The sequence below is a fragment of the Ovis canadensis genome, chromosome 5 (genome assembly GCF_042477335.2).
Source record: "Ovis canadensis isolate MfBH-ARS-UI-01 breed Bighorn chromosome 5, ARS-UI_OviCan_v2, whole genome shotgun sequence".
Taxonomy (NCBI): domain Eukaryota; kingdom Metazoa; phylum Chordata; class Mammalia; order Artiodactyla; family Bovidae; genus Ovis; species Ovis canadensis.
Window position 1 is genome coordinate 81,704,097 of NC_091249.1, and position 144,179 is coordinate 81,848,275.

At 45.1% G+C, this 144,179-nt stretch overlaps 2 protein-coding genes and 1 non-coding gene across 5 annotated transcripts; 2 read left to right on the top strand and 1 right to left on the bottom strand.

Annotated features, from left to right (window-relative positions):
• The first annotated feature begins 1,522 nt into the window (after positions 1–1,522).
• Positions 1,523–18,589, top strand: NIPAL4 (NIPA like domain containing 4). Of its 2 annotated transcripts, none has more exons than XM_069592501.1 (6): positions 1,523–1,654; positions 6,970–7,209; positions 11,218–11,274; positions 12,905–12,995; positions 15,908–16,068; positions 17,424–18,589. In XM_069592501.1, exons 1-6 carry the CDS (start codon positions 1,525–1,527, stop codon positions 18,050–18,052), a joined length of 1,308 nt encoding a protein of 435 aa, XP_069448602.1. In that variant the 5' UTR covers positions 1,523–1,524; the 3' UTR covers positions 18,053–18,589. The 2 variants fall into 2 exon arrangements, with proteins under 2 accessions (XP_069448602.1, XP_069448603.1); XM_069592502.1 differs by lacking the exon at positions 1,523–1,654 and adding an exon at positions 3,408–3,772.
• Positions 18,590–20,698: 2,109 nt separating this feature from the next.
• On the bottom strand, positions 20,699–116,196 carry ADAM19 (ADAM metallopeptidase domain 19). 2 transcript variants are annotated; one of them, XM_069592497.1, is made up of 23 exons: positions 115,574–116,196; positions 112,848–112,933; positions 108,148–108,218; positions 75,282–75,360; positions 69,844–69,920; positions 59,646–59,829; positions 58,774–58,839; positions 52,785–52,856; positions 48,039–48,205; positions 46,004–46,088; positions 45,193–45,332; positions 43,095–43,272; positions 41,223–41,312; positions 38,670–38,865; positions 37,297–37,405; positions 35,889–36,093; positions 34,861–34,938; positions 34,634–34,742; positions 33,241–33,385; positions 32,337–32,421; positions 31,822–32,046; positions 25,054–25,206; positions 20,699–24,247 (listed from the first exon to the last, which is right to left on the bottom strand). In XM_069592497.1, exons 1-23 carry the CDS (start codon positions 115,638–115,640, stop codon positions 24,194–24,196), a joined length of 2,721 nt encoding a protein of 906 aa, XP_069448598.1. In that variant the 5' UTR covers positions 115,641–116,196; the 3' UTR covers positions 20,699–24,193. The 2 variants fall into 2 exon arrangements, with proteins under 2 accessions (XP_069448598.1, XP_069448599.1); XM_069592498.1 differs by lacking the exon at positions 41,223–41,312.
• On the top strand, positions 90,833–90,939 carry LOC138441953 (U6 spliceosomal RNA). Its single transcript, XR_011257511.1, has one exon. It is a non-coding gene; the product is annotated as a U6 spliceosomal RNA (small nuclear RNA).
• Positions 116,197–144,179: the final 27,983 nt, after the last annotated feature.

The window sequence follows — 144,179 nt, forward strand, 5'->3', positions numbered from 1 at the left end:
GCCGAAGTATTGGAGTTTCAACTTCAGCATCTGTCCTTCCAATGAATATTCAGGGTTGATTTCCTTTAGGGCTGACTGGTTTGATCTTCTTGCTGTCCAAAGGACTCTCAAGAGTCTTCTCCAACACCACACTTCTGTGTTGTACCTAATGTAGTATATCCAAGAAATAATCATGTCAACATGTAATCAATACTAGAAAATTATCGAATGAGATATTATATACCTTTTTTTCTTACTAAGTTTCTGAAATCTGGATGATTCTTGATCTGGGGTGATTTTGGCAATTGTCTGGGATGTTTTGGGTTATCAGAACCAAGAGGGGTAGAGGATGGCAGGCAGAGGTATGTGTGTGCAACTGGCATCCAAAGGGCAGAGACTGGGGATGCTGCTAAACTCCCTACAGTGCATAAGACAGCCCCCCACAACAGAGGATTTTCTGGCCCAAAATGGTAACAATTCCTGTTTTACACATAAAGCACAGTTCAGGTTAGCCTCTTTCCAAGTTCTAAATAGCCACATGGAGCTGGTGGCTACCATATTGGACAGTGCAGCTTTATAACATAAAATATTTGGAGATGCACTTAAGCCAAATTTTTAGGAATTCGGGTTTTAGTAAATTTGTTTTCCTGCTCCTCCCTGAATAAGTGGCCAAATGAGATGTAGCTGGCTTGCCCATCCCTGGCTGGCTAAGAACAGAGCCCATCTGTCTCTGACTGGTTAGATTCTTCCAAAGCTACCCGCCCTCCCCTGGGAGACTGAGCCTGGGATGGACAGTGAGCCCTGTTGTTCTTTTCTGGGGAGACAATGCTGCAGGCCCTGCGACCTACCTGACAGGCCTATTGTGGCTCAGGGAGAAAAGGGCTTTGTCAGGACAGCAGCCGAGGAGCCTGCAGCTCAATGGGGCCCTTTATGTCTGCACTCCCGGGATGTTCGATGCCACCCCTGGGGAGGCTCCACCCCCTCCTAGAACAAACAGGGACCCAGAGGCCCAGAGAGGGTGTGGAAGACCCTCCAATAGATCCCAGTTCCCTGCACCTCAGCACTTTGCCCTAAAACATGAAATCCATCTAACTCTGAGAAGCCCTGCCTCAAAGCACAGGGTGAACTCGGTATTGCCCTTAAACTGGGCAAGGGTGCCCCTGACCCATACTCTGAAATTTAGCAGCTCCACAAATCACATGTATACAATTAATGTATTAAAGAACATGCATGTGTTTGTCTGCCACGACCTAGGCTCAGCTCTGGCACAAGGCAGTGATAACCCAAGATCTTCTCTTGTGACTTAAAAAGCCCAGGCCAAAGCGAAGCGTTCCATCTCTCTTGTCCTGTGTCCTTGGAAAAATGCAGTGAGAGTTTGAGGGTTGTACCTTGGCCAGCCTCAGAGATGGACTCTGTTTTATAGCACAGGTGGGATCTGAGTGGCAGAAACGCTTAACTAGGAGTGTGCACATGCTCAGGCGTGTCCAGCTCTTTGCAACCCCATGACTGTGGCCTGCCGGGCTCCTCTGTTTTCCAGGATTTTCCATGCAAGAATACTGGGTTGCCATTTCCTTTTTCCAGGGGATCTTCCCAACCCAGGAATCGAACCTGTGTCTCTTGCACCTCCTGCACTGGTGGATGGATCCTTTACCACTGCACCATCTGGGAAGCCCAGGTAAGAGCAAAGACAAACTAAATTCTCTTGTCATGTTCTCCCTCATGGTGGCATAGATTCATTCATTTTCCTGTAATGAAGTATCGTTTCCCAGGAGGGCCAATCTGTTTCTGGCTGCTGTGCATTCCAGTTCACGCTGGTCTTGAGAAGTACTCACTTCCATTCGAACTCCAGTGCCACATCCCTCCATGGTTAGGGACAGGCTTGGATGTTAGGGGTAAAGACATATGAACTTGGATCTGTTGCTTCCCTTTCCTTTCTAATCTCTGGACCTCTGCCCTACCTACCCTACCCTAGACCCCATGGTAAAGTTTACAGATAATGGATACACACACAGAGAGACAGAAAGGAGCAAAAAGGGCTGTCTTATTTGACAGGTAAGGAAACTGATCCTTCCGGAGACAAGGTAACTTTTTAAAGTTATTCAGAAAGTTAAGGGAAGCCACACGCTGGAAGAACCCATCCTTTGAGTCCCAGCTAGAAGGCCACTAGTAAAGGGTGGAGGGTGGTGATTGGGGAGACAGCCGGGGGCACAGCAGCTCTTTTACTCCTGACACCCTCACTTACTGGCTATGGGACCTTGTGGTGTTGGGAGGGGTGTGTTTCTCAGTATTTAAAATATGACTTTTTCTATTCCTATGTAAGATGTTATTATGGGAAACTGGTGACAGGTATATGGGAACTCTCTGTAATATTTTTGTAACTCTTCTGAAAATTCAAAATTATTTCATAATCAAAAAATTATACAATTTTCCCTTATCTGTACCATGGAGATTCGCATCTGCCTCACAGAAGGTGTCAATGAAATATGCCTGTAAGGCTTTAGTAACTGTTTGGGAGTGAGGACTCAGTAAATAACTACTTTAAGAAGCTATTTCCTCCAGGAGGCCAGTGACCTAACAGAACTGACCACAACATGGCAGTCCCATGTCTTCGCTACTCGGGAGCACAAGATTATTTTGGCCTAAAATGCCAGGCTCGGTGTGGCTGCTAGGAGCATGCATTTCATTTGGGCTCTTCCACTTCCTAGCTGGGACTCTGGGGCAAGTTGCTCGATCTCTCTCTCAATATCCTTTCTTTAAATCATAAAGCTGCAAGTAAGGTTGTCATGAGGATTAAATGAACTGGGGACTTTTCAGCACTAACAGCTTGACTGGCCCATAAGCAAGGACTGCCCAAGTGTTTTTATGGTCCAGCTCAGTGTTTCTTGAACTTTTTACTAGACCCCACAGTAACAAATGTACTTTCGCTCACCTCCATTTTTCTTTTTAATGGTGATTTGGAAAGCCCTAGTCTCTGGGAAGTTGATCCCATTTTGTTTCCCCTATTAAGGATATATAAGGTTCTTAGGGGACAGGGAATATTTCTGATTCATTTTGATCTCTAAGTACTCCATTCCCTTCTCTCATTCAGTTTACTATGTTTCCACCCCTCATTCATCCCACATATATGTATGGACCATTTGTTGAGTACCTACTTTTTGTGCCTGGTACCTATTATTGTCCCCGTGCCCATCAGACACGTAGAATGAATAAGGCAGGGAGGCTGGAAGGCAGGCAGAAAGGAAAAAAAAGAAACAGGGTCCCAGACACCCCTAGCCCGAGAGGGCTCCAGCTGACAGCAGAGCCCCCTTTTCCACCCCCACATTCCCACTTCCACCTCGGCCAGAAAATTGCTCCCTCTGCAGCCACGATGCAGCGCATCAACTGTGTCATCTGGACGGAACTGGGTGTCGTCTGGCATCGCGCAGCGGGGCGGCACCGGGGGGGGGCCCGCCCTCTCGCACCCTGTGGCGTGTGGTGGTGATCCCTCGCAGTGTGCCAGGCAGCCTCCGCACCCCAGGAGGGCATGCACCCCTCCGCGGGCAGCACGAGCAAGGAGCCCCCAGCCCGCGGAGTTGCCCAGGAGGCCGGGTGGCTCCTCCCCGGGGACCCTCCCCCTCTGGGGCGCGTCATTCTCCCCACCCCCGGGTCCTGACCCCAGGGAGCTGGCCTCGCTGGGACAGTTCTCAGCCACCTGCTCCGGAGCCGGGGAGCCGGGGCGCCGGCAGCCCGTGAGCCGGTGCGAGCGCCCAGAGCCCCATGGAGCTGCCAGCCAGCAACAGCAGCTGCGAGAACGGTGCGTGAGGCCGGCGGGGGCCGGCGGGTACCCGGTGCACCTTGCGCTTTGCCTTCCCTTCACGCTGCTCCTTTCTTCTGCATCCTCTCCTGCCAGGGGACCCCAAAGGGGGCAGGGGGTTCGCGCGTATCCCTCCACCTAGTTCTCAAGCCCGTCTTGGGGAGGAGTAGGCTTCTGGCTGGCTTTCCCCCTCTTTGGACCTGGGGGGCGGGGAGGAGGGGAAGAGGGGGGAGTGGGAGAAGGAGGCGTGGCTTGATTGATTGGAGCTGGTCCATCCAAAGGGTTGAGGGGAGGGTGTCGGGGCTTCTTTTAGGTATAGTTGCTTTGGATATTAGTACCTGCCCAGGCCTGTCTCCCTGGGGCTCACCAGAGATAGGGGAGTGGGCACAGAGCCCCACCACCCCCAAATCCATATCCACCTTTTAGGAAAAAGAGGGAAGGAAAAACCCAGGAAAGGAAAAGGAAAGATGCTGAGCCTCATGCTCGAGTTATGAACCTGCGGAGTGGACTAGGCTCTTCACTTGCATTATCCCAACTAATCCTTAACACAGCTCTAGAAGGCAGGTAGATATTACCACCTCTGTCATCATCCCAGAGACAGAAATTGAGGCTCTGAGAAGTCCGATGAACTTGCTCAAAGTAATACAGTGGGGATATGGAATATAAAACCAGGCTTCTTGGATTCTAAAACCTGTGCTCACACCACTGTGCTCACCCCATTTTCTGGCATATCTCCATTTTTCTACCTGTCTTGGTATTGCAGCCTGTGGAATATCCATGTTTTTCTAACTTCTCTTCTCCAGCGAAGCTTTCAAAACAGGCCTGTTGGGTGTTGGCTGTCTTTGGTTTTCTGAACAACAGTGCAGTTCATTTTCAGCCTCACCTTCCCCTGGGGATAAATATGTTCCGGTCCGAGCATATTCTAGGGGAGAGGTAGGGATCATCTGGCTCAGCATCCATTTGGCAGCAGCGCATCCTCCTCAGGATTGGGTTCCCTTTGGCCCTCAGCCTTCCCTCCTTTTCTTTCCCCCGCTATGGGAAGACTTCACTTGATGGAGGGCACTCAGCTCCTTGGGCATCTCAGGCCTCCCCCAAGCTGCCAAGCCCACCCTTTGGCTCCACCTGCTGGAGATGTACCTTCAGGAGGGCAGGGGAAGGGCGTGGGGGTGGGCTTGGACTTCCTCTGAGGAGTTGCCTTCCTTGGCCAGCATCCTCCCAGCTCTGGCTATTTTCCTGAACTCAGGGAACTCCCAGGACTTGACTCCTGTCCAAGTGGAGAAACAGGAGTGAGCAGTCAGGACAAGTCTGATTAAGGACCCAGATGGTTTCTTGTCTGCTCTTCTCTGGATTGTGACACAGGTGTGGGAAAGAGAGGTCTCCCACTGCAGAAGACGCCTGGGTGTCTCTGCTGGGTTCCAGACCCAGTTCTGCCTCCAGGCTTGTGCGAGACTCAAGCAAATCCTTCGCCATCTCAGGGCCTCTGTTTTCCCAGCTGAGAAGAAAGATGGTTAGATGGGCTGCCGCTACTCCATGCTTTCTCTGCTGTGGAAGCGGGGTCAACATTGCCCTTCCTTTGTTCCACCAAAATGCCACTCTCTGCTCCAGGTGTGCCAGAGCTAAAGCTGCCTCACCTTCTGGGCACTGAGGCTCTTCCAGTGCAGGCCCAAAGGTCTAGCTTGGCCCAAGGGGAAGTGCTAGGCCCAGCCTTATATCCTTGGCACAGGAGCTTGGCTCTTTGTGACACACAGTTTGAAAAAGACCTTCTCCACCAAAAGTCACAAACTCAGATGCTTCAAGGGGCCGAGAACAAAACAACGATGACTAAAGAGAGCTGGGTATGGACTCTGGGGAATCGCAAAGATCGTGTCCTATCTAGGGGCAAAAACCCTGCTGAGCTATGGCCAGCTGTTGCCTATGGGACCGCATACCCAGCGAGGTAAGCAAAGGCAGCCCTGAAGTGGAGTTTTTGTGGGAAATCTCCTGATTTTTAAATGTTAGCAGTGAGTTCATATTTTACAATAACCTTCAAGAGGCTGAGTGAAACCCAGCCCCCTTGCCGCCTGCTTTGTGAAGCGTATGTAGTGACTGAGAGCATGGACTTTGGCATTCTATGCTCTTGAGAAATAATGCTGGTTTCACTGCTTATCACCAATGTAGCCCCAGGTTACCGAGCTTGTCAGGGCCCCAGTTTCTTCAGGTAAAACCCTGGGCATCATCACTGTGCCGTTTCCATGACAAAGATTCTCCTGGAAAGTCCTGGAGTGGTGGGCCTTGTGAGTCCCAGCCTGTATTTTGTCCTGATTCCTTGAACTTGGGCAGCTTCATTCTACTGACTCAGGGTCTGCCTCTCATGCCCAGGTTTGTCCTCTTGTCTTTGCTGTTTGGGCCAGAAGAACCAGCAAGAGTGTGCTGGCTGAAGGGCATGAGAACTGATGATTCTTGCAGACTCAGGGACTTGGAAAGAGAGCCTAGACAAAGCCTGTGTGGGATGGCATGGACCCTGATTCCTCTGAGGCCTGAAGGAGGCCCCAGCCACTGACCATGCACATCAGAGGTCTTCGAAGTAAGACCTGGGATAATTGGTTCTCATAGACAAGGATGCTGGTATTTCATCACCTTCAGGCCTCAGAGGGGCTGTGCACTCCTGCCTCGCTCGCTCCTGTTACTTGTAGGGACTCCCTGCTGTGGCTGGAGTTAAGTATAAGTGAAGAAGCCTCTGGAAGGGGAGAATATATGTGCTCCTGAGCTGTTGGAGGCCTCTGTGCCCAGAGGGTGGGAGATGTTTCTTGTGGAGGCCAGGAGGTTGGATTCAGTGATGCCTGAGAGCTGGGGGGACCCTGTTTGGTGTGTGGGAACATCTTTCTGGCTTAGTGATGAGGTGCTGGAGCTCGGGAGTCAGACAGCCTGTGTTCTTAGGCAAGGTTCCTGACCTCTCATGGCCTCCGTCTTCACATCTATGAAATGGGAATCAAAGACAGTGCTTACCTGACATGTGGTTGGGAGAACTTGATGAGTTCATAAAGTCCCTTGCCTAGAGTAAGCACTCGGTGAACCTTAACTGTTCCTTTGTAGTTTGGAGCCCAGGATGTGGATGGAATGTGGCAGTAGCTGAAGCGTGGAGTCTGAAACAGTGGCCCGTCCCAGCGCTTCTAAAGCACACAGATGCCCCCACCTAACTCTCACCATGCTCTTCCCAGGTTCCCTGATCAGCCTGTACTGCTCCTCCCAAAAAGTCCTGTGCCAGATCATCAGTGACCTCCAGCCTGAGGTGCCCAGTAACGTCACCTCCAACAGCTGGCAGGAGAGGTTCAGGAAGAACTACAGCTTCTACGTCGGTCTGGGGCTGGCCATCCTGTCCAGCTTCCTGGTTGGCAGCAGCGTCATCCTCAAGAAGAAGGGCCTACAGCGACTGGTGGCCTCAGGCGCCACGCGGGCTGGTAGGCTCCTGAGGGGGCAGGTGCAGATGGGGTGTCGGGTGGCGAACCCTCAGCCAGCCCTGTGAGCCTCTATTTGTGGGCCCACTGGAGCAGCTTGCGAGCTGGTCCTAGATGGGCACAAAAGGCCCGCTGTCCATCCCATTGGGAATCTCATCCACCAGCAGGAGACCTTCCTTTATAATCCAGCAGTTCGTGAGAACTACATGATCCGTTAATTGGGGTGAAGACAGGGAAAAGTCCCAGGGCCAAGACTAAGAAACCCCACGTCTAGTTCTGTTTTTTTGTTTTGGGCTGCACCAGGTCTTAGTTGCGGTACTTGGGAACTTCGATCTGAATGCAGGATCTTTGGTTGTGGCATGAGAACTCTTAGCTATGTCATGTGGGATCTAGTTCCCTGACCAGGGATCAAACACAGGCTCCCTACATTGGGAGCATGGAGTCTCAGCCACTAGACCACCAAAGAAATCCCCTGGCTTTATTTCTTACCGATTGTGTCATTGTAGGCAAGGCATAACTTCTATAAAAAATGGGAATATAAAACTTCTGCCCATAACAGTGTCAGGCAGTAATGTGTCCTCACTAGCAATCTGAGCTCCTCTATAGGCTACAGAAGAATTACTGAGTCTCTGTCCACTGGGATTTGCTTGTTTGGAAAATAAGATGTATATCCATGAAACAGTTGTTGAGAAAAGGAATCCTATGTAAAAGAATCTTGCCATTTAATCATCATTCATTATGTCCCTACTGTGTGCCAGGTGCCATGCTAGACCTGGGGACACAGTGCCCTTGTGGGTCATTGGGTCGAGTGAGAGAGATAGGCAAATCAATGAGCACTTGTTCTGTAGCATGTTAAGTGCTATCATGGGGAAAATGGTTTTTCCAGTAGTCATGTATGGATGTGAGAGTTGGATCATAAAGAAAGCTGAATGCCAAAGAATTGATGCTTTTGAACTGTGGTGTTGGAGAAGACTCTTGAGAGTCCCCTGGACTGCAAGGAGATCAAACCAGTCAATCCTAAAGGCAATGAGTCCTGAATATTCATTGGAAGGACTGATGCTGAAACTGAAGCTCCAATACTTTGGCCACCTGATGTGAAGAACTGACTCACTGGAAAAGACCCTGATGCTGGGAAAGATTGAAGGCAGGAGAAGAAGGGGACAACAGAGGATGAGATGGTTGGATGGCATCACCAACTCAATGGACATAAGTTTGAGCAAGCTCTGGGAGTTGGTGATGGTCAGGGAAGCCTGGAGTGCTGCAGTCCATGGCGTCACAAAGAGTCGGACACAACTGAGCGACTGATCTGAACTGATGGCAATATTTTAGAGGAGCATGTAAATCTTAGGCTTGGAGGGTAGGGGAGGTTTCCTGTAAAGGCTAATTTGAGGAGCTGAGACTATATGACATTGAGATAACAAGGTGGGGGAAGGAGAAAGATGTAGAATTCCAGGCAGAAAGAACAGCATGTGCAAAGGCCCAGGGGTGAGAGAGTGTGATTGATATTAGAAGTTGCAAGTATCTCAGGATGGCTGGAGCATGGAGGGGTAAGAGATGGGGTGAGGGCCAGCTCATGAAAAGTCTTATAAACTAGGCTCCAGGGTTTAAGTGTAATTGTAAGTGATGAAAGTTTTAAGCAGGCATAAATGATATAGTTCGATTTATGATTTGAAAAGACCCCTAGCTGCTGGGTGCAAAATGGATTTGGGGGTAAGACGGGAGGCTAAGAGACAAGTTAGGGGAGGAAAACAACAGATCTTGGGCAAGGAAACTGCAATGGGAATGGAGACAAGTGGTGGAGTCCAGGGATAGTTTTTGAAGGTACAATGTACTGAATTTGATGGTGCCTGGCTCCAAAGGGAGGGTGAAAAAGTGAGTCACGATGACTCAGAACTCTCTGATTTGGGCAACTGAGAAGATGATGGTGCTATTTTCTGAGATAAAGAATTCAGGAGGAGCAGGTTTATAGGAAGCTGATGTGTTCAGGTTTGGACATGTCCAATTTAATGTTCTGTGGGACACTGAGCTTTGGAAGCAGACTCCTTGAGTACCAACTCTAGCTCCTTGGTTCCTGGTGATGTGATCCTGGGCAAGAAAACTCATTTTTCTGTGCCTCAGCTTCCTCATCTGACAAACTGGGGATAGGAATAGGCCAGGCTAAAGGATTGTTGTGGAAATACGTCGTGTGTTTAGAGAGATACTTGGCATAGACTAAGCACTAGTATTAGTATTACTGTGATCTAAGTGGGAGGGCCTGACACAGTTGGATACCCGGGACTAGAATCAGATGTGCTCTAAAAATGGAGAGCTGTGAGGTTTGGGGATAAAGTCAAGGTCAGCGGTCATTGCTGCTCTATCTCTATGGAGACAAGTGTTCCAAAGGCCGGAAACCCCCTAAAGTACCAGAAAAACAGCTGCTTGCACTCAGGAGAGAGCAGGGCAGGTATCATTGATCATTCAGAAAGGCAGCTTTCCTGGAATGAGTTTTTTTCTCCAATCTGCTATTTCGATACCTTCTGAGATTTCAACTCAGTAAAATGCTCTCAGAGCTCTTAATTTTTATGGGAGATTCTGACTCCCTTAAGAACCTGATGAAAGCTAAGGGCTATCTTAGAAAAATGGGCATTTATAAAAAAACACATTCAAGTTTTAGACAAAACTGTCTAAAACCCATCCTCCTTCTCCTCCTCCTCATCGCTAACCTTGGGTTTTGACTGTGTGCCAGGCTCTGAGTCCACCATGTGACCAAAGCAGACACAATTCTTGGCTTCGTGGAGCTTCCATTTTAGTAGGGGAAATGCCAGAAAATAAATAGATCAATTCAAATTATAGACAGTAAGTGTCACTAATGAGTGTGATGAGAGAAAAACCCAAGGGAGGGCATTTTAGGGAAAGCAGCGTCAAGTGGAGACCTGTAGAGTAGGTAAAGATACAGGCAAATATTGTTAAGAAGACTATTCTGAACACGGAAAAACACACACAAAGCCCCTAAGGTCAAAACAAACTCATCATTTTTGAAGAATGCAAAGACAGCCGGAGTGGCTAGACTATAGTAGGAAGAGTGGTGGGAGATGCCTTTGGAGAGGTGAGCAGGGTCACAACTAGGCTCAGGCTTGTTAGGAATCCTGGTCTTTATCCTAAGAGTATTTTGAAGCCACTGGCCAGCTCTAAGCTGAGGAGTGACATAATTGTTAAAAAACCCTGGCTACTATGAAAGGAATGGATTATAAAGGCACAGGATTGAGCTGGAGGAATCCTAGGAGGCAGTTGCCTCCACCCAGGCCAGAAGTAATAGTGCCTGGGAGTTGGGTGGTAGCAGTGGAGTGGACACGTGTAGATGCTTTTTGGAGACAGAATGTACAGGATGGACTGGATGCAGACAGTGGAGTAATGGGAGGGTCCAGTGTGATTCCCTGGTTTCTGGATCAAGCAACTAGATACGTAGAGGTGTCCCTTACTGAATTTCATTTGGTGGGTTATTGCTGTTTTGGTCGCTAAGTCTTGTCAACTCTTTTGCGACTGTATGGACTGCAGCCCACCTGGGATTTCCCAGGCAAGAATATTGGAGTGGCTTGCCATTTACTTCTCCAGGGGATCTTCCCAACCCAAGGATCAAACCTGCATCTCCTTCATCAGCAAGTGGATTCTTTACCATTGAATCCAGCCCTCATTTGGTGGGTGGGAGCATTTTAAAATCAAGAGTTCCATTTAGGACAGAGTTTGAGATGCCTGTGATAGACCCAAGAGGTGTTGAGTAAGTAACCAGATACACATCAGGGCTCAGAAGAAAGGATCAGGATGCATACATGAACTAGGGACATGAGCATCCAGACGGAACTTCAAACTTTGGAAGGGATGCACTCGCTCAGCAGAGGGCCCAGAAGGAAGCCTGGAGGATGCACCACAGCTGCTGTGTACTGAACCATCGGAGGCTGGGGAGGAAAAGGAGGGAAGGAAAGGTGCTGGGACCGTGTGGCCAACCTCTAACTCAGGGCGCATTCCTTTCTACAGTGGATGGAGGCTATGGCTACCTGAAGGACTCAATGTGGTGGGCTGGATTTCTCACGAGTAAGTAGGTCCTTTCTCTCTCTTTGGTTTGGCTGTACCCGGTCTTTGTTGCAGTACACAGAATCTTTGTTCCCCAAACAGGGGTCAAACCTAGGCTCTCTGCTTTGGGAACTCAATGTCTTAGGCACTGGACCACCAGAGAAGTCCCTTGTAAGTGGGTTCTTTGCTACTAAGGACGCTGCCCTATTGATGATAGAGGCAGAGATGAAAGAAGGAATAGACGCCTCTATTGTGCAAAATATGCATCCAAGGCCCAGATTTCTAAGGGGGAAACCTTGATAGTCTTTGCAGGCAGAACATTTTACCTGGCCCCTCAGGTTACTTTCTCCATCCACAGTGATGCCTTTCATCCACAAAGCATCTGTCCCCAGAGGGGTTTGTACAGAACTGGTAATGATAAAGGTATAATTTCTCAACTTCCCCCTGAAAGGCAGGGAGCTATGACTGCCAGAGTCTCCCAGACTCCTACAGGGCACAGCCCAGGACTCCTAACTCAGCTGTCCCATTCCCCAGCAGTTGTTGGCTCACTTAGGATGTGACTGGTCTGCCACCTAAGGTTTGTCCAAACTTGCACGTTCACACATTTCCCCCCACTTTCCACCACCCTTTCTGGCTTTCAAACCCTAATTCTTTGGGATGGATGGAGAAGTAGTGAACTTTCTGTTTATAACCCAAGTCAGGTTTTGATCCCTGTCTTAGCAAGAGTTATCACAATCATCACCTGCTTTGAAAGGGCAGACCCAGATCATTCTCTATGAGCAGAGAGACAGGAGTCTGCAAACTGGAAACTCACGTGGGGAGAAGTAGACCCTTTGGGAATGTCTGTCTAAGCACCTGCCTGTCAGTCTAGACTATCCACCACTACTCTGGGAAAGACAGCTCCATGGACCATTTGGTACCTGGAGAATCGACGACTGTGGCTGTTTCTTTATTTGATAATTCACATTTCCTAGTTGTTGTTGTTCAGTCACTGAGTCATGTCTGACTCTTTGCGACACGAGAGACTACAGCATGCCAGGCTTCTCTGTCCTCACCATCTCCCAGAGTTTGCTCAGATTCATGTCCATTGAGTCAATGATGTCATCCAACTATCTCATCCTGTTGCTTCCTTCTCCTCTTTGCCCTTAATATTTTCCAGCAACATGGTCTTTTCCAATGAGTAGGCTCTTCGCATCAGGTGGCCAAAGTATTGGAGCTTCAGCTTCAGCACCGGTCCTTTCAATGAATATTCAGGGTTGATTTCCTTTAGGATTGACTGGTTCTATCTCCTTGCTGCCCCACTTTTTAGAACTTACTTTAATCATACAGACCAATCATTGGTCTGAGATACCCTTAACTGTGCTTAGGCTAGAACCCAAGAGACCTCTAGAACATGAAGGTGCCATATGACCCTGGACTCTAGGCCACCTCCTTATCTTTGAAATGAGAGGATCTGGTCAGGATGGTCTGGGCCTGACCTTTAGATGAGATTCTGCAGGGAGAAAGCTTAAGGATCGGGATTGTAATGAATGCTGGTCTGGGATTCTGTGAATGGGTGAACACCAAACAAAGCTGTCTCCACCCACATTCATTTGGGCTGGAGATGGCACATCAGAGCCACTGTGACCTCTTCTCTCCCTTCGTTTCCTAGTGGCTGCTGGGGAAGTTGCCAACTTCGGGGCCTACGCATTCGCTCCTGCCACAGTCGTCACCCCTCTGGGAGCGCTGAGTATCCTCATAAGGTTAGTCCCCTCTCCTGCTCTCTCTGACTCCTTCACGTTTTCAGTTGATGTCTGAAACTGCCAAATGGGGTCAATCGCTACTTGCAGTCAGGGACCTGGGTCAGTCCCAGCTCCCGGAAAGAGGCTCTGCCCTGGGGGCTGCATGCTGCCTGTTGTTCTAGCATCGCTTCTACTGCCTGGGCAGTGAAGGGACAGGCCAAGCCCCATCCAGGGAAAGGGCTGTCCCTGCCACCAGGCTGAAGGTCTCATGTCAGTGTTTTGGTGCCCACTCATTGAAGGTACAAGCCCTAGATTAACTGTCCCTGAGTTCTAACCTTATCTCTGCCACTTTGTAGTTACAGTACATGGCAGGTCACTTAACTACTCTAAATGTCAATTTCCCATCTCCTAAGTGGGGATGTTCATAATGCCTGCCTGAAGGCACAGCTCCAAGGCCTCAATGAGATAATGCACAGAAAGTGCACTACAGAATCGGCACTGCAGAATATCCATGGCTAATGTGTTTAGGGGTTTTGTTGTTGTTCTTGTTTAGTCAGTAAGTCGTGTCCAACTCTTGTGACCTCGTGGACTGTAGCCTGCCAGATTCCTCTGCCCATGGAATTTTCTAAGCAAGAATACTGGAATGAGTAACCTATGCTTTCTCCAGGTATCTTCCCAATCCAGGTATTGAGCCCGAGTCTTCTTTACCAGTGCACCACCTTTAATCCTCACAGTATCCCTACTAATTAGAAAGGAGGGGAGACCTAAGGCCAAGAGAGGTTAAGCATCTTGGCCAAGGTCACCCAGATCCCTGGAGACTGAGCCAGGATTCCCTCCCAGGCAGTCTAATTTCAGAGTCTGGATGCTTAATCACTAGGCCATGTTTCCTGGAAAATGTTTGATGATTTTTAAAGGTAACTGCTATTACATATGTGTGCTTCCCATTGCCCTGTTCCTCCCAAGCTATAAGACCCCTCCTCTGTGGGGGTCCTGAGTCCCATTTGAAGCTGGCTCTGATTGTTGCCCTAATCATGGAGTCCTGGTAAGTGCCAGCCTACCACACCCAATACCTATAATTTCCTGTTTTGTTTTACCAGCTTGAAGATAATCTTGCAACATCTATACACTGAAAAGCCAGATAGAGCCATGACTCACACGGCATAGTTGGCTGATGTAGCTGTGATACCATTGTTGCATATCTGGTTAGTTTACAAATTCCCATCCCAGGTAGTTAGGAGAGGCAGGGAACCCTTTACTTTGTGACCCCTGCCTTTGCTAAGGCCACCAAATGCTGGTAAAAAGGCATTGTGGGTAAGATGCTTTTGGTAGTTTGAGAGGAGAGATGGGAGACATTTAGAGGAGCTTAGACAATAGTCCCCTCTTTCCTGATCTCTTTAAGCAGGACTCGTGAAGCTTACTGGGTGACCTTAGGTCAGCCAACAGATTTTTACCCTAAAGTAATGCCACCCTTGTAAAGCAACAGAAGCACGCCCCAGGGATCATACTTGTCTTGTCCCATTTCCCTCCCATCTTCCCTCACTTTTGCCAGCTCATTTGGAGGAATGAAAGTTATATCACCAAAGAACAGCAAGGAACTGGAGGTGTTTTGCCCAGAAAAGACTCAAGTCACAATTCTCCTCAGTGAGATGTAGAGGGAAAAACCATAGGCTTTATAATTAGACAGAATTTGAGCTCAAATTCTGGCTTGTCTCTTATTAGTTGTATGATCTTGCCACCATTTAAGCTTCTATGGGACTCAGTTTTCTCATCTATTAAATGGGCATAAGTGTATTTTTTACTTCTCAGAGTTGTAAGATGTTAGTGAGGTAATACAACTCTGAGAAGTAAAGAATATACGCCCATTTAATAGATGTTAGTGAGGTAATACGGAGAAGGCAATGGCAACCCACTCCAGTACTCTTGCCGGGAAGGTCCCATGGATGGAGGAGCCTGGTAGGCTGCAGTCCACGGGATCGCTAGGAGTCGGACATGGCTTCACTTTCACTTTTCACTTTCATGCATAGGAGAAGGAAATGGCAACCCACTCCAGTATTCTTGCCTGGAGAATCCCAGGGATGGGAGAGCCAGGTGGGCTGCCGTCTATGGGGTCGCACAGAGTCGGACACAACTGAAGCGACTTAGCAGAAGCAGCAGCAGCAGTGAGGTAATAAACAGAAAGTTCCTAGCATAATGCCAGTGCAAGAGATGCAAGAGACATGGGTTCGATCCTTGGGCCAGGAAGATCCCCTGGAGTAGAAAATGGCAACCCACTTTAGTGTTCTTGCCTGGAAAATTCCTTGGACAGCGGAGCCTGGCGGGCTACAGTCCATGGGGTCAGACTTGGATGCAGCTGTGCGTGCACGCATGCAGTGCCTGCTGATAAAGTGCTCAAGACACAGTGCCTGTGATGGTCATGGTGGTTGTTTATGCTGGCATATACAGATGGAAGAAGGGATGGATTTGTTCTGTATGGTGCAAGGAATAAGATATGGGACAAGTAGAAATAACCACATTTGGGTAATACCTCATAGAATGAACCTACAATGGATTCATCCACATTGTGAAGGGGTGAGCTGTTTGCCACGAGAGACATACAAGCCAAAGCTGGAAGTGTTTCACATTTGTTTGCAGTGTTACAGAAGATGTGCTCACTGGGTAGGAAGTTAGACAAGAGTGCTCTGAAGGGCTCTTCCAACTCTTCTGATAGGGGATACTCTCCGTCTCTAAATGAAAGAAATTCATGTGGCTGTTGTCCATTTCTCCAGCCTACACTGTAGCCCTCCCATAAGTAAGTTTCTATTTCAGACATTTCCAAGGGGTCCAGAAAAGCTCCCACGTGGAAGAGCAGTGAGCCCTCGCTCTGCCCTGGCCTTTCTCCAGGATGCTGGGGCCAGCCTGGCTACTCTGCGCCCTTTCTCCTCTTCTGCACACAGTGCCGTCTTTTCCTCGTATTTCCTGAGGGAGAGTCTGAACCTCCTGGGGAAGCTGGGCTGCGTGATCTGCGTGGCTGGCAGCACAGTGATGGTGATACACGCCCCCGAGGAAGAGAAGATCACCACCATCATGGAGATGGCTGCCAAGATGAAAGACACAGGTAGGCTCCAGCTCCCCTTGAGCAGGAAAGCACCGGGGGTGAACCCTGCGGAGGGCTGACTGGGTTATGGCTGTCTCAGGTGCTGCCACCTGGAGGAGGAGGCAAGTCTGGGGAGGAAAACTGATGGCCTGGTACTAAGGCTAGTTTACAGGGTCCCAGTCTGATAGGTGTTGATGCTGTCTGATATGTAATGGGTACTGTTCTAAATGCTTTGTTTGCACTGTCTTTGTTCAAATACGATAGACTGGGTGGCTTATAAACAATAGACATTTTTCACAGTTCTGGAAGCCATCATCAGGTCCTTGATCAAGCCCTATAGATTTTGTTCACAGACATCACCACCAGGTGTCCTCACCTGGTGGAAGGGGCAGGGGAGCTCTCTGGAGTCCCCTGGGGCACTAATCCCTTCATGAGGGCTCTATGCTTACGCCTTAATCACCTCTCGAAACCCTCACCTCCAAATACTGTCACATTAGGGGATTAGGTTTCAATATATGAATGGGAGGGGGCATTCAGTCAATCGAGTATATTATCTCATTTAATCCCACAAAAAAAGCTCCTATAGGGAAGGTCCTATTATTATTCCTATTTTAAAGATGAAACTGAGATCTTGGGGGTTTAATGAATAACTTGTACAAGTTATTAAAAAGTTGTGTTGCTGGGACCAGAACCCATGTTTGATTCCAGAACCTAGATTTCCTTTTTTAACAACACAGATTTATCTGTTTATTTTTACTTATTTTTTATTTGGCCGTGCCACAAAACGAGCTTCCCAGGTGGCGCTCGTGGTAAAGAACGTGCTGCCATTGCAGGAGACATGAGAGACCTGGGTTCAACCCCTCGGAAGGGAAGATCCCCTGGAGGAGGGCATGGCGACCCACTCCAGTACTCTTGCCTTGAGAATCCCATGGACAGAGGAGCCCGGTAGGGTCAGAGAGAGTCAGACACAACTGAAGTGACTTAGCATGCATAGTATAAGAGGGCTTCCCAGGAAGGACTAGTGGTAAAGGATCTGCCTGACAATGCAGGAGATGTAAGAGATGTGAGTTTCATCCCTGGGCCAGGAAGATCCCCTGAAGGAGGGCATAGTAACCCACTCCAGTATTCTTGCCTGGAGAATCCCGTGAACCAAGGAGCCTGGTGGGCTATGGTCCACAGGGTCGCAGAGTCAGACACAGCTGAAGAGACTTAGTTTCCCGACCAGGGATAAACCCACACCCGTTGCACTGCACTTAACCACTAGACTGCCAGGGAAGTCCTCCAGAGCCCAGATTCTTAATGTGACATCCTGCGGCCACGGTGGATGCTGGTGGCATCCTCCCAGCTCAGGTCCTCTCTCTCCCTCCCCCACAAAGGGTACATCGTGTTCGCTGTGTTTCTGCTGGTGTCCTGCCTCATCCTCATCTTCATCGTTGCCCCACGTTATGGACAAAGGAACATCCTCGTCTACATCGTCATCTGCTCTGTGATCGGGGCCTTCTCCGTGCCCGCCAGCAAGGGTCTGGGCATGACCATCAGGAACTTCTTCCAGGGGCTGCCAGTGGTGCGGCACCCTCTCCCCTACATCCTGTCCCTCATGCTGGCGCTTTCCATCAGCACTCAGGTCAACTTCCTCAACAGGGCGCTGGACATCTTCAACACCTCCCTGGTGTTCCCCATCTACTATGTGTTCTTCACCACGATGGTGATGACCTCCTCCATCATCCTCTTCAAGGAGTGGTACAGGATGTCGGCCGTGGACATAGTGGGCACCCTCTCCGGCTTTGTCACCATCATCCTGGGTGTATTCATGCTTCATGCTTTCAAAGACCTGGACATCAGCCAGAGCAGCCTGCCCCACATGCACAAAAACCCACCTGCCACTCCTGCCCCAGAGCCCAGTGTCATTAGACTTGGAGACAAGAATGTCCTGGTGGACAACATGGAACTCTCCAGCACCCCATCACCAGAAGAGAAGCCCAAAGTGTTTATAGCCCATTCGTAAAGCCTGAAGTAGAGAAGTGAGAGGATGAGCCCTGTGGTACAGCCTGACTGCTTGATTTCAGAGCCACCTGGTTACTTCCAACAGAACTCTTGCCAATGGGCTCTTTTCTTGAGACTTTGATTTATACCTCATCGCTGTTTCCAGGAGAAAAATCCCTACTCAGTGAGCAGTGGTGGTATAACTTCCTGGAAACACAGCCTCTGTGACCAAATACCCTACTTTACTTGGTGCCAGCAGGTCCCCTGGACCTCCCTTCCCACTTGTTTCCTCTGTGTTGTGGGCAAGATCAGATTTGACCCATTGAATGTAGCGCAAGCCAGGAACTTCCCTGAAACGCTGGTCATCAGGAAGTTCTCCTCCTGAGACTGACTCACTGTTCCCAAGTCCAAGGCTGAAGTGCACCTGGCTCCCCGGGGCCCAGAGAGCAACTCGCCATGCCCCCCATCCGGAACCAGTAGACACACAACTCTTGGCAAATGTCTTGTTGCTGTTGCCACCTCATTTTCGGAGATGGAAACAAGACCTCAGCTGACCTTCTTACTGTGAAAGCCACCTGATGTCTCAGGGAAACCCTGCCACCAGCCCCATTCCCAGAGCAGCCAGCCTGGAGCTTAGCATCTGCTTCCATCCTCCCCACCCCTACCCTTACCTCTGTGCTGTGCTCAGTTGCTTCAGTCATGTCCAACTCTTGCAAGCCCACCCCTCTGTCCATGGGATTCTCCAGGCAATAATGGAGTGAGTTGCTATGCCCTCCTCCAGGGGATCTTCCCAACCCAGGGATTGAACTCACATCTCTTATGTCTCCTGCATTGGCAGGTGAGTTCTTTACTGCTAGCACCACCTGGAAAGGCCCCTCTCTAGATGCACCCCAAGGAGTTGGTCACAGAGACATTCAGGTGGTTGTCCAAGAACTCAAAACAATACAAACAACCACCACAACAAAAGGTGCCTCCCAGCAGAGCTCTGCTGGCCAAGCCCAGAGTTTCATTCTGCCTTACTCTAAGAGAACAGCAGTTGCACCACTCTTAAAAGCAGCCTGGTTGTCGAGTAGAATGCACTTTCCTTTTCCTCAAGGAGTAAACCACAATATGATTTGGGGAGACGGGGAGAAGAGTGAGGAGCAGAGTCAGGATTTGGCAGAGAGCAGACACAAGCTCTCTGGAAACCAGAGGCTAACCTATGTTTACTCTGGTGGCTGACCAAGAACCCAGGTTGGAAAGGTAATCTCTGGGTGCATGTGTGTGTTTAAAATGCAACATGCAGGATCTTAGTTCCCAGACCAGGGATTGAACCCATGCCCCTTGCAGTGGAAGCATGGAGTCTTAACCACTGGACCACAGGGAAGTCCCCTTCTGCAGTGGAAGCTCAAAGTCTTAACCACTAGGTTGCCAGGGAAGTCTCCTCTGGGTAACTTCTGGGCTGAAGTCTTGGAGGCTTGGCCAGTGGAATCAGCTTTGAACTTCAGTGACCAAGTGGGTGCGTAAGCTAGGTACAGGGTGTCATTCTGGCCATGGACCAGATTGCCACCAAGTCCCCACTCCACTGATGAGCTGCCCACCCTGGGAGGCAGCGTGCCACAACTGCTGCACCACCACCTGCTTTGGGGACTGCCTGTGGTCCCCCCACATTTGGCTGGAGGCAGTCAAAAAACCAAGAGCAGCTGGAGAGAGAGAATTAATATAGTCTCCCTTCCTGTCTTCTTTCCAGCAGTGAGAATGTGACAGTTGATTCAAGGATCATTGATACAGAGGTAAGGGAGTCAGTACATTTGTCAAGAAGGAAGCTCTGGCCCTCAGCCCCCCGAGCTGGTGTAGAGCCCCACTGTGTAACTCCATACCTGTTGCCTGTGTTTATGTCCCAGGCCCTCAGCACAGCCAAGCCCAGGCCAAACTCCTGCTGGCCTTAGAGCGCCAATGAACAGGCTGGCTTTCTGCATGCACTCCAGCCTCAAAGCCCCAATTTTGAATGACTGTGGATTTCTCTAACTAAAATCAATGCAACCCATTGGATGTTGAGAATGGTCATGATCTGAGGGCCCTGAGAGTGTGGTCTGTGGGGTCAGTAATAAAGACCTCTGAGTGTGTTTACTTGATGCTTACATCTCGGCCCTCCTCGGACATGGAAAAATTAAACCGGTTCTTCTAGTGCTGGGGGTGGTGGGGCCAGGCCAGGCCCCAGTCTCTGGAGAGTTGTGGCTATCAGGGAGGTCCCGTCCCTCCAGTGTCTTCTGTAGCCCAGCCTTCACTAGAGAGGGAAAGGTTGTCTGGGGAACACAGTCCGCTGAAGACTTCTGCACATCCCTTGTTTATTCGTTGGTTTGTTTTTACCATCCCTTGTTGATGCCTGAGCCCTTAGGAGGAACCAATCACAATGCTAAGTAAGAGCCTAAGCCCCCACAAATCCTCAAGGTAGGTCTGTATCACTCATGTCCTGAGTGACCCCAGACCTAAACTAGACCAGCCTTTGTCCAGGTGCAAAGACAAGCCAAGACCCCAGGCTTCTCTGTGGCTCAGGTTCTTCCACAGTGGTCTGACAAGCTGGGTGGATGGTCCCCGTGGGAACTCTTCTGAGGAGTCCTCAGGGATGGATCCTATCCAGGCTAGCCAATACAACATGAAAACAAACAAACGAGCTGTCAAACCAGCCAACATTTCAAATGACAATTTAATTAAATACAAACAAGGAAAAAAGGCACCGTGGCCCATTCAAGTATTTTGCATAGATATACAAATATTGTAAACAATTAATAGGTGAATGAGAGAAAAGAGGATCTGTTTTCCGTGAACAATCTCCCAAATAAAAAGAAAATTCACATTGCCCTGGATCCCAGACACCTACGTACGTACACACAGTGGGTGGTGAGAGAGGGTGGGTGGCCCTGGGGGCACTCGGCGTGGATTCTACAGATCCTCTCCTTTACCAGGTTCCCTAGGGAGGGGTGGGGCACCATTCCAGTTGGCATAGTCTTGGTTTTCTTGGGTGTCCTGCAGAGCTGTTGTACATACATTTAATGCAATCTCTGACTTTAAAACCAGTCCCCAATTTAAAACATGAGAGTTTTCTATACCCCCGGCAAAAAAAAAAAAAAAAAATTCTGACATGAGTAAGAGGAGGCTTTGTTCTAAAGGATTACAGCAAGAGATGGAGAGGGGTCATGGCCATAGTGGATGGGGCTACGACATCACTGTAAGATCTACAACGAGACACTGTAAGATCTGCAAGGTTCTCAGAGCTGGGACAGAAAGGAGCTTTTCTTTTACAGGGAGAAGTAAACAAGGCTAAAAAGAACCGAAGGTAAGCAGGCAGTTACCACTGGAGCCCAGTGCCTGGGCTAAAACCCACTGAGACAAGGAGAGCCAATGCAAGCTCCCTTGAGATCCCTTGAGGTTTACATTTCAGAGATGCCTCCCAGGCTCTTAAGGAAAACAAGTCTAGGGTTGAAAAAATGGTAGGAGGCTAAGTTAGCTTCTAAAAAGATTTACATAGTCTCCATCTGAACAGAAGGTTGGTTAAGTCACTCTACCAAGCCTCAGTTAAGCTCCTTTCCTCTCCATCAGACCCTGAGCATGGACTCACCCTCGGCCAGAGCCAGCATCAGCCCCTCCCGCAAAGGCTGAGCACAAAGTCTGTCCCTGAATGTGGTTCTTTCCAGCCATGCTCACTCCTTCCTATAAAAGGCCTCTTCCTTCTGAGCCGTGAGATGCTTATGGATCTTGCAGCCGCTCAGCTCACCCAAGCATTCTCCTAAAGCAACTGCCCAGTGCCCCTGACTCAACATTTCCTTCCCCCGTCTTGCAGTAATCCCTATGAGTAAAGTCCTTCCTTCCCTAAATCCATACTGGGTTTTGTCACCTCAAAGCAGCACATGGACACAGGAGGGGAAAAGCGGGCCACAGTAGCCAGTCTTGTCCCCCTGGGCAGCCTCCCTGGCCTGCCAGAATGGTGCCTCCTGCCTCCCTGAACAGAACCAGGAGAGAAACAGTAAAGAGAACAGGTTGCCAAAAGTCTTACCAGATTTTAAAAATTCAACCATCTTCCAGTTCACAGTACAATTTTTATCACATGGAGGTGGTACTAAAATAATGGGAAACAAACACACAAGAAAGCAACAACCCAGGTCTCTTTCCGGTTTGGTTCCAGGGAGGGTGGATTTCAGATTCAAGAGGCTCACACCTCAGAGCCTTCCACCTCCTGATGTTGGGGAGGAAAGCTGGACCGAACCACAGGATCACTGGTGAGGCATGGGATTGGGCTTAAGGGTGATTTTGGTGGGGGAAGTGTCTTAGCCTTTCATTTTCTGGGACCCAGCCGTGAGGCCTGGGGCATCTAGAGTAGCATGCTTAAATGGAAGGCTGTCCCCTGACCCCACCAGGAAGTGAGGATGATGGACATTGGGTATAGGGTGCAACCAGGACCCTTGTCAGCAAGACAGAGGTGTAAATATCACCAACATCACAACTACCTAACTACCTGAGGGAAGAGAACTTCATTTCCTGAGCTCTTTCTAAATCTACCCCAAGAGTCCCCCAGGTGCACAGCCCAAATCTCCCACTTGTCTCCAAACCCAGAACATCGATTAAGCACCCATTGTGTATGGAGAGCTAGAATGGGGCCCTGGGCTAGTGGCTGGGGGTGAGAACTCAAGCCTCTTCCTTGAACTGAGGTTTTCAAGAGCAAACATCTGTTCATTGCAGGAGGTGGGCAGCCCCCAGATAACCAGCACATCTGGGGTGGGAGACAGTCCCAGAGGACCTCGCCGGTGACTCTGACAATTGTCCCAGCCTGCAGAGCACCGCACAGCCCCCCTCCCTGTGGGGAGAACAGGACCAGAGGAAAGAGCACAAGGAAGTGGATGAGAAATCGTCTCGCTGGTCCCAGCACAGACTCTGTTCCATCAAGGCTGCTTCTCTAGGAAGTTCTAGAGACAGGTCTGCTCTCTGCTCAGAGGACAACAGTCCTGTCTCGTTGCTGATCAGCCTGGGTATAGATGGGGTTCCCAGGACATCCGCTCCCTTCCCTACACCTGCCGCCGTCCCTGAGGACCATGCTCAGATTCAGGGCAGGGAGTAAGAGGAAGACCTGCGTTCTGCTGAGGTCACAAAACCACGGAGAGTAAAGCCAGGAGCTCACAGCCATGGCCCAAGGCCACGCCAGTCATCACTCTTGAGAAACCAGGAAATCCTGGGGCCAACCGTCAGGCAGGACCCTGACCTGCAAGTCAGAGCACCAGGTCCCAGGAAGTCAGGACTGCTGGGGAATCGCATTCCACAGCACCACACATTGGGCAGGTCCAAGCAGGGAAAGAGAAATCAAAAGCACAAGGCACTTGCAAAGTGCAGAAAAGAGAAAACAGAGCAAGCAAGAACCATGGCGAGCGGATGGCGACCTTTGGCTTGATGGCTCAGAGGGACCCAGGCTGTGCTCCCCCTGCTGTCTAAATGCCTACAAATAGTACCTGTCTGAGTCAGAGTGACCCGTGGGAATATGGGGAGGTAGGGGTTTGGGGTGGTGGGGGTGGTAAGGAGAGGGCTTGATTTGTTCACATGTGACCACTGAGCCAGGAGTTATGACCTTGACCAAGCCCTGGGAAGTGGGAGGGACCTGTCGATCCCAGAGCTAAAAGGGAGGCTAAGTGCCCACCTCCAGCCAGCCTGGGACCATGGAGGAAGATAGAAGCAATAGAAAGCTCTCACGTGTACCCTCAGCCTCAGACATGGATGAATGGCTTCTCCAAGCTGAGTCCTCGCCTGAAGGTCGAAACCAGCTTCCCAGCTTGGCTCCAGCTGGGACCACCGGCACCAGCTGGACTGGCACCTCTGGGGGGACGGCCCAGCTGGAGGGTGGATGGGGGAGAAGCAGCCATTCGTCCTCCTCTGCTTTCCTGTTCCTACCTGGGGTTGGATATTGCACAAAACAACACTTGGATGCCGTGGGGTAGTAGTCACTCTGGGCCCCTGAGGAGGCCAAGGAGGCACTGAGTCGAGAAGGAGATTTTCAGAGATGCGCTGGTTCCAGAAGGAGGGGAACTGGGGAGGAGGAGCTCAGAGGCGGCCAGACATGCTTCTTCCAGAGCCCATGGCTAATGGCTCCTCTGTGGTATTCAAAGTCCTCAAGAGCAGGGAGAAGCCCCTGTAGACGAGTCTAGATTTTCGAGCTAGTCATCCCCACAGCCCTCTGTGATCTGTATTCAGGAAACTGGGGGAAAAACGAGAGGAGGGAGAGAGACATCAGATCCGTGCGGATTAATGGAATCGTGGGGCACTGTCCTCTTGCTTGTGATAGATGAGCAGATGGGACAGACAGCTGGGAATGACGGTTTCTTGTCCATCAGCTCTCCAGTGAGAGGCATGGTGGCGCTGCCACCCCACTCCTGACCCCAGCTGATCAGCTATCCCCACTGCTCCCTCTCAACAAAGGTGTACCTCAGTCTGCAGTTTGCAGGGCCTCGTGGGAACACAGGGCAGTCAGCCAGCTTCCTCACTGGCTCCCGTCTGCCCCAACCCCCAGGACTGGCTGCACAGAATACATCAGCTTCGAGGGAGATATGTTAGGAAAGGCCATTGTGCACAGCCTACCAAGGCTGGCAGTTAATGGCAATTAACTGTCTTGACCTTCACAGCAACCCGGGGTGGGGGTGGGGGGTTGCCTACTGCTGCTTCCTAAAACCTCTTTCAAGATAAGGCATTGGAGACTCAAGAGTGACTTGCTCGGGGCCGCTCAGCTCATCAGCTGCAGAGCTGGTGTGAAGGTACCGGAGCTCAGCCTCCTTAACATCAGCTTTCATGTGAAACTAAAACACCTCTATCATCAGGGGGTGATATCACCAATTTAAGGGACAGTGATTCAGGCACCAAGAAACACTAAGCTTTTTGTCCTTGGCTTTTGTTCTGGAAGTTCAGCCTTACCCAAGAAGCATGAACTGGTCAGTTTTCTCAACCATATTTTTGCCCCTTGGATCCCTCTGCTCTCAGCTTTTACCTCAGGGGTTTCTGAAGACTCACCTTTGGGGCAGGTGCCACCAGGGGCCGGGTCTGCTGAGGGCCGGAGGGAGGGGGCCGCAGGATGGAGGCACCGCCTGGCCTAGGCAGGTTCTTGCGGCCTGGCACTGGGTTAGCCGGGAGCGCCTTCTGCGGCGGCCGAGGCCTGGAGAGATCCTGTGGAGAAAGCCACAAGCCTCACTCAAAGGCCAGAGGCGCCCGTTCAAGAGAAAACGTCCTCAGTATGTTACAGGCCAAAAGCAGATGAGAAGAGGGATGTACCATTTAAAAAGAATGGTCCCATTTATAAAAACAGATTGTGTGTGTCCATTATTACCTGCTCAGGAAAAAAAGCTTTTTTGTAGAGCAAGTTGGCAGTATCTATTAAAGTCAGAAATCATACTCAATTTAGAAGTGATCATTCTCTGACCTAAATACATGATTCCACTTCCTTTTACCCATGTTAGAGAACTGTTTGCACAGGGCCACAGAAATGAAACTGCAAGGACGTTCCTCGAAGCACTGTTTATGACAGCAAAAGAAATTATAAATAATTAAAATTTTCATCAACAAATTACTAAAGTTACACAGTGACACATGAGGCAGCATTTTAAAAGAATGAAGTAGGCTGGTAAGTGCTGAGGTGGAAAGATGACCAAGAGGAATGGCAAGGCGTGGTAAAGGCTGCGGAGGATAGTTTAGAGAAACAAGTCACCCTCCCCCGTCCCTTACCAATGTAAATGCAAAGGTATGGTGGGGGGAGTCAGAAAGGATGAAGACCAAATTGACAACAGAGGTCAGAGGTTAAGAGTGGGCTGTGCATGGTGAGACGGGTGGTCCAAGTGAACATTCAAATTTTTTTTAACAAGAGTATATATATGTATATTACCTGTGCAAATAAAGTTTTTAAAAAGAAGAAATCATATTTTCCACATTGGTTGTCTGTGGGTGGCACAATTCTTTCCTTTGTACTTTCACGTTACCTTCATGTTTTATTACCTTCTCAATAAGGCCTTCCCTAATGGCCTTATTTAAAATTATCACACCCTGCAAAACACAAGCACACACAATCTAGCGATGCTGCAAAAGCAGTCCTAAGAGAGAAGCTCATAGTGATACAGGCCATCCTCAGGAAACAAGACAACTCTCAACAACCTAGCCTACTACCGGCAAGAATCAGAAAAAGCAGTTTGGTTTATACAAACAAAACTTAAAGTCAGTTTATGGAAGGAAATAATAAAGATCAGAGAGGAAACAAATAACAGAGATTAAAAAACAATAGAAAACAATCAATACAACCACGAGCTGGTTTTCTGAAAGGATAAACAAAATCAGTAAACCTCTGGTCGGGCTCACCAAAAGGAAAAGACAGAGGACCCAAATAAAACAAGAAATGAAAGAGGAGAAACAACTACAGACACTGCAAAAATACAAAAAATCATAAGAGAAAACTCTGAACAATTTTACACCAATAAGTTGGACAACCTAGAAGAAATAAATTTCTAGAAACATACAGCCCTCCAAAACTGAATCAGGAAGAAATAGATACTTTGAACAGATTCATCACTAGAAGTGAGACACAATCTCTAATAAAAAAAAAAAAAAAAACAACTGCAAACAAAGGTCCAGGACCAGTGGCTTTACTGGAGAATTCTACCAAACAGACAAGGAAGAACTTAAATCCTTCTCAAACAACTCCAGAAGATTAAAGAGAAGGGAACACTCTCTAAGTCATTCTATGAAGCCACTATCACTCCGATAGCAACACCAGACAAAGATCAAAAAAGAAAATTACAGGCCAATATCTTGGATGAATGTAGATGCAAGAGCCCCTAACAAAATATTAAAAGGCTGAATCCAACACATAAAAAAGATCATACATCACGACCAAATTGAATTCATCCCAGGGTCACAAGAATAGTTCAACATACGCAAATCAATTAATATGATACACATCAAGAAAAGACAAAAACCACTGATTGTCTCAATAGATGAAGAAAAAACATTTGATAAAATTCAACATTCATTCATAACAGAAATTCACCAAAGTGGGTATAGAGGGAACATATCTCAGCATAATAAAAGGGATTTATGACAAACCCACAGCCAACATAATACCTGACAGTGAAAAGCTGAAAGCCTTCCCAACTACAATCCTGAACAAGGATGCCCACACTCACCACTTCTATTCAACATAGCATTGGAAGTCCTAGCCACAGTAGTCAAGACCAGAAAAAGAAATACAAGGTATCCAAATTGGAAAAGAAGAGGTGAAGTTGTCATTATATGCAGATGACATGATACTATATGTAGCAAATTCTAAAGACTCCAACTACAACAGCTGGGATGTTCAGTGGTTAAGACTGTGCTTCCACTGCAGGGAGTGCAGGTTCAATGCTGGTTGGGGAATGACATGCCCCATGGGGCAGCCAAAGTTTTTTAGATAATAAAAATAAAAGGGAATAGGATTTAAAAACCTGCACCACCCCCTCATTCAGCATTCCCAGACCCCTTCATCCTAATCTACTTTTTTTTTCTTGGTATATATCACTTGCCCCATCCCACCACAGTATACTCCCTTATTTTTTATTTTCTCTCTCTGCTCCCCACTAGACCAGAAAGAGGAACAGAGGTCCTTTTCTGTCTGATTCAGGGATACAGCTCAAGCTTCCTGAACAGGGCCTCATATACAGTGAGCACTCAACATCCACTAGTTGAAAAAAAATAATAAAACTCTGCACTAGTCAGAAAAGTTTAAATAACTGTATTTCTTCTGTGATCAAAAAACAAATTTTAAGGGGCAAAGACTGGACCATGCCACCACCCACAGATCCCCAGGCTGGTACAAGAGAAGCTGATTCCACAAGTGAGGGTTTCAGGGCCTGCTGACCTGGATGGTTCCTTCTTGAGAAGGTCACGAGCGAGCATAAAAATGGCTAAATGGTAAGCATGGGGAGAGGGTGGGAGTAAATCAGAGATTTTCTACAAGAAGCTTCTCAGTCAGCAGAAAACTGGGAGCAGAAATGAATAAGAGCAGCAGATTCTTGGGACCAAAAACCACACCATCCGGCTCCATTCCTTCCCCTAAGGACCAAGAGATCCCACACGCTTCCAGGCCAGACAGCTGCCAAACCAGAGTGGCTCCTGGAGGCCAGGACAGAGACATTCTGGCGGAAGCAACAGCTGGGTGCAGATGTCAGGATGCAGTGGGGAAATGCTGTGCTCCCTTGGCTGCTTGCTGTGCAAAATGTGTGTTTGTGTGTGTGTGTGTGTGTGCGCTCACCTGCACACATGCTAACAGAGGTGATCTGGGCAGGAACCTCCTCAGCATGGCAACACTGGGCATCCCCGTGCAGGGTCGTGCCACTGGCCATGTCTGCTCCAGCCCAGCTCGGCTCTACCGGAGGCCTCACCCAACACTGTTTTTCTGGGGTGGAAACAGTCCCTGAACTGCTCTGGCCCAATGCTCCATCCACAGCAGCAGCACCTCTGTCAGTCAAGCTGCACAAACCAAACCAGACACTGGGCAGCTGTGCAGGCAGGGATCATCCCCTCCCAACCCTCAGCAGTAACTGTTGCCCAAGTCCTGTCTATTTTCCTTTCTATACACCCCTCATGGGCTTCACCCTGTTAATGCTACCATTGCCTCTCCCCCAGACATAGTTTAAACCTTGTAACTGATAATGTCTGTGTACTCAGCCTCATCCCCCTCTGATAAAATGCCACCAGAGTGGGCCTTTCAGTTTTTAAAACTACTTTTTAATTAAAGTGTAATATACATAAAAAAACATGAGTCATAAATATACAACCAAATGAATTATCAGAGTGAACACACGTAATCCTCACCCAGGTTTTAAAAAAAAAAGGAAGATTAATAGCCCTAGAAACATCTCTCAACCCTCTCTTAAGCACTGTGCCTCCCTCTCCCCTAAATGTAGCCCAAAGAGAGATCCCAAAGCAAATCTGATCACATCACCCACACCCCACCACTGCCCCCCTGTTCCCATTGAATGCAAATCCAATTTGTAATCCAGGCCCAAGGCACAGTCTGGCCTCTCCTGGCTCTCCAGCTTCTTATCTCAGCCCCTTGGGCCCCAGGCAAAGGGGCTCTGAAGCTCCTTCTATCTGTGGGCTCTCTTCATCAAAAAGCTTCCCTACCAGCAGATCCTTGGTCCAAGAACCTCTCCTGCCCCTCATAGCCTGCTAACTCCTGCTCACCCCTCAGGTCTCAGCTCCAGTGTCACCTCCTCAGGGAAGCTTTCCCAGATTTTCCAGACTAGATCAAGTCCCCAATAACTCTCTTTGTAAGCAAGCTGAACCTCTCCTTCATAGCACTAACCACTTCTTAACTACACACATACCAGTGTCTTCCCCAGGAGGCTGTGAGCTCCAGGAGGCAGAAATGGCTTCTGCTTTGCTCACCAGTGCCAGGTACAAAGTAGAAGTTCACACACATGTGCAGAGAGAGCAGAAGAGGTTACAAAGCTTTGCCTACCAGCTCTCAAGAGTGGTCCATGTCACCAGGCTAGGAGGTGGTGGAGCTGAGACCTGAGTGTGGATGCCCCCAGAGCCTACCCAGGGCCTGACACACAGGGTGGTGAAGGGTCTGGAGTCAGCCCTAGGTGCAAGTCCTGGCTACTCTACTTACAAACCGTGCCCTTGGCCTGGCCCCTCCAACCCTGTGAGACAGCTCCCGCAAACAGAAACTGAGGGCAGCAGACTCAGTCCTCGGACGGGTCCCAGGAAAGCTTCTGCCCAGACTGAATCCCTGCCGCCTGCCCTCAGCACTGTTGAGAAATCCCTGTTTGGGCCTGAAGCCATGCTTGAGGTGTATATTTTGGGGTACCTGCCACTGGCCGAGGGGCCTTCTGGGCTCTGGATTCCTGCTAGCAGCCTCCAGGGCTCCCTGCAGCTGGAGTCCACTACCCAGCCCCTCCCCCAACCTATTGCTCAGCACCTTGGGCTCAGGCTGAAGCCATCTCCATTCAACAAGCCTCCAGTGCGAGATTTTCTGGAACACTGGTCTCAGTGGACTGCCCCCTCCCTCCCTCCTCCTCTGTTCTCCCCTCACACCCTTGTCTGCGCATGGTTGCTTTCTCCCCTCTTAGTCCCTTTCTCTCTCCTTCTGTGGCCTTCAAAACTCACATGTGGGGGCCACTCTAACCCCCAGTGTCTCAGAATGTGAGTGTGTCTGGAGATATAGCCTTTAAAGAGGTGATTATGTTGAAATGAGGCCCTAGAGTGGGCCCTAATCCAATGTGACTGTCTCTGCGGACACACAGAGACATCGAGGCACACACACACAGAGGAGAGACCACACGAGGACACAGGAGAATGCAGTCACCTGCAAGCCAAGGAGAGCTGCCGCAGAAAAAACAAACCTGCTGGACTTCCAGCCTCCAAAACCGTCAGGAATTAAGCAGTCTGTGGTTTCGGCACCACCCCACCCCCAGACTCTGGTGTCGGTTACAGTTGCCCAAGGGGCCCAGCACTCTCCCTGTCCTCTGCTCTCCTCCCTCTTCTTGCCTCTTCTCTCCCTGTCAGTCTTTCTTTTCTCTTTCTGTATGGAATTTCCTATCCCACTCCTGCCCCAGATGAGAAACACGGGAGAGCAGCAGTTTTGCAGGGCTTCCCAGGTGGCGTAGGAGTAAAGAATCTGCCTGCCAGATTCGGGAGATGCAGGTTCGATCCCTGAGCTGGGAAGATCCCCCTGGAGAAGGAAATGGCAACCCGATCCAGTGTTCTTGCCTGGGAAATTCCATGGACGGAGGAGCCTGGTGGATTACAGTCCACGGGGTCACAGAGTCGAACATGACTGAGCAATGGAGCATGCATTTGCAGCAGCTTTGCATCATCAGAGAACCAAACCTGTTGCTCCTGGCTCTGCTGAACCATGATGCTGCCATGTCCCAGGGACCCCAGGACCTGGAGCCAACCACAGTCCTTAGGGGCAGGGACAGCCTGGGCCCCCTGGACCATGCCCAAGAACAACAGTCCCAGGAGGAAAATGGGCAAGTCCCCTACCCCAACTGAGGGTAAAACACAGGTGGTTCCGGAAGGCACCACGCCTGGCCACCGCCTAACATCTGTGTCTGTGCTGTAGGAACTCCTGCCGGAAGGTGTAGCTAGAGCCATCAGAACACAGACACGCGGGTAAACAGACTGCTGGGGAAGATGGCTCTGCTTCTAAAGAACACCAGTGATGGGGGGAGAGCCCAGACCCTGCCCACCCCTCCCAGAGGCCAGGCCCCTTGACCTGCCCCTCAGATGAGCAAAGCATCACCCTACATCCCTTAGGAAGACTTCCCGACTAGTGCAAGGTACTGATCGGCACAACTTGGTGGAATAAGTACTATGATGAAAGACATGCAGGGACACCAAACTTGGGCTTGGGGGTCAGAGAAGGCTCTTTGGAGGAAGCAGCATTTAACAGGAAATCTAAGAATGAACATGTGATGTTGATGCAAAGTGTATATGGCAAAGGAAACAGCATTTGCAAAGGCCTAGCAGAGAGGAAAAGACCATGGGGAACTGAAACACTGACTGCACATGCATATTTGGGGTGGAAGATGGGCGCTGGCTGTCACAGAGGAGGCCAACCAGGGAGGAAGTCCCTGTAGCATATTTCCCCATCGCATCACCCCACATTCTGTGTGCCCAATATGGACCAGAATGCAGAAAAGGCAGCCAGCCCAGGACTCAGGAAGCTCTCTTCCCAGCCTCCATCATTCCTCATGGCTGATGGCTTGACAAGTGATGCTCCTGATCCAGGGTTGCTGAGAAGCCACTTACCTGGGAGAGGACGCATTTAGGTGCAGGGGGCACTGGCCGGCTTGGGGGCGGTCCCCTGGATGATTCTTTCCTCTCTACTGATGGTCTGGGCCCTGGGGAGTTTCTAGCAGCCTTGCTGAGGTGTGCTGGCGATGGCGCAGGTGGTGACACGCTGTGCAGGTAGTCTGGAGGGGGCCGGGGAGGAGGCTGGGAGGGCTTCCGCAGGGTTTCAGGAGTGTTGGTCACCTGTATGCATAAGACGAGGAACGCCTGAGATACAGGAACCCTTAATGCACTTAAAAACTTGGGGGTGGCCTTGGGTGTCCCACTGGCATGAACAAAGACCTCGGATCCCAGAGGTCAGATGCAACTTTTAAGTCATAAGGGGATGGTAGAACCAGCTGACCATCTCTCAGGCCAAGAAAGTGTCGTTTATTACCAATCCCAAGGGGCCCACAAAGGCGCTTAAGGGAAAATGTAGCACAGTCCTAAGAGAGAAGGTCAAAGTAGCAAAGTTCATGGTGCAAAGCCCTTACCTTTCGCCTGCCCTGGGGTGTCTGCAACTTGAACGTCGGGTTGGCATGGCCTGTTCCACTGTTCTGAGACACCCTGAAGGGACAGCTAGTAACAAGGAAGGAGAAGCACAGGTTGTTCACTGAAGGTCATTGAATTCGCTCTGACCCAGGTGTGGCCAGCCAGCAGCCCAGTCTTCCCTGAATCTGCTCTGGCGGAAGTGGGATTGGCCCTCCTGAAGCCCAGCTCCCTCAGCATGGAGACAGTGGCCAGTGGAAAACTCCCAAGGAAAGACAGTTGGACTCATACACAGTACAGCGTGCCTCAGTATCTTTTCTTCACCCTTTTAAAACCCTTCTCCCCGCAAGAAGACAAGGATGTTACCTTGTCTCCCTCAGGCATCATTCCAGGAGGACCTGGGATTTAAAAATCTCCTCTGGAAAAGGTATGATTTATAACAGAGGACTTGGAGACTATACATTTTCAATATCCACAGGAATGAATTACTTAAGACAAAAATTACTCTCTGTCTTGAGCTGATGTCTAGCCACCTCTGTGATTGACTTGAGCTAGTCAGTTTTCCTCTGCTGCCTCACTTTCTGGGCTCTAAGATGGGGAGGAAATCCATTAGATACAGGATAGATTTCATTTCACATTCCAGCTTGAATTGGTTGGGGCATTCTGCTGAGAAGGCTTCGGAAGTGATGACCAGGCTCAATCAAGCTGACTTACAATAAAAATCAGGTAGTAATGTTTGCCGTGGTCATGCAGCGTAGCAGAAGGGGAGAGGGTGACGTGCACTGGGCATTTGCCTTCCACCTAAATGAGACCCACCACCACCACCTTCTGTTTCTAAAACCAAGCACTACTTTCAGAAAGCTGTGACCCTCAAGCAGACCTCAAGTCCTTCACAGCACCCCATCATACCTGAACCGTTGCCTCAGCTTGGAAGGGAGGGCTAAGGACTTGAGGTAGCCCGGTTTGTTGTTCTGTTTACAGCAGCGGTACATCAGGATCAGGGCTACCAGCACAAAGATGGCTGAAAACACTCCAGCTACCACAGGACCAGCGCCTTCCAGAAAGAGAACCCAAGTGGCAGATTTAGAAGCAGCTGGAGCTTCACTTGCTGTGTTAGTCACTCAGTCGTGTCCGACTCCTTGCGACCCCACAGACTGTAGCCCGCCAGGCTTCTCTGTCCATGGAATTCTCTAGGCAAGAATACTGGAGTGGACTGCCATTCCCTTCTCCAGAGGAACTTCCCAACCCAGGGACTGAACCCTGGTCTCCTGTCTCACAGGCAGATTCTTTACCATTTGAGCTACAGGGAGCTTCAGTAGTGGATTTCAAATAATATGCTCCAGATACTCTTCAGATCCTTGATTTTCATTTACCTTGTATTACTTATTTTAACTTAAAAACTATAACAAAAAAACACATACTATATCCCACTGTGAAGTCACTAATATTATTACTAGCTTCAATAATCAGGTCAACTTGCTTGGCAGAGACTTCACAGTAAAATTTCTCCAGCTACTTCAGTTTAATTGAAAAGCATTCCTTTTCATATAAGGCAAGAAGCTCTATTATTCCAGCTCTATTATTATTTACCACTTGTTTTCTGCCTAAATCATGATTTTCCTGGACACAAAGCAACCACAAAACAGTGAGACATATAGATTGATCTAAGATTAGAAGTCTCACACATAATCCACAATTTCACATTTGGTTTCACCAAACTCACCTCAATGTTCTCATGAATTATAAATCTAAATGTACAAAATATATATAGATCAGTGAAACACTACTTTTAACTGTTTTACATATTGAGGTTTCCTCCTTGAAAGATTTTGCTCAAAAAAAAAATTTTTTTTGTTATTATTTTTTTCAAGTTTGGAAACCAAAGAGCTAGAATCCCTGAAATACATTTCTGAGTTTCTAGCTCATTTTAAGCTTTGTCCATCAAAGGGCATCTGAGTCACTATAATGTGACCTAGGTTCATGATTAATTTTAAGTGACTGAGAAGGCGTAGTTGCTACCACTGACCCCCAGATAGAATGGGTTATTCAGTAACCTGTGGTCTGTCTTAATCTCTCTGTAAGCAGGAACAGGCTCCTCAACAGAAGGGACAGAGGCAGAGGAAGAGCAACTGAGCTGGGCCCCACACCAGGCCACTAGCCTGGGCCACTCCTCCCACTCAGCCCCTCTTGTTCTCTCATCTATAAACATCAGGACGACAGTGCTGACTTATCATTCCTCTGCATTATACCACCCATCCCTCCTCACAAAGCAGGGCAGGAACCACGCGGGCCGGCCACTCACTCTCGGGGGGCGTGGGCCCGCTGTCGATGCTGCCCCCTTGGCCCGGCGTGTTGCAGAAGGGTGGGGCCCAGCCCCGGAAGCAGTGGCAGTTCTGGTTGTTGTTGCAGACCTGGAGCAAGGGCAGGGCAGGGAAGAAGCGTCAGCACCCTAGAGAGCTCTTGCCTCCCACAGCGCCTGCCCCCATGGACATCATCGCAGAGAAGCCCCAGAATCCCCAGCATGCGTACCCCGTTGTCATTGCACTTCTTCGCACAGCCTTCCGTTTCGAAGAACGAGGTGTTCCTGCACTGCCCCTCAAAGCAAATCTGTAATGAGAAGAAGCCAGTCAGTACAACAGAAGGGACACTGGTTGGCAATTAGGAGACTGAGATTTTGCATTCAGAACATGTGGGAGTCAAAAAGGCAGCCTGCTTCAGGCTATTATCATGAAAAAAGCAACCTAAAGAGTCGAGGACAGGATGGCAATTAACTAAGTTCTGCTATTTCTCTTGCGATGAGGGAGAAAACAACAAATACTACTTTTTAAGAAAATATAATAATATAACGTGCGTGTGTGCGTGCTCAGTTGCTAAGTTGTGTCCGGCTCTTTACAACTCCATGGACTGTAGTCCACCAGGCTCGTCTGTCCATGGGATTCTCCAGGCAAGCCTACTGGACTGGGTTACCATTTCCTTCTCCAGGGGATTTCCCTGACCCATGGATTGAACCCGGGCCTCTTGAATCTCCCGGCATTGGCAAGCAGATTATTTACCACTGTGCCACACTTGGGAAGCCCATATATTAAATATGTCTGATTTCATTCTATATTACTATATATTGGTTATATGTTAATTGCTTAATTGTATATTAATATGTACCAATTTAAATATTATACTTAAAGATAATGACCATGGTGATGGCTGTTTACTTTGTGCCAGGTACTACACCGAGTGCTTTCAGATGTGTTAACTCTCAGATAGCGGGCCCAGGCTTCCCAGACTCCTATTTAGACCATGTCATAATTCATATGATAATTAATGATGAGGATAAAAGAGATATAATAGCCAATCCTTCTAAACAGTTTACAGGGATTATCTCATTTAATCCATACAACAATTCTATGGGGGTGGGTCTTGCTCTATAAAGAATGCAAGCCATAGGGCTAGAGAGGTTGGGGAAGCTGGGATTTGAACCCAGGCATCCTCCCCTAGACTCCCACTTCAATCACTGCCCTCTGCAACCCAGAGGCTGAGTGAGGCTGGAGGAAGGAACTTACGTGGTTATGGCCACACTTGGTACCGGTCATCACCAGGCCAGGGTCCAGCATGTCACCCTCCTCCTCAGGACCTCGGTAGACGTGGGTGCCCCGACATCGGATCTGCCTTCCGTTGATCACGATGACAGTGTCAATGGGCACTGCATTAGACTCCAGGGGCCGGGCCTCGGAACTCTGACACTGAATCTTGCCACACTTGGCATCTCTGAGCCCAAGAGAGGAGAGGGAAGGAGATGGAATCAGAGACAGGGAAGAGCTGGGACACCAAAGAGCTTCAGTCTTTCTCAACTGGGACAGCAGGTTTGTATGGCGGAGAGGTAAAACGCAATGAGTGTGCTGTAGGGACTCAGCCAGAATTCCTCTGTGTGGTCTTAGACCAAGGATAGGATGCTACATCCTTATTCCCAAGCAGATGTAGCCAGAGGGCTGGCCTTGGGAAGTCCCCTTTACCGCAAGAACAACTGCCTGACCTGAGCCATTTAACCCCTTGTGCTCTTTGTACCCGCCCAAGCACTTGGGTGTTGCAGCCAGAAGAAGCCTGGTGTCATCCCAAACCTCCCTCCTCTGTCCTATATACCAACCCAAGTTCACACCACCATCCTCTCTCACCTAGACACCAGGAAACTGATCTCCCTGCTCCAGACTTGCCCTACAAGGGCCTAATTTCCAAACTGCTCTCAAGCCAAAATCCAAACTCCCCTAGCCATATACTCAAGGTTTCTCATGATCTGGTCCCTGCTCAACTAACCAGGCTCATTTCTCAGTAGCAGCTCCCCCCCACTGCACCCCAACATTATACTTTATTAAGTTGCTATCAATTCTTCCTACCACCAGCTTTTCTCTACTCATTTCTCTGCCTGGGACACTCTCCCATGTATCAGCATCATTCCTTATCCTGTTCAAATAGATACTTTCTCCAGATCGCAGCTTAAGCATAACTTCCTCTGGGAAACCACTTCAGCCCGCTAAGGTGGGTTAGGTGGCTCCCATCATATTTCCATTATTACACTATCTGTTAAGTTCCATGTACTCAGCCCAGTGTCTGGCACATGGTAAATCCACAATAGATAGTGGATGGGTGGGTAGGTGGATGGATGGTTGAAATGAATGAATGAATGAATGGGTGAATGACAGGCTATTCAGATGAGGGTGTAATTAGTACCCTGCGGAAATGACTCAAGAGGGCTGATGGGCTGCCCTAGTATAAGAAGGTCCCAAAAGGAAATGTGACCAGTCTTCTAGGAAGCATTGCATCCACACCCTCCCTCTGACTTCCTTAGGGCTGAATGGTGCATTGTCGAAAGGGCCTGCTCTAGGGCCAGCCAAGCTGATGAGTGGGCAGGAGTGATGAAACAGCAGGGCTTGCTTTCTCATCCTCATCTCATGGGGTCTGCCTTATGGTCATCACCTCATGTTGCACTTCTTGTGTTTTCCATTCATGTCCTTCCCACAGTTTCCAAAGGTGTCCCCCGCCACATTCACCTTCTCGAAGCAGAGATCAGGAGCAGGCCGGGCTCCTGGGTGGGCAAGAAACATTTATTAGCACACTAGCCAACTTTAGTAGGAGTCAGAAGCCCCCAAAGGACAGAGCTGGCCCTTGGCAAAATCAGGAAGTTAAGGAAGTTTTGTGGAAGGGAATATTCAGCCTTTTCTTTACCCCTATCTGTTATTCCACCCCCACCTTCTCAAGACCTACTCATAAAAAAAGGTTTTATATCAGTTCTTTACATTTTATTGAGGTTTCATATCTGTGGGAGGTTTGTGTGCTAAGCCTTCTTTCTAATGAAGAAGCCCTGTCTCATTTCAGGTGTTTGTTATGGTTTTTTTTTTCTTTTCTTTTTTAAATAAAGGTAATACCTGCAGAAGATTTTTAAGAATAAAATATGTCTTTCAGTTTTTTCTACTTAGTCATTCCAGTTCCTACATCCCTAAAACCTGGAGAAGCAATCAATTAATAGTGCATTTTCTAAAGATAATTTAATCTCTACCTTCTAGACACAATTCTTCTTGTGTATCTTCTAGAGATAATCTATCTCTAGTGGCAGCATAGTCTAACGAGTGGCAGCATAGTCTATTCGCATGATTTTTTTTTACTTAGTACATACAAAGCTGCATCCTTTTATTCAGCTTATGGAATTCCAATGTATGCGTGAACCAGAATTACCTTAACTGCTAGGATTTATTGAAGGATTTATGGGTTGTTATTGCTCTAACAATGTTGTAATAAATATCCTTGTAAATCTACTTGGCCAAATACAAAGGTAGGACACATCCCTAAGCAGTAGTATGGATGGGTCCAATGATAGGTACACTTAAAATTCTGCTATCTCCAAACTGCTTTCCATTAGGGTTGTACACATCTGTTCCCCCACATGTATAATATGTTTTTCTCCATAACTATATTACTATTGTTCTTGTCACAGTATTATCATTCCAACTTATCATATTAACTCTTCAGTCTTTGCCAATATGATACATAAAAAAAAAAATTCCATCTCATAGTTGACACTTTGCTCACAGCTCTATCCTCCACCTGTTTTATTGGATTATTCTTATCCATTCACTCACTGTGAGAATTTAAAGCATCAAGATACTAGGAAGAATACTGTCTACTGCCTCCTACTGAAAGTCTACCTTGAGGCAAGGGGATTAAAAAAGGTAATATCTGGAGATGCTCTTTAAAAGCCTGATTCTAAGCAATCCAGAGTGTCTGAAGGGGGAGGCTGGCTAGGAAGCAGTGGAGTGGCAGGAGGGTGGTCCGCTCCCTGTTGACTGCCTTACCAGGGCCCCACAGCTGCTGGCACTGCTCCTGGTAGGTGAGGCACATGCCATTGTAGCAGTAAGCCTGGCCGTCCTCACAAGGGGTGCCGTCCATCTGGTAGAAGTTGGTGGGGCACTGGGGGGACTTGCCCGTGCAGAACTCCGGGAGGTCGCACTGCCGGGCCTGTTCACGGCACAGCGTGCCCGGGGCCAACAGCTGAGCCGAGGAACAAGAAAGGGGGATAAAGTCAATCTCCCACCTGTCCTCAATCCTCCCAGCAAGGGCTCATGAGCATCACTCCCATGGAACAGAATTTCCCCTTACCATTATTTCAGAGCACTTTTCATATGACCTCACTAGCTTAAACCACCATAAATCATCTAACAGGATACATCTAACACTTAGTTTCAAGGTGGTTTTACAAATGTTAACTCTACATAGCAGTCTTAAGAATCATGTAAGAAATAATATTTATGCAACTATTTACAGTTCACTAAGTGCTTTAGTAATAACAGCTATTTTATGGAGCTCCTACTTAAATGCCCAGTACAAATAATATTTCATTTAATCTTCAGGACAGTCCTATGTAATATAATTATCCCTGTTTTATAGATGATGACATCTGAGGCATATCTTCAAAGTCTCATGGTTAGTGGCAGAAGAGCAAAGCCCACTAGTATATATGTACAGACACACACATACACACACACACAAACTAGCATTCATGCATCTTTGAAGTCACAAGCACTCTGGCAATAATACACCCACATTACCGAGTCAAGCTCCAGGCCAAGTATGTTGCACATGTTCATCTCATGAGATCCTCACAATGTCCATGAGCTAGATACTGCTATTTGCCCCATTCTGCAGATGAAATAACCTGATCAAATAGCACACTTTGGGCAACTGGTAAAGTCTGAGTTTCTGTTCGAGTCTTCCAGCCTTCCTGGGTGGGGTCAGTGTTATTAGTACTCTTCCCATCTTACAGATAAAGAACTCAGGCTTGGATGGGTAATAGGCTGCCCCCGATCACACACAGGGCTGGAAATGAAGATCTCAGACTCCAGGGCTCATCTTTTCCCACATACTTCTCTGCAGGGAAACCCTTTCCAAGATCCAAGCTGAAATCCTTGGACCCGGAGACGAGTGCTCTCCACGTTCATTCTCAGGCCTCAGCCTGAGACCCTGACCTGACACAGCACAGCCTCTCTGAGGGATGCCGGGTCTGTCTGAAATGAAACAGACAGCATGGGAGTTCCCCTGAACTGGCAAAGAGACCTATATCTGAGAACAGCACCCTGCCACACTCCTGGGTGCCTCCATACCACCCACGAGGGATCCCAGGAGGGAAGGTGGGAGCGGGCCAGCTGAGCAGCTTGCTGACAGTCTCAGAGCAAGGGTGGCCTCAGATGCATTTCCCCACCCAAGAGCAGATTGGAGGGGAAAAAGACTCACCAACCCTGGAGCCAGTCTGCCTGGGTTCAAATCCCAGCCCCTTAGGCAGCAGACCTCTGTTGATGCACTTTCTCATGCATGCATGAGGATAATAACCCTCTCGTGGTTATTGCTAGAAGCTCATGCTAGAAAGAATGTTCTAACAAAGCACTTCAACAGTATGGGGAACATAATGAGCCCTGAGCACAGTCCACGATCCGATCTAAAACCCTGGGACCAGATGGGCCCCAGACTTCACAGATTTGAGAGAGCAGACATTACACAGATGTACATACATATGTATATGTGTATATCTCTCTATATATACATACACATGACATATGTATATTACATAACCCAGCATCAAGGCCTAGGATTATACTTTATAATCAAACACACTAATGTTTTTGCAATGAAATACACTATTTGCTTTAAGTGTGATTTTTTAAAAAGACTATAATTAGATTCATGTCAATTCAGATCCAATTTTGCCACCAAATGAGTTAAAAAAAAATTTTTTTTTTCAGTTTTTAGAACTTCCTGAATTTCAGAATTGTAGATAAGGAATGCAGACCTATAGTAACATTAATGGTAAAAATGGCATGCTCTTCCAATCAATACTAAGAATGTGGGCTCCAGAGTCAAAGAAACCAGGTTCAGCCCCCTCCTCACTGTTTAACCCTGGAGAAGTCACTTATACCCTCTGAGCCTCAGTCTCTGCATCTTGAGGATATTAACATAAACCCCATAGGTGTTCTATAAGGACTGAATGAAATGACACACATAACATTCTCTGCACTGTGCCTGGCACCTAACAAGCAATTCCTTAATGTTAATCAAAACTGTGATGAGAAATATTATGAACGCCAAATAAAATCAAGCCTACTCTCTCTGGACATTTTTTTTTTTTTTAATAATTTCCCACTTTCCAGGAGGCCCACACAGCCTTCTGGGATAGTCTGAACTCAGTGAGGTCAAATATAGAAAAAGGGAAACTTTGTTCAAAGGCTCTTTCTGGCTCCATGTTTCTGAAACTTTGACACCACCGCTTCCCCAGGACTGAGGCTGAGTCCTGGCCGTCAGCCCCTGCAGAGCCTCGGACTGCCAGGTCAGAACCCTGGGCGGGGCGGGCCCCTTACCTTACAGCGGTGGCAGCAGGAGCCGTGCGCACACTCGGCCCCCTCTCTCAGGGTGCAATTAGCAGCATTGCAGCAGGGGTTATCACATTCCTGGGGAGGCAGCGAAAGGGGCGTGAGCCTCAGAGGCAGCAGGGCAGGGAGACGGGAGACAAGGCAGGACGAGAGGCCTTTACCCTCTACCCCACCTCATGTGCCCCTGGAACTCCAGCTCCCTGGGAAATCTCTACCCAAAACACCACTTTAAAGCTTTATCATTAAGATAGTATGTATATATTATAAAGAATATACATAAGCAGAATCATCAGTAACACACAACTTAGACACAACTGCATTTTGACACATTTATAAACATATAGTTATTTTACAAAATCACAATATCTATGCCACTTTTAAACTTAACACACTACCCCTACTTTTCCTTGTAATCATGGATTCTTCTAAAATGTGATTTTTAGCATAGTACTACATTATAAGGAAATGTCATGATTTGTTTTTCTCATCCCCAATCCAACATCCAGAGACCATGTCTTCCTGGGATCCAGGCAGACCCATGTTCCTCCCCTTCTAGCACACCAGGCATCTTCCCACCCCAAGGCACAGCTCTCCCACTAGCTAAAGTGTGCCTTCCCCCTCCTCGTACCCCTCGCTAACTCCTACCTCAGCCTTCGAGTGTAGGGTCAGAGTCCACCCCCACCTGAGTAGGGCAGCTCCCCTCATATTACATACACTCCTAGCATCATGCTATTGGCTCTCCTAGTATTTACCACAGTTGTATTTATACATTTTTGCAGCTATTTGGTCAATGTGTGTTTCTGGCTTTGGACTATATACCCCATAAGGACAGGGACCACGTCTATTTTTTTTTTACCTATTTATTTTCCTATCCCTGGGACATGACCTAGTATCACATACTCATTTGTTGAAGGAGAAACTGCTCTGAATATAAGCCATTGGCCAAGCCCACTCATAGCAGTGGGCCCCTCAACCTCACTGGGCCCTCCATGATAATACAACCCTGTCCTTTCTGAAGGGTCTGGGCTGATCTCTCTGAACTCATGCTGGTGCAGGTGGGAAGCCTTTAAATGGTTCTTGTTTTATTAAAGTTACATGCTGGCATTTTAAAAAAGTCAAACCATAGAGAAGATTAAAACAGCAAATAGTCTTTGCCCACATATATAGACCATCAATCTCATCCCCAGAGTTTATTCTGAACCCATAGACTACTGACACATTCTCCCACAAACTGTTCTGCACGTTAACGTTCATATTTTCACGCTTCATAAAATAGATATGAAACTATCCAGTTCTGCTTTTTGCAGAACCACTAGCATCTGTTAGAAGTGACAGAGCTATGATATGCCCACTATATTCATCCTGAAGATCAGAAGGAAGGAAAGGGCTTGTACACCACCAATTCTGCTCTTTCTTCCTCCTAGAAGCCCCTTTCAGGCTTGACAGGACTTCCTACATCCCCTTTCAATCATTTCTTCTACAGGTCAAAGAGCATGAGCTTGTTATTTTAAGTATCCTCATAATGCCCAGGTTTAAGTTCACGTATCTGGCTGTGGACAGCCAAGGAGGCCATCTGTAGCTCCACTGGCCAGGACGGTGGTTTCTGGGTAGATCAGATGCTCACAAGGAGAACTCCCCTGCATTTTGGACACAGATACTGTCAACCTCAAACTGGGAGAATCTACATAAATGGTCCAATTTTAAGGCTTACTCCCGATATGTTATTTGTGATGGGGTCTTTGACTGCCACATGTATGTAGGAAATGCCTACGACTAATTTTCAGATACATGTTCTTTGACCTTGAGATTTGAAGTCACTGTAAATTCTTCCCCTCCCACTAACATGGCATGACACCTTACCTCCTCCTCCCCACAGTCACACTCTTCCCCATCTTCCAGGTACCCATTTCCGCATCTCCGGCCTCCATACAGCGTCCTGGTGTCTGGCATGTTGGAGAGACACATCCCCCCGCCTGACTGCAGATACCTGTCCAGCTCCCTCCTGTTGCATCTGTTGAACACTCTGGGAAAGGGGTGCCTGGGAGGAGAGCCAGGGTGGAATCAGCTGGGGGGTCTGAGCACCAAGCTGCCAGAATAGCATCAATCCTGCTGCCCATGAGGCTGATTCCAGCTGGATTCAGACCCCCACAGGCCCATGCACATACATTCTGCCCCCTGAGAACATCACCTGTACATTAACTTTCTATGAGCTAAGAAATATTAACTACCACATAATGGCTTTTTTTCCCTTTCTCTCCATGGAGGATTTATTGGAGAATCCGAAGCAAAGATTTCAGCCCTTTCCATGAAGGAGTTGCAATAAATAAAGGATAACTAGTATGTTACAATAGGTCTCTTGAGCCTTAGAGTGGAATAAAATTCCAGCCAACCCAAACTTTTCCTGAAGCTGATATTAGATGGAGATTTTCTTAGAACAGAAGACCAGGCCAAAAAAGGCCAAGTTTATGGGTTTAATTTCTTTGTTGGGCCAGTGATCTGATCTCTGCTCTAACGATGCAGGCAGCACTCCAAACTCAACCGCCCAACTCACAAACACATGGCCTGTATCGCAAGAGTGTGAAAGGCCCTGCATCCCGCTATTGGGGAAAAGAATCAGAAGTCATGCACTCCTTGGTGAGAGGTGGGTACCATGATTTGAGTGTACAGAGTAAGAGTTATCCTGATCCCAATTACCTAAACCAAGTACAGGTTAGACACTGGAGGGTTTCCTTCAGTTGTCAGGAATGTCACAAAAAGCCCGTCACTAAAAATTGTTAAATTACTAAAATGTCTGAACAGTTTAAAACAAATTGTAGTAGTTAACATAATTCTCTCAACCACCTGTCTACAAATAAGATTTTTAGATTGAGAGAGAAAGAGGCGGACTTAACAGCGAGCTTGAACCCTGTTCAAACAGCAGAGATTTGAGCACGCACCACAGAGCTGTCTCCTGCATATCAACATCATCCTTTGTGTGACACTTTCTCCACGAAGTGAGGAGAAGACACTGGAACACCTAGAAAGCTGCATCTCCTCTCAGAGACACAGCAACACGACTCCCTGAGCAGCATGAGCCGGCCCTAGTGGCTTTCCGTAGGAGGAACACAAGCTCCCACCGTGATGCCTTCTGAAGAGTGACTCGGGTCCCTGAAGAACCTGGTGCTCTCTGCTGTGTGAGTCCAGACACTGACTCTAAGTCCTCTGAAGCAACTTGAGAGTTCTCTTTAAAAGGCTCTGGTTTAAAGACCCCTCAGAACTACAGTGAGATGGAGCTGCCTTATCCCTGTTCCTTGTGGTAAATGCAGCCTGCAAAACCCCTGAGGAGTCACCGTGGGGTGTGGGGTTGCTGTCCTTCCTTCTCCTTGTTCTGGAGGCAACATCAGCGCTTCCAGGCCTAGGCGTGACAGCCCCGATCACACTTCCTTCACATGAAGGGATGAAGGGTTATGGCTGTTATAAATGGGTTCTCAGCAAAAAATCGTGAAGTGGAAAAGACACATGTGGTCAGACCAATTTTACAGCTGAAGACCACCGAGGCAGAAACTAAGTGAATCTCGGGTTTTATCAGCTTCCCTGGTGGCTTAGTGGTAAAGATTCCACCTGCCAATGCCGGAGATGCAGGTTCCACCCCAAGGTTGGGAAGACCCCCTTGGAGAAGGAAACAGCAACCCACTCCAGAATTCTTGTCTGGGAAATCCCATGGACAGAGAAGACTAGTGGGCTACAGTCCATGGGGTTACAAAGAGTTGGACTAAACAACAGGTTCTACCACACCAAAGTTTCTGCTAGAAACCTGCGCTGCTTCCAACATTTGTTTTCTTTGTCTTCTTCCCCTTCTCTCTTCAAGGCATGTGTCAGAAGTATAACAGAGGCTCCCTGGGCCAGGAGTAACACTTGGGCTGCACTGGCCTGTCGCACTCTGCCCTCCTCCCTGTACTCAGCTTCCCGCTTGACTTACCCGGTGGCCGCAGCCATGATGCACCCACCGTCAGCCGCGCTGGCTGAGCAACAATCCGCGGAATCGTGGCTCATGCCGAAGTTGTGACCCATTTCATGGGCCATGGTGGCAGCCACGCCGATGGCATTCTCAGAGTGGTCCTGCTCGGGGAGAGAGCTCAGGTCAAAGACAGCTCCCCTCTGCAGCCCTGCCTTTTCCTTAGCCAAGCTCTCCACTGATAACACAATTGCTGGGCACACAGGCTCAGGGACTAAAGCCCATGATCTTAAGCACCCTGCAGCATTTGTCAGTAAGCACAGGTCACAGAGAGGTTGGCAGATAAATGCCCAGCAGCCTCCTTGCTGTCTACTTCACAGGCCAGAAATGAATAGCACAAACATTCTCACAAACTCAGAGAGAATGTCAAAAGAAGGCAATAATTTCCTAACTGTGACTTTGAGACAGGCTCTTGCTCCATAAAGATACACAGAACAACCCAAGGCTTGAAATAAAATCATTTTTATCTCTGTATCTTAAAATTTGTCAGCCCTGGTCTGGACCATATAAGAGATGTAGTGATGTATGATTCATGTAATTGCTTCAGGGTTCTCCTGAGTTTGAGAACTGGGGATAAATGACAATAAATGAAAACTCATCCCTTAGTACCTCCATCTCTTAGAACTTAATACCTTCATTTAAAAAAAACTTCCCTTCTTTATATCTAACCTATTTTCCTGTAATACTTCATACACAATTATTGTTAGAAGATGACCTCCTATTTTGTAGGGCAGTTTTCTACTTTCTGCGGAATTAATAATGGCTTGAGACTCACCATGTTGACTCCTCCAGACTGGTACACGGAGCACATGGCCATGAGGGGGGCCAGGCCAATGGTGGTGCCATGAAAGGACATGCCCCTGCGGGAAGGGAGGAGAGGTGACTAGGGTAGGGGCTGAGGGGGCTGCTCCCATGTGCCCAGAAGCCATCATGGCCTTCCTCGGCCCTGCTGACATTCCCAGATCATTCCCAAGGGGAGAGGTTCTGCTACTCTAAGCCAACGTAACAATTCCCAGGTCACCACACCTCTCTATTCTTCTCACCTACTCTCTAACTGCTCTAGACAAACAGAAAAGAAAGCAAAAGGTCACTTCTTCCCACAGTACCGCCATAATCCCATCCCCTGGAAGGAAATGGGCAGGGCTTGCAAAGCTGCATCCCATTCCTGCTAGAGAGGAAAAGATCAGAGGGTGGGGATGAGGGAAGGGTGGCACAGATTCTACTGCTGAAGTGAATCATGCCCACTTCCGCCAGCTGCCAAGGTCCCCCGCCATATCCCTGGCTCTGTGGTATGTCTACGGCAGGGGACAGGGCGGTGGGGGGGCGGTGCGGTCAGGGCAGCAGCTGCGGGCGCTGATGTTTCTCTGCTGAATCACTCTGGGGCCAAGGAAACAGCTGTGTCCCATAGGGATAGAGTGCAGCTGGGTGTGAGGATGAGCTGTTTCTGCCTTTGTTTTGTGACTGTGACCCTAATCTGCAACAGCCAGCTACATTCCCCTAGTTTAATACACTCTTTTCTCATCTGTCTGCATCCAGCACAGGGGCAAAGGAATGAATCAAATACCGGTGTTTTCGTGCATGCCACAAACCATGAAATTTATTTAAAGGATCTACATGGAAATTCATTACGTCGTGCTTTCATATCTCTGTGTTTGCCTTCTTATATAGTCCATGACATCTCAGAGAGCCAAGACTATCTTATTTATTTTGGGATCATGAGAACTTAGCTTAGAATCAGAAACACAGCGGGTGCTTAACACATGTTTGCTGAATTCAATGCAGATTTATCTTTAGAGGAATAATTTGCAAAAAAAAGAAAAAATACATGCAAATCTCTAGGAAGCCCTACTGATTGTCTGATAAACTCAGACATGGCACTGAGGACGTTATACTGGAAACTGGATTCTAGGTCTTGCCCAAAGCAGGACACCAGACTTTCAAAGATCAGGCCAAAGCTTTGGTAATCAAAGACTCTTCCTAGGTAAGTGTGTCATCAAGAAATAAGAACTCAGGTTTTGGGTAGAGCTATTTCCTCGGTCTCTTTTAAAGTGGAAACAAAGGTTTAAATGATTGTTGTTTCAGAGATATTTAGGAAACAGGAAAAAATGGCTTTATTATTTATGTGCTTTTTGTTGTAACTTCCTCAGAATACCTTTGGAAGTCAGCACTAATAAATACCAGATTGCCATCATGGGGGACTGTCACGGGCCACCATGACCCCCATCAGTTTCTGTTCTTTTCTTTATGGGATTGAACAAACTCCAACACAACCACTCTCTCCCCACCATGTCTCCCTCCCCTCAAACGCACTATTCCTGCATCATCTGCCACTTGACTACCTCGCAGTTGGCCCTGAGACCCTGGGAATGACATGAGGACAAGCTGGGGAGGCCCCTCTCCTGGGCCTGCATGGGGAGATCCACTCCTGCGCTAGAACAAAACGCCATGAAGATCAGAGTGAGCCCCTTAGAAAGTCTGTTTCAACGCAGCCATGATGAACAGTCAGTCACTTCCCAAACACACAGCCAGTTGATTCAGAGACTCAGCTAAATATGTCTAAGGCACTAATTTTCTAATTTGGGTTGTAAACACTTCTTGGAATTGTTATGACTCGGGCTTTTTAGTATTTTCCTGAATATACTGGGCACAGAGCACATGCCTGAGGAATATTTGGTTACTGGAATGGAGAGTCAGGATAGCTTAGTCCAGCCAACTGTCAACACTGGGGAGAAAGGACAGACAGCACACGCACTGGGGGCGGGGGCTTTGCAGCCAAGGGCAAGGCAACACACATGGAAAAAGCTATTTACGTGATTAACTGCGCGTTGTCATGGTTCTTCCGGGTGAGCAGCTTGCGCCTCCAGCTCAGAAATGACCAGAGGGTAGAGTACGGGTTCTCTGAAACTTCACACATGTTCCCATGAGTCCACACTTCCAAGCCCACAAGGGCAATCCGGATATTCAAGGATCGATAAAACTGAAAACACACACGGAAAAGTCACAGCGTCATCTGTCGGTACCACCTGAGAATATGAACCCCTTCCCATTAAAAGTGCTCGGAGCTCAGATTCCAGATTTCTCTTCTCTACCTGCCTCCAGGGGAGGAGGGAACAGGTGTTGCTCTTCAGATTTCTCAGAAGGGGAACATCCTGAGAGAGGCACAACATCCTGAGAGAGGCTCTGCCTCTGGTAGCAGAGCGGGGGTGACTTAGCTTAGAGAAATGAAGACTGAGTCAGGACACAGAGTTGCTTTCAGACATGCACAGGGCTCTTAGTGGAGAAAGGGGCAGCACTATTACACATGAGCCTAAACTGGGGCTCAGTCAATAGGTAAGACAGACAGGAAGACACATTTCATTTTAAAATAGGAAGAAACTTTCAAAGCTGCTCAAGAGCTAAGCCTCACTGTCATCTGTAACAAGTACCCTTGGCTCATGTGTCTGGTACAATCACCCCACCCAATTCCTTTCATGGCCCTTATTTTTATATATGTCTACAAAGTTCTCTTGTATATGAGTATTTAAAACAACTTTATTAAGGTATAATTTATGCATCATAGAATCCACCCACTTTAAGGGTAATATTTTTTAGTAAATTTACCAAGTTGTAAAGTGATCACCATAATCCAATTTTAGAGTATTTTCATCATACGAACAAGAAACCTTATGTCCATTTACTATCATTGCCCGTTTTCACCCCTAGACCGGGGTAATCACTAATCTACTTTCTATCTCCACAGACTTGCCTTTTCTGGATATAGTCTATAATGGAATTATATAATACGTGGTCCTGTGTGTCTTCTTTCATTTAGCATGTTCTGAGTCTCATCCATCTTGCTGTCTGTATCATTCTGCCACTTCTTATTGCTGACCAGTATTCCATGCCGTGGATATACCAAATTGTATATGACTTTACTGAAAGATGTCTCCCACTCATTTTGGAAGTAAATGGGTATAAATGATGATATATACACATAGATGTGCTTACTCTCGAAATTTCCTTCCCCATCACTGGAAGTTCTCGGGTTTTGTAAAGGATACCACAAACAGGTTGTAAGCACGAGGCTGTAAACGTCCCAGATAATCCTCATGATTTTACGCAATCCAGAGATACTGAAATTCTATAAATGAGACCTGATTCTTGGGCTCCTTAATGCTAGAGCTACATCTAACCTTTACTACACAGTATCTTTCATCTCACGCACACACAGCAGGAAGAAGGTTTTCTTTAAAGCTAAGTACTGGAAGGCGTAGATACCAGAAATTCCCTGACTGGCCAAGCCCTAGAGAATACTGAGGCAGCAACTTTAAAAAAAAAGTCATCATGGGGACTTTCCTGGTGGCTCAGTGGTTAATGCAAGGTGGGCACGAGTTTGATCCCTGGTCAGTGAAGATGCTGCATGCCTTATGCTTTGGCCTAAAAAAAAGTCATCACAGCCAAACCTAGGTCATGTAAGCAGGAGATGTCGTCTCAATCCAAAAGTGGCAGGTACGGCCCCTGGTAAAAATAACAATCGTAGCAACAATGTTTATCAACTACTTTCTACATATTAAGGACTGAGGCTTAGAGAAGTTCAGTAACTTTCTGAATTCTCAGCAGGAAGCTGGCAGAGTTGGGATGAAGACTTGGATTATTAGACCTCAGAGTCTACTCATGACCCTACACTGAAGTGCTGCCCTATTTACCCATCCAGAGAATCAACTTGCCCCCAGGAAATGGTGGTGTAAATGGTCTCCAGATTCAGCAAAATATCAGTTGATTTCAACGGAAACTGTGATTTTCCTGTTTTGTGCCAGGTCAGTCATTCCAGAAAATGAAGGGTTTGGATTCCAATTCAAACTTGCTTCACTAGGGAGCTTTTTGAGGAGTTGACTTGGCTTTTTCACAGGGAAGGAAAAACATTCTAGACTGGGTTCATGATTCGGCAAAGGAGTCCAGTGCATTCCAGTTTTAGTTCCTAACAGTTCAGTTCAAGGAGCTGGGTCAGCAAGCCTGAGAGAAATGGGCTTGCCTGCCCTCACCCCAGCCAGGGGTGACTCACCTCAGCTGAAGATGAGAGAATCAAGGCTGCTTCACAAAACAAACCAGCAGGCAAGGTTGGGGACTTCCAGCAAGGATGGGGGCTGGCTAGTGCCTCTCTTCTCCTTCCACTTTTCACCAGCACCCCCAATTTTAACACCCGGACCAGCTGCAGAGTCCACAAAGGAAACCCAGCCAAGTCTCCCACCTGCAGCGTCTCCAGAACAATAGCCGTCACGTGGGTGATAACAGGGTCTACCCCAGGGAAACAGCTTTTCTTATTTTCCCAGATGCTCAGTGTTTGGGTTGTGGGATCATTTCAATGTGATTGTTGAGGAGTTGAAGGCGAGAGAGAGGACTGGACTGGGTTCCTGGAGTGCTCCCTTCCAGGAAATGCCAGTGTTTGTGTTTACTTTCACCTGTCAAGGACCATCACTTCCAGAGTCATCTAAAGCAAAAACAGAGGGCACAGACCCTCCCATCCAATGAATCCAGAACACTACCAAATTTGTTTGTAAATCCCTAAAAATATTGAAGTTCTCTTCTTTATCCTCCAATATTTAAAAAAAAATGATTCCCCCTTCAGACTTGGGATCCATGAATCCCTAGCAGACCAAGAGTTAAGCCTCAGACATTTCCTGAGTGCCCTGAGACTGTATAATAAACGTGATCAGATTCTCAGAGACCTGCAATACCACGTGATTAAAATCTACTTTTAAAAACTATTTACTGCACAACAAAGGAAACTATAAGCAAGGTGAAAAGACAGCCTTCTGAATGGGAGAAAATAATAGCAAATGAAGCAACTGACAAACAACTAATCTCAAAAATATACAAGCAACTTATGCAGCTCAACTCCAGAAAAATAAACGACCCAATCAAAAAATGGGCCAAAGAACTAAATAGGCATTTCTCCAAAGAAGACATACGGATGGCTAACAAACACATGAAAAGATGCTCAACATCACTCATTATTAGAGAAATGCTTATCAAAACCACAATGAGGTACCACTTCACACCAGTCAGAATGGCTGCGATCCAAAAATCTGCAAGCAATAAATGCTGGAGAGGGTGTGGAGAAAAGGGAACCCTCCTACACTGTTGGTGGGAATGCAAACTAGTACAGCCACTATGGAGAACAGTGTGGAGATTCCTTAAAAAATTGCAAAGAGAACTACCTTATGACCCAGCAATCCCACTGCTGGGCATACACACCGAGGAAACCAGAATGGAAAGAGACACATGTACCCCAATGTTCATCGCAGCACTGTTTATAATAGCCAGGACATGGAAACAACCTAGATGTCCATCAGCAGATGAATGGATAAGAAAGCTGTGGTACATATACACAATGGAGTATTACTCAGCCGTTAAAAAGAATTCATTTGAATCAGTTCTGATGAGATGGATGAAACTGGAGCCGATTATATAGAGTGAAGTAAGCCAGAAAGAAAAACACCAATACAGTATACTAACACATATATATGGAATTTAGGAAGATGGCAATGACGACCCTGTATGCAAGACAGGGAAAGAGACACAGATGTGTATAACGGACTTTTGGACTCAGAGGGAGAGGGAGAGGGTGGGATGATTTGGGAGAATGACATTCTAACATGTATACTGTCATGTGAATTGAATCGCCAGTCTATGTCTGACGCAGGATGCAGCATGCTTGGGGCTGGTGCATGGGGATGACCCAGAGAGATGTTATGGGGAGGGAGGTGGGAGGGGGGTTCATGTTTGGGAATGCATGTAAGAATTAAAGATTTTAAAATTTAAAAAATAAAAAACTAAAATTAAAAATAATAATAATAATAATAATAAACACCAGCAGAATAACCCCCCCCCCAAAAAAAAAAAAACTATTTACTACTTGCCTACCAAGACACCACTGTCATTCTAGGTTACCTCTTTTACTTCATTTTGCATTCTTTCATATAAACAAAGTATTTCCAAATCCCAGACCAGCCTATTCTAGTCAAATTAAAGAATTTGGGTATTTCCTAACAGCATGTTTTAAAAGAGCCTGACCTAGAAAAGTTAACCCTCTGCTCAGCCTTTCTAAGAGACAAAACCAAATAATTTTAGAACTGTTTTAACAGGCGGAGATGACACAGATTGAGCCCAAGCAATCCACTCCTCAACTTTAAGGCAGGGGTGAGGGGGAGGGTGTCAGAGGACAGTACTCTGGGTCCTCAGCCCTGCTTCAGCTTTGAGGAGTCTGTTTTCCTCAGACTTTTATATTAGACGTTGGAAAAAGGAGTCCACTGGAAAAACACAAATAATCAAAAGCTATTGGTTTAAATCAACCCTATTTTGTAAATTAAAAAACAAAACCACAACCCAAACAAGACAAGTTACTTGGCTAGGTCCATGCAGCTGATGACTTGTCGTGAGCACCGAATCCCTGCAGCATCACTACTGCCTCCTGGAAGCTGTCAGGGCAGCCGCTCCAGGAAGAGGTAGGTCAGCTCCTGCTGGGCAGCTCCGCTAAGGTGCTGGCACCTTTCCCACAAGTACACACCTGGTCTCACCTTATCAACATAATTGGCGATCTCCATAAGCTTGTATCTGGTGGCATCTTGGTCCCGGCCGTTCTTCTGAAACTAAATGGGGCAAGCAGAACTAGGTGAGAACCCAGAATCCTTCCCAGGACCCCACGTGTGTCTCATTACTTGTCTGTGAAATCCTTCACTTTCTCCCGTCTTCTGTGAGCAGTCATTTCCTTAGGACTATCTCCCTTTGACAGCTCGGCGAAGGCAGAACCTGAGTCACATCCATCCTGGTATCTCCAGATAACAGTTCAGTTCCAGGCATACAGTAGGCATGCAGTAGCTGTGTAGTGAACTGAACTGTCTTCCTCCAGGTCAACCCTGTTCTCCTCTCCCCCTAATTACAAGGCCTTCTGCAAACTCCCACTGTGGCTTAGAAGAGGGACCAATCCAGTCCTTGCCACAGTCATTTCCCCAGCATGGAGCCACCATCACAGGGATCACCCAAGAACTCTATGCAGGTAATGGTCAACAGGGTCAGACAGTTGCTGAACACCCACAGTGTGCAAGGCACTGCATTTGGTGATGGGTAGGACTCAAAGTATGAGGTCCTGGCCCTCACCTTGAAGGAGCTTCAGCTAGAACACAGAGGGGATCAGAAATAACAACGAAGGCAGGTTTTGTATTTAAGGAGTATGAAATTGAAATGGGCTGAGAAAACCTGCACAGAAATAAGAGGCCACGTGAGTGACACAAAGTGAGTGCTAGCAATGAGGATCATAAGATCCTGGCAAACAGGCTTCATCTGGCGCATCACTCAGATCAACTGAAGTGCCTTCCACAGTGAGAAGGATTCTGAGGCTGCAAAGGGCTCAGCAGGAAAGAGTGCTGTACTCGATCAGAAATGTCTGCCACAGGTACCAGGAGGAGCACATTTCCATAGGTAGCCTCACATTCATCATGCCTGCTTCAGAAGAATATATCATGTTCAGTTGCAATGATGAAGGGATGCTTCATGGCATAAAGATAAGATTTGCCACAACTGCAGCCTAAATTTGAAAAGAATAGATATGTCCCACACACTGCTGTGGTAACACAGAATTACTGTGTTACTATCTGAATTACTCTGGATATACATGAATATATGTTACTTCAAACCTTCACATCCTTCCTCCACAAAATCCCACAAGAATATTCAAGAACAAAAAAAAACAGACACCCTGGGGTATTTGTCTGGATAGGGGGGTGTCTCAGCAAACAAACAGGGAGAAACCTGTTTCCTTTTCTCCCACTGCTTTGGGACCCTCCTGGGCCTCCATCAGAATGGCAACCAACTCATTTTAATGACTGCTTTTTACACAGTTAAATTCCATGTAAGACTGTGGGACTCAGACTTTCCCAAGGTATCAATCCTGAAGCTTCTCTTTACAGAGTCACTGCGTTTCTAAACTGGTCTCACTGCACAGCAAGCGCTGCAGCATTTAGTGAATACTCATTAGAACATCAGAGGCAGACTTCATTGTCTTTCAAATATATTAATCCTATCTTCAAACAGCTACCTGATAATACCACCACAGTTTAAGGAAAGTATCATGCTGTCCTGAAGAGCTTCAGGCAGGAGTCAGTCAACTTTGTTTTTTGTAAATGGCCAGGTTGTTAACATTATAGGCTTTGCAGTCATACTGTCTCTACCAGAAGCACTCAAATCAGCCACTCTAGCTCAAAAGTAATCATGGACAATACATGCATGGATGTGTTTCAGAAAAATTTATAAAACCCTGGAGTGGGCTGGATCTGGCCATGGGCTATAGCTTACAGACCTCCGACGTAAAGAAAACAGTGCCTCCCCTTCACACTTTCTGGGTGGACACAGACACTGCAACACAGTGCATCGGCTGGTCTTTCCCAGCTGGCCCACGTCCCATCTGTGTCTTGAAAGTCCTTGGCACACCTGTTCTCACAGCTACCCTATCTCCTCCTACAACATCCCATCTTGCTCTTCCTCTGCCTAGGCATCCCGCTTTACCTGAGGAATGAATAAGCTGAAAACCACTCCAGGGAACGTCCCTGGCAGTTCAGTGGTTAAAACTCTGGGCTTCCAAAGCAGGAGGAGCAAGTTTGATACGTGGTCAGGGAACTAAGATTCGACATGCTGTACTGCGTAGTCAAAAATAAAATAAAAAGCTTTAAAAAAAAAAAAAGTACCTGCTCTACCTTTCTAGAAACAAATAAACATAAAACAAAACAAAAAAGCAAAAGACAAACCACTCCAAGTGCTCCAAACTAGGCCCAGGGAGCTGCTTGATCATTTTTTCTGCTACAAACCCTCTCTCCAGGCAGTAACACCATCCTTGTCTCTATTCCCGATGCCAAGTTCAGAGCCCAGGAGAAGCCTGGCCTGTCTCAGCACCAGGTTATAAATCACAGATAAGGTAGCCCACCCTGTCCCTGTCTTTCCATCCTTTCAAATTAACTCATTGTCAGGAATACACTGCTGCCTGTGGAGGATATGAGGCCACTTGGACAGGGAGTGGGGGAAGAGGAAGTGACGGGGCAGGGATTTGTGAGCCTGTGGGCCCAGCCTGGCCTCTCATATCCTCCACTCACCCTTGTCATAAATCAGCCAAAGCAGGGACCTGGGAAGTTAGCACAGAGCCTATCCACCATCCACAGAGCGGCAAGAATCATGGCCTGTGGCAGCACCTGACAGGCTCCTCCTAGTGGAGGTGCTGTCTTCTAGAACAGGAGACAGTTTTCCAGGGCACCACAGCCCTGAAAGCATCTGGGGCGGACAGTTTTCCTCTAGGGGTTTTGCTGTGACTCTGGAGGTCAGGAGACTAAAGACCCCAATTAATACCCTGCTCTCACTTCTCCAGCTTCTAGACTCACACTCACTGAAATCTTAAAACCCAGCACCAAGAGTCCTCTGGGGAGACTGCAGGGCCAAAGGGCAGCCTCACCCCATCTTTGCTTTAGAGCAGCTGTGTTTCTACACGCTTACCTATTAGGATCCCAGGAGCTGTCATCTGAACAAAGATTCTGCGGCTCAAAACAAAAAGGACACCCCTGGTCCAGTGGCTAAGATGCTGTGCTTCCACTGCAGGCGCCACAAGTTTGATTTCTGACTGGGGAACTAAGATCCCACATGCCACACAGCATGGCCAAAAAATAGGGAAAAAAACAAAAAAAAAGGTTCGAGACCACCGTATTAGATGACCTTAGGTATAAGAGGGTCCTCACCCCTGCTTCAGCTTGGAGAAGTCTGTTTTCACTGGACTTTTATATTAGACATTGGAAAAGGAAGTCCCACCGGGAAAACAAAAATAATCGAAAGCTACTGATTTAAATCAACCCTAGAGGAGCTCAGCTTTCAACCAGCAACCCTCCCAGAAGGGCAGGTCTATGAGTCAGGAGCCAGGGCCGTTAGCCCCTCCCAGACTGCATAGCCGTGGCTTTCAAATCACCTTTGGCTTTTGCTCCCCATATCACTCCCCCAACCTGCACACACATCAGTCTTTGGAAATGAAAACAAAGGGAGGGAAAAAAAAAAGGCTGCTGGAACAACCAACACCAACATCAATTAAAAAGCAAAACTCCTCTCAAAGCAGAACAAGATGTTCCCTTGGCCTGGAGGGCCCGGCAATTCCTTCTCTGCCCAGTAAACTTGCAGACACTCAAGGGCTGCCTCTAACACTGGAAGGCCGCTCCCCCAGCATGAAGTCAAATGTTCTCCCCAACCCCATACAGCCTCCAGGACCTGTGCTGTTGGACTAACCACCTGAGAATAAGCCTCTGGGGAGCTGTCAGGAACCCACTTGTAACAGGAGGTAAAGCGGCAGGGCACAACTTCTGAAAGAATGACATAGCCCAAGGACACAACATAAACCGATCAGAATCAAATGGGACCAGAATGGCAGACAAGACTAGACCTTAACCAACAAGTGAAATGACATACCCAGAGGTGACAGTTCCACTGTTAAAAGACCAAAGAGTGGGCGGTGGCCCAAATCCTGGAAATCTCTACCCCCTCCCAAAATAGCTGGAATAACCCTCCCACTCATTAGCATATGAAATTACCCAGCCTGTAAAAACTAATCACACCAAATTTCAGGGCAGCATTCGCCCTCTGTGATGCCCCACACTCTGTCTGTAGAGGGTGCTTCTCTCTGCATCTGAATAAAACCACTTCTCACCTATCACTTTGTCTCTCACTGAATTCTTTCTGTGATGAGACATCAAGAATCTGAGCTTCATTGGGTCCTGAAACCAGGTACTGTGGGTTTTGGCTGGGTTTGAGTCCCAAGCAGGGCTTTGGCTGGGTTCGAGTCCCAGCCGTGTGGGTTTAAGTCCCAAACTGGATTTTGTCTGGGTTCGAGTCCCAGTCTGAGGTAAACGGTTTCAATCTGGATGGAGTGTGACAGACGGGAGTTTCATGAACGCTGTCAAAGGGAGCCCCAGGTGAGTTGCAACGTTAGAACTAGGGAGCGATCAGTTCACCTCACTGTCTACACCTGAAAGATACGTCAGTTATGTGGTTGAGCTACTACACAGAGTGAAAATGAGGTAAAATACGGCTAACTTAGGCAAACCTGGGGTCTGACCTCACTCTTCAGGAGTCAGCTTCAACACCACCATCTCAGGAAGGTTTCCCCCAGTTCCCAAGACCACGTTGCTACTGCTGCTGCTAAGTCGCTTCAGTCATGTCCGACTTTGTGCGACCCCATAGACAGCAGCCCACTAGGCTCCTCTGTCCTTGGGATTCTCCAGGGAAGAATACTGGAGTGGGGTGCCATTGCCTTCTCCAATGCATGAAAGTGAAAAGTGAAAGTGAAGTTGCTCAGTCGTGTCCAACTCCTAGCGACCCCATGGACTGCAGCCCACCAGGCTCCTCTGTCCATGGGACTTTCCAGGCAAGAGCGCTGGCATGGATGCCACTGCCTTCTCCTATGCGTGAAAGTGAAGTTGTTCAGTCATGCCCGACTCTTAGCGACCCCATGGACTGCAGCCCACCAGGCTCCTCCGTCCATGGGACTTTCCAGGCAAGAGCACTGGCGTGGGTGCCACTGCCTTCTCCACGCTGGGCCCCTCATTATCTGTGCTCTAATCCTCTCCAATGTGCAGTCACCACACTTGGAATCAGAGGGTTTTTGTGCTGCTTTTGTAAACTCTGCCATGTGGGGGGCAAGTTTGCATCTCCGGGATCTAAGCACTGTGCTTGACACATAACAGAGAATCAAGAAATCAATGACTAAATGAAATGAAGAGTGAGGGAAATGAGTGTTTATTAAATTTTAGAAGCCAAGGCACATGAGAACCTAACTGGAAGAATGTGGAATTAAAGGCCAAACAGCTACTCCTTTAGGTCAGTAATTTTCAAACTTGCCTGTGCACCAGGATCACACAGAGGCTTGTTAAAACATGGATTGTTAGACCCCAGCCCCACACCTGGGGATTCAGAGCATCTGGGTGCAGCCCCCGAATCTGTATGGTCATAAATCCCTGGGTGCTGCTCATGCTGCTGGGCTAGGGACCACATTCAGGGAACTCCGGCTTAGGTACTCATTCGGCATGATTATAACATGATTATAAAAATGGACCACATGCTGGCAGAAAATTGTATTCAATCAGATAAATACACTCCTTATCTTTGCAAAAAAAAAAATTTTTTTTAATTTCTATAGAGAATTCATGGATTCCCAAAGAGTAAGCACAAAAACCTAAGGATCTCCCAGATCTGGTCTAGGAGTGTTAATCCAAATAACAGTGTTTGTCCTGATTTTCTGATTAATGTATTGAGCTTGAACGTCTTTCTCCTTGCTTTTTTCCCCAACTAGGTTTAAAATAGCAAAAAGAGCCTTTGGTCAGATTTAAGGTCAAAATTACATGGCAAACTGCAAAAAGATGCATTGTTTTCATCATTTCCCCCATTCAGCATTTTGGCACTTCAGCATTTCCCCAAAGCAGTTTGAAGACTGGAATGGAAGTGATTAAGAAAGTGATTTTTCTGCTAAACCCCACTGCCCCTCCTTACCTCTGCATAATCAGCCACAAGGTAAAGCTCCACATACTTCATGGAGTGTAAATCTTCCCTTTTCATCTAAGGAAGAGACATAAGCACATCAGAGCTATGGAAATGGTGGACTTGGCCTCATTTCAAAACACTGCTCAGAAGCGGTGGAGTTAATAAGCAGTGAACCTCATTACCAGGTTCCAGAGACAACTTAGCTATGATCATCTCACCATCACTCTCACTACACCCTCTGCCCGCCATCTTGGTTATCACGGGAGGCTGCTCTGGGACACCGGGTCCAGCCCTGTAGTCTCCAAAAATAATGAGCTGGCTGTCCAGTGCACACAGAACAGAGGCCAGCATACTGTGAGGGAACATGCTGACAATCAAACTCCCAAAAATATTTAAACCACGTACCTCTATTTTCGGTATAAATAAATATAAGCATTTTGTGCATGCGGTTAAGCAGCTGTTTCAAAAAGGGAGGCATATTTTTTTTCTCACATTTTAAAGTTTCCGAAATCAGCACCTCAGAGTATTTTAAATGAAGTAATGTTTTCCCCTAAAGCAGTTATTCTATCAAATACAAGGGTTTCTCACACTCAACAATGACTTAGACTAAAAGGAAAATGCTGGGACTTCCTTGGTGGTCCAGTGGTTAAGACTCCATGCTTCCAATGCAGGGGGCGCAGGTTCAATTCCTGGTCAGGGAACTAAGTAAGATCCCACATGCTATGTGGCGCAGCCAAAAACTTATTTTTAAATAAACAAAAGGAAAAAGCTATTGCCTCCTTCTTAGCCATCTCCATTCAATTTAGAAACACTTCTGGATCCAAGGTAAGGGTGCTCAGAAGGGATTATCTCCCGGCTGACTCTTGTACTGAGAAACTCACCCTGCGAGGTCGCTTCTTGGTCTGGTTTGTAAACTGGGGGACCCAGTCCCTGGCGGTGAACTCGAATCCACAGTTCCCAAGAGGCAGCTTGAGATGTTCGGATCTGTAAATACGGTGGTGGCTCTCACTGTCAGGAAGGGGCTCGATGATATAGCTGAGGTCACTGCTCACTATAATCAGTCCTCTGTCGACAAGAGAATTAGAATCTCTGGTCAAAGACTATGGTCCTGGAAAAGCCCCTTGCTCGGGCCTCAGTTTCCCCATATGCAAAATGGCACAGCTGGTTTTGATCACTGCTTTTTAATCTTATTAAGGGGTCATGCACTCCCTGGTGAGAATCTGATGCAAACTGGGACCTCCTCTCCAGAGAAACGTATGTGGGCATGAGATGTGGTGCACAGTTTCAGGGTGTGAAAGCCTATCATGGAGAAACTCGAAGGTTCCAAAAGGGCTGGAATAGGGACAGTTAATACTTGTAAAGGATGGCAGGGCTAGAATTCCAAAAAGCCTTCCAATCCCAAACATGGCATACAGCAAATCACAGGTGAAAACTTTACAGGCTGAGAAAGAGACGGTATGTTTAGGACAGGAAGAGTGCTGGTCTAGGGGAGAGAAGACCCAAGTTCTAATCTTAGCTCCAGTATTAAATTGCCAAACGCTCTTCAACAATCTTCTTCAGTCACTCTGTGCCTGTTTCCCCAGATGCAAATGCCAATGTTAACTTTCTAACTTCACAGGACTCCTGGGACGATTAAATGGAAAGACAAGTATCTTTGTTTTTGGAAGCCAAAGCTAGAGTCATCAGCTACCAGCCCCAATTTCCCTGGATCAGGAACGCAGCTCTGTGGTGAGGTGGTGGCCACAACCAAGCATATGTGACTACTTTTTTCTCTGGGTTACATATGCTAACCTTGAACTCAGAATAAAGATGTATATTTGTTCATTATATTCTTTCACTCATTGAGTCCTTACTCTGTGTTAGATGTAATCTAGACACAATCCTTGTCCTTGAGTAACTCACATTCCATTGGGGGACAGACATTCATTCCACAAATGCTTCCTGCTATGTCAGGCATTGTGCTAGTTGCTAAGGATGGAGTAGTAAACAGGACAGATAAGATGCCTGCCCTCATGGAGCTTAGAGTCTGAACATAGGAATAAATCACTGTAGCATGTAACAGTGGAGAAGGCAATGGCACCCCACACCAGTACTCTTGCCTGGAAAATCGCATGGACGGAGGGGCCTGGTAGGCTGCAGTCCATGGGGTTGCAAAGAGTCAGACACGACTGAGCAACTTCACTTTGACTTTTCACTTTCATGCATTGGAGAAGGAAATGGCAACCCACCCCAGTGTTCTTGCCTCGAGAATCCCAGGGATGGCAGAGCCTGGTGGGCTGCTGTCTATGGGGTCACAGAGTCGAACATGACTGAAGCGACTTAGCAGCAGCAGCACGTAACAGAGAAGGCAAAAAGCTTTCCCCACCCTTAACCCTGATGGATTGGACACAGCTGCATGGAATGCTGCATCATTGAGGCTTCTGGGCCCTTTATCTGGATTCGGTGAGAAACAGTGCCATGACTTATTATCAATCATTATCACCAATATCAATGAAAGGGATAGCAGAGGCCCACGTAGCAGGTATCTACCATCCTTGACACTACAAGATGAAAACTAGAGCAACGGAATGTGACCAGGGCTTTGGGGAAGGAAGATCCCAGCAATGAATCCCAGGAGTCCCATAGCATTTTGTGTGCTCCAAAACCTCAGGCTTTATCCACCCAGAAATTTCAGAAGGTAAAGGACCTGGCAGGACCCCTCTTAGACTGTCTCAGCTTCCATCCCTAACCTGGACCCCTCCAGATCCCCGCCCAGGTTTTGCCCTTTGGGAAGAGCGCGAGGCTCTCGAGAGACAATGCCAGGTCCTAGTCAGCAGCAGCCCTTCCTGGAATCCATCCCCGGTTGACCTCGTTCCAGTGCCAGGGAGCCTGACGACTTTCCGGCTGCCTCACCCAGGCTGACACAGCAATCCTGAGCCAGCCCCCAGCGGGACACCTAAGGTGCTCCCTGAGCAGCTGAGGGTGGGAATGGAGCAAAGACCAAGGGTCACATCCGCTCCTGAGTCCAGACGGGAAAGGGCAGAGGGCAGAACTGCTGTGGGCATCCTGTTCCCAAGCTATCTGCTCATCTCCGCTGACCAAGGCCCCTCCCAACCCCTCAGTTTCCCCCAGAGGCTGCAAACACTAGAAGCAAAGGGCCTGACCACAAACCAGGTGACGGCTTTGTCTGCATTCTGCTGTGGCTATGGAAAGTCCCAGTATAGCTGACAGGGCATCGCCTGAACAAGCCTCTAGGCCAAATAGGACAGAGACCACACAGGATTCCGGTGCACAGTGAACAGCAATCGAGCTGGCTACAAATCACTGAGTCTGTGCTATCGACCATGCATTGTGCTAAGTATTTTACTATTCACACAAACTTCTATGATTCTTACAAATATTATCCTCATTTTACAAATGAGAAAACTAAGGCTCAGAGAGGTTAATTAACTGACCAAAATCACACAGACAGGAAGAACCTAAGCAGCCTGGTTCTATGTCCTGGGATCTTAACCATGACTTCACTCTGCCTCTGTCACAACAGCCCTGTAGAGTGGCTATCAGTGACAAAAATCAGCAACTCTCCTCTGAGGTGTGCTTGGCCATCACCCAACTGGCTTGTCTGAAGTAAGACACCAGCTGGGAGAGGCACTGTCTACTTTTCCTTTTTAGACACCATTTTGGGGAGAGTTAATTATGTGCCAGGCTTCCCAGAGTAGAGTCTGGAGTAAAGAGTCCCCCTGCCAATGTAGGCGTTGCAGGTTCGATTACCGGGTTAGGAAGATGCCCTCGAGAGGGAAATGGTTACCCACTCCAGTATTCTTGCATGGAGAATTTCATGGACAGAGGAGCCTGGAGGGCTCTACAGTCTATGGGGTCACGAAGAGTCAGACACAAAGGAGTGACTTAGCACACAATTACATGCCAAGGGCTCTGCATACAATTGTTCTTATTTCATTCCCACATTAATGCTATAAAGCACCATCATGGTTCCCATTTTATAGATAAGGAAACTGAGCCTCAGAGAGATTAATTAACAAACTCTCATGCGTATTGTGTGGCCAAAAATTTAAGGTCTGGCAGAGTCTAGACCCTACTCCCTTAACCTCTGTGCTATCTGCCTCTATCAGTGAATTCCAAACCTATGAGTCAGAGATAACAGGATAAAAGCTCCCAGAGCTATCCATTAGAATATTCTACAGAATGTATTTAAAATGTCTATGTCCTAGAGACTGTCACACAGAGTGAAGTAAGTCAGAAAGAGAAAAACAAATATTGTATATTACCACATATACGCGGAATCTAGAAAAAAACAGATGAACCTATTTGCAAAGCAGAAATAGAGACACAGACGGAGAACAAACATAAGGACACCACGAGGGGAAAGGGGATGGTGGGAGAAACTGGGAGACTGGGATTGACGCACAATCATATACAATGTATAAAACAGGTATCTAAGGAGGAGCTACTGCACAGCAGAGGGGGAGGGGGCGGGGAAGGCCTGGGTCCAGGCCCAGTCTAGGAAATGCAGATTCTGTAGTCTGAGCATCTATTTGCACTGGGGGCAAGCCCCACGCAATCCCCTGCGCAGTCATCCTCAGCAGCTCTGACCTGGAGCCCAGGCTCTGGAGGGGCCCGTCTTTTCACAGAGCTCCAAGCAGTCCTGTTCCAGGGAGTGGGCAGATTACCACTGGAGAAACACAAGCTCAGAGTGACCCTGAGGGTCCCTGAGCAATAGGACTCTGTGGCTGCTCTCTGCCCCTCCTTCATGGGGTCCCCCATAACTTCCCTGTGTCACAGCTGCCATCCCCCTACTCCCTAGGGTAGAGAAGAGGCAGGCAGGGGCCCTAGCACATCACAGGGAAACCAGCTTTGAGAGTGGGGGGACCTGTGAGAACCTAGTTCCCAGGGGCCTCCCCTCTCACCACCCCCAAGCCCTGCTAACTGTCCTTCCCTGAGCACTCCCCAGTCATTTCTCCTCCTAAACATCTCTGTTGATCTAATTTGTGAAATGTAAGCACTGGCAGAGCTTCGCCTGGGGGTGGAGGTGGGGGCTCGGGAGGGGGACCCAGGAGGCTGGGTGGCCAGGACCTCACAGGCAATTCTCCACTCTGCTCTGCATCCTATTCCTCATTGTTGAGAGCTTGATACAAATGAAATTGTACAGAGGAAGCCTGGCAGGGCAGGTCAGGCAGGCAGTGGATTTAACCCCTGAAAGACTGCTAGACTCGCCCAAAGGCATCCTTCCAGGACCTAGATTTGAGAACAGCTTCTTGGGAATTAGTCCATTTGGAGCTAAGCCTAAAGGGGCCGCAGCCTACAAGGCTACATCCAGAGCTTCCTCACCCTTCTTTCCTTCCCTCAAAATGTGCGTGCAAGTGAGAAGGAGGGAGTTTCAAAGGCAGCACTGAGGGGAGCCAAGAAGGCACGGGGGGATGTGATCCCTCCGGGATGGGGGCGGCAAGGCACAAGCGGAGAGCCTGGGCTCAGGAGCGGGGACATACCTGATTCAAAGTCTGGCTCTGCTGTCTGCTAGCTGTGGGGCATGGCACTCAACAAGACTGCCCTCTCACAGGGCTGCTACGAAAACTGAAGTCATAGGCAGTGCTTACTAACCATTAGGGTAAAAAGACAGCTAACAGTCACTGGGCATGTATTATACACATGACTGGTACAAGGCATCTTATCAGTAGCCATTCAACACATGTGTCCTGTGCGTACCTAATGTGCGCCAGGAACAGTTTTAGGCACTGGGGATGCAGAAGGCTTATAAAAAACAAAAATCCCTGCTCTCAAGGAGGCGGCACTCATCATCTAGTGTAAACCTACCAATGACATTACTACTGTTGCTCCCATTTCATAGATGAGAAAACTAATGCAAGAGATCTGAAGCAAAGCATCAGGCTTTAAAGCAGGAACTGCCTGACTCCAGAATCCACACCTGGCACAACCTGATGCTGCCCTGTGAGGGTTTACTCGGTGCCTGACACACAGGTGGCCGCCTTATCTGTTCTGCAGCAGGAAGGCCAGGTGGGCAAAGGGGCAGACAGGCAGAGACTGGCTTCTTCTGTCCCAGGCGACCCGCCTCCCAAAACTCTGCCTACTCTCCCTGTGGCGCAGAACTTCTGACACTGAAGGATCCTTTTCACGGTCTGGTCTACCCTCCTTTCTCGGACAAGAGGAACAAAAACCCAGAGACACAGGAACGTGCCCAAGGTCACTGAGTGAGGACCTAGGGGCATATCCCAGGCCTCCTGTTGTCCAGCCTCATTACTTATGGGCGGGGCCCTGACGCACCCTCAGCCGCCCAGCCAGGACCCACTCCTGCACCATGGGCACCATCTGGGCTGAGTGAGGCTCATGGGAGGCAACAGCCGGGCCAATGTAAAGCCGGAAGGAAATGAAATCAAGCAGGGAGAGAAACACTCAACAGATCACACAGCCGAGAGGTGTGAGACGAGATCTGAAACTCAGATCTCTTGACTCTGAACTGTGAGCTCCTTCTAAGCCATCACACACACGTTCACACACATCCTCCTGTGCTCACTCTCAGCTTCGTACTCTCCCCAACAGAGTCTGAGTCCAGGGAGCCGGGGTAAGGTGTAAGCACAGTGAGTGTGAGCCCCAGAGCACAAGGACACATCTGCTATAATCTGAGCGATGCATCAGATGACTACAGGTGATCTACTGTGTGTCTCTGAGAAACTCTACATGCAATTAAACCTACCAGACATTAGTACAAAAGATACTATGCACCTATTAAAAGAATGAGTTTGATCTATGTGTGTCTAAGACATAATGTTAAATTGAGGGGGCATAAAACTGACAGAATGGTATGTACAGGGTAATCTCATCTGGATTAAAGAGATCATATATATATATATACACACACACGATTACATATTTCAATTATGTATACCCCTCCAACAGTGATTACAGATGGGAAATGAGGTTGACAGAAAGGGCAGGACAGGATAAAGAATTTTCACTTCGTTTAGTTTTATGCTCTTTGTATTAATTGAATGTTTAACACACCCATTAGCTATATAATGATCATTTTTAATGAGTATTTTCTTTACAAATAGACTGATCATTCAGGTTAAAAAAATTTTTTTTACTGCAATCAATACCTCTCCTGCTGACAGACAGACAGTGAGTGGGGTAAGCTGGGGACACACACATGGGCAAGTACACACAGTGTCTATCAAATCCCACAGGTTCAGTCAAGGACATCTCAGCCCAGTAATGCCTAGATCTCCTCACAAATAATCACTGCTCCTAACATTTCTACTTTGTGTGAATCTGCAAAGCATTTGTGCACACAAGATGCTGTGCAGGACATTTAGAAGATGAGCCCTTCACAGAAGAAAGGCTTGGGGACTGCAGATACTATGCTGTTATCAGTCACTAAATCATGTCCGACTCCTTCCAGTTCCATGGATTGTAGCCCACCAGGCTCCTCCGTCCACGGAAGAATACTGGCGTGGGTTGCTGTGCCCTTCTCCAGCGGACACTAAACATCCCTAAGAAATGGTGTGCCACATCTTTTCCTTGGTGTAGTCTGTAAGTATCCACAGCTGCCACTCAAATCTCAAAGGGGTCAGTGGCCTAAGCAAGGTTACAAAGCATTATATCACATATCCATGTTCCTTTTTGGAAGGGGTATTTCTAAAAGGAAACACAAGAAAGTAGTTAACAATGACTACCAAGAGGGATTCAGGAAATAGGAAGAGACCTTTCCCACTGTACATTCTTGTATTATTTGAATTTATTTTTACTATGATCCTGTATTACTTCTTTAGTTAAATTAGCCTAAAGAACTGCTTGGGGAAGAAGAGGGGACCCAGTAACAGCCTAGAAACTCAGCTGAATTCCTCTGGATTTGGATCATCACCCTGAGGATCCTACTTGGTATAAATCCTACCTACTTTCTCCAAATCACAAAGTGCTTGTTTCCAGGAGAGAAGCACAATTGCTATGGAGATTTTCCATTGCAGCATCACTTTATGAGCCTTGGTGGGGGGACAACGCGAGGGCTACATGGGTTTGAAGCCTGCTGCTGCTGCAGCTGCTCCTTCTCCAGAGTCCGAATTGAGCCATCTGGCTTGCGATTCCAGCTCTTCAATCAGTCAGGCCCACAGACACCCTTGGTTTCTTAAGGTGTGTAGCGAGAAGGCTGGGAAAATAAGGCGGGTGAACCCCACCAGAGGTAAGTGTGCAAAACAGAAACACATGGATGGCTCACTCAGTTCTCCCCTGTCAGCACAGCTGTGGGAATGATTTATAAGAGTCTGGGCCAAGTTCCCACTGCTGCAGACCAAGAGGACAGAGGAAGAGGCAGAGAGAAGTGAGTCGCACCTGCATGTTCCCTTTCGTCCTTCTTGGGACAGACGTTGTTTACTTGCAGGCTGCAGGTGGTGGTGGCTGGGCCTGTAAACACCACTGGGAGTTGGCTAGGCTCAATCAGGTCACTTGAGCAGGGGATTTGGGGCCACTGTTATGGCCTCCCAGCCAAAGCTTGTTTCCTGCCTAATTCCCTCCGGCCGACTCAGCCTGAAGGCTTACAGAGGAGACATGGCTCGATTTATAAACAAACACGTGGGATCAGCAGCATGATGGGCCTCACATTGGCATGCAAGCCTGGGTGAGTCTCAGAATGGCTTCACTGTGGTAAGATGACAATAATCCTGTCTGCATGCTTTAGCACTTGGCATTCTCCACCATACCTATCATCCATGCCCACTTTACAGACAAGACTGAAGGCTCAGGAAGCTACTTTTATATGCCTGTCTTCCCTCCACCTGTGTGGGGCACTGGCAGAGAACAGACAGCCAATATTAACTTGCTGAATGAAAGGAGCAATCATTAATGTCCACTGATGGATGAACGGATAAAAAAAGCTGTAGTACATATATAAAATGGAATATTACTCAGCCATAAAAAAGAACAAAATTATGCTATTTGCAGCAACAAGGATGGACCTAGAGACTGCCATAATGAGTGAAGTAAGTCAAAGATAAATATTATGCTATCACTTATATGAGGAATCTAAACAAAATGGTACAAATGAACTCATTTACAAAACAGAAACAGAGTCCCAGATGCAGAAAGCAAACTTGTGGTTACCAATGGGGAAAAGCAGGGGAAGGGATACATTGAGAGATTGAGACTGACATATATGCACTGCTGTATATAAACTAGATGACTAATAAGTACCTACTGTTCAGCACAGGGAACCCTACTCAATACTCCCTAGTAACCTATATCGGAAAAGAAACTAAAAAAGAGTGGATATGTGGATATATAAAACTGATCCACTTTACTGTATAGCCGAAACTAACCCAAAACACTGTAAATCAACTATATTCTGATAAAAATTAATTAAAAAAAAAGAAACAATTATTGACTGAATCAATCAAGAGAGGAAGGGTACACGTAGAAACACCTCCTTCTGGCTCATGAGAGCTAACATGTGTAAATCTTCCCAATGATGCCTTTAGTAACGTCACACTGAGAGCTTTGAATTGGTCATGGTGGGAATACTTTTATCACTATATTGGCAAATGCTAAAAATAAGGGCTTTACTTCTGTTTTTGTTTTCACAGAGCTAGTTTACCAACACACTGGGTACTACCTAGTATAGGCAATTAAAACTGAGGCAATTAGTATAGACAATTAGGTTTTTCAAATCATCATCCCTTTTCCAAAAGGAAGCAAGGGTGGGAAGAGTATAAATAAATGATATTACTTTAATAGACATGTAAATCCTACTATATGCAAAGCACCAGGGTAGGCTGGAGGAGGGAAACAGATACTGAGACAGAATTCATATTCTCAAGGGACACACATACTCAGGTATAAACTATAACTTGCACACGAGTCATCTGGGGATCCTGGTAAAATACAGGTTAAGATCCAGTAGGTCTGGGTGGGACTTGAGATACTGCATTTGAACAAGCTCCTAGGTGATGTTGATGATGCACCTCTGTGGGCCTCACCTAAGAAGCAAGGGTCTGGGAGGTGACCAAGTGCCCGTATGTACGGGCCAGTTAGCTATCTATTAGCACAATCTATGCTATTGTGCTACCTCAATGTGCAACCCTCACAACATGACAGAGGTCTATTTCCCTTACCCATATTTTACAAGTGACCGAGCTGGTCAACTGCTATTGGCTCAAAGCCAGGTTGTCTGGCTCACAGAATGAAGTCACTCTCTTTCCAACATGCCATCTAGATGGAACTTTTCACCTCATTTCCTGTCCTGAAGATTATCCTTGCTCCTCCCTTCTCTTCCTGCTCTTTTTCACTAGCTGCCCATTTCCCTTTTTACTGCTTATAAGCACTTCTACTGGAGAAGAGCAAAGAAGTGGGAATAAATGCTCAAACTCATCAATTTCAAGTGTATGAACCATTTCCTTTACGTCCTGTATTTTGGTGCTTTGACATCTGGGGCCTTGCCCCTGCCCCCAGGGTTAGCCAATTCCCTGAGACAGAACTCACCAGTGAGCACAGCATGCTGCTCCAATGGGGATCTAATTCTCTGGGCCACCACTCCCTTGCCTGTTCACCCCAGGGCCAGGTACCAGGCACCTAGTGACAGCCCCATGCCCCAGATCCCACTGAAACTATTAAAACTAGCCAATCCTAAGCTGCTTACCCCACCTTGCCTGTTCCTTCCCATAAAAACCATAATAAAGACTTGCCCATATTCCCTTCTCCCCCTCTGCCTCCTGAGTGACCCTTCGGCCCCCCACCAAACATGGCACGCCCCAACCTCTTGGGATCTTGAATACAGCCATCTTTCTAATGGCAGCTGTCTCCTACTCTGCTGGCTTCCTCATGCCCAAATAATAATAACACCTCAAGTTCCTCAGGAAAGAGTATGCTCAGTCCCAGTGAATTTGTGGGTTATTTTTATCATCATCATGAAGGATTATCATTCCCTTGTCCCTCCCAAGCTCAGCTTTTCTCAGAGCTGGCTTGTACACATTCTCTACGGACAGCTTCTCAAAGTCCCTGCCCAAGGCCAGCCCCACTTGTCCTCAACATTCCCTTCTTGGGGAGAGAGCCAGGTGCCCCTCGCACTGCAGGGCCTCTTACCTCGTTCCCCGGCAGGTGCTGAGTGTGACGCTGGACTGCTCCGCCTTCCTCACCGTCCCGTGGTAAAAGCAGTGATCCTAGCAAGGAGAGAGCGGCAGTCAGACCACAGGACACTACAAGTCAGCATGCTGGCATCCAGAGACAGTCAGGGACGACTGTACACCTACCGTAACCTCAGGTCTGCAAAGAGCTTTCCCAGCCACTGTTTTATTTGATCCTCATGATACTCCTGGGAGGAGGGACAGGGCGGATGCCATCATCCCCACTGAATCGATGAAGAAGCCAAGACTCAGAGGAGCAAAGGGATTTGCTGAAGGTCTCTCTGCTGGCTGGAGAAGCCAGGATTTCAGATCTCTTTCTATAACATGATGCTGGTCACAGGAAACACTGGCTTCCGAAAAGCTTGCCTCACCACTAGAGTCACCTCTGTGACCACCCCCCATGAGAGCTGAACTGTGTCCCCACCAAAATTCACGTCTACCCACTCTGCATTTCCAGTGCAGGGGGTACAGGTTTGATCCCTATCGGGGAACTAAGATCCCACAGGCCATGTGGTACAGACAAAAAAAAACTCCATATCTACTCAAAACCTCAGAATGTGATGTTACTTGGAACAGAGTCTTGATGTAATTAAATCAAGATGAGGCAATACTGGACTAGAATCCTTCTGAAAAGAGAAAAGGACACTGACACACACACCAAGAAGAAGGCCATTTGCAGGTAGAGGCAGAGATTAGAGAGATGAAACTAGAAGCCAGTGGGCACCAAGGACGGCCAGGAGCCACTAGAAGCTGAAAGAGGCTATGGAGGATCCTTCCCTAGAGACTACGGGGAGAGCATGGCCTTGGTTTTGAACTTCTAGCCTTCAGTGATGTGAAAGAACACATTTCTAATTGTCCTAAACCTCCAAGATTACAGTACTTTGCTGCAGCGGCCCTAGGAAACTGATCTATCACCCATCTTCCCTGCCTCCCTTGAATCCCCTGCACACCTGGACCAGACCTGACTTTGCACCTGTGTCCATGGACACTTGCAGGCCTGCTGCTGTGCTCTCACCAGGGCATATGTCACAGCCATCTGGTCTTCCCAACCCAGCTGGATTCCTCCTGGCTACACACAATGTGCCAGGCCCGGGGCTAGGCCCTAAGATACCACAGTGAGTAGAGTCCAGACTTCACAGGACTTAGCGTCTTGTGAGAGCCAGTCGTAGTTTAAAAGTCATACAGAAATACAAATCATAAAGAATGGCTTGAAATAAAGTTTGAGGTGTCAGCAGAATGTTTGATAAATAGGGTAGCCAGAGTATTTATGAGGCAAAGCAGGACTCTGCTGAGAGTGATAAAGCGCTAAACCAGACAGATGGACACAAACCAGGGCTGTCCTCAGCAGACCTATGGGTGATAACAAGGGACACATTCCTATAAACTTCATCCCAAATAAGTCAAAAGAGATAAGTTGGAGCAAAGAGAAAAAAGGTAAAATCCCCAGAGCGCAGTCTGGTTCTAAGGTCTTAAAAAGGATGTAAACTATGTAGTTGCAGATACGGAAGCCTTATCTTTCCCCACCAGCATCCCGTGAGCAGGGCCAATCAGAAATGTCCGGCATTTGCCCACATAACAACAGTCTGACTGAGCCATCACCAGGACCACACTTGACTGCGGTTGTTCCCTGGTCCCCAGCAGGCAGGCCTGTGAACCAGGAGACAGCTAAGTAAGCCATTTGTCCACATTCTCCAGTTCCAGTACCGCCCAGCTCTAGGTGTGACTGCAGTGTAACATGCTTTAAATATATAAAGGGTCTTCACACACATCACCTCGTGACATAATAATGCCTGCCATTTACTGGTACTAACAACAAGAGCTAACATCTACCCAGCTACTGCTCCTGGATAAACAACTTACACAGATTTTTTTTTCCCTTTAATTTTGATCATAGTCTTATGAGGTAGATACCGTTATTCTCACTCTCAACTAAAGTTGGAGAGGTTTCAAGTCATTCACAGACCACAGTGCAAAGTGCAGATGCAAACCCTAGCAGCCTGATTTCAGGCTCCACACTCGGCCTATCTTAGCAAAAGCAGACCCAGCAAAGTACATGGGCTTAATTTGTCAAAGCTCTATTATCGGAACCTTGGAGATCCAGTGGCTAAGACTCCATACTCCCAAGGCAGGGAGGCTGGGGCTCAATATCTGGTCAGGGAACTAGATCCCACGTGCTACAACTAAGAGCTTCCACGTTGCAACTAAGACCCAGCACAGTCAAATAAATATTAAAAATAAAAATAAAAAGCTCTATTATCTTTCAACACTGACTCAGACTGAGGTGTTAGTCTAAGCCTTGCTGCTGAGAGCAAGCAAAAAAACATGCTCCTTTTTCCCATCTTCTCTCAATTTCCTCATCTGTAAAATGTAGTGTTGGAAGAGATGCTTAAAAGTCAGTGATTCATCTTACCCTTCCATATCCCTGAGAGTCATATCTTAGCGTATCCAATATTCAGATGAGGAAACTCAACGTTAATATGGCTGAAAGGGTTTTTCAGGTCACACAGCTGGTTAAAGCCAAGACTAAAACCCTGGCTTCAGACCCCAAACTCTGCAATTTGTTCTACTGGAACACACCATTCCCCCTGCGACCTGACCTAGATCAGGGCTGGAACCCACGGGCCTGGCAATGAGCAGGATCAGGTTCCCAGAACTCCCACTACCCCCAGCCAAGTTTTGTGAGAGAGTGTGGTCTACATCACTTGGGTCAGCTGAAGCTAAGTGGTTTATTCCATTCCCATTTCTCTTTGGGTCTTCAGCTCCCAAATAAGAATACTGACTAGGAACCCCCGGGGCTGGGTGGGGGCTTTGCAAGACCCCAGCAGGAGGGGGATGTACTGAACAAGAAAACAGAGTCACCCTACATTAGCTGAGATGCACACTGGTCAACGAGCCCTTTGGGAAGGAGGGGCTGTCTGGGAGGGAGGGGAAGTTCTCTCACTGCCCTCTGTTTGTCAAAGGCCCTCACAGCATCTCTGCCCAATCCTGAGAACACAAAGAACAAGCACATGAACACAACAGCCATGAAGTCATCGCATTCCTTCTCAGTCTCTCGGCCTGAGGGGGCCACCCAGAGGGGGCTTTCGTAGCAGGAAGCATGAGCTCATGGCAAACTCATGCACTGAGACCCATTCTTCGGCTCTGGGTACAGAAGTGCAAGAGCCCAACGCAGAGGAGGGTGCTTTGTGAGGTCATAATGGTGAGGGGCTTCCGGCGCTTGTCCGTCCCCTCCCATCTTGCCGGAGACAGAGAACCGAAGTCTGAAGCGAGGAAGAAGTTTCAACCAGGGGCCATGAAAGGTGTGGAGCTACAGCTGGGGCCAGCTCCCCCAGAGATGAAAGGACACGGGCTACTTTGCTGCAGGCACTGGCCACTCCCTCCCCATCCAGGAAGGTCTCAGTGAAGAAGGCAGCACTGATCCTCACATCCAAAGATCCAACATAGCCCCGCAGTACCTACTTACTTCAGACCTCACAGACCCCACCGAAACATAACTGTCCTGTGTCCCTCTCCTCACTCAAGGGTGATCTGACCAACTCATCTGTGCTGTTAACAACTGACAGTGGCTGTCATTGTCTTCTAGGCTATTCTAAAGACTGGCAGGGCTATTTTAAGGACAGGGTCATGTGGGAATCTCGGGTTCCACAGGAAGCTGTTGGAGGGGCACTGAGGCACTGTGCTGCCTACCCGGCACACCTCCCAGGTCTGCACCCATGAAAGCCCATGATGCCCGACCCCAGAGGCAAAGACACTGCTCCTCCTGCCTGCATCCATCTTCCCCTCTCCTTCACCCCTGCTCTTTGCCATAGAGTTTGAGAGTGATAAGTTGCTTCAGTTGTACCCGACTCTTTGTGACCTTACAGACTGTAGCCTGCCAGGCTCCTCTATTCATGGGATTCTCCAGACAAGAACAGAGTCTGAGAACTGGAATTTCTCAACTTGGGCACCACTGACGTTTGAGACAGGATAACTGCTGTGGAGGGATGCCGGTGCACTGGAGAGTAACTGGCACATCCCTGGCCCCTACCCACCAGACAGTAGCAGCCACCTCCCAGTCATGACAATCCAAACTATCTCCATACATTGCCAAGCCTCCCATCCTTTGTTGGCTAAAATGGTCAAAGAAACAAATAGAACATTTTAGTTTATTTGCACCTGATTAACATTGGTATAAATCATCATGAAGCATATTTTCCTTGCTTTATTATGTTAGTTACCAACATATTCAACAAAGGTTTTTAAGAAATTACTTAAACCAAAATCACTCCTAATTGAGAACCACTACTCTAATCCAAGTTGGACACGACTGAGCAACTGAACTGAACTGAACTGAACTGACTCTAATCCTACAAATTCTAACAGGTCCCCTCTAGGAAAAGCTAGCAAATCATGAAATGTGTGTGATTCACGAACTTAAATGTCCACTGGTGACCAAATGGCATGATGAAGCAAACTAAAAGACTAAAACTGAAAGACCAGCTTTTAAATGACAAATTTTTGTGCAAGGGACTTCCCTGGTGGCCCAGTGGTTAAGAATTCAGCTTTCAATGCAGGGGCTGTGGGTTCGATCCCTGGTCCGGGACCTAAGATCCTACCTGTCGTTGTTGTTTAGTTGCTAAGTCATGTCCCACTCTTTTGCAAGCTCATGGACCGCAGCCCACCAGGTTCCTCTGTCCATGGGAATTCCCAGGCAAGAATACTGGTATGGGCTGCCATTTCCTCCTCCAGGGGATCTTTCCAGACCAGAGATCAAACCCTTGTCTCCTGCACTGCAGGTGGAATCTTTACTGCTGGGCCACCAGGGAAGCCTAAGATCCTGCATGACGGGTGGCAACTAAGCCCACACACCACAACTAGAGAGCCCGAACACTGCTAAGACCCAACGCAGCTAAAAATAAATGAATTAAAATTTTTTTTTCTTAAATTTCTGTACTAATAGCCAGACTCAAGTTTGAGGGAGAAAAATAGTCAATATGAAAATAGCAGCAAAATAAGAAAATCTTCACATCCTAAACTCACATTGACAAAGCAGATCACAAAACTTTACCCACCCATGTGAAAAAGCAACTAACACCTGACTAGGTGAAACAATCGCAAATCATTTCTTTTACTTAGATTTTTGTTAGGATGTGGGCAATACAGTGATTTGTATCAATTTTAATCAGATGCCATAAGCTTAAAATATGGTTTATTTCACCTTTTTAGCCAGCAAAGCATTATGAATCCATGAAACAACAAATTGATATGTTGTTTTTCCTGCTCATTCCCTGGATCTCAGTCAGGGAAAACAGTTCCTTCAGCGGAGGCATTGTCTTCACTGAGCTGCTCTCCTGGCTTCCTAGGGGTGGGGTTGTGACAGGGAAGCTGCCTGGGAGATATGTGTTGATCTGAACTTACCTCGGATTTCAGGGTAGTGGTTTGAGCGTCGCCACTTGGAGTATAACGCGTTTCTGTGTAGGCTGGAGCAAAAAGGTGCCTGAATAGAATAAAAAAAGACATTTGTCTCCTTAGAAAATAGACTTTACCCTCCTGGCAACAGTAGCCAGAGATCCTAACTGAACCTGGTAGAACCACCCCCAAGCACCTCCATGCAGAAGAAACAGGGCAGCATTACAGAAGGGCTTAAGGAATAAAAAGAAAAGCAGAATGAAGTTGGTTATGAATTTTGTGTTCACTGGGATCATCACTTAATTCAGCCACAACCAGATGCTGCTGAGCACCAAAGCAGTGATATTAGATCTTAATTTGTTCTGGGTCCTGGGAAGATCATGTGCAAACACACTCACAGAATTTCCTAGGGTCTGTGGACCCTACTATATACCTTAATTGATTATTTTCCCAGCACATCCACTAACTTTTGGTATCAGCACACCAACCATTCTTTAAGGGAATCCCTCCTCCCTGTTGCAGGTTTTGTTAAGATTGACAATTGACAATCAAGGTATCCTACCTAGCCTTGGCCCATTGTGCAAGCCAAGCCAATGGAGTAATGCTGCAAGAACGTAACAGATAGGAGCTATTTATCTGCTCCTTTGTTCCTGCTGCAAGGATTCTGGAAGTTTCCTTTGCCCATCTTTTATGAGACTTAATGGTTCAGATTTCCTGAGCCCTGGTTCTGTGTGTTACCTTTTCAATATTTCTTTTTTTTTTCTTTCTAAAATTGGATGTTGGTTTCTCTCCTGTTACAGACCTCTAGAAGTTGAGGTTAAGAATCCTTCGCCCAAGGCAAGGTGACCCCGAATAAGGCTTTCAGAATTTCTCTGAAACTTAAAAGAGCAATAAAAATGCCAAATGGATTCTTCAACTAGTTCAGCCACATTAAAAGCAGAATGAATCTAAAGAAAATCGAGGTTAGGAAGCAAAATGGTTTTTAATGGAAGGCATCATTAAAAATTGGAGTCTAACAAAAAAGAATTAAGTGGATCTCTATCTTTTACTATGGAAAGATGTTTAAAATGGAGTCAGATGAAAAATTTCAGGGAAGTATGTACTTTTTAAATCCCTTTAAATGGAAAAGTAATAGCAGTATACACTAGGGCAGGCATTGACAATAGCTGGAGAAGGACATGCCTGTCGGTAGTGGTAGTGATCTCAGGGGACTACAGAAGATGTTCACAATGTAAGCTGTATATTTCTGAAAAACTGGCTGATTAAAAAAAAAAATAATTATCACGTGTTTATTTTGAAAACGGAAAATCTAATTTGAAACTGCCTTTTAAAAAAAGAAAAAAATACAAGCTGGTGCCAGCGCAGAAAGCCAAAGGAATCCTCAGGGACCACCCTGGTTTTGTAAGAGGTGACATTTCCCACAAGACAGGGTCACTGAAGAGGGTTTCTAGGGTCACTCCAGAGTCACTTCCAGCTCTAAGTTCTGGGACTCCAGACTCTCAGATTCCCCTCCGCCCCCAGAGCACAGTCAGAAGGCAAATGCCACAAAGATCTTCTCCTGCATGATATCAAGCCCTTCAACATCCAGCCCTGAACAAGAAGAAAAGAAACCCAACAGGGAGATGTAAAAACAAAGCAAAGCAGAAAACCTAGTTTGTGTAGAGAAATTCCAACTTACATGGCAAGTTTGGGTCAGTAGCTAAACTGCCAGATTCTTTCTTCCTCTTTCTCCTTAACATTTAACCAGCCAAGGATCTAAGGGAAGAGTCACCCATTTGTCTGAAGGAGATAAACTCTAAGCCCCAGGAGGACAGAGGCCAAGCTGTTTGCTCACCAGTATATACTGATGCTTAACATTTACTCAAAGGAAGGATGTGTTAACTACTGAATGAATGAATGAGTGAGTGAAGCAGGTAGTCACTGAGCATGCTAGGAGCTTAGGGCATGGTGTGGAATCTGAGAGACTAAGCTTCAGCCCCTGCTCTGACATTTACTATCTCTATAGCCAGAAGGGAGTTACTTTACCTCTCTGAACCTGTTTCCTCTTCTGCAAAAACCCTTCCGCTCAACAGAGTTGTCATCAGAGTAAAATGACATAATGCATGAAAAGAACTTAAAATCAGGCCTGGCTCAGAGTGGAGCTCAGGAAACATTAGTGATTATCACAATTGCTTTCAACAGGGATTGTGATGGGAAGAACCAAGAAAAACTGGCGGAATTTACCTATTTCCTTCCAACTCCCCCCCAGCCATAAACTCCCCAGTATATCACTTGAAAGAGGCGAGAAAACAATGAGCTCATTCCTGCAGCCCATTTCTGTGGTCTACGTTACAGACTGCATAATGGATGGTCAGTCAGGAGCTCAGAATATAATGGTTCATCCCGGGTGCCAGATGTGAATGTTCCCACAAAGCGCACTCTTGGAACCACATCCTCAGCCTCTTCAACATCTTGGGAGTTGAGGGGTGGGGTGGAATATTCATCTAGTAACACCAGGATGATCCAAAAAAGAGAGCAATCCAGACAACCTCAGAGGAGTCCAAATTCTTGTCAGTTCTCAGCCACACGTCCTCAGAAGGGTGAGCATCATTCTACACCTTCTTGTTCTGAGGTTCTGCCTCTGTCACTCAGAGCCTCAGCACTGAGAGAGACGTCAAGAATCATTAAGCCAAACTGGCTAGACTATGTGTTCCTTGAGAACAGGGAGCACACGGCTGCCTTGTTCAAGGCTTCTGCTCAGCTCCTAGCACCAGGCAGGTTTATTCTGTGAAAAAGTGGATGAATGGATAAATGAACGAACAAATGAATCCTGTACCTTGTGTAGGAATCTGCCAAATGGCCATCCTGCACTGGACATCTCCGGACCACCTACTCCATTCCTGACCACATACGGTAGTTAGAGAAAGTTGTTACACTGAACCAAAAGCTACCTTTCTCTGTAATCTGTACCCACCGGCCTCATTCTGTCTTCTGAGTCTACATGAAACAATTCTTCCACCTAACTGCCCTTTTTAGGATCAGCAGCATCAGCATCACCTAGGAACTAGTTTAAAATGCAGATTGTTAGAAACAAAACAAAAAACGATGCAGACTGCCCGGCCTCATCCCAGATGGCCTGAAGAACACAGAAACTGATACTGGAGCCCAGACATCTGTTGTAATAACTCTTTGAATGATTCTCATGCAGAACCACCACCCTAGACCGCAAGTTCGCAACATATTTTTAAGGCAGGCAAACTTCAGAAATATCCACCTGTCTCACCTTTCTGCATCCATCGCACCCTGTATCTTTCTGAGCTAAAGAAACCCCAAAAAGTTGCCATCAAAATAGCTCATGTGTGTTTATTTAAGTGTGAAATCATTCCACCTTCACAACACACCTATGAGGACACTGTGACCTCAAGACCTGTAATTTGTCCAAGCTGTCACAGCACAGCGTCAGAGGCAGGTTTCAAAGCCAAGTCTGTTAGACCAGACCACTTTTTAAGCAGCTGTCTGCTCTGTCTCTATTAGAAGTGATAGCTGAGTGATAGTTGCTCAGCCATGCCTGACTCTTTGCAACCCCATGGACTGTAGCCTGCCAGGCTCCTCTGTCTATAGAATTCTCCAGGCAAGATTACTGCAGTGGGTTGCCATTTCCTTCTCCAAGGAAGGAAAAAGCATATTAGAAAGCAGAAGCATAAAATGAAAACATTGTCAGCAGTAGTCCAAGGAACAATTTCATGGTGATGACAGCAGTTTTGAGAACATGTGATGCCACAAAAAGGAGGCTCCTGGCTCTTAGATGTGAGAATATCTGCAGAGAAGAGAAAAGGGATAGCAAAACACAGGGCAAGATAAAGAGGATGGACATGTAAGGACTTCAACGCTATTTCAGTTGCTTTATTCCTCAATAATCCTTTCCCCAAATGGGGTTGCAATATTAGCCAGGAAGGTCATCCTTCCTTCTATAAGCAAAAGGATGAGTCACGTTTCATCACTACCATCTGTGCAATTGTACTGATTCATAAAACGCTGCTTTTAAATGCTCCCCAGTGCCCCCAAGCTAGGCTCATCTATGCCCTCTAAGCACCAAAGACGATCCCCTCAGAGACGGGGCCGCAGAGCCCCTGAGTGGCCCAGCTCAGCCCAGCCGTCCCTTCTCCAACCACATCTTGTTCTCATCTCCTCTCTGACAAGGGGCTGGCTCAGCAGATCTGCAGGAAGCCGTCTCTCACCACTGGAGTGTATTAGGTTTTTCAGGAAACAGTTGTGAGTGATGTACATCCAGGAAGAGAGAAGGACTGTCCAAGATTTCCCACCCCGCCCCCTCCTTTTTCTGGCTTTGACAGAAAAGCAGTTTCTGAAGAAGTGCCTCCCACCCGTGCCCTCAGGGCTCACAAGCCCATCGGCAGGCAGAGATCGCACACCATCCCAAGGCTCACTGCAGTGCTCACTTTGGGAGAAACCCTGGCTGCCCTGGCCCCAAAGTCCTCAAGCAATCTCCTGACTCTTTGCGTCTTTTGAAATCCAACTGGGAAAATAAACTGTCTTCCAACTACTGGACATAAAATGTAAGGTCACTCTTCAGAGAAGGACAACAGAATTGCCCATGGTGGCCTGGAAACTGTACACTCAGCCAGACCCCAAACAAGCTGCAGTTGCAACAGCCCTGACTCACCTTTTCCAAGGCTCACAGGCCTCAAATCCAGAACTGTCCCTTTAATGATTATATGTTATTAAACAATAACTAAATCGCTAAATTGTATAGACTCTTTGCAACCCTATGGACCGCAGCCCGCCAGCCTCCTCTGTCTATGGGATTCTCTCCATGGGATTCTCCCAGCGAGAATACTGGAGTGGGGAGCCTTCTCCAGGGGATCTTCCCCACCAAGGGATCAGACTCTCACATCGCCTGCTTGGCAGGCAGATTCTTTATCACCGAGCCACCAGGGAAGCCCTTAAAGGCTATGGACTTGTCAGACCAATTTCAAATGCTTCTTAGAAACTTCTAAGAAACTTCTTAGAAACTTAGAGAAATAAGTTTCTTTAAAACTCCTTCTGGGGAAAGAGAAGTGACAGGACTAAAACAAATTTGCAAAACATCTTCCTGAGTTCAATCCCCCTACCCTGCTACTACAGATAAGCAAATCAGTGAAGACAAGTGATAACAATTTCCAAACTACCTTGAAAAACAACCTACCCAGACAAGCTCAGCATAAACAAACATGAGCCTGCTCATCCCAGCGGCTATTTTTACTGACACCTCCTTCTCCCAGGTCTTGTTTCGTATCTGGCTCTTTCAGGAGTATTGGGGCACTTATACACTGGTAGTGCTTGGGAGGTAGGCTGTGCTGGTCCCTCTCCTCCTCTCCGGGGGAGCTGCTCCCTCACCCCATCCACCTGTGGAGCTGGTAACACAGGCTTTTTCATTTCTCACTCATATTCCTAACGCCGTCATTACGGGACTCGCCACAGCAACATCACACCCGGAAATGCTGTGGAAAAATATAAAACCCCAGGCCCCACTGAGAATTTAAGTCTCTAGAGAAGGACTCAGAAATCTATATTTTTAATAGTTTTTCCAGGTGATGCTTTTTCAGGCTGTGGGAATTCTACTCCATTATACCAATTTTAACATTCTTAATTCTTTTTCTCATTTCTAGCCTCCTAAAGCACCCTCTCAAAATCTAAAGGTGACACCAGCTCAACCTAGACGGCAAGTCCAGGGCCCAGACAGGGCTGGTTTCAGTACCAGTTGCACACTCCAGCTGTCGTTCCAAACCCTGAAAATCAGGCAAAAGATCACGGTGGCGCCTTTCAACGTTACACAAGGGCACTGACAAACTGCAGACTCTGAGAAGCCTGACTGAGGTTCTTTGGACTCCGTCGGGGGAAATGTAGCTTTGAAAGACTATTTACAATTAATTAAGGCAGCTCTTGTAAAACCCTGTAAGAGTAGATGTTAACTTGTAAAAACTTTATAAGATACAACATCGATGCAAAGGATTTCCACCTAACAGAAAAGATAACCCTCAAGGTTATGATTTTATTGCCCCTAGGATAGGAACCAATTTTATATGTAATTTAGCAATGTTATCTCAGCATTCTCTGTCCACTATTGAAATATATATGCATATATACACGTACACCTATATATGTTTCCCTTATCTATCCAGTTTTTATACCAGTTTTATAATTTTGTCGGTTCCCTCATTAATTAAATAAAACTTAGACAAAAGCTCACTAGTGAAAAAAAGAACTGTTTTCACTTGAGCCACCTAAATTCCGTTTCCTAGACTGCAAATAAACAATGTGATAATTATGATCTCATAGCCCCACTGAAAGGATCAAATGAGAAAATACATTCAAAATACTAGCTATGACATTTTTAAGTTCTGTGAATTTGGACAAATTAGTTAGCCTCTCTGAGTCTCAGTTTTCTCATCTATAAAATGGGGGAAATAATCGAATCTACTTCATAGAATTGTTATACAAAGTTAGACAAGTATCTATGAATATCTGCTAAATAAAATGAACAAAAGCAAAAGAACTCTTTGTAAAGTATAAAGTATTTGTTTCTACAAATATCACTGCGAACATTTTCTCTAGGACTAGCTATGTGCATGTGGGCTTCCCAGGTGGTGCGGTTGGTAAAGAATTTGCCTGCCATTGCAGGACATGCAAGAGACCTGGGTTCAATCCCTGGATTAGGAAGATCTAGAGAAGGAAAGGGCAACCCCCTTCGGAATTCTTGCCTGGACAGAGGAGCCTGGTGGGCTACAGTCCGTGAGGTCACAAGAGTCAAACACAACTAAGCGACTGAGTGCACGCACACATCTATGGGCACATGGGGTAAAGCCAGGTAATTTTCAAACCAAGACAATGGGTTTCTCAGGTTTTGATAATACTAGTCTCTCTCCTTTTGGGTATGTTTGGAAATTTCTACATTCATATTTTTTTAACCAGAGAGGCAATACTAAGCATGTCACAAGCTCCTCAGCCTCAGTTTCCCTTTCTCTCAAATGGAAATGGTGATACCCAGGACAGGAACACACTGGGAAGAGCTTTTGAAAAGCAGAGAGTGACATTCTAGTATAATGGCCAGTGTCCATATTTGGGACAAAATAACAGATTCAGTAAGTAGTGTTTTGTTGTCTTTTGTTTTCAAAGAGCAAGAAAGAAAAGGGGAGGAGAGAGCTCAATCTGTCTCAGAACCAAGACTTCCAAAGCCGTGCTCATTTCACCTCTGACTCTAAAGGAATGGAAACAAAGCAACATGCCAAAGGCAAGGATCTAAAGCCAAATAAGGGGCCCACAGGCAGAGGCACTCCTTGGGCAGAGGTGTTTCTTCTGATGTAAAGAGTAGGAGATCTCCTCTACTGCACTCACTCACTTGGATCATGCATCGTGGCTGCCAGAGGGCCAGCTCCAGGAGCAGTGCCACAAAGCAAGATGGTGCCACCCACAAGCCTGGCGCAAAGCCAAAGCATGTTGTCTTTCCTTCTATTAACGAAGTGTCCAAACAATGCATTAAATCAACACTGTTTTTCACGGATCACATCTCATTACATCTTCTCCCAGTTCCTACAAGACCTGCACCCTTCCGACCAGCTCCTGGTCCTGTGTTTGGCTTTTGTGTTGTTGACCAAAGGATGTTTGGATGAGCACTATTTACTCCTTTGGTCAGCAGGGCCTTCATTTAATCCTCTTCAGGCCTCACTCTTGGCTGCCTCCACGATGAATAACCTGTCTGTGCAAACAGGGCTGACCTCTTGGAGTGGGGATGCTTAACTGTCAGGGACCTAAGAGGCCTGCAGAATGGCTCACCCAAGAGGAATTTATAAGTTTGTTTTGCAGTGTCCTGTAAAGTACCCATATAGGCACTTAGGGAATTGGATAAGAAGAGTTCAGGGAAATGAGAAAGCTGAAAAAAAAAAGTGCCTAGTGCATTAGCAAACAGTTTCTGGTAAATAACCATAGTTATCAGATTAACCCGAAGGGAAGAGTCAATGCAAGAGGCAATGGTTAAACTGTATAGTAAACTTTGGGGATAAGACACGGGGCAAGTGAAGAAAAGAAACCTCTAAGACCACAGGACCTCTGAAAATATGCTTAGAAAAAGGGAGTAGGTAGGCCAGCCCATGAATAAAAGCAAACAAACAAAAAGTGAAGACCACAAACGAACCTGCCCTACGTGTGAGTTCCTGGTCCCTTTTAGGCTCTGATTAAATATCCCAGTAACTTTGATAAACCTTGCCCAGTGTTTTTCAGCATGCTAAAGGACAAATCACAGCAAATGCACATGTCAAGAAGGTTTGAACTTGAAAAGTCTTCCTTGATCACAGTGGACATGTGTTATCCTGGACTGCCCAGTATCTCTGCCATTTTCCTGGGAAAATAGTGCCAAGTTTGCATTTAGAGAAATATTCCCCTCTTGCTGCATGCTGAGTTGGGTTACCTGGAGTTAGTCATAACAAAGTAGGACAATCAGGTCTCATTTCATTGAATTTCAAGATGAGTGACACCTGGTGAAAATGACTGGAACTGAGACACACCATTGGTGGCACCGGAAGAGACCACCTAACTTCCTGGACCCTGTCCTTTCAAGCCTTATTTCTTCAGCTTTTCCCTCACTCTGTTGTCTCATACCCTGCTCATAAAGCAGTTTTTTGGAGAGGAGGGGGATTGTGAATAAATTTCAGACAGCAACAAAAAAAATCTTTATATATGTAATCAGGTTCTCTGTTCAGTGCTTCTCCCCACACCACCCTCTACTCTTACCAATGCAGAATTTGAAAAAGAACGAAAGTAACCTACCAACATCACACAATTGTATTTTGCTTCAAAACTCATCAGTCTAAATAAAGTTAGCTAATCATCAGCAGTAGATAATCCAAGAGTTGGGCCATCCAGACACTGCCAGGAGGCAGAGAGGAAGGATGTTCATGAAATCTCATCAATGAATGCTTATTAAGCAGCACAATGTGGTACAAACTACAGGGCACGTGACCTCAGGAAGGCCAAGTCCCTCCCCACTTGAATTCATCATGTATTTGCTCTGAATTCTTGGCCAAGGTGTGGTACCTCTTCAGAACCTCAGGCCATGCACTTGCAGGGCCTCTTTGGAACAGCCATTCCACAAATATGTACTGAGGCCAATCATGTGCCAGGCACTGTGCTAGGTGGTGCGGAGGAGGCAAGTACTGCTTTCCTGCCCTCCACGTGGCAACTCGCTCATGAGGATTAGAGGAGGCTGAAGGGGTGGCAGATCACAGCACCCCGGATGTGCAACTTTAGTGAGAGGATCATTTTGAGCCAAAGGCAACTGAGAAGAAGCAGATACAAGGAAAGGTCCCTGTCCTCCTTCCATTTGCCTAAAAAGAAGACATCAGTTGCCCAAGGTCCTCTACCAGGAAAGACAAAAGCTAATCAGCAGAGATAGTTTTAGGCCCCATCAGCCTGGAGACGGTACCAGAGGAATCTACACAACAAACATTACAAACCAGCCTTTATCTATCATGCAGTTCCCAAATATTTACCTTCCCACAGTTACCTGCCTTTCAGTTCAGTTCAGTTCAGTTGCTCAGTTGTGTCCGACTCTTTGTGACCCCATGAATCGCAGCACGCCAGGCCTCCCTGTCCATCACCAACTCCCGGAGTTCACTCAGACTCATGTCCATCGAGTCAGTGATGCCATCCAGCCATCTCATCCTCGGTCGTCACTTTCTCCTACTGCCCCCAATCCCTCCGAGCATCAGAGTCTTTTCCAATGAGTCAACTCTTCGCATGAGGTGGCCAAAGTACTGGAGTTTCAGCTTCAGCATCATTCCCTCCAAAGAAATCCCAGGGCTGATCTCCTTCAGAATGGACTGGTTGGATCTCCTTGCAGTCCAAGGGACTCTCAAGAGTCTTCTCCAACACCACAGTTCAAAAGCATCAATTCTTCGGTGCTCAGCCTTCTTCATAGTCCAACTCTCACATCCATACATGACCACAGGAAAAACCAGAGCCTTGACTAGGCGGACCTTAGTCGGCAAAGTAATGTCTCTGCTTTTAAATATGCTATCTAGGTTGGTCATAACTTTTCTTCCAAGGAGTAAGCATCTTTTAATTTCATGGCTGAAGTCACCATCTGCGGTGATTTTGGAGGCCAAAAAAATAAAGTCTGACACTGTTTCCACTGTTTCCCTGTCTATTTCCCATGAAGTGATGGAACTGGATGCCATGATCTTCATTTTCTGAATGTTGAGCTTTAAGCCAACTTTTTCACTCTCCTCTTTCACTTTCATCAAGAGGCTTTTTAGCTCCTCTTCACTTTCTGCCCTAAGGGTGGTGTCATCTGTATATCTGAGGTTATTGAGATTTCTCCCGGCAATCTTGATTCCAGCTTGTGTTTCTTCCAGCCCAGCATTTCTCATGATGTACTCTGCATGAAAGTTAAATAAGCAGGGTGACAATATACAGCCTTGACGTACTCCTTTTCCTATTTGGAACCAGTCTGTTGTTCCATGTCCAGTTCTAACTGTTGCCTCCTGGCCTGCATACAGATTTCTCAAGAGGCAGGTCAGGTGGTCTGGTATTCCCATCTCTTCCAGATTTTTCCACAGTTTATTGTGATCCACACAGTCAAAGGCTTTGGCATAGTCAATAAAGCAGAAATAGATGTTTTTCTGGAACTCTCTTGCTTTTTCCATGATCCAGCGGATGTTGGCAATTTGATCTCTGGTTCCTCTGCCTTTTCTAAAACCAGTTTGAACATCAGGAAGTTCACGGTTCACATATTGCTGAAGCCTGGCTTGGAGAATTTTGAGCATTACTTTACTAGCATGTGAGATGAGTGCAATTGTGCGGTAGTTCGAGCATTCTTTGGCATTGCCTTTCTTTGGGATTGGAATGAAAACTGACCTTTTCCAGTCCTGTGGCCACTGCTGAGTTTTCCAAATTTGTTGGCATATTGAATGCAGCACTTTCACAGCATCATCTTTAAGGATTTGAAACAGCTCAACTGGAATTCCATCACCTCCACTAGCTTTGTTCGTAGTGATGCTTTCTAAGGCCCACTTGACTTCACATTCCAGGATGTCTGGCTCTAGATGAGTGATCACATCATCATAATTATCTGGGTCGTGAAGATCTGTTTTGTACAGTTCTTCCGTGTATTCTTGCCACCTCTTAATATCTTCTGCTTCTGTTAGGTCCATACCATTTCTGTCTTTTATCAAGTCCATCTTTGCATGAAATGTTCCCTTGGTATCTCTAATTTTCTTGAAGAGATCTCTAGTCTTTCCCATTCTGTTGTTTTCTTCTATTTCTTTCCATTGATCGCTGAAGAAGGCTTTCTTATCTCTTCTTGCTATTCTTTGGAACTCTGCATTCAGATGCTTATATCTTTCCTTTTCTCCTTTGCTATTGCCTCTTTCCTTTTCACAGCTATTTGTAAGACTCCCCAGACAGCCATTTTGCTTTTTTGCATGTCTTTTCCATGGGGATGGTCTTGATCTCTGTCTCCTGTACAATGTCACGAACCTCATTCCATAGTTCATCAGGCACTCTGTCTATCAGATCTAGGCCTTTAAATCTATTTCTCACTTCCACTGTATACCTGCCTTTAGAAGCCTAAAACCTCTTTCCTTTTTCTTACCATTTCTCTACAAACTTATTGTCTTTTGTTGAAGATGCTACAGAAGCCTGACTGCCAACTGTCATTTATTTTTTTCTGGGTACCTCCCATGTATACACTTTAATAAACTTCTGTTTTTCTCTGCTAATCTCTTTTGTTACAGCTGAGAACTTGAACAGGTAGTCAGAAATTGATTTTTCTTTCTTTCCAAGGCCATCTGTGAAAGTACTTTGAAAACACCAACAGGCCACACAGAAGGTAGGTATTACTAGTTGGTCCCTAGAAACCAAGTTTCTGTTTTATAACCTATTGGGCTGGCCAAAAACTTCCTTCCTTGCTAGAACTACTGCAAACCAGAGCAGCAATCAACTCCCAGTTTCCCTTAACAAGCTGCCTACAGCTTTGGAGGAGGGGTGCCTGTGCACGAGTGTGGGTGTGTGGAAAGCAGAGAGAGGAAGAGCTGCCTAGGGGTCAGGGACTCACCATCCTCAACACTGCTAATCTCCTTTTCCACAGCCATATTCCTGTCATCACACACATGAAAGGCCAGTTTAACCTCTGCATTCTTACCGAAGCCCCAGTCCAGCATTAAAGCCAGATAAAGAGCTTTTAGCATACAAGGAGTCTAACATCTCTCCCAACACTTAGATTCCCTCTTTCTCTAGCACTTCAGTCTTCCTCCAAGGGAATCCCTTCCCATGACTTGTCCTTCCTTTCCCGGGAAGGGGGACTTGGAAAGAGAAACCACGCCTGATATAATGCAGCCATTCTACCCCGTGGCCCATCTGGATCTCTCTCCAGGGAGACTGATGCAAGAGAAGAAAACATGGGGGCTGCCAGTTTTCTGCAAAATCATAACCTCAGGGGTGGAAGGAGGAGGAAAAGGGGGCAGTGGGGCACATGGGTGCTATGGAGGGGCCTGGAAGACAACCATAAGTACAGAAGTCATAAAGACCCCAATTCTCCTTAAACTGGCTGAGGAGTCTGGCTCTGCTCCACCCACTCAATGATATCATTGTTTTCAGCAAAAGTCAATCTGAGAATCCACAAGGAGGTCCTCAGTGAGGCCTCATCAGTTCCTGGGAGACCAAGTGCTTAGAATTGTAGATAAGGGGGGAAGTCTATATACAAAGAGTCCAAATTATAAAGATAACCAGGGTAAGGACATACTTCACTTCTGCCAGGACTTTTAGGGTCATGGAAAGAATATAGGATGCTACTTTTCACATAGATTTTATCAGTGGATTCCCAACCACCACAAGCAGACAAAGTTGATGACTAGGGGTTGTTCCCTTCAACTAATGGGAAAACTAAAGATCTGAGAAGAGAAGTGGCTTATCCAAGGTTCCACTACCAGCTAAGAACAAACCCTGGGACTCAAACCACTGTCCTGCTACTTTCTCCAGTCAGGAACCTCAGATTGGCCTTGGAAGCCATCCTCTTCCTCAGCTCATATTCAAGCCATTTCTCGGTCTCCATGATGCCACCCTAGTAATATCTGTGGAATGTGACTCTTCTGCAATCTCTTCCCTAAATTAGATCAACATCACCTCCCCTTCAGATTCTAAAAAAGCTTTTGAATGAGTCTGATTACTATTGCCAGTCTTGCCCCTTTGAATCCATCCTCCAAACTTTCATCTAAGTAATCTTTCTCACATGCTTTGGATGCTGTCAGTATATGGCTTTTAAAGTCATCTTTGTCAGCTTCCTGTTGCCCTGAAGATACACACCAACCCTTTTAATGAGGCTACAAAGCCTTTCAAGGACTCTCCCCTGCCCACCTGGACCATTTCCTTCCTCTTGCCTTCTATTCCAATTTCATCATCAACAAAGGCCTTTGTTCTTGCTACCCGCCCTGGGTGGAACTCACCCCCTTGAATAAACCAGCCCTCTACCACCCCCCTACTTCTTCCTTTTGCTTTACTCGTCCTCGAAGGCTTCCCCAACCCCTGAGCCAGGGTAGGTTCCCCTTCCCCATGCTCCCACAGTACTTTCTACTTCCCCCCATCATAGCATGCCCCACACTGGTCAATAATGATCGGCTTATCTTTCTCCTCCAATGAGCAAGCACCAAGACAGCAGACTGTGTCTTGCTTGCCATTACTCTTCCAGGAACACTCAGGACTTAGCCCAATGCCAGCCACATGGCTGGTATGCACAGTATTTGTTAAATGAAGGAAGAGAAAGTAAGAGAGACAGGAAGTTAAGAATTCCCAACGAGCAATCCATAACTCAAACCCAGTACACTGGAGACTCTTGTTAGTAAAACCAGGGATTCTCTGACCCAATAACTGCTCCCAGGTGAGTTTGAGCAAGACCTGCAATTTGCTCCAGGGTACCCAAAAGCCTGTTCATTCAGTATTCAAGGTATCAACCAAAGGTGTGTATATGTCACTGAGTTCTAAACAGAGAAAGAGTAAAGGTTACCTTCTTAAAATCAGATTAAATCTCAGGACAGAACCAGTCCAGAGGCCTCAGAACTGGCCTCCTCCTCCCATAGAGAAGGAGAACTCTTCCCCAGATAATCATGTTCCATTTCCTAAGCACAAATGCTGAAGAGCAGAGATATCCTCCAGCTTCCAGAGAGTCTGGATGAAGAATCTAGGCACATCCTTGAAGATGAAAAATTAGGTCTGTAAGGTGGGACTTCAAGCACATCTCCCAAATCCAAATGCATAGCCATACGTCAATCTCCATCCTGCTCTCCAGGCCCTGCTTCTCAGGAGACCCCATCCACCCACTCTGAATTGTGGAAGAAGCTATATTTCCCTTGGACCAGTCCCTCTCAGGCCAAGGCTCCATCCACCAGGTCCATCTCCTTTCACTCAGCTCAGCCCAAATTTCCCTTCAATGAAGAGGGGTGGAGAAAGGGCTTCTACTCATCGAGGTGCAGGAAATACAGTTCAGCTTTAAATCGCACCTCAAGCCTCTTCCCTAAAAATGTCACATCTACCTCTCTGACCATGTGGTTTTACCAGAAGCAAGAGAGAAACCAACTCAAGGTCAAAAATAAGAGGACCAAAAAAAAAGTGAACTCTAAGTCACTCAAATCCTCAGGTAGCCCAAATGTAGAAGGGCAAGAAACCCCTTCCCCACTGCCACATACTACTCTTCTGAAATACAATGATTTGGCTAGCTGGAATACTGAATTCCTAAGAGTTTATTAGCACTACAGTTTTGGTTCCCCTAGATCCAGACCAAATATTTATATATTAATTTCTCAGTCTGAATTCCTTTCTCATTCTTCCACTCATCTCTCCTCCCTCCTTCATCCAAAGCCTCCCCTCCTTGCTCCCACAAGACAGAGCTCCAAGGAACCCTCCTTAGGGAAGCTTTCTCTAGCTCCTAATCAGAAATTCTTCCTTCCTATGGCTCCCTCTGTACTTTACTTTTAACTCTATTAAGTAAATCTATAACCAGCTTCTTATTATGCTGTGTGAGTATATTCTCTCCCACAGAGAGTAAATAGCTGGAGGGCAAGGATATGGTCTTTGCATCTACTCCCTAGAACACCTAGCACAGGACTTTACACATGGGTGCTCAATAAATATTTGCTGAAATCAATACTTCCAAGATACAGTAATCAAAACAACATGGCACTGGCACAAAAACAGATATGTGGATCAACAGAACAGAAGAGAGAGCCCAGAAATAAACCTGCACACCTACCATCAATTAATCTTCAACAAAGGAGGTAAGAATATACAATGGGAAAAAAGGCTCAGCAAGTGGGGTTGGGGAACTTGGACAGCTGCATGTAAATGAGTGAAGTTAGAACACATCCACTCACCAACACAAAAATAAACTCAAAGTGGCTTAAAGACTTAAACATAAGACATGACACCATAAGCTCCGAGAAGAGAATATAAGCAAAACATTCTCTGACATAAATCATACCAATCTTCTCTTAGGTCAGTCTCCCAAGGTAATAGAAATAAAAGCAAAAATAAACAAATGGGTGCTCGCTTCGGCAGCACATATACTAAAATTGGAATGATACAGAGAAGATTAGCATGGCCCCTGCGCAAGGATGACATGCAAATTAGTGAAGCATTCCATATTTTTAGCAAAAATCAACAAAGCCAAAAGCTGGTTCTTTGAAAGGATAAATAAAACTGACAAACCATTAGCCAGACTCATCAAGAAACAAAGAGAGAAAAATCATATCAATAAAATTAGAAATGAAAATGGAGAGAATCACAACAGACAACACAGAAATACAAAGGATCATAAGAGACTACTATCAGCAATTGTATGCCAATAAAATGGACAACATGGAAGAAATGGACAAATTCTTAGAAAAGTACAACTTTCCAAAACTGAACCAGGAAGAAATAGAAAATCTTAACAGACCCATCACAAGCACGGAAATTGAAACTGTAATCAGAAATCTTCCAGCAAACAAAAGCTCAGGTCCAGACGGCTTCACAGCTGAATTCTACCAAAAATTTCAAGAAGAGCTAACACCTATCCTACTCAAACTCTTCCAGAAAATTGCAGAGCATTCTATGAGGCCACCATCACCCTAATACCAAAACCTGACAAAGATGCTACAAAAAAAGAAAACTACAGGCCAATATCACTGATGAACATAGATGCAAAAATCTTCAACAAAATTCTAGCAATCAGAATCCAACAACACATTAAAAAGATCATACACCATGACCAAGTGGGCTTTATCCCAGGGATGCAAGGATTCTTCAATATCTGCAAATCAATCAATGTAATTCACCATATTAACAAATTGAAAAATAAAAGCCATATGATTATCTCAATAGATGCAGAGAAGGCCTTTGACAAAATTCAACATCCATTTATGATAAAAACTCTCCAGAAAGCAGGAATAGAAGGAACATACCTCAACATAATAAAAGCTATATATGACAAACCCACAGCAAACATTATCCTCAATGGTGAAAAATTGAAAGCATTTCCCCTAAAGTCAGGAACAAGACAAGGGTGCCCACTTTCACCGCTATTATTCAACATAGTTCTGGAAGTTTTGGCCACAGCAATCAGAGCAGAAAAAGAAATAAAAGGAATCCAAATTGGAAAAGAAGAAGCAAAACTCACTGTTTGCAGATGACATGATCCTCTACATAGAAAACCCTAAAGACTCCACCAGAAAATTACTAGAGCTAATCAATGAATATAGTAAAGTTGCAGGATATAAAATCAACATACAGAAATCCCTTGCATTCCTATACACTAATAATGAGAAAGTAGAAAAACAAATTAAGGAAACAATTCCACTCACCATTGCAACAAAAAGAATAAAATACTTAGGAATATATCTACCTAAAGAAACTAAAGACCTATATTTAGAAAACTATAAAACACTGATGAAAGAAATCAAAGAGGACACTAATAGATGGAAAAATATACCATGTTCATGGATTGGAAGAATCAATATAGTGAAAATGAGTACACTACCCAAAACAACCTACAGATTCAATGCAATCCCTATCAAGCTACCAGGGGTATTTTTCACAGAACTAGAACAAATAATTTCAAGATTTGTATGGAAATACAAAAAACCGCGAATAGCCAAAGCAATCTTGAGAAAGAAGAATGGAACTGGAGGAATCAACTTGCCTGACTTCAGGCTCTACTACAAAGCCACAGTCATCAAGACAGTATGGTACTGGCACAAAGACAGACATATAGATCAATGGAACAAAATAGAAAGCCCAGAGATAAATCCACACACCTATGGACACCTTATCTTTGACAAAGGAGGCAAGAATATACAATGGAGTAAAGACAATCTCTTGAACAAGTGGTGCTGGGAAAACTGGTCAACCACTTATAAAAGAATAAAACTAGATCACTTTCTAACACCCCACACAAAAATAAACTCAAAATGGATTAAAGATCTAAATGTAAGACCAGAAACTATAAAACTCCTACAGGAGAACATAGGCAAAACATTCTCCGACATAAATCACAGCAGGATCCTCTATGATCCACCTCCCAGAATTCTGGAAATAAAAGCAAAAATAAACAAATGGGATCTAATTAAAATTAAAAGCTTCTGCACAACAAAGGAAAATATAAGCAAGGTGAAAAGACAGCCTTCTGAATGGGAGAAAATAATAGCAAATGAAGCAACTGACAAACAACTAATCTCAAAAATATACAAGCAACTTATGCAGCTTAATTCCAGAAAAATTAACGACCCAATCAAAAAATGGGCCAAAGAACTAAATAGACATTTCTCCAGAAAAGACATACAGATGGCTAACAAACACATGAAAAGATGCTCAATATCACTCATTATTAGAGAAATGCAAATCAAAACCACAATGAGGTACCGCTTCACACCAGTCAGAATGGCTGTGATCCAAAAGTCTGCAAGCAATAAATGCTGGAGAGGGTGTGGAGAAAAGGGAACCCTCTTGCACTGTTGGTGGGAATGCAAACTAGTACAGCCACTATGGAGAACAGTGTGGAGATTCCTTAAAAAATTGCAAAGAGAACTGCCTTATGACCCAGCAATCCCACTGCTGGGCATACACACCGAGGAAACCAGAATAGAAAAGACACATGTACCCCAATTTCATCGCAGCACTGTTTATAATAGCCAGGACATGGAAACAACGTAGATGTCCATCAGCAGATGAATAGATAAGAAAGCTGTGGTACATATACACAATGGAGTATTACTCAGCCATTAAAAAGAATACATTTGAATCAGTTCTAATGAGATGGATGAAACTGGAGCCGATTATACAGAGTGAAGTAAGCCAGAAAGAAAAACACCAATACAGTATACTAACACATATATATGGAATTTAGAAAGATGGTAATGATGACCATGTATGCGAGACAGCAAAAGAGACACAGATGTGTAGAGAGGACCTTTGGACTCTGAGGGAGAGGGAGAGGGTGGGATGATTTGGGAGAATGGCATTGGAACATGTATACTATCACGTAAGAAACTAATCACCAGTCTATGTTTGATGCAGGATACAGGATGCTTGAGGCTGGTGCACGGGGATGATCCAGAGAGATGATATTGGGTGGGAGGTGGGAGGGGGGGGTTCATGTTTGGGAACTCATGTACACCCATGGTGGATTCATGTCAATGTATGGCAAAACCAATACAGTATTGTAAAGTAAAATAAAGTAAAAATAAAAAAATTTTTTTAATAAATAAATAAACAAATGGGACCCAATCAAACTTATAAGCTTTTGCACAGCAAAGGAAATCACAAACAAAATAAAAAGATAACCTACAGAATAGAAGAATGTATTTGCCACCAAAGTGATGGACAAGGGCTTAATTTCCAAAATATTCAAACAGCTCATACAACTCAACAACAAAAAAACAAATGACCCAATTCAAAAGTAGGCAGAAGACCAAAACAGACTTTTCTCCAAAGATGACATACAGATGGCCAAAAGCACATGATAAGATGCTCAACATCACTAATTATTAGAGAAATGAAAATCAAAATTACAATGAGGTACCATCTCACACCAGTCAGAATGGCCATTATTAAAAAGCCTACAAAAAACAAATAGTGGTGAGAACATGGAGAAAAGGGAACCCTCCTACACTGTTGGTGGAAATGAAGGTTGGTACAGTCACCATGAAAAATAGTATGGAAGTTTCTCAGAAAACTAAAAATACAATTATCATATGATGCAACAATCCCACTCCTGGATACAGATCCAGACAAAACTATAATTCAGAAAGATACATGCACAGCAGCCAAGACATGGAAACACCTAATGTCCATTAACAGATGAATGGATAAAGAAGATGTAGTACACACTGCTATATTTAAAATATATAACCAACAAGGTATACTGTAAAAAAAATTAAAAGATTCATTTAAAAAAGAACTGTGTATGTCAATAAGTGTTAACAACATGAAAAAAAGATGTGGTATATATACATATACAATAGAATACTACTCAACTATAAAAAAGAACAAAATAAAGCCATTTGCAGCTACATGAGTACCACTAGAGATTATCGTACTAGTGAACTAAGAAAGACAAATACCATATAATATCACTTATATGTGAAATCTAAAATACAACACAAATGAATCCACCTATGAAACAGAAACAGAACTGTGGACATAAAGAAGAAAGTTGTGGTTGCCAAAGGAGAGGGGATTGGCGGAAGGATGGAGTGGAAGATTGGGGTTAGCAGTAGTGAACTATTATATATAGAATGGATAAACAACAAAGTCCTACTGTATAGTACAGAGAACTGTATTCAATATCCTCTGATAAACCATAATAAAAAGAATATGAATAGAATATATATATAACAGAATCACTTTACAGTACAACAGCTGTTAACACACTATAAACCAACTGTACTTCAATATTTTTTTTTAAATTTGCTGAAATCAAACTTGTAGAGTGGAGTCAAGTAAGCTCTGGCTTAAAAGGCAGGAGATCCATCAACTGATGAATGGATAAGCATAGTGTAGTACATTCATACCATGGAATACTATAAAGCAATAAAAAGGAATGCAATACAGATGCATGCTATACAAGATGGAAAAAACTCAAAAACATTACACAGTGAAGAAGCCAGTCACCAAAAAAAAAAAGACAATACTGGATAATCTCATTGATATGAAATATCCGGAGTAAGCAAATCTATAGTGACAGCAGATTAATGGTTGCCTAGAGCTGATGGCATTGGGGAAACGTGGGGAGTAATTGCTTACATTCGTTTGCTAAGGCTGCTTTAACAAAGTACCACAGACTTAGAGATTTAAAAAATAGAAATTTATCATCTCACAGTTCTAAAAAGTTAAACATAAGATTAAGGCACTGGCAGGGCCATGCTCCTTTGAAGATACTGGGGAAGGATCTGTTTCAGGCCTCTCTCCTAGCTTCTAGTATTTCTTTGGCTTGTGGCCACATAATTTCACTCTAGTCTTCACATGGCATTCTCCCTCTATGCACGTCTGTGTCCAAATTTCCCCTATTTATATGGACACCAATCATACTGGATTAGGTGCTATTCCGGGATGACCTCATCCCAACTAATTACATCCAAGATGACTCTATCTCCAAATAAGGACACTGATGTTCAAGGGGTTAGGACTCTGACATATGACTGTGAGGGAACACATTCAACCTGTAACACTGCTAATCGCTTCTTTTTAGAGTGATGAAAATGTTCAGAAATTAGAATATAATGATGGCTGCACAACTCTGTAAATATACTAACACACACTGAATGGCAAACTTATTTAACCAGATCAACTATGTGGTATGTAAGGTACATTTCAATAAAGCTGGTAAAAAAAAAAAAAAAAAAAAAAAAACCACAAAGTTTGGATTTAAAGCAACTGCCCAAGCTCAGCAACTAACCAGTTAGTGACAGTATGTGAAACAACTTCTCTCAACACAGGCAATGGGTTTAACTTACACAGAAGCCAAAAGCAAAGTGCCTTTATCTACCTACATGTTCTGTGTAAATTCCCTGTGATCCAGTGGTTCACATCTAGGAAGTGATCCTCCAGAAGTGCCTCTCAAAGAACATGAAGGTGTCCACTCTAGCACTATTTGTAAAAATGGTGGAAGGAGGGGGGGGAGAAAAAAATTGCTTGAATACCCAACAAAATGGGTGATTATATTAATCATGGCATCTTGATTTTTACTGAATCTGAATGATGGGTATATGGGGATTCATTATATCATTCTCTCTACTTCTGTGTGCATTTGATAATTTTTCATCATCAATCAGTTCAGTTCAGTTTAGACACTCAGTCATGTCCGACTCTTTGCGACCCCATGGACTGCAGCATGCCAGGCCTCCCTGTCCATCACCAACTCCCAGTTTACCCAAAACCATCATAAGAAATTTTAAGTTAGTTATGGCATACACATACAATGTACTATCATACAGACATTAAAAATGATCCCATAAATTTACATAGAAATATATCCATAATATACTCCCAAACTGTGGTATAGCCTTTGAGGAGGAATCTGTGGAATGGGAAGTACAATTAGTCAAAAGTTAAAACATGTTAGACATACATGCTATATGACCTTGCAGTTCTACTGCTAGGTATTAATCCTACACTAATACTTGCTGCTGCTGCTGCTGCTGCTAAGTCACTTCAGTCATGTCTGATTCTGTGCGACCCCATAGACGGCAGCCCACCAGGCTCCCCAGTCCCTGGGATTCTCCAGGCAAGAACACTAGAGTGGGTTGCCATTTCCTTCTCCAATGAATGAAAGTGAAAAGTGAAAGTGAAGTCGCTCAGTTGTGTCCGAATCTCAGCGACCCCATGGACTGCAGTCTTCCACGCTCCTCGGTCCATGGGATTTTCCAGGCAAGAGTACTGGAGTGGGGTGCCATTGCAAATATGTTTAAAGATTATGCATAAGACAATTACTGCAGCATTACTTGTAACAGTGAGAAACCATTCAGTGGAATCCTCTGTCATCATTAAGAAGAATGAAATAGGTCTATAAATAAGCTAATGTGGAAGGGTATTGAAGCCAAATAATTAAAAAGCAAATTACAGAATGGTACATAAAGTATCATCTCATTTATTTTAAAACCTTATTTTGTTGTTCAGTCACTAAGTCACTTCCAACTCTTTTGTGACCCCATGGACTGTAGCCTGCCAGGCTCCTCTGTCCGTGGGATTTCCCAGGCAAGAATCCTGGAGTGGGTTGCATTTCCTTCTCCAGGGGATCTTCCCGGCCCAGGGATCAAACCAGAGTCTCCAGCATTGGTAGACAGATTCTTTACTACTGAGCCACTTGGGAAGCCCAAAACTTTATTACTTGTGTAATTTTTTCTAGAATTTTATTATCAATGTTTCAAACACTCCAAAAATTTCTTCTGTAATTTAAGAATTGATGATTCTCATGCTGTATTTCAAAAATTTTTTTTAAAATAGATAATAAAATTTAGGCTATAGTATGACCCCATTTGCACAGAGTTGGACATGACTAAAGCGACTTAGCAGCAGCAGCATGACCTCATATGGATAAATTTACATGGAAATATATACAGGGTTAAAAAAAAAAAACTATGTAAAATAGTATGCTCACAGTAAATGTTCACTCATTGGATCCCAGCTATGGTTATTATCTTAAGGTAAACAGATGATGGTCAAGGGTTCCTCAAACTCAAGAATCAACTCCCGACTTCCTCCAAGTACACAGCTTCCCTTTGCTCTGATAAAGGTCCATCTAAGGCCAACAGGGCAGTTGACAGCTTCCTTCCATTCATTTTACCCTGTGCTCTTGCTGAAGGGCTGCCAGGAGAAATAAGCTTGAGACAAAAGAAAACCATGGACATCCTTCCTGGCTACACAGGCAGCCCTGGCTGCAGGTCCCTGGAAGGAGATAGAGCCGGAAATGGTGAACAAATTCTACCTGCTTATCAGACAGTTCAGAGCCTCGCCTAGGGAGGGCACGGATTCTGCAGGCAGAGACAAGAGGTACAGTTTGGCCGACTGGACAGCCCTGCAAAGCTGTATTCTGGAGATACAGTTAGGTCAAACTGGGCACAGCGGGGGAGCAGAAGTGAGTTTCCTCCCAAGGGCAATGGACTTTAAGGTCGTCTTCCTAATTACATTTGGAAACCACCTCAGGGGAATTCCCTCTTACTACATTCTTAAATGTTTTTCCCATTCTGCAAAATACAAATAGCGACTCTTGGGCTCTCACAGTGCACCAGGCACAGAGTAAGTCCTCGAAGAGCATTGCATTATTGATTAACACACAACATCTGACAGTTCAGTTCAGTTGCTCAGTCGTGTCCGACTCTGTGACCCCATGAATCGCAGCACGTCAGGTCTCTCTGTCCATCACCAACTCCCGCAGTTCACTCAGACTCACATCCATCAAGTCAGTGATGCCATCCAGCCATCTCATTCTCTGTCATCCCCTTCTTCTCCTGTCCCCAATCCCTCCCAGCATCACAGTCTTTTCCAATGAGTCAACTCTTCACATGAGGTGGCCAAAGTATTGGAGTTTCAGCTTCAGCATCATCCCCTCCAAAGAAATCCCAGGGCTAATCTCCTTCAGAATGGACTGGTTGGATCTCCTTGCAGTCCAAGGGACTCTCAAGAGTCTTCTCCAACACCACAGTTCAAAAGCATCAATTGTGCACTCAGTTTTCTTCACAGTCCAACTCTCACATCCATACATGACCAATGGAAAAACCATAGCCTTGACTAGACGGACCTTAGTCAGCAAAGTAATGTCTCTGCTTTTCAATATGCTATCGAGGTTGGTCATAACTTTTCTTCCAAGGAGTAAGCATCTTTTAATTTCATGGCTGCAGTCACCATCTGCAGTGATTTTGGAGCCCCCCAAAATAAAGTCTGACACTGTTTCCACTGTTTCCCCATCTATTTCCCATGAAGTGATGGGACCAGATGCCATGATCTTCATTTTCTGAATGTTGAGCTTTAAGCCAACTTTTTCACTCTCTTCTTTCACTCTCATCAAGAGGCTTTTTAGTTCCTCTTCACTTTCTGCCATAAGGATGGTGTCATCTGCATATCTGAGGTTATTGATATTTCTCCTGGCAATTTTGATTCCAGCTTGTGCTTCTTCCAGCCTAGCATTTCTCATGATGTACTCTGCATAAAAGTTAAATAAGCAGGGTGACAGTATACAGCCTTGACGTACTTCTTTTCCTATTTGGAACCAGTCTGTTGTTCCATGTCCAGTTCTAACTGTTGCTTCCTGACCCACATATAAGCTTCTCAAGAGGCAGGTCAGGTGGCCGCTATTATTGGCCCCATCATGTGGATGAGGAAACTGAGACTTGCAAAGGTAAAGCAACTTGCCAAAGCTTACACCTCCAGTAGGTACAAGGAGCCAGGCTCTGAATCTAACATGCCAAGGTTACATCATCACAATCCACTGAAATCCAAATCCAACTACGGAAGGCAGAAGGAAAGGGAAGAAGGCAGGCAGAATATCAGAGAACAGCAAGTGTTCATTGAAGAGCATACTGAGTAAGGACAGGGCATCCATGAGGCAATCTGAGGCCACAGCTAAGAGCCTGGCTTGGAGTCAAAGAGCTCTAGCTCCACCCTTCCGACCAAAGTAACTATGACCAAGTCGGGCTGCCACATGCCTCAGGGTTTCCATCTGCCAAACAGGACTAACACAGGTAACGACAACCCACAGGGTTGCTGTGATGATTCAATTAGATGAACTATGCAGAGACTGCACAACAGAGCCTGCTATAAAGGCATCTCCTACTTTGTAGCTGTTACCATGATTGACAAGATCATTATCCCTTTCTGATGATCATTTCTCAGCCAGAAGCTGCCTAAAGGCAGATCGCATCATACAACATGACCAAGAACTCAGGAAATGCTGACAAACTATAACCACACATGCTATGTCTCAACGTGTTTTTCTCTTGTCACTCTTACTTGAAAACACTCACAGGGGCCATATGCAATGGTTTGCATCACCAAGCCACTTTAGAAAACATCTGTTCATGATTTTACATTAATGAAAGTTAACATGTACTGAAAACCAGCTTACTTATGCACCATAATGATACTAAGCACATCGTAATACATTATCCCTAAGGCTCACAGACATCGTGGATTTGTTTCCTGTGCCCAGTGTGTGACAAATTACCAGAAACTGGGTGGCTTGAGACAATAGAAAGTTAGCGACTCCCCCGGTAGTCCAGTGGTTAAGACTCCATGCTTCCACTGCAGGGAGCACACTTTCCATCCCTGGTCAGGGAACTCAGATCCTACTTGCCCCAGCCAAAAAAAGAAAAGAGAAAAAAAGATGAAAAAGAAACCAGAAAAAAAAATTTTTTAAACAACAAAAAGTTATTCTTTCAGGGTGCTGGAGGTCAAGAATGCAAAGTCAAGGTGTTAGCAAAGCTGCACTCAGTCTGAGAGGTTTCACTCCTGGCCTCCTCCACCCTCCAGTGGGCTGCCTGTATTCCCTGGCTTGAGGCTGCATCACTGCCCTCTCGGTGGTCACAATGCCTTCTCCTCTTCCCTCTGTGAGCAAATCTCCCTCTGCCTTCCTCTTACGAATACTAGTGACTGAATTTACAGCCCACCCAGAAAATCCAGAATCATCTCTTCTCAAAGTCCTTCATTAAGTCACACTTACAAAGATTATTTTTTGCCACATAAGGCAGTATAGTCTCATGTTCCAGGGATTAGAATGTGGGTCTTTTGGGGGGTAGGGAACATTTCTCAGCCTACCTTATCCACAATGAAGTTATTTTCATTTTCTATGTGGAGGTAAAGTATAGTAAGAAGCAACTGGACCTGAGTTTGACTCCTGGCTCTGCCTGAGAGTCTCCCCATTTATAAAATGTGAATAATACTCATACCTTCTCAAGAGGGTTGCCACGAGGATTAAATACGATGGTACGTGGAGTGCCTTTGCACAGTGCCTGGCCCTCAGTTAATGCGCGGCCATTATGGTGCCTACCGAAGAAGAAACAGCATTCGGAAGACAAGCGACTTGCTGAAGGCCACCTAACCAGACAGCGTCAGTGCCTGGGACTGAACTTGGGTCCTTCCAGCACCAAAACCCAAGCCTGTCCACTATGGATCAGGCATTTTGCCTTACATTCTCACAGCCTTCAGAATCAACACATCTCTGGGAGGTGGGAGGAAGGCTTAAGAAGGAGGGGATGTACGTATGCCTATGGCTGATTCATTTTGATGTATAGCAGAAAGCAACACAATATTATAAAGTAATTATCCTCCAGTTAAAAAGTTAAAAAAAAAATCGACGCTGTAATCGTTATTACAGTTGTGGATGCTGCCTGATACTCCCTTCCAGCTACTGTCTAGCTGCATCCACACAGATCACCATTTCCAGTTACTGAGACTGAGTTTATGCAGTGGACCCTAACAAAGCAGTCATGTTTCTAATGATTCAGAAATAATGGAGCCCCTGCTTAAGCAGGGGTGGGGCTGAGAATTTAGCTTGTAGAAAGACCACATCACATTGGCTGGCAATCCAGTCTGCAACTCCAGGGGTTCTGGGCAACATGGGAATCGTGAGATCAATCTCCACCTACAAAGCTACAATTGGAAGCTGCATTTCAGACAGGACTATGTGGTCTCTCTGGGGCAAAGTGCCTAACCTAGCACTTAGAATTTAAATCTACTTATGCATTCATTGCCTCAGAGTCAATGCAGCAGGGTTAATTCCAGTTCCTGGTACTTCAAATATATATATATATATATTTGAAAAAAATTTCAGCCACTTGGAGGCAGCTCTCTGCAAATTCTGATGTCCCCACCCATCTATCCAACGGTTTCCTCAGTGCTGGTCTAACGGAGTTATAGGATCTCAGCTGCAGGGAATGGGGAGCCCAGCTGTGTGCTGAGTTTGGAAAAACATTTTGAATACTTTGGATCTGCCAAATACTTGGTTAAAGAACGATATCCTCCAATTTCTTAAGCCATGTGTATTTTAAGTGAAATGTAAGCCATATGTCTGTGACTCATTTAAATGCACTTCAGTGAAGCATGGTTTACCAAGAGTGCTGGGATATGCCTAAGCCTTTCTTAAGCTTCTCTTTGATCCAGGAAATTGAATTCTGCCAACAATAAATGAAGCTCCTGACAAGAGAGGGTCAAAGAGAGCTGTCCTTTATCCTAGATAAGATGTTAAAGTCTATTCCTCACCCACAAGGAAGCAGGGAGCCGGGAAGAGGTCTGTGGTCTGGGTAGTATGCAGAGTTTTGCTCCAGATCAACTATGTATTAATATTACCACCAGACCTCCTTGGAAGAGAAGTGCAACAGTAAGCGGTGGTGACTAACCCACCCAATCTACTGCTGAGAAAACTCCTCTTCTGCCTTTCTCCCCTTCTTGGGTTCTCCAGTATTATATATGACTCAAAAAGGGTTGAAGAAAAAGAGTCAAGGAGCTGGATCAGTCCATTAGCGGTGAACGACTATTCATTTTCCAGGCTGCAGCTTGATTTCCAGGATAACAAAAAGTCTCCATCCCTAAAATATCTCCGAGGGACTGAAAAGAAGTTAGAGATACGAGGAGAGACAAAAGTCAGAAGTAGTGGTAGGTACAATAACCAGTAAACCTCCAAATATCTAAATTCTGCCTTGACAATTACTATTCCCCCTGAGGTCTGGAGGTAGATATACACACAAAAGAAAACAAACATCCACTCTTATTAGCCAGCCGGTACAAACTGTTTCTCTTTCGTTAACAGGGCTGTGGTGAGACCAAGGTATATCTCTCCCTTTCCCAAGCCAAAACCTAAATCTTAGCACCATTTAGACTCAAGGGAGGAAGACCAATGAAGAGATGACAGTTCCAGAACGTGTTTAAGGGATGAGCAGAGAGAAGTAGGTGGCCGAAGGTCCTCTGGGCACGGCGCCCACTGGCTGGGCTGCTCATCTGCTTTTGAAGGTGACCTTGTAATGTAGTAACATAGTCAGCGAGCATCCTGCAAGCAGGTTCAACAGTTCAGTGTGCCCTCCTTTGGGGAAAAAGTGAGAAGGGAGAGAGTCAGGGCCTGCATCTTCCTGGAGGCATCCAGATGTCCAGATGCCTACAGTGAAGAAAGACTCCAATTGATATCAGCAAACAAGTTGTTGTCCAGTATGGTTTCTGGATTGATGAGGCAGTCCTCAGTGTCTGGGGGAAATTACATGGAAGACAAATATTATGGATTTATGCCTCAAAATTGCGGGTTATGAAAATAGCAGCCTGTAATTTCTTCCCTGTAATTTTCCTCCTTGTGTTTATGTTGCTTAAACAATGGGTCCTGAGCTAGCAGTTCATCCTCAGCTTCTGTGGTTTTGGGGGTATTTGCCTTTATCCCACTGCCCCCTCTTTCCAGGAATGTCTCCAGAACTGGGGAACAAAGGCCCTGAGGCAGGGACTTCTTTTTCATTTTCCACTTATGCGGTGTCCCTTAAATAGGTAATGCAGGAAAGGCTCTTAGAGCCTAACTGGGACAAACCCCCCATGCAACAGATGAGAAAGTGGAAGCCCAGCAGGGCCAACTGACTTGTTGACCAATTCCACATCACCTGTCTCTGAGCTCAGTACTCTCTCCACTGTACCAGAGTCCCAGTCACAAGCCAGGCTCTGTTAACCACAGCTATGCACCAACATTTGCAAATGATCAGTATAGGTGTGAATAAATATAAAACTAAGGAACATATGCTGAAATTGAAGCTCCAATGCTTTGGCCATCTGATGCAAAGAGCCGACTCACTGGAAAAGACAATGATGCTGAGAAAGATCGAGGGCAGGAGGAGAAGGGGGCAACAGAGGATGAGACAGTTGGATGGCATCACTGACTCAATGGACATGAGTTTGAGCAAACCCTGGGAGACTGTGAAGGACAGGAAGCCTGGAGTGCTTCAGTCCACGGGGTCACAGAATCGGACATGACTGAGCAACTGAACAACAAAAGGGAACATATATTTTATTAGAGCAGAATACTACCTTCATCTCTTCAGTTTCGTCTATAAAAATAACTGTGGAGCAGCATGTACAGTAGTCTCATTTCTGCTCTTGCATCATCACAAAAGTAGCAGCTTGGCTGTGCTTCTGTGTGACTGTGCCTACGAGTATCTATGTGCATGCTCTCACACACAGAGAACGGGTCCATGGCAGGCCCACCAATCATTCACAGTGGTTTCTCCCTGTGGGCAGGAGGCTTTCATTCTTTTACTCATTATATTTTGGTAATGCTACAAGTTTTACAATGAGTATGCATTGCTTTTGCAATTAAAAAACCAGAAGCAAGAAAAAGATAGCAGCTGTCTCCTACAGGGTATACAGAGTACAAGTCAGGCACTGTGCTGGCCCCCTGACAGGCGCCATCTCATTTTGTCCTCCCCATGGCTCTAAGTGTGGAACTCAAATATATTATATCCCAGATAAGGAAACTGAGGCTTGAAAAGGACATACAGTTAGTAAGTGGCAGGGTCAGGATCCCACATGGAAGCCACATTCAGATATCCTTGTGATGTCACTCTTTACCACCTGCAATCAGTAGGGGAAAGGGTGTGTATCCCCCATGGGAATGTCAGCCGTTTATCCTGAGCTGCCTCACAGTGGAAAAAGGCTGCCGCTGGCCATGCTATGGAACTAAGGCACCTTGGGGTGTCTGCTGCCTGAGCTGAAGACCCATCTGCTATGCCCTCGATCCTGGCCCAAGCCCCACACTCCTGCAGCCTCACCACTGTTGGCAACCTCTCCACGTGTGAATTCCATTAAAGGCTGGCTCACTGCTATTTTGGGCCACGCATTAGCGCTTGGACTTTGATTAAATGAGAGAAGGCCAGACACCTCGGGATGATGAGAAAGAAATGAGAAATGTCCTCTCCCTGCCCTCACAGTTCCAGGAGTCCTTGTCCACCGCTCCTGGGAGGCCTGAGAACCTAACATGTGGGGGAATGTGGTTGGGGGTAGGCCAAAGGAAGGGAAACCTTCATAGTCTAGTAGCGTTTTTGAACTCGGCGGCTGTTCCTGCTCCTTGGAACTGTCATCTCCCTGCTGTTCATGTGGCTCACTTCCTCACCTCCTTCAGTTCTGGACTCAAATATCAATTCACCACCAAGGTTGGCTTTGGCTGCCATTCCAAACAGCACCTCCCTCCCTCTTCGGAGCCCTAATGCTTCTTTGTTTCCTCCATAGCAGTTGTCATCATTTGCTTGTTCATTTATTGCTCACCCCTCCTGGAATACAAGCTCCAAGAAGGCAGAACTATTTTATCCACAGCTGGATCTGCACTACCTGCTCTGGTGCCTAGAATGCTATAGATGTATCCGAGATGGGAAGATGAATGAATCAATTGAGGATATTAAGAATCAGAGCATGAGGATCCCTTAGCACAGGGCCTAGTTTCCCCTCAAATATCACAGGATGATAAAAAGTTTACCAGTTTTTTATAAGGTTTGAAAATCAGAAAAGCAGCACCTCCTCCAAACCCCTCCCCACCCCCCAAGCTGTTTTGAATCCAGGCTCGCACGCACCATGAATGAAAAGGCTTTGGGAAGTAAACACACTAGGAAGTCGTGTGCAGTTGGAGTTCCGCTTGCTAACACATGTCCAAAAACAAAAAGCCCAGTTTAGACGAAAATAGCAGGAAGCCATCCCTAGGGATACCTGGTGAGGTCATATTGCTTGGCTCTGCTGCTTCCATTTTTGTCAGATCTCCTGCCTTCTGCCAATTGGAGGAGGCCAGGAACCATATCCAGCCCACTGCTGATCACTGGGAAACAAGAGAGCTGCTCCCGGCAGCAGACAACTGAACCACATTTCCAGGCTCTCCTCTGGAACCTCAGAATGGGATGGTAAAAAAAAAAAAAAATCACAATAGTAGTCAATTATTTACCGTGTGCTCTGTAAGCACTTTGTGTACATCACTGCATTTAGCCCTCATAGCCACGCTTATGAGGCAGGTGTTACTATCCTCATTTTATAAGTAAGGACACTGAGACTCCAAAAGACCCAGCAATGTGTCCCCAGGTTAATCAGCTAGTGAGTCGAATCTGGGTTTCTGTGACACAAATAATCCTCATCTCATCTCTCCCATTTACTTGCTGTGTGGCCTTAGACAAGCTCCTTTCCTTCTCTGAGCTGAAGTTTCTGCTTCCACGCATAAGACTACTGCACTCAGTGTTTCCCAAGGCATCTTTGTGCCCTAACTTCCTATGAGCTCTTGTAAAGATTACAAAATATGAGGGAAGGATGAGTCCTGGGATCCTTGCCTGGCCAATCCAACTCCCAAGAGTTTGTCCATGACACCAACCCCATCACATGGGCAGCCCAGAGGAAGCTGAGGAGTCAGATACTCTAAATGGAGGCAGGAGAGGACAGCTGAGATGGAGGTAGCAATAGGATATCTTTAGTTTAGAGCTAGAGGGCTGGGACTGTAAGAAACTGAAACAGGCCCTGAGAGAGACTAAGAACACACCCTCTGAGACCCCCCTGCAAGATCAAAGGAAGACAATGCAAGGAGAAACCCCAGGCAGACAGGGCCTATGCTCTCGGCAGACACAGCCAGCCAGGTCTATTCCAGGGAAATAGAACAGAAAGAACACATTCCTGGGCCGGTTTCACTTCAGGAGGAAGGCACAAGGAAAGGACTGCTCTCACTCCAAGGAGGAAAGCTGCAAAAATGACTGCAAAAATGCCCATTTTTCTGGCTTTCTAAAGGCCACCGCATCCTGGAGGCAGAGGAAAGACATGGATGAGCACTGCACACACTGCTGAAGTCATGCTTATAATGCACTTCCAACACCACTCATCCTCCTCCGCAAGTGTCCAAAAAGCCCAAATTTGGAATAATTTATATTCTTGCTTTCCACCCAAGCTGAGCAGTCATTCCCATCCTTCTGGATATGGGAAGGTCCCTATCTATCCCTTTCTTGGCAGTGATGTGTGTGATTACTCATCTGCTTCCAGGAGACTCCACAGGCTGCCAAGAGGACACAGGCAGTTCGCTGAGCCATGCAGCCTTATCTGCAAGGTCTGTGAGGCAGAATGTAAGCAGGACTGTTGATGAGGAGACAGCAGAAGCCTTCAGAGGGCCCTGGCCAAGTAAGGAAAGCTCTCCAGTGCCCAAAACAGACTGGGATTGGTCAAAGAATAGGCAACACATGCAACCGTGCCTTATGTCTATTTATCTGCTCGATAACATCAATCAAGATACAACTGTGCTTGACAGCAAATCAATGTGGAAATATTTCTGAGCGAGGCAGCCACCCAAGACAAATGAGGTTGGGGATATGGAAGAACCAGGCCGATGAAGCCAGGAGACTGCTGCCCATGCCCGTATTGGCAGAAGCTCAGATGTAGCTGAGCCAGAAGAGAAGGAGCAGTCAGGGAGCGTTAAATCCCCAAACACCCCACCTCGCCTCTCTCCTCTCTGCTGCTTTCCTCTCATCTCCTTCACTTCCTGCCATGTGCTGTGCTAGAGCGAGGAAAACAGCTGCCCAAGTCCTCCAGCCCATCCCCTCCTTCATGTCTCTCTGTCTCTCTCTCTCTCTCTCTCTCTCACACACACACACAGACAGTGAATCCTAAGAGGCCCCAGAAATCTCCCCAGCTTGAGGAAATTCAAGGAAGACGGTAAACAGTCCAGTAACTTCACAGCAAGTCAAGAGATGGTGGAAGTGCAGGCTTTGCAAGAATGCTCTCAGTAAACGAACCACAGGTTGACAGCCTGGGTCACTTCATTAACTACTTCCTTCCAAGCCAGTGGCACCTGCGTCCGGCGCTGCCACACAAGTGGGTTGTCTCATTTTAGACAAAGGAGAAGTCCACTTACTCATTCTTCTCCAGGTCCAGGATCAGCTCTCGCCCCTCAGCCATCACCCTGAGCTCCGCTTTGAGTGGATGCTAAAAGAAACAACGAAAGAATGTCAGTTCTGAAAAGCAGGGGCCGAGGCTCCCAGGGAGAGGCAGAGGGTCCAGCCAGAGCTCTGACGTGGATGGAGCCACAGGAAGTGAACGAGAAAGGGTCAATTGCATTTGCAGCCCAAACATGAAATAACTTCAGTCCCAGACGGACCCAATTCTCCTCCCCCATCTGCCTTCTCCTCAAAGACAAAGGAAAGAAACTCCAAGCCGAAATGTGGTGTAAATGCCTGCATGCAGGCCTGGTAAAGGCAAACCCTAAAAAACACGATCCTGGACAGCAAATTTGAGTGGAGTCAGATCTGGGATCAAGTGTAGGCTTCAACACTGTGGCCGTGGAATCAGACATGTTACTGAACCTCCCTACAGCTCAGCTTCATTTGTAAAACAGAAGTAATAGTCAGCTTTGTGGGGATATTGTAAGGACTAAGTGACAAAGTAAACGTAAAGAATTTATTACAGTGCTTGGCACACAGGAAGCTCCTGTTACATGTTGGCTGCTACTTAAGATACCAGGGAAAGCCTCTTCATCATGGACTCTTATTTTATAGTGGCTCTCAGTTTGGATATTCCTTAATCATCTCAGAGGAGACAACTGGAAGAACCTCCAAGTAAGGATTTAAAGGTCCAAAAGATACATTTTACACAAAAAATTTACTAAGAACCAAAGTAGCTAGATACCCAGAATAGACCGTTTAAGGTATCATACAAATGGTCAATAAGCATTAAAAACATGTTCAGCATCACTGGTAACTGCCCCCCATCCAAAAGTATTTTTTAAAGATATCTTTTTAAAAACCAAAGCAACAAAGATTTAAAAAAAAAACCATAAATCACAATGCAGCAGAGTATACTATAGAATGGGCACGCTCACACCCTGCCTGTGAGAATTTAAACTGATACCTGCTCACCAGAAAATAATCTGACAGTATGAACCAAGAGTTTAAAAATGTTTAGACCCTCAAACCCTACAGAAGATTCTATCTGAAGGGAACAAATGGAAACACAGGCAATGGTTTATACACAAGGATGCTCATTATTTACAATAATAACTAATGAAACAAAATCCAAATAATCCAAATGTAGGAGAATGGTTAAATAACCAATAATCCATTCATATGACAAAACATTAGACAGCCATTCAAAATTATGGCTTTCAATCATTTTTAAATTATCAAGAAAGTACACATGATAATGATTAAGCACAAAGGTTTAAAACATAACACTGTATGCTTTATTCATACATATTTTTATAAAAGGACGAAAGTAGAAATAAACCAAAAGGTTACCATAGTTACTTCTTGTTAGTGAGATCATTTGTTGCTATTTAGTCGCTCAGTCATGTCCTACTCTTCTGCAACCCCATGGACTGTAGCCCACCAGGCTCCTTTGTCCATAGGATTTTCCAGGCAAGAATACTGGAGTGGGTTGACATTTTCCTTCTCCAGGGGATCTTCCCGACCCAGGGATTGAACCTGCATCTCCTGCAGGTTGGGTTCTTTACCACTGAGCCACCAGGGAAGCTCAGTGAGATCATAATTCAATTTAATTTTATTTTGTGTACTTTCCCATGTTTTTATAATGGCCTTTTATATTTTCAGAAATGGACTTTTTAATCTCCTTTTATCTAATTATTGTGGAAAATTTCAAAGACATCAGAAATCCAAGTCATCATAAACTTTCATGCTTTAACAAAAGTTCAATTTAGCACAGCTGAACTTTTCTTAAAGGCAGATATTATTTAATTAAAACAGGGTATTTACATATTTAAACATTTTTAAAAGGATTGATTCTTTGGATGTTTTAGATGCACATTCTCCAATTTGGGACCAAGGAAGTGATAAACTCGTGAAGTCTCTTTCAATTCACACGAAGCTCTTGCTAAAGGAAAGCTTCGATCCCTTGTAAGGCCAGCCTCAAAACTTAGTTTTGGCAGGTATGAGCAAGTGCGTCACCTGCTTTGCCACCTCTGGTTGGGGGCCTGCCCTTTCTAAGCACATTTCTCTTCTTATCAGCTTCAAACCCCATTTCCCTTTAGGGTCCTGGGCATCCCTGAGGCTTTTGTGCCACCAACGGCTCTGATGTGGTCCGAACATTGTGATCTTGGATGCTTGTGCAACCCTGTCCTTTGCTTTGTTTTGCAAATTCATCCTACTCACTTCTCTTAAGGGACATGTCAAAAACACGGGAAGAGGAAGCGACAGGGATATTTATGCAAAAACTTGCACTAAGCAATTCACTTCTCTATTTTCTGATGCTCGGATTCAGCTCTACCTATACCTATTTCTGGTTTGTTGTTCACTCTGGGGAGTTCTGGAGCAAGGGCCCTGCCCAATCACATTAAGCATCAGGGACACAGTCCCAAGTGGACACTTGAGGAAACACACACAGCAATAGAGCTGTATCTATTCCCTTTTCTAAGAAGAAGGTAGCCTAGAGTCCACACACAAAAAAGGAAAGTTAACACAAATCAAATCATTGCCACTTCTCCCCCAAAGAGACACAAGTTGCAGCCTGATTATGAATATTTAAGTGGCTAATCCAAAACTATTGCTCTCTAGTCTAGAAGATGCTCAGACACTGATATTTAATATATGATGTTCCTTGTTTCCAGGAGATGTTGCAACCAAAACAATGAAACAGCACTACAAAGATTCATGTAACTTCCCTGTCCAGATTTACTCAGGTTTTTCTCTCGCAACTCCACTCTGTGCTAGGAAGGGGCAACATCACCTTTCCTAGGAAGTGAAGGGAGTTGACCCACTGTTTATACTTCCCCAGGGCAGGGTTTTAAATGCCTTTCTCTTTTGAGGTAGATTAAATAGATCTTCAGCTGTACAGGGTATTGGAAATCTATACTATGTGTCTACATCCCCCTTAAGACATAGTATATGTATATTTAGTATGTAGTGTTCAACTAACATTTGCTAAATGAAGTAATTACATGAATGAGAATAAGATGCCCGACTGAGACCTACCTCTCCTCTCCCTCTCTGACATTCATTCATTTGTTCAACAAATATTTACGATGCCAGGCTAGTCCTACAAAGAACAATGACCTGGGCAGATCCTAGGCAGACAATGGCTGGGAACAAAGACAGGATCTGAGCTCCACTTTGTTTCTCAGGCCCTTCCTGAGGATGCCCGGCATCCCACATCTGGAGAGAACAGAGAGGCATCTATAAAAGTATCAGATCCATTCCTCAGACAATAATGGATAGGCTGGGATATCCAAGATCTTAATTTTTAAAAATAACCTGCTCTAGGATGTCCATCCATTAATTTGTCTAGACTTTTCCTGGAGCTATTTTCAGTCTCTCCTAGTTTTGGATGAAATGAACTCCATGCATTTATTATCTTTAGGATAAAATATTATTTGCTTTCATTTGTCCTAATATTTTTGCTGTAAGTTTGCTCCAAATTGGAGCACTCTTTTGGACACGTCTGCATTCCCCCAGCCATAATTGCACAGATTCTGGGCATTTCTACTCTCCGCTTACCTTTCCAGACTCAAGGACTTAGAAGTCTGAAATCTTTCCTGACACCGCTCTCTCCTCTCTTTCCTACTATAATCTTGCTGTTATATGTTGCCCAATAAATCACTGACTGTTTGAACCCAAAGCACTCTTATTAAGCACCTCTCCTCTCCAGTCCTCTTCCTTCTTATCCCCTCTAAGCCCTATTTTTTTAAATGAGGAAACTGTGCTCAGAAAGTGAAAGGTCCGATAGCTGGTTATTGGCACACAGCAAACATATCTTTCTTTCCTGTCTCACTTGAGCTATAAGAACCAGAACCAAAGACTATCCTAGATGCACAGGTCCTTCCTGCAAGAATGGGATAATGTTTTCTGTCTTATTCCCAATCCCCTCAATGAGGCCTAGCCATTCTGCTAGTGTTGTGGCCCAAGGAGCCTACTGAATTTTAAGATTATTGGATTTCAAGACAGACTTAAGGCAGTACTAGGTCCCTGCGTGTGTGTTCAGTTGCTCGACCGTGTCCGACTCTTTGCGACCCCATGAACTGAAGCCCCTCAGGCTCCTCTGTCCATGGGATTTCCCAGGCAAGAATATTGGAGTGTGTTACCATTTCTTCCTCCCAGGCATCTTCCTGACATAGGGATCAAGCCCACGTCTCCTTGCATTGGCAAGTGGGTTCTTTACCACTGAATCACCTGGGAAGCCCTACCCTGCCTCTTATTTTTAAAATAGTTTGGATTGTCATTTTTCTCTCCAAGTATATCATCTCATGAATAAACTGAAGCACATACTATGCAGAGCAAAAAATACTAATGACAACATTTAGTCAATCCCAATTGAGAGTCAGTGATTTTTGTGAAACATACTTGCATTTAGCTTATGCCAGCATTAACATGGATTTTCATTTCCTCAACTACTGGCATCTGGAAGTGTTATAGTAGGTTGTCACACAGTGAAGGAAAGTCCCGTCAAGGATTTCCAAAAGTGGAGTACACAGAGGACAGAGTGGGCCAGAAACAGAACTAATGGTGATAACCATTAGCACCTCCAGAAAAGTTAAGTAGGTGACCCCCACGCCTCACAGAACAGAGTTGTCAGCTTTTGCCTGGGAAAATGAAATGCTTTGAGTCTTACCTTTTCTCTCATGGGGCTTTCTGCAGTCTTCCACTGAGGTATTATCAGTTCATGCTGCAGCTGGGGGCTGCCTTCCCCACTTCCTCCTGCCAATACAGCAAACACATCACTGGAATCCCAGATCTCTGTACCCTAGCTAAGCCAGGCATGCAGTGCCAACAGGGAAGACTCCACATTGGGGTGTTAGGAGACCTGTGGATTCCAGGCTCCTGGCACTTACTATGGGTCAGGCACTCTGCCAGGTGCTGATAATAGAGTGGTAGATCTGTGTATACTTCACTGGCTTACTTTCTAGAGATGGGAAGAGGATGACACAAATATTCTCATATGGTACAACAGGGTCATAAAATAAAGAGACACTGAAGAGGGGGTACCTATTTTAGGATGATCTTCAAGGATAGCATTTAATTGAGACTTGAGGGACTGGAAAGAAGATGCAAAGATCTAGGGGTCTAAGAGTGTCCCAGGGAAAAGGATCAGCAAGAGCAGAAACAGCTTGGCCTATTTAAGAAATAAGCAGAAGTTAGAAGTAGCTAGAACTGAGCAAATGAGAGGGGAAATTGGCAGATATGGTCAGCAAGACAGATAGGGGGTCTGCTATCACAGAGGGCATGGAAAGTGTCTGGATTTTATTATAAATCCTGTGACTTGGAAGGCACTGGAGGGTTTAGACACAGAGCAATATGATCTGTATTCAGTTGGTGAAAGATCTTTCTGACGGTTGGGTGGAGACTGAAAGTGTGGAAGTGCTGTAGGGGCAGGGATGAGAGTAGAAGCGGGAAGGCAAGGATGGAGCCTTGCCTTGTCAGAGTTGCTGGTAACTCAGACTAGAATGATGTCAGTGGAGAGGAATGAAGTGTTTGGGTTCTGGGTATATCTGGAGGGCAAGCCCCTGGGTATTACTCACATTGTGCTTCAGTTTTCTCGTCTGTAAAATGATATCCACCTGCCCATCTCACATCATTAATGGGGAGAGTTACTGTGATAGTGCTTCCCAAGCCACAAAAGCATCATTGCTTTAACCTGAGCTTCCTAAGGGCAAGGCTGCATTTGCATATCACATCCTACTTTCCAAATAATTCTCACCACCCAGATCTCTGTACTCAACACAACCCTGGGAGATAGGTAACAAGATTTCCTGTTTTTCAAGAAAGGTGAACTGAAATCTGTTTGCGGAGAGACTTGTTCTAGGCAGGGCAGACTTCAAACACTGGTTGCAGACAATCTTAATAAAGTGGTAACTGCTCAAGACCTAAGTAAATTAGTCTCTGGTAAGAATAGGCCACACCCACAGAACTCCTGAGGTCCTAAGTGAGGACTCCAAAAAGCTATTCTTTTCTAAACTAACTACATGAATCACATAGAATATAATGAATTACATAGAAGATGGCCATATTTGTTCTGTTACACTAGCCCAATGATGAGTGATTAATTTCCGTTTTAGATTACTGATACGATGCATTCTCAGTCAAAATACATCCTAAAAAAGTCATTAGACTACATTAGTTATCATATTAGTAAAAATGAGAAGCAATGCATTCATTTACACATTTTCTGAGTGCTTAACTACAGGCCAAACACTATGCTAGATGTCTGATACTCACTGGGGAATCAGAAAGACAGTTTCTGCTCTAGTGACTCTGATAAATCTAGATTCTTTGCAACAAAAAGGAATTATGATATTTAATAGAACATTTAAAGGAATGAAATGATCTTTATGATTGCAAAAATTATGGAAAGCTAGGCTCAGTAATAAAGAAACAGTACAACTTAAGAAAAACTGTTCAAACTTTGGAAATAAAGCAAAAAGAGCAAGTAGGATATACTTTCACATCACATTTGGAGCATTGGTTAGCAGGCCTTTTCACAGATCAGTGAATTATATAGGGAAATGTACCTTTGTTTGCCTTTATTTACTAGTAATTAAAGGCTATATACTCTGCGAAGTTCTCTGTTAACCATAACTTTCAGTCTGGTAGAGATGCAAATGACTCCAGCATAATAAACAGATAACTAAGAATTATGGTTGTTTGGCCCCATGGAGCACTGACCACTTTTATATCTGTCCCAGTACAGGATTTCAACACTGTCTCCAACGCCCCGTATCACTCCTTTTTCCTCTAGTGCTTTAAACTAGCTTTACCATTCTATTCACTGCCTCTCTGAAGAATCAGATCAATCTTTGCCAATCTTCCATCCTATATTTGTATGAGAGTCGTGTTTTTAACTTTCTGAAAATTGTACTTCTGCAATTTCTTGGCGGAATTTACAATCATTGAAACCATGTTGTTGGAGAATGTAACGATGTGGAAATGCTCATAAAGTGAAGTGGAATATGCAAGACACAAAACCGTACATATGGTATGGTTCCAATTTTATCCAAACGTATTTATAGGCACACACACAAAGACTGGAGAAAAGAGGAGAGACTCGGAAAGCAGCGGAAAAGCCAGAAAAACAGAGGAAAAGGAGAGAGAGGGCGGCAAGCCGGGGAGGGATCCACTGTTTTCTGCCTGCTCTGGATCTCCCGCATCTCCACCACCTCCCGGGGGCGCATAACGTGGGAACAAAGCCGGGGCTCCCGGGCTAGGAGACAGCAGGGGCGCGGCTCCGAGTTGCTGCTGGGAGTCCCCAGGTCCCCCAGTCCACCCAGGTCCCCCAGTCCACCCACCTACAAAGCCCCCGTCACCCACCCCTCACCCCCTACGCTCCGCTCCGCTACTTACTTCTGGTCCATCCAGGCAGGGCGAGCACCAGCAGGCAGAGCTGGGCGATGCCCACGCCCCGGGGCATGGTGGCAGCTGGCCCCTTGCGCAGTCGGCGCTCACCAGCACGCGGCCATGCCAGCCCCCTAACCAGGCCGCCGAGCTTCTGGAATCCACCGCGGTCGCCCAGCAGCTCCCAGCCCTCTCCCAGCCATTGACCGTTCGCTCCGCCCCTCAGCTCCACCGGGGCTGGAGGAGGGGCAGGAGGAGGCTGGGTGGAAGCCAGAGCGACCCCTGAGCCTGGCGCGGGGTTGGGGCAGGGGCGGGGGAAACTGCTCAGGTGTCGGCGATCAAGGGAGGGAGACTCCGAGCCCGAGGAAGGGTAGGGATTCTTCACAGTGGGCGTTGCCTGAGGAGGGTTGGGGGCTCTAGTTTGTAGGAATTAAACTGGACCCTTCTCTGCACAGCCCATTTTCTCTGTCCCACGCTGGCCTTGGGTGTCACTCAAGAGGCCGCTCACCAGCACCGGCCTCCACTCTTGGAGGCAGGCTCCGAAAGAGTTAACCTGGCACAGAGAACTAAGTGCTATATGGAGTTGTTTTCTTAGCAGGACACAAATCAAGGATCCTTTCCATCTGACTGGGAGGAGCGGGGTGGTGAAGAGAGGATTCCCAGAGGAGATGACATCTGAGCTCCAGAGGAGGCGAAAATGGAGCAGAAAACCCTAGACAGACGGACTAGGGAGGAAAAGCCCATGGGCTGAATTGGGGGAAACTGGCATTTGGGATGGTTAGCTTTTAGGGGTTTGAAGGAAATTGGAGGGATATGAGACTTGAAAATAATAATAATAATGACTGTCACTTACTGAAGTTATGCTGTTTGCTAGAAAAAGAAAATAATAACTAACACCGATACAGCATTTCCTAAGTGCCACTGTTCTCAGCACTTTACATATGTCAATTTATTTAATTAATCTAGGAGAACTACCTTTTATTGCCCTTTAAAATCTTCCAGGGACTTTGTATACATCATGTCTTTTTATTAGCCCAATAATCCCCTAAAGTAAGCACTAACAATATCCTGGTTTAGAGATGAGAAAACCAAACCTGAGAGGCTAAGTAATTTAGTCAAGATCACACAACTAAAGTCTGAGGCTGGATTCAAGTCCACATCTGAATAGTTCCAGAGCCTCTTACAGCACATCTTATTTTACAGATGAATAAACTGGGGGTTCCCAAGTGGCTCAGATGGTAAAGAATCTGCCTGCAATGCAGGAAACGGGAATTTGATCCCTGGGTCAGGAAGATCCCTTAGAGAAGGGAATGGGTACCCACTCCAGTATTCTTGCCTGGAGGATTCCATGGACAGAGGAGACTGATGGGCTACAGTCCATGAGATTGCAAAGAGTTGGACACAATTGTGCAAGTAACACACAAACTGATAATCAGAAAGAAAAAAAAAAAAAACCTGTCTTGCCTAAGATCCTTGGCAAAGTCTGAGCCTCAGATCTGTTGTTATCTATTCCTTTCACTCCATCTCCTTCAAACTCAGGGTTGTACAGCTAAACAAGATGCTGTTTGGGGAAGGAAAAGGCATACCTGAAAATTAGTAGGTATGTCTATTGAAACCAGTGGGCATAAATAAAATATATTAGTCTGTTCATGCTGCCATAACCAAAAACTAAAGACTGAATGACTTGAACAACAGGAGGTTATTTTTCTATAGTTTTGGAGATTATGGTGTTGGCTTGGTTGGGTTTCATATAAGTCCTCTCTTACCAGCTTATAGGTGGCTGCCTTCTTGCTGTGGCTTCACGTGACCTCTTCTCTACTTGTTTGGAGAAAGCAAGCTCTGCTGTCTTCTGCTTCTTAAGGACACTAATGCCATCAGACAGAGCCCTACTCTTATTATCTTCTTTAATTTTTACTACCTCTTTATAGACTCAATCTCCAAATACAGTCACACAGTATTTGAGTGGTTAGGGCTTCAACATATGAATTTGGGGAATAGTTTAGTCCATAACACTCTATTCTGTGGTCCCCAAAATTCATGTCCTTCTCACAAGTATCAACTGAAAAAAAATGCACAATATGAAAGTTGTGAGTTAAGTTTTATTTGGGACAAAATGAGGACGATAGCCTGGGAGACAGCATTTCAGGTAGCTCTGAAGAGCTGCTCCAAAGAAAGGGCAGGTCAGAATTATATATGATTTTAGGGAAGGCGGGTGGGGGTGAGGGTGGTGTGCATGCAGTCAGGCACACATTTTGAGAGATGCTTGCTGCTAGTCACGAGGAGCAAATGTCACCGTTAATGATTTTAGTGCTTTGGTAGATATGAGGAGACACAAGAATCTGAGCTCATAAAATCTTCTCCTAAAAATATCTAACTATCTCTCTAAAGGCCTGTTCTGCCAGTTTTTCGCAGAGCACAGTGCTTCTTTCTTGATCTCCACCCTTACCTCCTTTCAGGGAGTGCTGAAGGTCAGCTACTGCAGTGGCTAGTGACTTGTGTGCATGCGTGCTCAGCTGTTTCAGTGGTGTCCGACTCTTTGCGATCCCATGGACTGTAGCCTGCTAGGCTCCTCTGTCTATGCAATTCTCTAGGCAAGAATACTGGAGTGGGTTGCTGTGCCCTCCTCTAGGGGATCTTCCTGACCCAGGGATTGACCTTGCATTTCCTGCACTGCAGGCAGATTCATTACCACTGAGCCACAGGGGAAGCCCAGCTAGTGACTTACTTCATTCTTATAGAGGGAAATGGCAATTTTTAGTTGATACATGCAAAATACATTTATCCCATCCCAGCAACACCAAAAGATTTGACCCATTCCAGCATCAGTTCCAAGCCCAACGTCTCATTTAAATATCATCTAAATCAAGTATGGGGTGACTCAAGGTATGATTGATCCTGAGAAAAAAATTCTTCTCCATCTGTGAACCTGTGAAACCAGACAAGTTATATGCTTCCAAAATACAGGTTAGGAGGACTTTCTCATTCCAAAAGAGAGAAAGAAGAAAGGAGTCTCAGGCAAGCCCAAAACCTAGCAAGGCAGATTCCATTAGATATATTTTTTAGATTTAAATTTCTTTATTTATTTTGATTACACTGGGTCTTTGTTGCGGCCTGCGGGCTTTCTCTAGCTGTGGTGAGCAGGGGCTACTCTTTGTTTTGGTGCACAGACTGTAAACCAACAGGCTTCAGCAGGTACAGCTCACAGGCTCTAGAGCATGGACTCAGTAGTTGTGGCCCAGGTACTTTGCTGCCTCTAGACATGTGGAATCTTCCCAGGCCAGGGATCGAACCCATATGCCCCTGCATTGGCAGGTGGATTCTTATCCACTGCACCACCAGGGAAGTCCTCACTGGATCTTAAAGCTCTAGACTAATCCTCTGGTAGGATGTTCTGCCTTCCCAGCCCACTGTCCTATGGGTCCCAGCAGTTCAAAAGTCCTTGTGTTATCTCTGTTCTCCTTGGTCCAAACTGGCAGTGTCTCTGCTGGCATAAGCACATCCCTATTTCTGGTAGCTGCAGAGATGGCTGATAAATGGCTTGAGTCATCTCCGTATAGAGTAACTGTCCAGTCACACCCTCTGTATCCTCTCTAGAACATGTGTTCTCCTTTTTGGCAATGTTGGGCTGAGAATTTTCCAAATCTTCAAGCTCTGGTTCCTTGTTGCTTAGATTCCCTTCAGTTTATCTCCCTCCTCTTGTATTTTACTGTGGGCAGCAAGGAGAAACCAGGTCACACCTTGAATACTTCTGCTCAGGAATCTCCTTAGCCAAATATTCAAGTTCATCGCTTGGAATTTCTACTTTTGCTGCTCAAAGCTCAGCTTCTCTGTACATGGGTGCCAAGTCAAATCTCAGAGACAGAGTTTTGGGTGAATGACAAAAGGATAGCTTTATTGTTTTGCCAGGCAAAGGGGACACAGTCAGCTAATGCCCTCAAAACCATGTGTCCCAACTTGGGGAAGATAGTGAGAAGTTTTATTATAATAATTGTTCAAAGAGGGCATGATCAGCTTGTGGACATTCTTCTGATGGGTTAGCAATGAGGTAAGTGGGAGTCAGCATCAACCTTCAGGTCCAACTAGTCTAGGGTCTATATGCTTGTGGGCAGCATACCAGTAACTTCTCCCACCTGGAGGAGGTTTCAGTATATGCAAAATAGCTCAAAGATATTGTTGTGTGTATACCTTGATGGGAAACAGGACTTTGCCCCAAGGCTTCTCTTGGCTGTTTGTTTCTCCCTGGTCTGGCATCCCCGTGTGTGCATGCTAAGTCACTTCAGTCATGTCTGATTCTTTACACCCTTAGGGACTGCAGTCCACCAGGTTCCTCTGTCCATGGGATTCTTCAGACAAGAATACTAGAGTGGCCTGCCGTACCCTCCTCCAGGGCATCTTCCCAACCCAGGGATGAAACTGGTGTCTCTTATGTCTCCTGCATTGGCAGGCAGATTCTTTACCACTAGCACCATCTGGAAGGCCCTGGCATCCCCTCCCTTCCCTAACAACTGCTTGAATCTGCCCATTGGAACTCAGGGCAAGTCATGAGGCTGAATGAAGGTTGTTTCCTGTAATCAAAGAAACAGTCCCAGAAAGGGCTTGTGCACAGAAGCCCCATTGGGGCCTGCACAGTATCACTTTCCACAAAACATGAGGACACAATTCAACCAAGTTCTTTGTCTATTTATAACAAGGATCACCTTTATTTAGTTTCCAATAACATGTCCTACCTTTCCATCTGGGACCTCACCAGAATCACCTTTAACATTCATAGCTCTACCAATGGTCTCTTCATAATATGTGTCTTCTCAAAAATGACAGTCACTTTCTTTGCAGTACTTCTGTTTCCTTCCTGAACACTCACCAGAATTGCCTTTAACGTCACATTTCTACCAACAGCCCCTTCGAGGCAATCTAGGTTATTTGCCATGGACCTCAAAACTTATCTAGCTTTTACCTAGTACCCAGTTTCAAAGTCATTTCTACATTTTTAGGCATTTGTTATTGCAGGACCCCACTTCTTGGTACCAAAATCTGTATTAGTCTTCAGAGCTTTGCACAACTGAATACTATTGACTAGGGGTGGTTTAAACAACAGAAATTAATTTCCTCAGTTCTGGAGGCTGGAAGTCCAAGATCAAGGTGTTGACAGGGTTATTTTCTGGTGAGACTTCTTTTCCTGGCTCCTAGACAGTTGCCTTATTGCTCTATCTTCATATGGCCTCTTCTCTGTGTGAGCATGCAGAGAGAGAAGCTCTGATCTTCCTCTTATGAAGACACTAATCCTATCCAATCAGGTATAGCCTCATTTAACCTTACTACCCCCTGTCTCTAATATAGTCACATTGGGAGTTAGGGCTTCATCATATGAATGGGGGTGGGGAGGATACAATTTAGTCCAGAACAGGGGCTATACCCCTAGAAACATGAGACTAGAATTCTAGACACAGCTCTCTCCAACCAACTCTGTGACTCTGAGTAATTCTTCTGGATACTTCTCTTTTCTGGGCCTGAGTTTCTGACCAATAGCCCAGTGGTAATGGTCACCCCAGTCCATCTCACTCAGGACCTAAGAGAAGTTTTTGAGATAATGGTGGTGAAAGTGCTGTGCCAGGTAAAAAATGCTAAAGTATCAAGTCTAACTCATTCTATGGACAGTCGACTTGCAAAAGGCATCCAAGCTCCATACCTGAAATTTGCTCCCATTTCCCGACCCTCAGTTGATCATTATTTAATCAGCTTAGGTACCTGAAAATTGGGAAGTAGCTCATGAGAGAAAAAGTTTGGTGGTCTCTGCACTGACCAAAAAATGAGAAAATTCCCAATTCCCAATTTCCCAATTCAAGAAATGAGAAACACTTATATACAAAAACAAACATATACACATCAACTTTTGACCCCCCCCATAAGACTTTCCATTTATTTATAAATAATGTGTTTGTTATTTATAAAGAGTACTACATCTCTATATAATCTTTAAAATATTCATGCCATTTAACCTAGTAATTACATTTCTGGGAAACTAGCCTAAAAAAATAATCTGTGATTTATGGACTAGAATGTTAATAGTAGTATTATTTATAATAGTGAAAACATTGGAAACAACCTAAATATCCAACTGTGAAGGGACAGTTAATAAATTATAGAATATTTGTATGATGGGTTACTATGTGGCCACTTAGAATAGTGTTTGCAAAGAGTTTATGCTCTGATGTTAAGTGAAAAAAAACAGTGTCCAAAATTACAAATGTAAGTATGATCTCAGCTATGTAAATAAAAAAGTTTTTAAAAAGACTAGAAGGAAATGTGCCAAAATGGTAGTGGCAGGTACCTCTGGACGGTGAGACTATGGAAGGATGAAGGGTTTTTTGTTTGGTTTGGTTTTGGGGGGTTTGGTTCATCATTTTTTGTTTGTCTGTTTTACCTCTTCTATTTTTTACAATATTTATATACTTACAGTGTAACTTTAGCTATAGGGGTAGGTGGATAAATGGTAAACACAGGAAAGAAACACAGAAGGAATAATGGTTCATCTTGGTGTCTTATGAAGAGAGTTTTGCATACTTGACCTCTCTACACAAACTTGACTCTCTCCTCTGATATTAGGGAAACTGAGGCAGAGTGAGACTCACTAGTTCCAGATTTCAGGAGTCCAGGTGAACCAGGTTCCTTTGAGCTACAGTGAAAGTACAATATCATAGTTAGAATGTGGCCACGCTTCCATGGCTTAAATCCCTTTTCTTTTCTTTACCAGCTGTGTGACCATAGGCAAATAAATTTTCTGTGACTCTGTTGCCTCATCTATAAAAGATGTTAACTATAGTTCCTAAATGATAGAATTTTTGTGAGGCTGAAATGGGTGCTTAGACTAGTACCTCTCACATAGTAAGCCGTTAACACATGCTAATTTTAATTATTCTCATTCTACTGTTAATAATGTGGGAGTGGGGACCATATTCATAATGTTTAGCTTGTGCTTTTAGTTGTATAATGTGTGAAGAATTTAATTATATACTGATTCCTTAATTATTATCAAACATAATTATCATGTTATGCTGTATTAATAATTGTCTTTTTCTTACCCCACATCCACTACATTGTGAGTCCCTTGTGAACAGGAGCTGGACTTTTTCCTTCTCTCATCCACATCTGGAAGATAGACAATAAATGTTTAAGTTAATTATAAATTAAATGTGTGTGTTAGTTGCTCAGTCATGTCTGACTCTTTGCAACCCTATGGGCCATAGCCCACCAGGCTCCTCTGTCCATGGAGTTATTCAGGCAAGAATACTGGAGTGGATTGCCATTCCCGTCTCCAATAAATTAAATAACTAATAATAATTCTTTTACTCTGGTTCAGGATGAACTCCCAAGATGCTCATGGAAGAACTGTCCTCATGAACCCTTACTGTGAAAATAATGTTGGCCCTATGATAGCTTTCCTTTGTAAACCATTTCCCAGCAACTAGCTTTTTTTTTTTTAAGTTCAGTTTATTCTAGTATAATTTACATACATTAACATTCTCCAGGTTTTTTTTGTTTTTAGTACACATGGCTATTAGCTTTGACAAATGCATATAATCTAATAACCACTTTAACAATCAAGATCACACTCCTGTCTCCTGTCACTTCTAACCCCTGGCAATCACTGATCTGTTTTACGCCCCTATGTGCATACGTGCTAAGTCGTTTCAGTCATGTCCAACTCTTTGTGACCCTATGGACAGTAGCTAACCAGGCTCCTCTGTCCATGGGATTCTCCAGGCAAGAATACTGGAGTGGGTTGCCATGCCATCCCCTAGGGGATCTTCATGACCCAAGGATCGAACCCTCATCTCTTATGTCTCCTGCATTGGCAGGCAGGTTCTTTACCACTAGCGCCACCTGGGAAGCCATGCCCCTATAGTGCTGCCTTTTCTAGAATGTTATATAAATGGAACTATACAGAATGTAGCCTTTGGAGTCTGGCTTCTTTCACTGCTGCTGCTGCTGCTAAGTCGCTTCAGTCGTGTCCGACTCTGTGACTCCACAGACAGCAGCCCACCGGCTCCCCCGTCCCTGGGATTCTCCAGGCAAGAACACTGGAGTGGGTTGCCATTTCCTTCTCCAATGCATGAAAGTGAAAAGTGAAAGTGAAGTCACTCAGTCGTGTCCGACTTTGCAACCCCATGGACTGTAGCCTACCAGGCTCCTCCATCCATGGGATTTTCCAGGCAAGAGTACTGGAGTGGGTTGCCGTTGCCTTCTCCATCTTTCACTGAGCATAATGCATTTAAGATTCAGCCATAATGTTACACATATTAGTACTTCTTTTTTTTTTAAGCCTCACAGCTTGTGAGATCTTAGTTTCCCAACCAGGTACTGAACCTGGGCCCATGACAGTGAAAGCTCCAAACAAGGTTTTCATCTCTAATTTTGAGTTTTTACCCACATAAAATGCAACTATCCCCCTAACCTGGAGGAAACCCATAAAGTTCTCAGAATCACTTACTTAACAAACAGCATTTACTATATGCCTGGCCTTTGCAAGGGCTTCCCTGGTGGCTCAGAGGGTAAAGCGTCTGCCCACAATACATGAGACCTGGGTTCGATCCCTGGGTCAGGAAGATCCCCTGGAGAAGGAAATGGCAACCCACTGCAGTTCTCTTGCCTGGGAAATCCCATGGACAGAGAAGCCTGGTGGGCTATAGTCCATGGGGTTGCAAAGAGTCGGACATGACTGAGAGACTTCACTTTCCTTCACTTTCACCAAAACAGTGATTTCTAAGATAGAGAGAGAGAAGTCACTCAGTAGTGTCCGACTCTCTGCAACCCCATGGACTGTATGTAGCCTACCAGGCTTCTACGTCCATGGGATTTTCCAGGCAAGAGTACTGGAGTGGGTTGCCATTTCCTCTTCCAGGGGATCTTCCTGACCCAGGGATTGAACCCAGGTCTCCTGCATTGCAGACAGACACTTTACCATCTGAGCCACCAGGGAAACAAAGATTTCTAAGATAAGGTCTCCACTATAAAAATTAGGGTAGGGGGAGGTAGGGGACAGAGAGAAGGAGGTAGGAGCTGCCAGATAAAGGGCTAGTTATACACAGTGACCAATTATCTTGATGTGTGACTTGGGTCTCTTGATTTCCTAACACCAGGTAATGTCTCCAGGATTGTGGATAATAATAATAATAATCACTATCATGTATTAAGCACCTCAAATGGTGCCAAGCACAGTACCTATATTATCTCATGTAGTTCTTATAACAGTCCCATGAGAGATTTTAGGTTAAACCATATGGTATTATTGATTTTGAAGGTCATAAAGAATCAAACGTTGGCAGTATAACATGGTTCAACCTAAAGTGTGCTCTGCTGGGCTTAGTTGCTCAGTTGTATCCAACTCTTTGTGACCCTATGGACTGTAGCCCGCCAGGCTCTTCTATCCATGGGGATTCTCCAGGCAAGAACACTGGAGTGGGTTACCAGGCCCTCGTCCAGGGGATCTTCCCAACCCAGGGCTCGAACCCAGGTCTCCCACATTGCAGGCAGATTCTTTACTGTCAGAGCCACCAGGGAAGGCCAAGAATGCTGGAGTGGGTAGCCTATCCCTTCTCCAGAGGATCTTCCCAACCCAGGAATCGAACTGGGGTCTTCTGCATTGCAGGCAGATTCTTTCCCAGCTGAGCTACCAGGTAAGCCCTCAACCTCATAAATAATAGTTATAATTGATTACACAAAGCTTACAATATGCCCAGGGCATTATTCATTTTATCCTCAGGACAACCCTCTATGTTAGTTACTACTAATATTCCCACTTTATAGATGATACAACTGAGGCTGGAAGTGATGGCAGAATGGTAACTTAAGTATGTTCATACATTGAAAACAAAGCGTGGATTGAAACTGAAATGTGAAGAACTTCAGAGTCACTGAAGCCATAATAATCTGTATATACTATGGTGAAGTGAAGTGAAGTGAAAATCATTTAGTCATGTCCAACTCTTTGTGACCCCATGGACTGTGTCCATGTAATTCTCCAGGCCAGAATATTGGAGTGGGTAGCTTTTCCCTTCTCGAGGGGATCTTCCCAATCCAGAGATTGAACCCAGGTCTCCCGCATTGCAGGTGGATTCTTTACCAGCTGAGCCACTAGGGAAGCCCAAGAATACTAGAGTGGGTAGCCTATCCTTTCTCTAGCAGATCTTCTCGACCCAAGTAGTGAGCCAAGGTCTCCTGCATTGATGGATTCTTTACCAATGGAGCTATCTGGGAAGCCTATATATGCTACTTTGGTATTATGAGAAAGGAGCAAACTGAGTGTAAAGGGGAAGTTGTCTGAGATGACTGTGGGATCTTCCATGCCCAAATGTTTAGGGCATCCTAGCTTCAAATTCCTGGCCAAACTGCCCCTTTTTTTTTTGCTTCACCTCCTTTAGTTCAGTTCAGTTCAATCGCTCAGTCGTGTCCGACTCTTTGCGACCCCATGAATCACAGCACGCCAGGCCTCCCTGTCCATCACCAACTCCCAGAGTTCACTCAGACTCACGTCCATCGAGCCCGTGATGCCATCCAGCCATCCTCTGTCGTCCCCTTCTCCTCCTGCCTCCAATCCCTCCCAGCATGAGTCTTTTCCAATGAGTCAACACTTCACATGAGGTGGCCAAAGTACTGGAGTTTCAGCTTTAGTATCATTCCTTCCAAAGAAATCCCAGGGCTGATCTCCTTCAGAATGGACTGGTGGGATCTCCTTGCAGTCCAAGAGACTCTCAAGAGTCTTCTCCAACACCACAGTTCAAAAGCATCAATTCTTCGGCACTCAGTTTTCTTCACAGTCCAACTCTCACATCCATACATGACCACAGGAAAAACCATAGCCTTGACTAGATGGACCTTTGTTGGCAAAGTAATGTCTCTGCTTTTGAATTCACCTCCTTGTCTCTCTGCAAATGGGGCTGATTTCAGGCCATTCTCAGGAGCACTTTCATCAAGGTAGTGCCCACACAGCCAGGAAAGAGTCATTGGCAGAAACAAGAACCTAAAAGACAAGTTTCATTAGAACGTAAAAGAAGTAGATTTTTTAATTAACAAATGTTATTATTTTAGAGCAGGTTTAGGTTCACCACAAAATTTAACAGAAAGTAGAGAGAATTCCTTATACTTGCCAGCTCATGTACAACCTTCCCCCTTCTTCATCGCTGATGAACTTTCCTTGCTTTGATGTCTTCTCCATCTAAAAATTAATAAAGCTCCTCCCAATTTATTTTCTTTTGGATAGTGTTAGAATAGTATCTTTTTCTCTATCCATTTAATTTATATATATGTGTATACATACATATATATATATATGTATGTATGGGTTTCTTGTACACATCTTGTCTTTGAAACATTCTAATTATCTCTTTCTTAAAATTGGTCATTTTTACCATTGACATTCAAAGTGGTTGTTGATAAAGTTGGATTATTATCTATCATATTTGCTATTGTTTTCTATTTAATGCCTTTGTTCATTGCTCCTACTTTTATCTTCCACTCTTTTTCTGCCTTTGGTGGTTTTATTTGAACATAATATATGATTCCATACATCCATACTTGTATGGATGTGAGAGTTGGACTATAAAGAAAGCTGAGTCCCAAAGAATTGATGCTTTGGAACTGTGGTGATGGAGAAGACTCTTGAGAGTCCCTTGGACTGCAAGGAGATCCAACCAGTCCATCCTAAAGGAAATCAGTCCTGAATATTCATTGGAAGAACTGATGCTGAAGCTGAAACTCCAATACTCTGGCCACCTGATGTGAAGAACTGACTCATTTGAAAAGACTCTGATGCTGGGAAAGATTGAAGGTGGGAAGAGAAGGGGACGACAGAGGATGAGATGGTTGGATGGCATCACCAGCTCAATGGACATGAGTTTGAGTGAACTCTGAGAGTTGGTAATGGACAGGGAGGCCTGGTGTGCTGCAATCCCTGGGGTCACCAAGAGTCGGACACAACTGAGTAACTGAACTGAACTGATATGATTCCATTTTCTCTCTTAGCATATCTTTATTTTTTTTTAATTTTTTTACTGGTTGCTCTAGAGTTTTCCATACACATTTACAGCTAATTCAGGTCTACTTTCAAATAACACTATACCACTTCACAGGTAGCGTGAGTACATTATAATAAAGTAATACTAACTCTTCCCTTGTATCACTGCTTTCATTCATTTCCCTTACATGTAAGTATATGTATATATATAATGTATGTGTATAAACACACAGTCAGTCAGTTCAGTTGCTTAGTCATGTCTGACTCTTTGCGACCTCATGGACTGCGGCACGCCAGGGCTCCCTGTCCATCACCAACTCCCAGAGTTTACTCAAACTCATGTCCATTGAGCTGGTGATGCCATCCAACCATCTCATTCTCTCTCATCCCCTTCTCCTCCCACCTTCAATCTTTCCCAGCATCAAAGGGTTTTTTCAAATGAGTCAGCTCTTCGCATCAGGTGGCCAAAGTACTGGAGTTTCAGCTTCAGCATCAGTTCTTCCAATGAATATTCAGGACTGATTTCCTTTAGGATGGACTGGTTGGATCTCCTTGCAGTCCAAGGGACTCTCAAGAGTCTTCTCCAACACCACAGTTCAAAAGCATCAATTCTCTGGCACTTAGCTTTCTTTATAGTCCAACTCTCACATCCATACATGACTACTGGAAAAATCATAGCCTTGACTAGATGGACCTTTGTTGGCAAAGTAATGTCTCTGCTTTTAAAGATGCTGTCTAGGTCAGTCATAAGCTGTTTTCAAATGAGTAAGTGTCTTTTAATTTCATGGCTGCAGTCACGATCTGCGGTGATTTTGGAGCCCCCCAAAATAAAGTCTGACACTGTTTCTACTGTTTCCCCATCTATTTCCCATGAAGTGATGGGACCAGATGCCATGATCTTCGTTTTCTGAATGTTGAGCTTTAAGCCAACTTTTTCACTCTCCTCTTTCACTTTGATCAAGAAGCTCTTTAGTTCTTCTTTGCTTTCTGCCATAAGGGTGGTATCATCTGCATAGCTGAGGTTATTGATATTTCTCCTGGAAATCTTGATTCTAGCTTGTGTTTCATGCAGTCCAGTGTTTCTCATGATGTACTCTGCACATAAGATAAATAAGCAGGGTGACAGTATACAGCCTTTACATACTCTTTTCCCTATTTGGAATGTTAGGTTCATGAATCAAGACAAATTAGAAGTGGTCAAACAGGAGATTACACGAGTGAACATCAACATTTTAGGAATCAGTGAACTAAAATGGCCTGGAATGGGTGAATTTAACTCAGATGACCATTATATATACTACTGTGGGCAAGAATCCCTTAGAAGAAATGGAGTAGCCATCATAGTCAACAAAAGAGTCCAAAATGCAGTACTTGGATATAATCTCAAAAATGACAGAATGATCTCTGTTCGTTTCCAAGGCAAACCATTCAATATCATGGTTATTCAAGTCTATGCCCCAACCAGTAATGATGAAGAAGCTGAAGTTGAATGGTTCTATGAAGATCTATAAGACCTTCTAGAAATAACACCCAAAAAAGATGTCCTTTTCATTATAGGGGACTGGAATGCAAAAGTAGGAAGTCAAGAAACACCTGGAGTAACAGGCAAATTTGGCCTTGGAGTACAGAATGAAGCAGGATAAAGGCTAATAGAGTTTTGCCAAGAGAACACACTGGTCATAGCCAACACCCTCATCAAACAACACAAGAGAAGACTCTACACATGGACATCACCAGATGGTCAACACCGAAATCAGATTGATTATATTCTTTGCAGCCAAAGATGGAGAAGCTCTATACAGTCAGCAAAAACAAGACCGGGAGTTGACTGTGGCTCAGATCATGAACTCCTTATTGCCAAATTCAGACTTAAATTGAAGAAAGTAGGGAAAACCACTAGACCATTCAAGTATGACCTAAATCAAATCCCTTACAATTATACAGTGGAAGTGAGAAATAGATTCAAGGGATTAGATCTGATAGACAGAGTGCCTGATGAACTATGGACAGAGGTTCGAGACATTGTACAGAAGAGAGGGATCAAGACCATCCCCACGAAAAAGAAATGCAAAAAGGCAAAATGGTTGTCTGAGGAGGGCTTACAAATAGCTGTGAAAAGAAGAGAAGGGAAAAGCAAAGGAGAAAAGTAAAGATACACACACACCCACACACACACCCACACACACACCCACGCACATATGCTGATGTTGCTGATGTTTTGTTCTCAGATTATATTGATGCTGAAGCACGTTTTGAGAGCCACTGTATTTGGATGTCACTGAAAGGAACTGTAATTATCCTTTTGCCTCATTTACAATTTTTGGATAATTTTTCTCAATAGTTATCAATATTACAAAACCATAACATTAAGAATAGACAGAACACTCTTTGACATAACTCATACCAATAATTTTTTTTGGATATGTCTCCTAATGCAAAAGAAATAAAAACAAAAATGAACAAATGCAAACTTCTTTTGCACAGGAAAGGAAACCATCAACAAATGAAAGCACAACCTATACAATGAGAGAAAATATTTGCAAATAACATGGCCAATAAGGGATTTATATCCAAAATACAAGCACCGTTCATACAACTCAACATCACGTACATCAAAAATACAACCTTGGATTTCCATGGTGTTCAAGTGGTAAGAATCCATCTGCCAATGGAGGGGACACAGGTTCAACTCCTGATTCAGGAAGATTCCACATGCTGTGGAGCAAGTAAGCCTGTGCACCACAAGTACTGAGCTGGCGCTCGAGAGCCAGGAAGCCACAGCTATTGAAGCTGCTTGTCTAGAGCCTGTGCTCTGCAACAAGAGAGGCCACCACAATGGGAAGTCTGTGCACCGCAATGCAGAGTAGCCCCTGATCTCCACAGTGCTCGGCAAGGAAGATCCAGCATAGCCATAAATAGAAGAAATCAGCAAGCCTTCCCATCACTAATTTCCAGGAAGCTGAAAGGGGAACAGTCTTGCCCAACATCTATACTAAGAATGAGATGGGGAAAAATATCCCTTAAGAATTCAAAACAACAAACAAGTCCTTAGATTTGCAACCTAAAGTCACCAAATCTGATAAGTATGAAAAAAAAAAAAGAAAACCCACAACCTGATTTATAAATGGTTAGAAGACCTGAATGGACATTTTCCCAAAGAAGCATACAGATGGCCAAAAGGTACATGAAAAGATGCTCAGCATTGTTAATCATCAGAGAAACGCAAACCAAAATTATAATGAGCTGTCACTCACACTGGTCAGAATAGCTATTATCAAAAAGAACACACATGACAAATCTTGGTGAGGATGTGAAGGAAACGGAACCATTGTCTCATTGATGAGAATGTACATTGGTGAAGCCACTGTGGAAAACAGTCTGGAGGCTCCTAAAAGCTAAAACCAGAACTACCATATAATCCGGCAATTCCACTCTTGGGTGTATATCCAAAGAAAACACAACCATTTATTCTAAAAGATATATCTACCCCAGTGTTCATAGCAGCACTATTTACAATAGCCAAGATATGGAAACAACCTAAGTGTCCATCAGCAGATGAATGGATGAAGATGTGGTGCACACACACAGTGGAATACTACTCAGCCATAAAAACAACAGGGATGGACTTGGAGGGTAATACATGCAGTGAAATAAATCAGACAGAGAAAGAAAAATCCTGTATCATATCACTTACATGTGGAATCTAAAAAATCAAACTAGTGAGTATTAAAAAACAGAAATGGACTAACCAATACAGAGAAAAGTGGGGAGAGGGAAACAGGGGAGAACAAAATAGGAGTAAGGGATTAAGAGGTACAAACTACGATATATAAAGTAAGCTATAAGGCTGTAGTGCACAACACAGGGAATGTAGCCAATATTTTATAATAACTATAAATGAAATGCAACCTTTAAAAATTGTGACACCATGCTGTATCCCTGAACCTTTATTCCATTATAGAACAAATCTCTTTATATTAAAAAAAATCACTGATAGACAGAGACATGCCATAAGAAAATATTATAAAATGTGGAGAAAGTGTTTAAGATTGTCCACTGGATGCAGGAAGGGGAGTGTTCTATTAAGTCTTTTCACACTGTATATAATATTCAAGATTAATCTTGAAGAATCAGTAGATATTTTCCAGGTAGACAAAGTAGTTGTGAGTGAAGAATGTTTCAAGAAAAGAAAGTAATATTTATAAAAGCACAGGGCTGTGAATAAGTCTTCACTAAAAAAAAACATTAATTCAACCAACCTTTACTGAGTTTGCACTAACTGCTAGGTTCTGGACTAATAAGGGAACTGTAGGAGTTTAGACTGGCTGTCATGCAGGCAGCCACAATGGTGTAGAAATTCAGAACATAGTCTCTGGTGTCAGACTTGAATTCAGATCTTGGCTCAAAGCTGTACAAACCTGGGTAAGTTATTCAGTTTCTGTGTGCCTTGGTTTCCTCATCCATCAATACTTGCAGAGAGCATACACAAGAAAATGTATGTATTTCGCCCAGTGCCTGTGTGTGATCACATGTCACCCACCAGTGTCTTTCATGTTGTTAATTTGGTATAAATGAGTACATATTACTTCTAAGGGTGTACAAGACAATAAACTTTGTGTAACAACAGTCCCCAAAAATCAGGAGCCTTTTTTCCAAGTCTTGATCCCGGCTTCAAAAATTAGAAGGTTGGGCAACAATCAGCCTAAATTCTCCCCTGGTCACATCATCCATTTATTTTAAAAGCATTTGATTTCCTATCCCAGGAAAAGATGGTGGAGACGTAATGCACACTTCTGAGGACAGGCATGAGCATAGCTGGTTAATCCTCTCTGATTAATTCAGACACCAGGGCTGACTTCACAGAAGTATGACCCAGGCAGTTACACAGGACCCCAGTCTCAAATGGTCTTCATACTTGGCTTAATACCTTGCTGTTGCTATCTTGAAGTTCTTAATAATTTTTGGTCAAGAGAAACTGCATTCTCATTTTGTAGAAGGACCCACAAATCATGTGGCTGATTCTGCAGCCACCCCACACTTAATCTTAACCTTCTCATCACCAGATTGCTAAGGAGGATGGAAAGGTGATTTCAAGATCAGAGATTGCAGGGGAGCGGGTTTTCAGGAACTATCTGGTGCAGCAGACAAGGTAATTATTTAATTTTATAGTGAGAGCTACCAAGGTCCAGAAGGAAGGAATTGAATTCCTCAAGGTCATGGACAAATCCTGAAAGAGAAGCCAAATTGGAAGTCTAAAGTGATGAGTCTGCAAGGCAGTGAATACTAACGCTGCCAGTGAGTTTATGTATCTGAGGTACCTCTGCATACCAATGAGAAAATGCCTGTTTGTCACTTAGCTCGGTCAACTTTGGGTTGATCTGATTGAAGGAGACAGAGGTAGATAAAATGGAAGGGTGGGCGTATGATCTTTAAATTGACCAAGAAAATGCTATAAACAGACCCAGTTTAGGATAAGGATTGGAAGGGAGGAAAACATTATATATGAACTCCATCACTATAATTGTTATAAAGAGCAGACATCCACCTAAACCCCAAATGAACTGCAAAGGGCCAAGGTATTCAGGAAATGCCAACATACTGCCTGATTAAAAATGGCAATCAAGGTTCAAGGGGGCATTTAATTTCAGCTGGCCTCACTTAACTGGAAAATAGCTCGATTACCTGTAGGTCTCATTCTGGTTTTAGGTTAATGACTGCATACACTCAGTAAGAGAGTTGAGTCTCTGCAGCTGACTGAGTGGTAAGCTAAACTAGGAGATAGGCAAATAAGTCAGCTCCAGGTGGCCTTGCACCTGTTCACGTCTGCTTATGGTTTGAGTAGGGTGGAGCCTCCTCTCCTGCCCATCTACCCCTGTAGAGACAGTCAAGGAACCAAGGCCTGGGAGTAGAACACCATCCCCAGACCCATTGTGTTTGGCTCATTGTCGGGTATGTGGCCCTAATCTGGACCAATGAGCATCCTTCCCAAGACTCTTGACAACCCTAACAAAAATTGCTTCGTATTCTTCTGAGATGGTGACTAAAGTAAATTTGAGGAAGTGGGTAGTTCTTTTGCTACCATGTCTGGAAAGAACCTGTCTGAAAATTAAGTCAAATAGTGACAAGAGACAGAGAAAGCAAGATGCGGGGGGTGGGGGAGGGGGCGGGGGGGGGGGGAGGGAGTGGAGCTAGCTAATAATATTTGAACCTGTGGACCACGCCATGTCTGAGGTGAACCTTCCCCTGGAACTTCTCAGTTACATGAGCCAAAAGTTTCTTTTTTGCTTAAGCTTGTCTTAGTTAGAAGTCTGAAAATGTCTGACTAACATAAAGGCCTTCTCCATCCCAGGCACTCTGTAAGGTGCTGGGATTATAATAGTGGACAAGACACATGTCATGTCTATCTTCGTGGTACTTAGAGTCCAGGGGGAGAATGGCAATAAGCAAGCAACTACACAAATAAATAAAACATAGTTATCATACGTTGGGGTTTGTAAACAAAAGCAGCTGAAAAAGAGGATAAGAAAGGAGGACTATGTAGACAGCATGGTTGAGAAAGGCTCTCAGTTGGGTGTCTTTTAAGCTGAGAGTCAGCAATATGAGGGCCTTATGCATAAGAGCAGACAGCCACCTAAACACCAAAGGAATTGCAAAGGGTGAAGGTAGTATGTTGGCATTTCCTGAATACTTTCGCCCTTTGCAATTCATTTGGAGTATACATTGATTTTGCCTCATTTTGTACTTTATAAAAATGGAATCACATAGGATGTGGTTTGTAGCTAGGGGAGGGGAGGGAATTATTGGGATGCCCTGGCTTCTTTTGCTTAACACTGTGTTCATCAGATTCTATTATATTGTTTGTGTGTTATAGATTGTTCGTTTTGTACAATATTTCATTACTGGGATGTGCCACAAGTTATTTGTCTATTCTGCAATTTATAGACATTTGGATAGTTCCCAGACTAAGACTGTTGTGAACATTCTTTTGGTCACTGTATATCTGCATTTATTTGGTATATATGCTTAGGAGTGACATTGCTTGGCCACTGAATGCTGGGTCAGCGTATATGAGCCACTTTAGCAAATACTGCTAAACACTTTAGCAAAATGATTCTAGCAATGTATTACACCCTTACCAGTTTTGTAATAGAATCTGGATGTTTTCAAATCCTCAATAAAACTTGATACTTCCCCTTTTAAACAACTGTAGTCATCTGGTAGTGGTATCGATTGTTTCAATTTTCACTTTTCTAATGATTAACAAGATTGAAACTTCTTCATATGGTTATTAGACAATGGACATCCTCTTTTCGAAAATCTATTCAAGTCTACTCTCCATTTTTCTACTGAGTAGTCGGTCTTTATCTTATGGCTTACAGGGGTTCTATAAACATCTTGGTGACAACTCCCTGGTCAGATATATGAATGCAAATACCAGCTTCCACTTTACAAAGTGTCTTTTCACTTATGATGAAAAGAAATTCTTAATATACTATTAATGTATCCAAATTAATCAATCCTTTTTATGGTTAATACCTTCTGAGCCCTATTTAAGAAACTGTCCTACCCCAGGATCAGAAAAATGTTCTCCTATGTTCTCCTCTAAAAGTTTTACTTTTTATTTTACATTTAGATCTACAATTTATCTGAAGTTGACTTTGTTTATAGTGTGAAGTCAAGGTCCTGGGAATTTTTTCCATTTGGCCATGGCTCTCAAGCTGTGTAACAAGTCACCCTTGTGAACCACAGTAAATTCACACAAGTGTCATGGGATATTTCACATTTTTGACTGACGCATAGTCACATCCATTGGGTACCACATAAACTATTAAGTTGAAGTAGTTCATAGTTTCAATATTGAATTGTAATATATTCTCTTCAATAGCATTATATTTTTGTAAAACTGGGTTTTTCAAAGTTCCTGTGACATAAAGGTGACAAGAGTAATGGTTTTCAATCAGATTCTAACATCTGATAAGGTCTGCAGTGCCCAACAGCAGCACAAGTCCATCAGCCAACATTGTGGTTGCTTAAAAGTAAAATATAATATTATTTTTTCTTTTAATTTATGTATATTATATAAATACTTACTAAGTTGCTTAAATCTAATTACTTAATATAGAGAACTGTTAGGTAGATATATTTAGGTCTAGAGCTGTCATTTAAAAAAATGACTGAGATATTAAAGGTGCTATGTATCAAGAGAGTTTTGGGGACTTTCCTGGTGGTCTAGTGGTTAAGAATCTGCTTGCCAATGCAGGGGACACGGGTTCTATTCCTGACCCAGGAAGATCCCACATGCTTCAGAGCAACTAAACCCCTGGCCGTGACCACTGAAGCCCATGTCCTAGAGCCCATACCCTGCAACAAGAGAAGCCATGGCAGTGAGAAGCCTGTGCACCACAGCAACCTGGAGACCCAGCTCAGCACAAGTGGAGAAAGCCTGCACGTAGCGACAAGGACCCAGAGCTGCCCCAAATAAGCAAACAAACAGACAAATGAATAAAACTGCGGGGGAAAGGACGTTTCAGACCCTCACTGAGGCAGAGTATAGAGCAGTCCCATGATTCCCACCCTGGTGCTTATGTTCTTGTGTGATTCCCCTCTTCATGAGTGTACAATGGACCTGTGACTTGCTTCTAACCATAGAATATGGCAAAGGTGATAAAATATATGTGATTATGTGTCTGTGTTTATGGTACTTAAAACTGTAACACTCAGCTTCAAAGGAGTCCCTCTCTTTCTCTCTCTCACTTGTTGGCTTTGAAGAAGCAAGCTGCCATTTTGTGAACTACTCCATGCAGGGAAGCATGCAGCAATGAAGTGAGGGTAGCTTCAGGCCAACAGGCAGCAAAAAAATAGTCCCGCAGTTGCTCAAACTACCGCACAATTGCACTCATCTCACACGCTAGTAAAGTAATGCTCAAAATTCTCCAAGCCAGGCTTCAGCAATACATGAACCATGAACTTCCAGATGTTCAAGCTGGTTTTAGAAAAGGCAGAGGAACCAGAGATCAAATTGCCAACATCCGCTGGATCATGGAAAAAGCAAGAGAGTTCCAGAAAAACATCTATTTCTGCTTTATTGACTATGCAAAAGCCTTTGACTGTGTGGATCACAATAAACTGTGGAAAATTCTGGAAGAGATGGGAATACCAGACCACCTGACCTGCCTCTTGAGAAACCTATATGCAGATCAGGAAGCAACAGTTAGAACTGGACGTGGAACAACAGACTGGTTCCAAATAGGAAAAGGAGTACATCAAGGCTGTATATTGTCACCCAGCTTATTTAACTTCTATGCAGAGTACATCATGAGAAACGCTGGGCTGGAAGAAGCACAAGCTGGAACCAAGATTGCTAGGAGAAATATCAATAACCTCAGATATGCAGATGACACCACCCTTATGGCAGAAAGTGAAGAGGAACTAAAAAGCCTCTTGATGAAAGTGAAAGAGGAGAGTGAAAAAGTTGGCTTAAAGCTCAACATTCAGAAAATGAAGATCATGGCATCTGGTCCCATCACTTCATGGGAAATAGATGGGGAAACAGAGGAAACAGTGTCAGACTTTATTTTTTTGGGCTCCAAAATCATCGCAGATGGTGACTGCAGCCATGAAATTAAAAGACGCTTACTCCTTGGAAGAAAAGTTATGAGCAACCTAGATAGTATATTCAAAAGCAGAGACATTACTTTGCCAACTAAGGTCCATTTAGTCAAGGCTATGGTTTTTCCTGTGGTCGTGTATGGATGTGAGAGTTGGACTGTGAAGAAAGCTGAGTGCCAAAGAATTGATGCTTTTGAACTGTGGTGTTGGAGAAGACTCTTGAGAGTCCCTTGGACTGCAAGGAGGTCCAACCAGTCCATCCTAAAGGAGATCTGTCCTGGGTGTTCATTGGAAGGACTGATGCTGAAGCTGAAACTCCAATACTTTGGCCACCTCATGAGAAGAGTTGACTCATTGGAAAAGACTGTGATGCTGGGAGGGATTGGGGGCAGGAGGAGAAGGGGATGACAGAGGATGAGATGGCTGGATGGCATCACAGACTTGATGGACATGAGTTTGAGTGAACTCCGGGAGTTGGTGATGGACAGGGAGGCCTGGCGTGCTGGCATTCATGGGGTTGCAAAGAGTCGAACATGACTGAGCGACTGAACTGAACTGAACTTGGCAGCCTGCAAGAAATTGAATTCTACCAATAACAACATGAGTTTGATTGTAGATCCTTCCCCAGTTGAGCCTCTGATGAGACTGCAGCCCTAGACAACATCTTGATTGCAACTTTGTAAGAACCTGAAGCAGAGGAACTAATTAAGCTATGTCTTAACATAGCTTAGTATTGTCCACAAAAACTTTAAGACAGTAAGTGTGTGTTAGGAATTTCCTGACAGTCCAGTGGTTAAGACTTGCAGTTTCCACTGCAGGGATATGGGAATTGGTTGGGGAACTACAATCCCACATGTCATGAACAGTCAAAAACAAAAAGAAAAATAAGTATGTATTGTGTTAAAGTACATGTTTGCGGTAATATTGTTACATAGCAATAGGTAACTAATATACTCACCATGTGGATATCACATTGAACAGCCTTATTTAATGAAAATACCACTCTTTGCAATGTCACCTCTGGCATAAATCAGACACAGCTTGTTAAATAATAATGAAAAGAAGAAACCACCCAAATTTCTGATAGATTTTTGATGAATAGATTATGATACATTTTATCCACTCGACAGAAAAATAGATGACCAATAAAAATCATGTCCGGAAATAGCTAATTACATGGAAAAGTTTTCATAATATATAACTCAGTGAAAAAATGATTTATAAAAACATATGTTCTATTATATCCTAATTGTTTTATTTTGGCTGCACTGGGTCTTAACTGCAGCATGCAGGCTCTTTATTCTGTTGCTCAGGTTCAGTAGTTGCCACGCTCAGGGTTAGGTGTTGCTTGGCATGTGGGACCTTAGTTCCCTGACCAAGGTTGAAACCCACATCCTCTGTATCAGAAGGCAGGACCACCAGGGAAGTCCCCGTATCTGCATTATAAAAATGGTGTTAAATTGCCTCTGAGAGAGGAAGGACCACAGGTGTTTAACAACCTTTTTGTGCATTTTAAAATTTTTCTACAGAGACACTGCCAAAATATCTCCTACAAAGAGAACATATTACTTTTATATACACAAATGTATACATACCTATTATTTAAATTAAAGTTCCTGCCTTGAGGAATTTATAGGTGATAGGAGGAGATAGCTGCAGAAAAACAAGAGAATATAAAGTTAGAGACTGTACATTCATGACCATTTAGAGACACAATTTGAACCATCTTGATGCAAAAGCTCTTGGGCTGTGATTGGCTTTGCTTGGGTTATATACCATCCTTGGACCAACTGCAATATCTAGACTATGAGATTCTAGGGCAGGATCATGAGTCTACTTGATGGACTTTGCCTGACATCAGCACCACATGGAGAGTTGGGGAGAGTGGATCTTCCCAAAGGAAAAAGAGTGCCATGAACAGAAGAAGAGGGATAAGAAAGGAGACAGTGAAAGACCAGACAAGAAGCAATGAGTTTCACTTGGAGGAACATGGCAAAGGAACAGATAAAGTGACACTTAAGCTGAGTGTTCGGAGGTGAGGAGGTGTTTTCAGGTATCTGGTGTCAAAAGGGTATCTGAGGAGGAGGAGGGAATGAGTGGTATGAACAGTGGTAAAGGAAGCCAGAGAGACCAGATAATCCAGAAGTGGCTTCTATATCATCCTAAGGTGTTGAGCCTTCATCCTGAGGATAATGGGGAGCCCTCAAAGAATTGAAGGCAAGAACCAATGTGTCTGATCGCCTTTGCTTACCTTGCAAGGTACAATACCTGATGGATAAGCAAGAACAGTAATAATATTTTTTGTCTCCTGAACTGCCTTCATGAACTCTCCAGTGGCTGTGAGGAGGATACTTTGAGGAATCTTTTATGATAGCCTCCACTAAACCAATATGTTTCCACGTTTTTGACCATGACCCACAGTAAGAAATACCTATACATCACAATTCAACTGGATTTCACTGAAATGTGTTTAAAATGAGCAAAATACTCCACTACACTATCAGCTCTACAATGGCAGTGACCAAAACTGTATGACTCTTTTGATCATCACTATAGCTTCCATATCTGGCACAATGCTTTGACCTATGGTGGGCCCATATTACTTATTACTAAGTATGTGTTTACAGAATGAATGAATACATGGAAGGATCAGTAAGTGATTCAAAATGCATTGCAAACTACAAAGAGTTACACAGATGCAAACAATTGCTGTTAGCATCCAACTAAAAGTTGGGTTTATGTGTCTGTATGTCAGATCACCAGAGCAGGCAGCGGATGCTGAGGGCAGAGTAGAATTGGGATATAATGCCAACAGTCAGTGGTGCCCCATTCACCACATTGGAATGATTCATACAATTTCCAGAACCAGGGTCCCCCTCCACAGCCACACTCCCTCTTTGACAGACTGAGTAATTTCAGTGGCATATGGAGACCATGATTCAGAGGCTGGAGATGAGAGGATTTGAAGATTTTCTCTCATCAAAGGTACAAAGTAGTCTTTTTCACTGAATAGGGACCTGGGTTTTTTAAGTCACTGCTTTAGATATCTTGAAAGTGCATTTGGCTCAGAGGGGATCACTGGGGACCACTTAAGCCCATCACATCCTCCCTGCCTCTTGAAGCTTATTGATCAGTATCATTTGCAAGGCCTTTTCCTTGTGTTCTCTGTAACCAACGTTTTCTAAGTGAAAAGCCAAGCCAAAGAAGCAAGTCTAAAAGGAGCAGTTTTCCCAATATTAGCAACATTAATGGGAGCTGAGAATTACTTCCTCCCAGCATCAATATTTCTGCAAGGTTTAAGAATTAGGATCCCATTTGAAGAAGGGCTGGTCAGAAGAAATAATGGTTTTCTGTCCTTTTCCAAGAGCCAAAAACCTTCCTGATGAATGAAGTCATCATTAAAGATCATTAGTTTCAGGATTGCACTAACGAAAGTTTAATAGCTATAGATGACTAGGAGAGGGCTTCCCAGGTGGTTCTGCTGGTAAAGAACCTGCCTGCCAATGCAGGAGAGGTAAGAGACACAGGTTCGATCCCTGGGTGGGGAAGATTCCCTGGAGGAAGGCACAACAATCCATTCCAATATTCTTGCCTGAAGAATCCCATGGACAGAGGTGCCAGGCGGACTACTGTCCATAGGATCGCAAAGTGTTGGACATGACTGAAGTGACATAGCATGCACACATGCACATATGACTGTGAGGAGAATTTCCAATGTCAATCACATAGAAACTTTTTCATTCAAAAAGTAAGCCAAGAATTAAGACAACTTTTGAAAGCTAAGTAAAGTCCAAGATTAAAGGACTTTGGGAACAAGACCTAGGTTGGATTCCAGTCTCTCCCCTGTGCCCTTTAAGTAATCACTTTGCACAAGTTAAAGAACATACCTCTCTACCTCAATTATAAAGTTTCAAAGGAGACAAGGGTGTCCACTTTCACCACTGTTATTCAACATAGTTATGGAAGTCCTAGCTACAGTAATCAGAGAAGAAAAATAAATAAAAGGAGTCCAGATCAGAAAAGAAGAAGTAAAGCAGATGACATGATACTGTACATAGAAAACCCTAGAGATAGTATCAGAAAATTACTAGCTAATAAGTGAATTAAGCAAAGTTGCAGGATACACAATCAATACACAGAAATCACTTGCATTTCTATATACTAACAATGAAAAATCAGAAAGAGCAACTAAGGAATCAATTCCATTCACCATTGCAACAAAAAGAATTAAATATCTAGGAATAAACTTACATAAGGGGACAAAAGAAGTGTCCACAAAAAAATATAAGACACTAATGAAAGAAATTAAAGATGACATAAACAGATGGAGAGATATTTCATGTTCTTGGGTAGGACGAATCAATATTGTGACAATGACTATACTACTAAACTCAATCTACAGATTCATTGTGATCCCTGTCAAATTACCAATGGCATTTTTCACAGAACTAGAACAAAAAATTTCTCAATTCATATGGAAACACCAAAGACCTTGAATAGCCAAAGCAGTCTTGAGAAAGAAGAATAGAACTGGAGGAATCAACCTTCCTGATTTCAGATTATACTACAAGCTACAGTCATCAAGACAGTATAGTACTGGTGCAGAAACAGAAATATAGACCAATGGAACAAGATAGAAAGCCCAGAAATAAAGCCATGCACCTATGGGTCCTTATTTTTGACAAAAGAGGCAAGAATATACAATGCGCAAAGACAGGCTCTTCAATAAATGGTGCTGGGAAAACTGGACAGCTACATGCAAAAGAACAAAATTAGAACACTTCCTATGGACTGCAAGGAGGTCCAACCAGTCCATTCTAAAGGAGATCAACCCTGGGTGTTCTTTGGAAGGAATGATGCTAAAGCTGAAACTCCAGTACTTTGGCCACCTCATGCGAAGAGCTGACTCATTGGAAAAGACTCTGATACTGGGAGGGATTGGGGGCAGGAAAAGGGGACGACACAGGATGAGATGGCTGGATGGCATCACCGACTCGATGGACGTGAGTTTGAGTGAACTCCGGGAGATGGTGATGGACAGGGAGGCCTGGTGTGCTGGGATTCATGGGGTCGCAAAGAGTTGGACATGACTGAGCGACTGAAATGAACTGAACTGAACTGAACTAACATCATACACAAAGATAAACTCAAAATGGATTAAAGACCTAAATGTAAGACCAGAAACTATAAAACTCTTAGAGGAAAACATAGGCAGAACACTCAATGACATAAATCAAAGCAAGATCCTTTATGATCCACCTCCTACAGAAATGGAAATAAAAACCAAAGTAAATAAGGGGGACCTGATTAAACTTAAAAGCTTTTGTGCAGCAAAGGAAACTATAAAACAAGGTAAAAAGACAGCCCTCAGAATGGGAGAAAATAATAGCAAATGAAACAACTGACAAAGGATTAATTTTCAAAATATACAAGCAGCTCATACAACTCAATACCAGAAAAACAAACAACCCAATCAAACAGTGAGGAAAAGAGCTAAACAGACATTTCTCCAAAGAAGACATACAGATGGCTAACAAACAGATGAAAAGATGCTCAACATTGTCATTATTAGAGAAATGCAGATCAAAACTACAATGAGATATCACCTCACACCGGTCAGAATGGCCATCATCAAAAAGTCTACAAACAATAAATGCTAGAGAGGGTGTGGTGAAAAGGGAATACTCTTGCACTATTGGTGGGAAAGTAAATTGATACAGCCACTATGGAAGATGGTAAGGAGATTCCTTAAAAAACTAGGAATAAAACCACCCCATGACCCAGCAATCCGACTCCTAGGCTTATACCCTGAGGAAACCAAAACTGAAAAAGACACATGTATCCCATTGTTCATTGCAGCACTACTTACAATAGCTAGAACATGGAAGCAACCTAGATGTCTATTGACAGATGAATGGATAAAGAAGCTGTGGTACAGATACACAATGGAGTATTACTCAGCCATAGAAAGAAACACCTTTGAGTCTGTTCTAATAAGGTGGATGAACCTAGAACCTATTATACAGAGTGAAGTAAGTTAGAAAGAGAAATAAATACCGTATTCTAACACATATATACAGAATCTAGAAAAATAGTACTGAAGAATTTACTTACAGACGTAGAGATAAACTTGTGGACATGGGGAGAGGGGAGGAGAGGGTGAGATGCATGGAAAGAGTAACATGGAAACTTACGTTACCAAATGTAAAATAGATAACCAATGGGAATTTGCTGTATGGCTCAGGAAACTCAAACAGAGGCTCTGTATCAACCTAGAGGGGTGGGATGAGGAGGGAGATGGGAGGGAAGTTCAAAATGGAGGAGATACATGTATGTTATTGCTGCTGCTGCTGCTGCTGCTGCTGCTGCTGCTGCTGCTGCTGCTGCTGCTGCTGCTGCAAAGTCACTTCAGTTGTGGTTAACTCTGTGCGACCCCATAGACAGTAGCCCACCAGGCTTCCCCATCCCTGGGATTCTCCAGGCAAGAACACTGGAGTGAGTTGCCATTTCCTTTTCCAGTGCATGAAAGTGAAATGTGAAAGTGAAGCTGTTCAGTCTTGTCCGACTCTTAGCGGCCCCATGGACTGCAGCCTACCAGGCTACTCCATCCATGGGATTCTCCAGGCAAGAGTGCTGGAGTGGGGTGCCATTGCCTTCTCTAGGATATATGTATACCTATGGCTGATTCATACTGAGGTTTGACAGAAAACAACGAAACTCTGTAAAGCTATTATCCTTCAATTAAAAAGTTAATTAATTTAAAATAATTTCAAAGGTACTCTGAGGATTAGGAAAAAACGTGTGGAAAAGAATTTAGTGCTGTACCTGGCACATCATGTGTTGATAACGATGATGATAGTGGTAATGGTGAAAATCTTTATCATTTTTTTCTAATGTAATATAAAGAAATACAAAATCAGGTTCATATTCAGAATCTAGTTGGAAAAATGAGTTGGATTCCCAAATAACCACAGTACCAAGCAGAATCCAAGAATA

Bases quoted from the DNA above. Each gene is read 5' to 3' on its own strand.
- NIPAL4 (XM_069592501.1), top strand. From the start codon at position 1,525: ATGCAAGAATACTGGGTTGCCATTTCCTTTTTCCAGGGGATCTTCCCA. The intron at 1,655-6,969 runs GTAAGAGCAAAG...TGCTCTTCCCAG, and splicing joins GCACCATCTGGGAAGCCCAG to GTTCCCTGATCAGCCTGTAC. The intron at 7,210-11,217 runs GTAGGCTCCTGA...TCCTTTCTACAG, and splicing joins CTCAGGCGCCACGCGGGCTG to TGGATGGAGGCTATGGCTAC.
- ADAM19 (XM_069592497.1), bottom strand. From the start codon at position 115,640: ATGCCCCGGGGCGTGGGCATCGCCCAGCTCTGCCTGCTGGTGCTCGCC. The intron at 48,206-52,784 runs GTGAGACCAGGT...GTGTGTTTTCAG, and splicing joins TCGCCAATTATGTTGATAAG to TTTTATCGATCCTTGAATAT. The intron at 32,047-32,336 runs GTAAGGGCTTTG...TTATGCATACAG, and splicing joins CACCCCAGGGCAGGCGAAAG to GTGACCAACACTCCTGAAAC.